The sequence below is a fragment of the Artemia sp. Qi Xiang Cuo genome, chromosome 1 (genome assembly GCF_049724085.1).
Source record: "Artemia sp. Qi Xiang Cuo chromosome 1, ASM4972408v1, whole genome shotgun sequence".
NCBI classification, from domain to species: domain Eukaryota; kingdom Metazoa; phylum Arthropoda; class Branchiopoda; order Anostraca; family Artemiidae; genus Artemia; species Artemia sp. Qi Xiang Cuo.
Genome location: NC_142794.1, coordinates 68,104,099 through 68,225,994, shown reverse-complemented (window position 1 = coordinate 68,225,994; position 121,896 = coordinate 68,104,099). Strand labels below are relative to the sequence as shown.

At 35.4% G+C, this 121,896-nt stretch overlaps 2 protein-coding genes across 2 annotated transcripts; both read right to left on the bottom strand.

Annotated features, from left to right (window-relative positions):
• Window positions 1-1,895: 1,895 nt before the first annotated feature.
• Usp16-45 (ubiquitin specific protease 16/45) lies at window positions 1,896-83,077 on the bottom strand. The gene is made up of 12 exons (XM_089086354.1): window positions 82,962-83,077; window positions 62,516-62,697; window positions 60,295-60,413; window positions 51,517-51,722; window positions 49,361-49,665; window positions 45,929-46,174; window positions 31,407-31,716; window positions 24,811-25,038; window positions 13,838-14,329; window positions 9,941-10,125; window positions 6,767-6,874; window positions 1,896-3,367 (listed from the first exon to the last, which is right to left on the bottom strand). The coding sequence occupies exons 1-12, from the start codon at window positions 83,041-83,043 to the stop codon at window positions 3,062-3,064; spliced, it is 2,769 nt and encodes a 922-aa protein (XP_088942480.1). The 5' UTR covers window positions 83,044-83,077; the 3' UTR covers window positions 1,896-3,061.
• Window positions 83,078-83,992: 915 nt separating this feature from the next.
• Window positions 83,993-89,435, bottom strand: LOC148956638 (protein CFDP2-like). The gene is made up of 3 exons (XM_089091544.1): window positions 89,419-89,435; window positions 85,842-86,172; window positions 83,993-84,193 (listed from the first exon to the last, which is right to left on the bottom strand). Exons 1-3 carry the CDS (start codon window positions 89,433-89,435, stop codon window positions 83,993-83,995), a joined length of 549 nt encoding a protein of 182 aa, XP_088947670.1.
• Window positions 89,436-121,896: the final 32,461 nt, after the last annotated feature.

The window sequence follows — 121,896 nt, the reverse complement described above, 5'->3', positions numbered from 1 at the left end:
GTTTAATAATTGATTTACTAAAATCAATTAATTTTAATTCATTACATTAGTTTTTTTTTTTACTAACCTAGGGTTGGCAAAGTAACCTAACCTTACATTTCATAGCCAATAAAAAATAGTTCGCAACAAAAGAAACGTCTAAATTCAGAAAATCTGCCGTACCAATGGCACACGAAGTTTTTAGTTGCAGTCAAACCCATAGCAACAGTCTCTTATCAATTCCTTATGCTCTTTGGGTGGCACTTTGAGCACCTGCGAATATCTTAGCCTCTTTTTTTATTTATAATATACAAATATAAATTTATTTAATAACTAATTCATCAGCAACTTTAAATAAGGGAAAAATAGTTCGTCATCATCCTCCCCCAAACAGCTCTGTGGCTAGCAATACAAGCAGCAGTTAAGAAATTTTTACTTCTAGCGGGAGTCAAATTAAAAGCAAAAAGTCCACGAAAAACCACAAAAATGAGCTAAAAACAAATTATAATAAATACCTTGAGAAGAGGTATTGTTCTTTGGGAATCAATAGATTTTTAATGTTTGAATTTTTATGGATTGCCTTTACAGGTCGTGGTGACTTCGTGGGGATCAGCGTCGTATATTTATTGTGTGTTGACAGTTTTTTTTTTTTTTTTTATGTGTCTTATCTTGCTAAATTTAATGAGTTAGTTTTGCTTAATTGTTTGCACGGTTTTGCGGGGCAACATTGACAAAATATAACACTATCCTAACAAGATTATAATTTTAAAACAGCCAAAAGAAAAATCTTAGTAAATCGCGGTTTTTGGATATGAATAGCCAACAGCAAATATTCTCATTTTGATCCTCTGGGTTCTTCAATCCCTATTGTTTAAGACAATCCTTACAAACGTGAAACGCTAAGAGTCGACCAAGTGCGTTGTCACTTAAATCGTAAAGCAAAATTTTGAATAAATGAGCTCTTCAATTAGGGACTCTGTCTGTAAATACTTGCTCATAATTCCTCATCCGTTAAATAACGGTACAAATGTATACAAAGTGGTAAAATGAGCTATATAAAATTTTGAGTTCAGATTTTACTGCAGAGCCGATCCACGTGTTCCTAAGGCTTACAACTAACTAAGTTGAAAAGGGAGCTAATTTAAAAATTTTGAAAACTCTGGATTTCCATCTAACATATTCTGCCATCTTGCTTCATTTCTAGTATTTTTTTATTTTATTAGGTATTTATTTTGTCGTTGAATCGATCAGCAAATTTCTTTTGTTCATTCAGCAAACGACCAGGTCCGTCGACTGAAGGGGGGATGGTCACTTTTATCCTTTTGATCTTCCTCTTCCCTCTAGATTAACAAAAACATTTTTGGTGTTTTCATTTGAAAAATCTTTTTATGGCATTCCCGTTGAAAATCGAAAAAACAACGAAATCCCCCTCCCCCAGATTTCGAAAAATTTATTTTGCATGAACTGACGCCTCTAGTAATAGCCAAGTTGATTTTAAAATAAACATTCAGAATTCTATAAGAAAAATTCACGTGTGTTTCTGACATCTTTTGTTTTTTCCATTAGTTATATTTAAATAACAGATGATCATGATAGATGATTCTTTGGCTTTAAAGGAATAAGAAATATTACTTTGAAGATTTATTAAAGCAAATATAAACTTGAACAGCGATAATACAGAACTAGCTACCCTTGAAAATGAAATGTTCACCATGCACTTAACATTCAACATCATCTCGTCTATTATCATTCACTACCATTACCAAGGCCGTACCAAGAGGGGTTGGGTGCGGGTTTGAACGCCCCCCCCCACGAAATATTAATCCGACTCGTAAAAACGTAAAAAATGCATATAAACAGATTTTTGATGCGTCTTTTTAAGTGTTTTTGCCCCCCCCCCTCCTCCCCATGGAAAGTAGCCCCTCCCCAGAACAAAATCCTGGGTACGGCCCTGAAGATTATTACATTATTGAATATCAGATGTATTTTTCGCAAAAAGATCAAGTCCGGCTTACAATGAAGACGTATTACAATTTGTAGAAATCACACCTTTAGAAGATATATACACACCTACCCTCCCCTTGAGGAAACTGACATGCAAAGATACAAAATTCTACATAACTTTTAAATAAATCCAAAGAATTAGATAAAATTTTCAAATAACTGTAAATAAAAAAAATATTCATTTTTACACGGGCTGCATATATATGTTTAAGGACTAAAAAGCAGGTTGCGTCAATTGGGAGGGGAGGATTTCCCATCTCCCTTCGAATTTGAAAAATAGCTTTTTGGTATTTTCTTTGAAAGATGTTTTTTTTTTGGTATTTCCATTAAAAAATCGAAAAAATAACAAAATTACCCCCATCGCCAGATTTCGAAAAAACGTTTTACCCCAGCCTTCCTGCATTTATGAGAAGTAGCTCCTCTACTGAAGAGTGGCGGTATGCCCTTGGAAACTGAGATCTTTTTATTTACGTGTGTTATAAATTTATCAGTAATGAAAGTTTTACTGATAACTTATTCCCTTAGTGGAAACTGTAAGGTTTCATACAACCTTATTATGAAATTATCAATAAAATAAGCTTTGCTGGTTGACCAAAGCCTTACTGGTAAATGAAAATTGTCAGCAGTTAGTTGTAAACATTGTGAAATTTCGATTTGGGTTTTCTGTCGAGCAAAACATAACAATACAAAAACACGACGTGTCAGAATCCAGTGAAATGAAATAAAAACAATGATATGAAATAAATTTTTAAAATGATTTCTAACAAGTTCACTGATACATCACCCCTAATACCTTCAAATTTTCCCATAGATTCCTATATTCTTAATGTAATTTGACTCTTTTATGTAGTTCCCGCATTCCTCTTCCCAAATACATTCCCGAAACTGATTGAATGAATGAACTGGATCGAAAAACCCATAGTTTTTATCTTCAGGACTCAAGCTCCCTGTTGACTCTGTGAGACTCAAAGAATATTTGTCCTAATATTCAAAACTCATCAATATTTTGCATAATATTCAAAAAGTACATACTAATTTCAAAAAAATTAGATGTTAACACTAAGCACACTAAGCTTACCTAATATATTCTCTCATAAAAAAGTAAATATGCTTGTGACTTGAGAACTCTATCGATATCAACCGAATTCACTTGAGTATCACTAACATAGTACCACTTTGAACTTGGAATTTTGATTCCCAGATTGTCTAAATCACTTTCTGAAAACTCACTAGAACTCCGTCCAAAATCGTTAGGTAATTCTTTCAATAGGTCAGGAGTTTCAGGTCTTTTATCTGTCATGGATTCGATTAAAGTATCAATATCTGATGTACTACAAGACATCGTTCTTAGGAATTGTTTTGGGTCACCATCCATCGGTCGAACCTAGTATAAAAGAAAAATCATTAGTTTCAAAATAAAATTTTCTAGCTTTTAGACACTAATGCAAGTTGAAATTGTTTTGCGTAGTAAAAACTTTAATTTAACAAAATAATTCTAAACTTTGAAAATGAAATTTACCAAGTCGCTAGGCACTTATAACGACTCTGTTAAAACATTCAGCAACAAAACGACTATTCTGATGGTTCAAATAACGTTTTGAATACATTTCATATTACCTTTACAATATTACACTATAACCCTTTAAATGCAATTGAATATTTAATATTTTAATTTAATTGTATATTATCTAATATTATCATTTATTTGAATATTTTGGCTTTCGATTCAATGTGCATTCCCTCGAAAAAAATGGATATATGCAGGGTTGCCACCGTTGGTGATTTATCAAATTTGGTGGTTTTTTTTTCGTTTGGTGATTTTTAGGTGATTTTACCTTAATTATGGTCATTTTATTATTAAATTTGGTGATTTTACTATGTTTACGTAACAGCTTTTTAAAACAATGAGGCAAATTCTCATAAAAATGCTATTAAATAGACTCAATTGTCAGTGAATGGCGAATTTACTGCATATCAAAATAGCCGGTCAGGGGGGATGACCAAAAGCCGTGCCACCTATATTAGTACAGAAGAAAATGTAATAGACGACAATCGCGGGATCTACGACGGGCGGTGTTTGGAATCTTTGGATCTACGAAGTTTGTTACAGGCCCAGAAAATATATTATATTATTTATATTTAAGCCTATATTCACATCTGAACACTTAAGTAGGCGGGATTATATACTTATTTCTTGTCATCAACTACTATAATAGATAGGGATTGGCTAAATTCTAGACAAAGCATGGTTCTAGCTGAAGGGCTTTTGACTATTTTTGAAAATGGATGCACCAGGGGAGAGAAAGTTTCGGGAAAGACCTCAAGCCCTAAACCAGGCCCCAGGAAGGTGCATTCTAGCTTCCATTTTAACTGTTTTACTATTTCTAAGGCTTCAGAAATAGCATAGAATTCTTTGTTCCATAATTTTGTTGGTCTGCTTTCCCTTAAACTTAGGTTTTTAAAACACGACGCTAATGACGTGAATTGGATTTTAAGCTATTTAAGGATTTTATTTCCGAAGTTAAGATGCCAACCTGAAAGTTTCATTCCCATAATCTAACTATTTCCAAGATAGCGAAAGTCCCTCCACCTAGAATTTTACCCATTTTACTCTTGTGTTTGGTATATAGGAGATGTAAGCAAAACCGAACTTTTTAAATCTTCAATATTGGGGATAAAACCACTAACCCAGTCTACTTACCAAAATCGCTATTGTTTGTCCCTCTATTTAATTGAATTTTTACCCTTCCAGTATGTTAAATGTTCAGACTAAGAAATGTCATTTCCTGCCCTATATTAATCATTCAATTTTACTGTCACAGTTCGTTCTTAATAAAACAGTTTGTGGTAACGAATTGTAAGTAAGGAGGGTTGCAGCTCAATAATAGCTGAAATACTGAAATTTTTGAATTTTGAGATCAAATTAAAAAAAAATGAAATGAATAGAAACATCAGAAGAATTGGCCTGTTATGCTGATTCCAACTATATAAGATTCATTAAGTTTTGTTTTACCCATCGAAGGCTACAAGCCTGTGAAAAATTTGCCCGATTTTCGAGAAAAAAACGGGAAAGAACCCCCAAAAGTAAATGAATCTTAATGAAAATCACACCACCAGAATCAGCGTTACTCTGCAACAATGGAAAATACATACAAAAAACTTGGACTGTAATTGATGCCAGAGTCAACATTTTTCTGCCCCTTTTTTGGAGCTCTGGCACGAAATTACCATAAAATCTACCATAGTCAAAGAATTCTTTTTAAACCAATATAATCTTGATCTTTGAAGTATAAAAATTGGCAATTTCTGGGAGCGAACACTTTAAATAGAAACTTTAATTAGCTCTGTGAACGAAATTTGTAGGAATGTGAGATTTTAAAATCGTTTGGTATGAAAAATACTTTTCTTTTTTTTACCAGTAACATGCATAAATTCATCTAAATATGTAAATACCAATAGTAAGCATAAATTCAACTAAAAATAGGTATTAAAATCCATTAATATTAGACAAAACGCTCAGCTATAAGAATCACTTAACAGATAATATCACTATTTGGTACACCAAAGTTTTCACTGCCAAGTTGCCCTTTGGTGATTTTTTCTGAGAAAAAATGGTGATTTTTTTTGCGTTCAGTGGCAGCCCTGGATATACGTCCTATGGGTCCTTTATTAAAACGTAGGGTAAATAATTGACTCGGTCAAGTTTTGTTTGTTAGCCTTATGATTCAACTATAATAATTTAATGCTAAATTATTCAATACTGATAAATGAGAAAACTTAAAAGGATACAGCCGTTGATCGCTCTACAAAGCTTACACAGCACAAAGTAAATTTAAGGCATAAAGTCTGTACTTGCAGCTATGAAGCCAATAAAGGATAATATTTCTGGGGCGAGGAAACTTCCTTGAAAGGTACTTCTTTGCCCAGATTTGATCCATTTTATTGCTGAGCTTTTCAAGTTTATGTTCCCTGTAGATGTTATTAATATGTTATCTTTCTGCAATCCCACTGTTTGAATATTTCAACGCAGGACGACAATTTTACTATTATTTTATGGCTGAAATTCAGCTTTATCCACTTATATTTTTTTTACTGAAAAATACAGTAAAAACTGATGGAAAATCGTTGAAAAACGGAAAAATGTCCCAATTGTTAAGCCGGAAAAAAAAATCGAAGTATAATAATTATCCCTGTCGCGGAAACTGGAGAGATCTAATGAACCACATGATATAAGTATCTTGACCTTTCGGTGCAAGTTACTGCTGGCATTGTAAAAAAAAAAAAAAAAAACTAGCATGTTTTACAGGGAACATAAATATCAAAATACACATCGTCACAGTTTGTATGAAACCACACACACAAAAAAAGCGGACAGCAACCTTTGAGCTGGGTTCAGACGGGTCTAATTTATTTTGACATCCGGATTCCAAGTTTTGCAATGAAAATATCCTCATATGGACTGTATATTTCGGATCCATTCTATTTCACATTAAGAGTTAAAAAACTCATTTTTCCCGACTGAAAAGTTGTGTTTAAAATAAACTAACCTTTTTCATTTGAAAGATGTGGCATCGAATGCTTAAAAACAATTTTACGTACAGTCGGTATCCTTCTTAAATGATTTTTCAAAAGAGTCATTTTTCAATAAACTTTCAAAGAATTTTAGAGAATTTCGCTTTCAATCTCACCAATTTGACAGGATAAAACTAGGCAACTTCTCTAAGAGCTTTAAATAGGAAAAAAAAGAAGAAGAAACGAATGAAATCAAATAAAGAAAACCTACCTTAACACAGGCTGTATAATGACCACTATCGAGTCTTCCGCTGTGTTCTACCACGCCATATAATGAATATAATATATGCTTTTGATTTAAAGACACTGTCGAAATTCCCTTGAAAGGAAATGTACTTTAGAAACACCGATTTTGAAATGCATGTCAAACCCTTCTACAGAATATTTTGTTTTTCAGGAAAATCACCCTAATATGGAATGAATGTAACACCTAAATATCCTAGGTGTATATGCATTAAGTTAGGTGCATTTTGGATTGGAACCAAATGTGACCATGTTAAGGATATCTTTCCTAACATAATAATCACTGTTCCTCAATTGCTTTCCAACCCCCTCCAGACACATAGCGAAAGGGTGAGCAACGTGAAAAAAATGAATAAGATCGCTTAATCTTGAGATTTTTTTTCCGAAGTGCAGGGGGCGGGGATGATAAAAACTCAAACAACACATAGAGTCAAATTCTATCAAGATCCTAATCTTTCACGGGGATACTATACTTAAAGGTGCCTCCACAACTGTTTGTTTGCATGCGTGGACGTGTTATTTTTTGCTGTTGACACAAGCGGATCTTTAAATGCTGTAAAAAAAATTAGTGGTTTGCAAAGAAAAACAACTGATACCTTAAAAAAAAACAATAATAAATCTATCCCTGATGATTTAAATAGATTTTTAGATTCATCCGCATATAATCAAAAAATATGAATTCCGAAAATAAAAATGAAACCAGAAAGTAATATACCCTGAATATCAGCGAAAGCACATTAGAAATGGAGAGACTTAAACTCGAGCATTGGCAAATTGAGATTTTATTGGCTGTTATAATAGCCAATGACAAACAAGAAAATAAAGCGACAAACATCTATTTTATTCTATTCTCTTGGTTCCATTAATAATATCTAAATAAGCAAAACAATGATATAATTTTCAGCTTCAGTCATAAACTAACAAAAAAAGAGTAAAAACTGAAATTTAAGTTTTCAGGATAACTATTGAAAATTGCTTTTGAGTAATTCAGAAAGTAAAATGAATTGATTAGCTAGTAAATAACGACCAAGGCCTTTGTGCCATATGAAACGCAAGAAGTTACATTTAATTGGGAAGAGGGTGAAAATAAAACATAAGCAAATATTTCAGCCATACAACTGTGATTTTTTAGCGTTTAGTTTTAGTGTGGCATTTAAGTTTAGTATTTTAGCCCTTTAATTTAGTGCCCTTTATTTCATAGCTACTGTTGAATTTAAATCAGTAATGTAGTAATTTAAAAAACGTTATGTAACATTTTTTTTTAGTAAGGTTGAATGTCATCCCATTCCCTCAAACAAAGCAAGTTCAATTCGTTGATTCAATCTCTTTTTTTTTACTTACTTGGTTTCTCAGATATTTAGAGCTTCCTCTTTTAGACTATACATATAGACTATATGGACTTTCTCATTTTCAATAGTTAAATTTGTTTAGACAATTTTGTTACAATATTGGCAGCATTGATATATTGGACTCAGATCCGGATCCGGTTCGGCAGTTGAATGCTATTGAACCTTTGGCTAATCTGATTCATGATTACAACCAATCACAGTTGAGATATGACCAATGACTGAGTCCATCGTCTAATAAATCAGATCTGATGATTTGGCGCTTTTAAATTTTTAATCAATCAGGTTCAAGATTCAGAGTTTGACTTGATCCAAGACCTAGTCTATTGTGTATAAGAAGTACAAGATGCGTTTTCTAAGCACAGTTCTATTGTACATTCTGTCAGAATTGCAGAAGTCTAGCTTACTATAGTAATTAGCCAGTTATAGAGTTGCTGTTCAGAATATTTGAGAAACTGGTAACAGTCGAATCTTCAGTAGTTTTGTGGGAAGATAAGGAACAAAGCACAACTTTTACGATAGCGTCTTTAATAAAAACTAGAAGATTTCAAAAAGAATTTCGTATTTAAGACGGCAAATCTGCCTAAAATTTCACAGTAAAAAATAATTAACCAGAATTCGTTTGTTATAAAGAGTTATTACAAGACAGAGTCCAGTCTGCACCAAGTAGGCTTTGGTTAGAAGCCTGCAGCAGTTTACTACAGTCTGCAGCAGTCTGGCCTAGTTCACTACTAAAAGAATAAATATGTCTAGAAATTTTGTTTTGGGATATACTCCAAAACCATTTTAGGGTAAAGGTTAACAGAGGGCAAAGGCAAAACAGAGTTCTATTCAAAATATCTTGTAATTGCTAATAACCATGAAATAATGTGGGACCAATCCGCTAGTGGCATTGATCTTCTCCTAGAGAAGAGGGTCGTATGCAGGATCAGATTTAAGGAAACATCTAAAATATTTGCGTGCCATAATATATTCTGATTTCATCTTGAGGACGGCGTTTGTTTTAACCCTCCATTCATGACACTGCTTTAGTACTTACAGTTTTCTCAAGCGGCACCGTAGCGGCACCAAAAGCGGCAAGCGACGCCTGCACACAATGAGATTTTACTAATACCGAGATCCAGCTAATTCTAGTAATTAAAATCAGTTCAATCTCCAACCATCCATAGCTAGCTTACAGAGGGTAGGATATTTGAAAACTAAAGTTTGGAGAACATTTCTACAAAAAAACAAAAACAAGTCTTACTGTACCTGAAGATGTATAGGATTTTTCTTTACTATTCAAAAAGTTTTTTTCCCTCTCAATGAGAGTCAATGTGTTATTTATAGCTGTTTGGTCATTTTTACTGATTTTTTTTTTTCCAAAAACTCTTGCTTTTCTTTATTTCAGGAAAACTGTAGTAAAAAGATATACCTCTTTCACGTAAAGACCAACAGCCACCATTCAAAATAAAAAAAATGAGAAAAATGAGCTACTATACTTCAATTTGTATAATACTACGTTATGTCTGTGTTATGGCGAACTAGGGTATCAGAACTCAGAAGGTTATATATAGACTAAAACAAAGGAACAAAACGTTTAACTTTAGCTCAGGAGATAAAAAACCAAACAATAGATAGGTGATAAATAAATTAATTAATTACTTCGGCTTCCCAAATAACCAATTAGGATAATATTAAGAAACAATGCCAAAGATTGAGCCAAAGAAAATAGCAAATTTCATATATTTCCACCGAATTTCTTTTTAACCAAAGTTTTGTCTTTTTCTCCACTCAATTTTGAAACCTTGCCTTACCAATGAAGCAGCACTACAAAACGGAGCTAAATCCAAGATTAGTGGAAATCCAACGTGCCTATTGACTTTCTTCAAAGTTGTGCCGCAATGGGTAAACCTCTTCAAATGAATAGTCAAAATAGCAGGAGGGACAAATATTAGCAACTGTTTCCTTGCTGGACTGTGAACACATGTTTCGTTTCCATCTGAAATGAGAAAAATGCATACAATGAGTTTAGCATTGCAATACTGAATTGAGAGAGGAGGGATCATAAAACCAAGCATAAAGATCCATCCGAGCTATTGATGGCGCATAGGGCTTTAACAATTGTCAACGTTTCAATTAGCTCCGTTTTCATTTGCCAGGTCTTTTTTATTACAGTGATAGGCAGGGAGCTTGTCACCCAATCTCGCGACAGCTAGAATCAAACCCTTGGCTCCGTACTGTCAAGCAAAGATTAGTCCAGTATCGTGCCACAGAATATGGCTTATATATTCTTCTTGTGCTTCTCACACTGTCTGCATGTGCCTAACGAGTTTTACTTAGTCACCACTGTTTATCTAATGGGGTTTTCACAGTCTTTCTCAGATCTGGAAGCAGAGGTTTTTTCCTTGGCCTGGGTACGGTTTGATCACTTAATATGTTGACTGACAAGAAAGTGACACCCCCCCCCCCATCCTCCATTCCTTGACATGGATACCGTCTTTTCTTATATTTATACGAATCTACGTAGAAAAAAAAAACACACAAAAAAAACGCAGCATTTTGGAAGTTCTCTTTCGAACCTGATAGTGCGGTGGTACATTAAATAAGATCTTTCGACAAAGAAAATTGACAGCACTATGGGAAAGGAAGGTACGTTCATCTCCCAAATTATTTTAAGCGCTGTGATTTTGTTGTAGTCGATGTGTTTATGTAGTGTTAATAAAGATTTTAACTATCCAAAAACTAAAGCAAATGCAAAAAACTTCAAGCTGTGCTCTCTGTTGGTTAGAGTTATAATTTTGTTGTAGGCATTGGTATTTATATTGGATCAACAAAGATTTGATCTATTTAGTAGATGAAAAAAATTCCGTTCAATCCACCATATCATCTTCAACCAAAGGACCTTCCATCCTCTTCCTTAATAGTCGGACATGTGTTCAAGCGCCTCTGGCTATGATTTCATAAAAATTAAAGACCTTGTAATAACCCAAAGAAAATTTGCAAGGTAAAAGAGGAATCTATACGCCGTCAAAATAGAGAAAAGGTCAGTACATGCATGCGAAATGAAATTGATTTCTCCTTTTACGATGCTTATAAAAACAAGTGATAGAACTAAACAAACTTTAAGTCAATGAAAGCTTAAAACACAAAATAGATATTTTTTTTCCAGCATACTTGGGTTGCTTGTCCAATAGATAATATTACTTATCCTCTGCGTTTCAGGTGCAGAAACAAGGTCGTAGATTTCATTGTAACCCTGCAAAAAGCATTAGCAGTGAAGATAACCAGCATCATGTTGTTCTTCATTGACTTTCGCATAGTGTGCCTCCAAAAATAAGGCACATGATCAATGTTGTTATGCCTAGCCATCAAAACCTTTTCAGCCAATTCTATACCGGTCAGCGTTTATTTACTATCTAGACGCGGGCATATTCAAATATAGAATCTTATGCAAAATTTACAGACTAGTCATAAAATTTCATGAGTGGAGAAGATAGCAAGCATTCACTCAAAAGCATCCTTAAATTGAATTAATAGAAAAGAATCGAACGCTGCCGGTAAATAGAAAGCAATAGAACAAAATTCATCAACACCACTAAAGCTGGTTAGTTTGTCTGTAACCAAAGATATACCTCCTAAAACAGCATATATACACACGCTTGCACTAATACTCTGACAGGTGCACAACAATACACGCACAAAAAAGGGTTCATTTTTCTTTTTTGCAACAGGAGTTCTACATTAAACATGGTGGGTCAATTTGCAGTAAGGTAAGGATATTCCATTTCCCCTTATTAGAGCTTCAGTGATATCCTTTAAAAGCCCTTGTCTCTCCTTTTCAACGAGACTATCGAGTCTGGGCAGCTTCCACAAATATGGAAACAAGATTCCATAACCTTCTTAAAAAGGAAGACGAAAATCCTGATTTTAGAGGTGTTAGCCCCATCTCCCTCATTCCTATATTCTCAAAACTGTATGAAGAATTCGTTGCTGATTGGCCTAAGGAAAAGATCCTTTCTCTTACAGACCTCAGGCAATTTGGGAACCTCAAATTTACTGCCACTTCCTATTACTTTATTTATCTTACCAAATCCATTGCGAAAATCCTTGAAAAGCCTAATACCTAGCTCAATTAAAAAAAAATTTAGCGTTGTTAATCACAATGCATTAGTTCAGAAACCTGTCACTGAATTCAATATTGACTTTCTCCTGGTGGAATCGATTTTCCTTTTTCTTATCAAATGGATCACACGTAGTCAAATACCAAAATTCTTATTTTAATCTCCTCACTGTTCACAATGGAATACCCCAAGGTACTCTCCTAGGTCCCCTTCTTTTTTTCAGTTATGATTAACAGTCTCACTAAGGAGTTTCCCGACAGATTGAAATTTGTTAATGACTTTACGTCAATGAAACTTGCTATAAAACCCTGGAATTAGACATGAGAATAAACCCTCGTAAAACGACGAAAATATTAATTTGTTTCCTAAAATCCCCAACCATTCTTCTTAATCCTATCCGTCCTAAAGTCCCGTGTCCTCCTTGAAATTACTTGAAGTCACTATTTCTCCTAATTTAAAGTGGGATATCCGTATCAATAATATTATCGACAAAGCTAATGCATCTATGTCCTTCCTTAAACTTTTGAATATGTTTTGTGTCCCCCATCCCATTCTTTAGGGATTTATACCTGCTTTATCCATCCACATCTTGAATATACTTTTCCGGTTTGGCACCCTCACATTTCGCAGGAAGAATCAGATAAAATTAAATCTATCCAAATAAGAGCCCTGCGAAAAGGTAAAGCTCCATACTCTTTTCTTCTAAGAGCAAAATTTAGGCGAGAAACAGTTGGGTGCCGGAGAGTTAAGTTGTGCCTCTATTTTTAAGAAAATGCGATATAAAACCTTCGCACGGAAAATATTTTCCTCAAAAGACACTCCCCACGAAGACCTCCCCTCCCCCGGGCCGCCTCTCAGCCTGTTCCTATATTGTCCCCCATTCGCTGCTTGACTTCAAGATACAAAACCATTTGTCCTTTATGGGTTTACCCATGGAAAATTTTTTTACAAAAACATCCAACTAATTTACTGTTTGTTATTTGTTTTCTATTCTTTTTTCCCTTCTTTTTATGCTTTTAATGATCTTTTTTAATTTACTTGTTTGATTTGTTTTAATTTTTCAACAAGACATGGCTCGTTTCATATATGCTTACTGCTTGTTATTTCTGCTACTTCTTATTTACTGCTTCTTATTTATTTTTTTCTGTTCGTTTTGTTCCCTCCTTTTTATGGTTTTGATGATCTTTTTACTAGCTTGATTTGTTTTAATTTTTTTTACATGACATGGCCCATATATACATACTTCTCGATTCCTTTTTAATTTGTTACTTTTTTTTACAACATTGACAAAATGACGGTGCATTCTTTTGTCAATTTTATGTATATGACTGTTTTAAACCTTTCTTGATTTTACTTCTTTTTTTTCTTTATTTTTTTACTCAGAAATACGAATTTGTCCCAGCTGAATTTTAAAAGTTATTTTCGGTATAAATCTTATTTCAAATGTTAGAAAGGGCTTTTTTAAAGCCACACATTTCTTCTGGAGGATTTTTGCACTGATCTTACAAAGACTTACAAAAAAGAAGTCTAGGAAATAAGTCTAAAGAAAAATAAACTAAAAAAAAGGTCATAAAACAAAAATCCACTCACGTGCTTTTTTCTTCTGCCTTTTTGTGCAACTTTCACAAACAATACTATTTGTTCCAAAAAGGAGCTCAGGTGCAGTGAACTGGTTTAATCCAGAAAGTATGCTACACTCCCCGTTTTTCGGCTGATATCGAGGGGCTATTGCTGACAAACTTCGGGCATACCATTCCGCCTTTTTCCTTGAAAAAGAAATATCTTCACCAGCTTTATGATCTGATGTCAGATCAGGATTAAACGACCTTTCTGTGGTAAATGGCTCCTCATTTGAGTCATGAAGTCTTTTCTCTGCCTTTGGCAAAGTATTTGGCCGATCGTTCGATCGTTTTTTTGCTCGCGTGGGTGCATTGGCGAGATCTAAACCTTCTATATCTTTCTTCAAGCTTTCTATTTCTTCTTCCTGTATTTCGTACGTATCTCCATCGTTTTGAGTAGAGACTGTACGAGAAGTGAGACTCTCAGTTTCAGCATTATCCTCCACGTCAGCATCGCTTTCATCTGCAAGAATAGCCATTAGAACAAGAGATACAAGCCCATAATTTGAACTATTATATTCATACCAAAGGATGTAGTTAATAAGCTAGCAAATTTCAAATAAAAACATTATCAGCCATTTAGCTGTTCTCTTAAGGGCTTGACAAACGTAAATTTTTTTTAGCCTTTTAAGGGTGTATATGCAAAAACGGTAAGCTTTTTTTCCTGTTAGCAAATATTTTAGATATATGAAACATGGACCCTCAAAGAAGAATTTTCGTTTGCACAAGCCGTCAAGGATATGAATTGACAGTGAATGAGTCTAAATGTTTAAGGTATACCAAGTTACCCATTCCGACACTTGCAGTGAAGTGACGTAAGAACGTACGGCAGTAAAAAGGACAGTGCCGCTCGTAAATAGAACACGCTTTGCCGGTTCTTTGAACGAGGGTTTTGTAGACGGAAGAAAAAGTGTCTGTTTTTACATATATGCTTAAATTTTAGATCAAAATGTTGCAACAAAAATGATAGTAGTTTTGACCACTTAAATTTGTGTAGTGTTTTAACTTGTACTGACAGAGAATGCGTTTTCGCTCATGTCACTCCTGACTTTCGGAAAATAAGACGGCATATGCCAACGAACACGCCATTATCGCTCCCTGATAATGGCGCTTGCCTGTGTCAGCGACAACCTTGCGAATATCAGACAAAATAGTTTCGAATCTCTACCAAGCTTTCAATCACCAAAATTCACTCCCCCAAGCCCCCCCCCCCATCCCTGAATAACCCGACTTTAGTATCCCCTTTCAGTTTTCCTCCCCCACCCACACGCACTTCTCCTCCACTTCTTCCCACCATGCCCGGGCATAACCATTTTCGAAATTTTCAGATAGCAGGCAGAACGATCCACAGGTAATAGCTCCATGCAGAGTTTCTAAAACATCAAATAGTGAGACGAACGCTAATATATTTTCAGCTCCTTGGTCACCGTTTCTGTCTCGTAACCGTTTTGCAGCCCTCCATGATGCATCAGATAGCCTAGATATTGAATTAGATGAAAGTGAAGTCTCTCTCCCGCCTAAACAGATTTTCCCAAAACAGACAAAAGTAAGCAAAGTTAAAGTTGTTGAAAAAGAAGTCCCTCAATCACATTTTCATTTTCCTTCTTTTTTGACTTTAAATGCGGAAAGTCTCAACGTTGATAAAATGGGGGAACTTGAGGGTTATGTTCATGTAACCGGAGCTGATATTATTACAGTTACAGAAGTACACAAACAAAGTCCTGAACATCTTACAATGCAAGGTTACAAAAAATTTATTAAACTAAGACATCAGAATCATCTGTTAGGTGAGAAAGGTGGCGGCGTATCGTGTTTTGTACGTGAGCAGTTGGCGCCGCGGCTTCTGCAGATTCCCCATATTGATGACGATGATGAAATGATTTGGATTATGATTCAACCAAAAAAGCTTCCGAGATCTGTATCTGGTATTGTTATTGGAGTGTTTTATTGCTCACCTAGTATGGCATCTTTCCAAAAAAGGTCTTGGCTGAACAGTTAGATTTGTGTATTGATTTTATTACTTCTAAGTGCCCAAATGTTGGAGTTTGCGTTACTGGTGATAAGAACGATCTAAGAATTGAAAGTTTCCTCTGAAGTCAAGGACTCAAGAAAATAGTAAAGTTTCCGACTACTAAAGGCAATACTAAACTCGACGTAATTTGCAAAAATCTGTTAGAATATTATAATACTACTACATGATAAAGTGGGCTCCGCTGCCTTCGTTTAAAGAAAATATGTCATTGAGAAAGTTTCATGCCCCCCTCTTTCGGACAGGGGCCTCTTATAATTTGAAAATTGGATTACATCCAAGTCCTGGGATGAGGTAGCAAATTTAGAGTCCTCTGATGAAAAAGCTAAATTTTTGGAAGATAAATTAAGAAAAAAATATGAAGAATGCTTTCCTGAGAAAACGTTCAAGCGGTGCAACACAGATCGTCCTTACATAACCCAAGAAATTAAAGATTTGATTCAGCATAAAATTCAACAAAGAAAAGAAGGGAAAATAGGAAACGCTAATGTAATACGCAACAATGTACGTAAAATGACAAGAAAAGCTGCGACTGAGTATTACCACAAAAAATCTTTCAAATCAAATAATCAAAATAATCTTTTTCAATCAAAGCATAGCATGTGGTGTAAGGAAATAAAACGAATTTGTGGAAAATCCTCTAGTGGTGTTCTATTTTGTTCAGACTCTAACGATGAAACAGTTGCTAACCAATTAAATGGTCATTTGGCCAGAATAATCCAGTCTTTGCCGCGTCTTCATGTAAATAAAACAAACCAAGAGTATCAGAAAATCCCACACGATGGTGTACCTTTACCTACTATTCCTGAGGATCATGTTTTTAGTAAAATAAAGAAACTTAAACGAATTAGTATAACTCCCATAGATATTCCGATTGAACTTATAAAAACATTTCCTGACAAATTGACTAAGCCACTAACATAAATTCTTAATTGCATTTCAACTTCTTCAGTTTACCCACAAATAAGGAAAACGGGGTGTTATTCCAATCCCTAAAAAGATACTGAACTTAATTTCGATGGTGTTAGGCCAATCGCTTTGACCCCCTTGTTCAGCAAAATATGTGAAAGTTTTGTAGCAAATTGGCTAAAAGCTGAAGTTGAACCCCTACTTGATCCTCATCAGTACAGTAACAGAAAAAATACATCAACATCCCATTATCTAGCCAGTCTTTTAAATTTTGTTTTTAAGCATGTTAAGCATGTTGATCAACCTGGTAAATGGCTAAACTTAATAACAATTGATTTTAAAAAGGGTTTCAATTTGATTGATCATAACATTTTAATTTCTAAGATTTTAATTGATTTTAGAGTGAATGTTGCTGTTGTTAAAATGATTCAGAGTTTTTTAATACATAGGTTCCAAATTTTGAAATATAAGAAGTCTTTCTCTGAACCCGAGCCAGTTTTTTGTGGAGTGTATCAAGGTACCATTCTGGGTCCTATTCATTTTCTAGTTACGATCAATGATATTGCTAATGATTGTGAAACCGCTGGAAATATGTTGACGACCTTATTCTTGGAGAAATTTGTGAAGCCAATGAATGTAGCAAAGCTCAAATTTTAATTAATAGCATAAATAATAAAGCTCCCAGTTCAAATATGAAAGTATATAATAGTAAATCTTCAATTTTAACTATTTCATTTTTAAATTCTTCTGAACCAAATTTTCTACCAACTATCTCTGATTCTCTTAAAATAAGGAAAATTAAACTCTTGGGAGTCATTATTACCAGTGATTTAAAATGGGAAGCACACATTTAGTCTAGTAAAAAAGGGGAATGCTAGGCTGCAGATGCTCAAGCTTATGTCGAAACATGGCGCCCCTCCAGATCACCTCCTCCGAATATTTTCATCTTTTATTCTCCCAATTCTATAATATGCATCTCCTGTTTGACATTTTGGACCGAAGATTGAGCAAAGCGCCAGGATCGAAAGAGCTCAGAGAATAGCTCTAATGGTAGTTCCAAAGCCGGCTAAAATGTCGTATGAAGAGCAGCTGAAAAAGTTCAAAATGCAAACTCTGGAAAAAAGAAGAGAGAAAATTTGCATTGATTTCGTAATAAAATTTCTGAGCCACCCAATTCACAAAACTCTTTTCCCCCCTCGATCCACAACAAAGCGACTCCCGCACAGGGTTGCAGAGCCTGTTGAGAAACTTCAGCCGGTACACTGTGCCCATCAGCGGTTAGCAAAAAGTTTTATACCTAGTTTCGTAAATATATATAACAAAAATTTCTAAATTTTGACCCATCATATTTTTTATGTATTTTCATTAATTTTATTGCGGATCATGCTTTTAAAATAAAATTATAATCTACTCTAAGGTAAGTATTTCCGCAAGATGAGTATTGAAATACTTGGTTTACACACTCAAACTCTCCGACATAAATAAGCTAACATAAAAACGGCCCAAATAAGCTTCAAAGTAAAAATAATTGCTAGATCATAAATTGGCGTGTAATCTCTCGATTTGAATATATAGTCTTTTTTAGGTTTAAAACGCTACGTCTGTCACCCCTTTAAGTACAAAACTGGTTTAAACGCCAAATAGGTATAGCAAAAGAAGGAAAATTGAAATTTTATGTCGAAAAAATGACGATCAGTGACGTCAACTTACGAAAATGCAGAGGCGGATAAAAGATTTTTTTTACATGTAGGGTGCAAAATATTGTTTTGCTTATTCCAATTTTCTCAACAAAGATACCAAAAAAAAAACATTTTCCCAATGAAAATGCTCGAACCTAAAATTCAATTTTTTCAAAATTTAAGGTGGTAGGCACCCCCTCCCCAGATTAAAGCCAATGTAAAAACTAAAAAAGAACACTTTCAAGGAAATATATAGTTTTCATAATCTATTTTTTTAAATCAGACATTATATGAATTTATAGAATTTAAGCTTGTATATTTCTCGGTTCTAGAGGTTTACCCTTCTGGAAAATACCCCTCCGAAAAAATACTCTCCCCCCCCCAAAAAAAAGGCTTTCCAATTTGAGAATTTTATTTGAGTTTTTTTTTTATTTCCGTAGGGGGAAGACATTTTGGTACTTGTGTATTATGCACCACTCACTCAAGTTTACGCTGTGTGCAAAACTCGAGAACAAACCGGTTTCTTCGTTAGTTTCTTTCAGCTTAGCGCGAGACAAGACAAAAACCAGTGACAGAATAAATGGAAAATATATAATTTGGGCTATATATTTGTACATAAGGGGGGGGTAAAGTATTTGGACAGTTTGCAGTCAAAAAACAATTTTCACTTCATAACATGCAGAAGAATTGTACCTAACACATTTTGCATGCAGACCGGCTATACTTTACCCCCCCCCCCCATAATGTGCAAATCTATAGCCCAAATTTGCTCCTAAAGTAACGAAGAAACTATAAAAAAAAAAACAGTTTATTCTCGAGTTTTACACATCGTAAACTTGAGGGAGTGGCGTATAATACACAAGTACCGGAAGTTTTCATAGACAGAGAGAGCCAGATTTCCCGGTATTATTTGAAAACGATCAGAAATTAAATTAAAAAACAAGTTTTTTTAACTGAAAGTAAGGAGCAACATAAAAACTTAAAACGAACAGAAATTTTTACGTATATGAAAGGAGCTGTCCCTTCCACAAGACCTTGCTCTTTACGCCAAAGTTTTTACTTTTTGTCCTAATTATTTAAGAACGATTCCTTAAAAACAAATGGCTGTTTAATTATAACAATAAGTTTTGTTTTAAAATTCTATACAAAAAAAAACTTTAGCGTCAAGAGCGAGGTCTTGAGGAGGAGGCTGTTGCTCCTTACTTTCAGTGAAAAAAAACTTGTTCTTTTTAATTTAATTTCTGATCATTTCCAAATAATACCGGGAAATCTGGCTCTCTCTCCAGGAAAAATTCCGATACTTGTGTATTATACGAAGAAACCAGTTTTTTTGGAAAGCCTTATTTTCCACAAGAGGGGGGGGGGTATTTTCTGGGGGGGAGGGGGTATTTTTCTCGGGGATATTTTCAGGGTTTTCTTCGTTACTTTAGAAACAAATTTGGGCTATATATTTGCACATTGGGGGGGGATAAAGTATAGCCGGTCTGCATGCAAAATGTGTTAGGTATAATTATCCTGCATATTATAAAGTAAGAATTGTTTTCTGACTTCAAACTGTCCAAATACTTTACCCCCCCCCCCTTATGCACAAATATATATCCCAAATTATATATTCGGGGGGGGGGGGGGGGTTAAACGCCGGCCACCATATTTCTCACAGTGAAGTCGAAGTAATTATAGACGGCATTATACGACAACATCAGCAAAACCCTTCTGAAAGCCATCTTTTGGATTGCATTCATTGTCCCCTCTTTATCTGCTCACAAAATTGAAAAATCAGCATAGAACTTGGTATACTACTTTTGAATTCATGCTTTTAATGATGTAAAGTAGTGACCATGGAAGCCGATAACGGAGATATAATAAAGAACACTTTTTTATTACCTAAAGTCAAGGAGGCACACTTGTGCCTCTATAAAGAGGCGACCCACCACAATGTTAAGCGATTTCAGGTCCTAGAGGTCGCAGAGAGACATCGGTTATCTCATTTTGTAGCCCAAGCTCAAACTAAGAAACGTGCAAAATTTCATCCTCCTCCGACTTTATCTTCATGGGGTAAACTGGGCCGGAAGTTTCGACCCTCCCACCACAGCCCCCCTTTAACGTTGTCCGATTGGGCTGAAATTTAGAGGTTAAGCTTTCCTAGGGCCCGGTAGCTTATCCTCGAAATTTCAGCTCAATCCGATCACTCCTTCCCTGTTTTCAAAAAACCAAATATAGCCACTTAAACTTCATTTCTCTTTCTTTTTTTTTGTTATCCACGCCTACAGGCCACAGTTGGCAACTGATCCGGGTGAATGAGGACTCATTCGAAGCAGAATTCGACCTGTTAGGGCCTTTTGATATTTTCAGACCTAAAAAATTATCCCCCGAATTTACATTTACGAAAAACCTCGTTTTCCTATAATAGCCCATGTTAATTTTTCCCACCACAACCCCCCTTTAACGTTGTCTGATCGGGCTGAAATTTAGAGGATAAGCTTTCCTGGGGCCTGGGAGCTTATCTTCGAAATTTCAGCTCAATCTGTTTTCCAAAAACCAAATATCAAGTTTTTTGGGGATTTGCTTGCGTCAAAAATAGATTCCCCTTACTAAAAAACAATTACTATTGTGTCTCTTTAGTGCAGCGGTCGAGACTTCTGGCTGTCAGGCGGAAAACCCGGGTTCGATTCACCGTCAGAGGAAATTTTTTATATACTGAATTTAAATTTTAAAAAAGAAACACAGTTTCTTTTTTAAAACTTTAACTCCTGACACGATCGGCTAACAGTTAGTCAAGCAATAATAAGTAATAAACTGTACAAAAACGTGCAGAAATTATTTGAAAAAAACTACGTTTTCTAAAGAGTTAAAGAGGCTGAGTTACAAGGTCGAACCTTAAAACGTACAGGGATTAGGAGGCACAGTTGGGGGCTGCCGCCCCCAAACTTCTCGCTTTCGCAGCCTTTAAATAAAAAAAGTTTTTTAAACTGAAAGTAAGGAGCGACATTAAATCTTAAAACGAACAGAAATTATTCCGTATATGAAAGGGGCTGTACCCTCCTCAACGCCTCGCTCTTTACGCTAAAGTTTGACTTTCTCACAACTCTTTTTTTTAAACAATAAAATCTTTAGTATAAAGAGCGAGGCGTTGAGGAGGGCACAGCCTCTTTCATATACGGAATAATTTTTGTTCGTTTTAAGATTTAATGTCGCTCCTTACTTTCAGTTTAAAAAACTTTTTTATTTATTTAAAGGCTGCGAAAGCGGGGGGTTTGGGGGGCAGCAGCCCCCCAACTGTGCCTCCTAATCCCTGTACGTTTTAAGGTTCGACCTTGTAACTCAGCCTCTTTAACTCTTTAGAAAACGTAGTTTTTTTCAAATAATCAAGACAAACAAAGAAACACACACACAGAAAGGGGTGAATTCTAGGAAGTAGAAATATTAATTTTATTAAACATAACCTTTTATCCATGCATAGATATTTTTCATTACCCTCAGTTTTTTTTAAATCATTTGCCAGTTTCTTGGCAATGTTTTTCCACACTAGACGCCCGTCTTTATTGTAAAAAAAACTAGTCCTTCGATTGCACCAAAATTTCACGTATTGCGGTCGTGGGAATGCATCCATAAATTCAGCAATGAAAGTTGGGTCAGCAGTGAGGGTATATTCTCATCCGCTTTTTCGCTTTCAATTATTATATTCAAATTATCAAGCATAAAATGAGGGGGGGGGGGGGGATGGATAAAAGCTGAAACAGCGAAAAACCCTAATTATAATAGTAATTTAGTGATATTATTGCAATTTTTGTCATACAACAAAACAGAACAGCCCTTCTTTTGTTTACACCGGCTTTGATACTTTACCATACACTGTGCGTTCATTGCAGACTGAAGATATAATGCAAGAACTTTATATCATATATTGCTAAAAAGTAGTGAAAATTTAAATCCAAGGCCCACTAGTGTTCGAGACTCAAGTTTTTAGAAGTTAAAGCAGACTCTGACATCAAAATTAAAAAATGGCAAATCAGTCATTAAATGGCGAAAAAAAATCTACCCTTTTTTCTTGATTTTATTTTACATCAAAGCATAAGTCATATACAAAATAAAAGCTTCTTGGTATCTGCCTGATCCGGTTAAAGTTAGAAAATCAGTCAAAATGATAAATTTAATAACTTAATAATGAAAAGTATGCTTGTTTGGGTCTTTATTTTCTTTTTTGACAAATCTCAAACATTCTGCGTCTTTGGTTTACCACAGATTAGCGTAATCTTAGCCGAAAAGTTTTGTTAGCTCAAAGAAAAGTAGGACCGAGACAGTATGTCTCTGCGGCAGGCTAGCCAAATTAACTTTTCAAAGTTTTGCAAAACGCTTCAATATACTTCTCAGCGAAGATCTATTGCCTCCTAAAGCAAGTCTATTAGGATGATAGACCCGGTTCTACCATCTTAAATGGAAGATACACCTATGGATTATCCTACCAGCAATCCTAAGTCTATCCATCCTACTTGCCAACCACCTTCAATACACCTTCTTGTTATGTAAATCTAAAAAAAGTAAAGTATTTATCCTAATACTAAAAAAATTTCAAGGAATGTAAAAATTCCTTGTATGTATATACGTACAGCGGAGGGAGATATGGGACAAGCTACCAAGGAGCTTTCCAAGGAAAATTCCTGTGAATCCACTGGGAACATAAATACACTTGATTCTAATATCGATCCTTTCCTCTGGAAAAATACCCCCTTTCCTCCCAAAATTTCCAGCAAAGCCATCTTACAGGTACAGAGTCTTGATCGATGAAACGCGTGACAGTTGACCTACTTGGTCTTTTTCTTTATACAGACCAAGAGCTTATATAGACCATTGAGCTTTACGAATTTAAAGCTCAATGGTAAATATTAAAACCAACGAATAGTAAATAGTAAATATTAAATGTTAAACAAGAGTAAATATTAAAGCAAACGAATTTCAAAGCCAACTTTGTCAAAACTGAAAATATGTCAACTTCTTTAGATGTTTGTTCTGATCAGTTATTTGTACAAAGAATACCCAGGTTACGGGTTTGAAAGGAGAGAAAGGCATACTTCCTTCTAACAACCTCAATTCTACTAAAGACTAATCATCAAAGGCGTATCCAGGATTTTTGTTCGAGGGAGGGGGGTATTTTTTTCGGGAGTGGGAATTTACACAAAAAGAAATTACAAAAACACATCAAAAACACGTTCAAGTGCATTGTAGTTACATTTTTACGAGTCAGGCAAAAATGTCGGGGGGGGGGGGGGGTCAAACTCCCCTTATAGATACGGCCTTACTAAGAATAGAGGGAAAGGGGTTAATACAAGGGTTAAGACAAAACAAAATATACTCTCTACAATTTTCTATAAGCTTTCTAAGCCGTAAAGACATCGTCATTATTAGAAACCTTAGTGCACAAATGGTGCACTTATCTTTTCAATTTTTATGCTAATTAGTCATACGCAGCCTGTCCTTGGCTATTCTACTGGCATTGTGTTGCTTTCCTTCCGCAGGGCAATTCAATTAAGGTTATTCGATTTGGTGATGTCAAAGAAGAAACTGTCTGCAATCAATGATCATTCATGGTTAATTTCGACTAATGATCATAAATGACTAAAATTCGATGATAAAAATTTACTAAGATCACAAATCACCTACGGACTTGAGATCCTGAGTTCAGGGTTTCGAGTCCTGGTGTCGCTGATTTTTTGGTTTGGGACGGGGGTCGATGGTGTGACTCTTTAAGCTCAGCAGGAGTCGACCCAGCTCTACATGGGTACCTGGAGAAATCTAGGGAAAAACACGGGAAGCGTCGGATGATCTGCCCCAACCACGCGTTGCACTCCCGACCGAAGGCGTCAAATCAGGAGACCGGTACCTGCGCAACGCAGACTATTGGTCAGCATGCGATTTTTTTTTTGTTTATCACCTACCATATATTTCACAAAAAGGGTTTGATTTCCACAAAATTCGTATTGATGTATTTACTGACATTTTCAGTACGAATCGAAAAAATAGTATTGTAACTTAGTTGACCAAAATCAAAATATATTACTGCTTTACAGAAAAATTATGGCAGAACCGTATTCTGAAAAAGGACAAATAGAAAAAAAACATTAAGCGATGTCCAAGACGTCGGTTTTCGCCGAAGACCTCGGTTTCACTTTCAATAGTAGGTAAAGCACCACCAATAGTCACGTACTACGAACTTAACTAAAAACCATGAAAAACGAACGGAACAATTTTTAGTTTAGATGGCCAGCCTACCTATGCAAGGCTTGATAAAAAAGAATGTAAGGATAAAGGAAAACAAATCAGAAAATTCACCTGGAGATTCGGCTGGAGACTTAGTCGTGACAACACTATCATCCTCTTCGTCAGATTCCATTTTTTCTTTCACTTTTATGTCTCCTTTTTCCTCCTTTCCCTCGTCTTTCTTTTCTATTTCCTCTTCCACTGATTGAGGCTCTCTCCTATTTTTTAACTTCTTCTTTTGGGTTTTGGCTGCTTTCTTTCCCTTTTTAAGCTGATGTTTCGAAGGTCCGTTATTGATTTCTAGAATAATAATACACTGAGGTAAGTAAAATTGAATTAGGTATTTGTTTTGGCAATTAATTCATTCATTTTAGTTATGAATTTTTATGATGATTAAATTATTCAAACAACTGAAGCTAATTCTCATAACACACAAGAATACCGCAGAAACATTTTAGCGCGGAAACCCGAAAGACAAGCACAATTGGAAATCCTTTCTATTAATTAAAAACAAATATTGAAAAATAGGAGAAAACCTAGAGTTTTTGTCATAACACTAAAATATACAAATAATAAATCGTATAAGAAACTAACAAAATCTATAATTAGAGTCAATGCTAAATTTACACAAGTGAAAGAATAATAATACAAAGTACAAAATATAATATTTTACAAAGGTAAGAACTGGACTTCGTTCATTTGTCATGAAACGATCGGCTGTAGTTTGGAAATAGGTACTGCCACTTTGCAATGGGGTCTAGGCCAGAAGGAGCAATTGGTAAGAAAGAACACACTGATTAAACAATTCTTGGAATTATAATAGCTATTATACAGACATAGGTTTCCTCCCTCCAATGTACACTTTTGAGTTTTTTAAATAAAAATTATGTATATACTCGTATTTGCTTTTTATTAATTCGTCTTAGTTACCAACGAACACACCAGAGATATATTTTAGTGCTGAAATTTCTGCCATTAATATGTATAATTAGGTGACAAAATTTGCGAGAAACACCGAGATAATTAGACAAAAAGGATTTGATTAGAAGTTTTGCATAGTAAATCAATTAATTTATAAATAACATCAATAAAGCATCAGTCTAAGCATAATAATAAATCAAATCAATATCAATCCAACAAAACAATAATAATATCACAGTAAATCGATAAGTAGAACCTCAAATTTTCGGTCAAACTTTATACATATTTCTTTTTCTGAAAATTCAAAGGATGGTTGAGATTTTTTCCTTTGAATTAACCGATTAGTTTATTTTAACAGTTTAAATGTTGGTTTCCCAATTTTTACATTTTGTGAGACCTAGTTAGTGGGCTAAGAAGTCGACAAATACTAGACAACAACTCTAAGCCGGATATGTTTGACCCCAAATTCCTGAATTTACAAAGGTGCGATTCTGACTAATAGTTTTTTTTTCTCTGAATTTGAATATTAATTATTATTTTTTTCCTTAATTAAGACCTGGGGCACAAAAATAATAGAATTTCTCCAGTAAATCCAAATATAACTAAGTAAAACCACTACCACTTACTTTTTTCATGCCCTGATATATATATCTGCATGTTTGGGACGACAACCCCTCCCCAAAGCAACAAAATTTAAGCACCTACGATACACAAAATATATCGACTACCCCTGTGAGTTATTTACCCCCTGAACTCCTCCAATTAGTCTGACCTGTATGACTCTTGAATAACTATCCTCACTGTGGCTACTGTCTTGAGATTAAGTCAAAAACTTTTCTAAAACAAATAAGTTTTTCAAGGAAATTTTAAGAGGTATAAACCCAAAACGATTACAAATAAAGTTAGGTGACAGAACAAACTTAAAACTAACATAAAATAAAATGATTAATCAAGTCAAACGTAAAACAAACAAAAATCCACGAATAAGAGCGGGGCTACTCACGCACTGAAACCTCTGAGGGTTAGACTATCATTTACACTTTACTGAAAAGGAGAGCTAAATCTTCAACTCTGTAGGCCCCACCCCTCCCCCCCTAAATAAATGGTCATTTTCGAGTTGTATTGCAGCATAAATAGATATAATGATACGACAAGAACAATATAACTTAAACTTCCAACAAAAGGTTGTTTGAATAGATTTGCTTTATAAACTGGCCTTTCAGAGCCATAAACCTTTTGCATAACCGGAAATTTTTAGTAGTCCGTGACCGAGGTATCTCCATCATTGATTTCTTATGACTTCTGTAACAAGTGGCTGGCCAGTCTTGTCATGGATTGATTGATTAGCTGCCCTCTACTGCCGTTGGAGGATTTGATCAAGTGACTGGTTTTGTCATCTTATTACTGGGATGTCTATGAAAAAAGCAACAGGGTAATTCTTCAATAGGTTTTACTACTGATGACGGTCACTGTATATGTGACCGAAATATCTGGTATTTTTGTGAATTTCTATACACTGTCTATTAAAAAGGATTTTATCCCTATTTTGAACTTTTATTTTAGGGTAATTCTTTTAATGCTCATTGACAATGACAAACATGAAACCGGATAAGCAGGTTTCATGCCCAGTAAAAGCCGTTCAGGACATATTTTTTATCGTCCGTTGGATTCTACAACTGAGGAAGATATTTCACCTGCCTGTCATCATCACCTTCATCGATTTTTTATCCGATTTCAATTCCCTCATCAAGGCCGAGATCTGGAAGTTCACGGGAAAAGACAGTTTCCCAGTATAACTGATCGAAATACTCTAAAAGGTTTATGAGTAAACAGTTACGTGAGTCAGAACTGCCAACGGTGAAACAACAGTTTGAAGCTGAGTCAGGAGTGCCCTCTCTCACAAGCTCTCTTCAACTACATCACTAATTAGATAATGGTGAACCCAATTTACACCCACAAATGGATTGTCGTTAGTGAAAAAAAAAAGACAATCCGATTGTAATGAAAGATATTGAATTCCAAGACGATATTAGTATCATAGGTAGCTTGTAGACTGACCTTCAAGTGACGGTTAATGATGTCTTCTATACCTCAAAAAAACCCACAATCCGTAAGTAAAAAAAAAGTTCTAAAAGCAAACATCCAAACCATCCAGATATCAAACAGTTCGTGGCAACGAACTGGAAGTAAGGAGCGACCCGGCTCAATAGTAACAGAAACTCTAAAAAAGGAATTTTGATACCAATAGATATGTCCAAAGAATCAAATTTTTACGCTGATTTCAAATATATAAATTTCATTAGGTTTAGTTTTAGCCAACAAAGGTTACGAGCCTGAGAAATGTTTCCTGACTTCGACAAAAGGGGGAAACAGTCCCTAAAAGTCCTATCTGCAAAAATGTGGAATTTTGTATTTTTTGCCAGAAGAACGATCACAGATGTGTGTTTATTTGTTTTTTTTTTTTTCCCAGGAGTCATTGTATCGACCCAATGGTCCTAGAATATCGGGAGAGGGCTCATTTGAACAGAAATTAAAAGTTCTAGTGACCTTTTAAGTAGCCAAAAAACTGGAGGGCCACTCGGCCCCCTCCCCCGCCCCTTTTCCCCTAAATCGTCTGATCAAAATTTTGATATAGCCATTTTTTCAGCCTAGTCGAAAGGCCAAATAACTATGCATTTGGGTATAAAATTACCCCCCCCACAGCCCTACGGGAAAAGTCTTTAAGTTATAAAATTTGCCCATTGTTTGTGCATAGTATTTGTTATTGGGATCTATGCATACATTTTCGGGGGGGTGGGGGGCAAATTTACTGGTGGGGTTTTTTCCACGGGGGGATTTTCAATGGGGAGAGGAGTTTTCAGGGAGTGAACTAATCAGGGAAAATTATACACTGGGGGAAGACATACAGAATGTGTCTTGCTTTCTTTTTTCCGTGTCAATTTTACGCGCAGAGTGGTTAAGAATATTTCTCCAGAATAAACTTTTCACCGGGATTGAATTATAGAAGATATTGCAGTTGGAAGGGGGTTTCCTTGTGGAAGTAGTTCGAGATTTTCTGGTCTTGTTTAAAAAACGATCAGAAATTAAATTAAAAAAAAAACAAGTATTTTCAACTGAAAGTAAGAAGCATTTTTAAAACTGAAAACGAACAGAAATTATTACGTATATAAAGGGGGTTGCCCCCTCCTCAACACCTGGCTCTTTAGGCTAAAGTTTTGAATTTTTCCCCAACTCTTTAATAATTACTCCTGACTCACAAGGGCCCTTCAGTTAGAACAATAAGACGATTTTTTAAAAGTACTATAAACTTTAGTGTAAGGAGCGGAGTGTTGAGGAGAGGGCAATTCCTTTTATATACGTAATAATTTCTGTTCGTATTAATTTTTAACGCTGCTCTTTACTTTCAGTTGAAAAAACTTGTTTTTTTTATTTAATCCTACTAAAGGGCAAAGCCATCAAGACTGTCGAAGAACTCTGCTACCTTGGGTTTATCCTAACACCAAACAAAGGTACAAAAACTGACGTTCGAGTCCAAAAAAGAAAGGCGTGGGCTATACTTGCAAGCCTGAAGAAGTTGCTTTAGGGCAAACATAAAATTATTACAAGAAATGAAATGAACACATACGAGGCAACTGTTCGGTCGATCCTGTTGTACCATTGCGAAACTTAGCCTTTAAGTGCCTGAAAGTATTTGACCATAGCTGCATGAGGCGCTTACTACACGTTAGACGATGGTCTTGTATCTCAAACTTAGAGGTTAGAAGGTGTTCAAAGACTCTCCCAGAGTAATCATAAAACAACGAGTACTAAAATTCCTAGAGCACACACTGCTATGGAAAGCTGGGACCACATCCCATGATTTCCCACCAACGACCCCCTCCTAAGCTGGAAACGAAGACATGGGCGGCCAGAAAAAGGGTCTCGAAAGGCATTCAAGGAAGAACTGGATCCTTGGGGTGGCTTCTACCGACACAGACGTCGTTAGGGTAAAGACTGTCTGAACATTGCAGAAGAGGGTACGGCTGATAGATGGTCTTAGACGATGCTAATCATCTGGTCGTTCATTGGTGCCCGGCAGGATGGATCATCGACTAGTTCCTGCCTAAGGGGAAAGGAAAGGTATTCATAGCCAGACAATATAAAGATGAATAAAAGGTATTTTGACAAGATATACGTCCAGGTTACTCCATGATAAAAGAGATTGAAAACATTATGGAGTCGGAGATGCTTTAATTTTATCCGCTCCGACTCCAAAGCTTCGATTCTTAAATCTTATCTTTACTCTGTTTTAATTTTTTTTGCGGTCTTATCATTAATTATTTATTTTTTATCATTAACTTTTTTTCTTATCTTCTTCCAATTATTTCTTTTAACTTGATAACACAAAGTCGTTTGTATAGTACTGTATATAACAAGCAAGAAACGTCAGCAGACATAACTCCATTAGATTAACCACTTTATATGGTAAAATGAAAACTGTCAAGATTATATAAAGATCCTCCAGATGGCTGGCATAGTTCCATTTATAAAAAAACGTAATTTCATTTTTTCCTTATTCTTTCTATTATTTTGATTGTGTGCCACCAACCTACTTCAAAAATAGACACGACGTCCGGATACTTAGAGCTTAGTTTCCACAACTGAATTCTTGACTAGAAATTTCACCATAAAGTGGTGGAATGTAGTTTAAAGAATTTTCGATCTATTTAAAGTCTGACATGTACAACATTCAAAGGGATTTTACTTAGGGCAAGACATCATATTTTTAAAGGTATCAATGACGTCAAAATAAAAGCATTTTGCCCCTCAGAACCATCTCAGGTCTAGTCATACTTGAAAACTGCAGTTTACTAAGATTTTTCTCCTGGTTGTTTCAAATAACAAAGTGTTTAGGACAGTACCACATTTTCATCAGTGTTCACTGGTTGAGCAATAAAAATAAACTAGCAAAACTAACAAGCTCAACTTATAAACGCTTTCCGTCCGCAAAAATTCAGACATTAACAACCTGTTGATTTCCAAAGACAACTACACCTTCAAAACAAAGTTAAATCTTCTCAACTCTCGCCGAGTAGATGGCACACTGGACTTTCAATCATATGTCCTTCGGGACGGGAGTTCGAATCCTGGTCTCGCTAATCTTTGGCTTGGGGTAGGGCTTAGCAGCGTCACACTGCAAGCTCAGCTACGGTGAATCTGGGGATTTTGTGGTTAAACAAATCCCCTCGAAACATCTGAATTTCAGATGCCAGGTGAGGCGGGAAACGCCTCAAGTACAATTAAAATAGTAAGTACAACTTATTAAGATGTTAGATTATTTTGTTTATTGGCATTCACTATTACTAAAAACTGTAGAACTGCTTCATTAAAAATTGAGGTCCTGATTTTTCCCTAATTCTCATGATGTATAGGGTCGTGTAAGTTTAATCTCATCAGTTCAAAAAATCAGATGCCATTTTTATTGTCCTCGGTGCTTTAACTATTTAAACCACCGTTATCGGTCAGTTTTTCTTTTTACTTTAGGCCAGACTGTACACAGGGATAGGGTCAGAATTTTAACTTTTCAAAGAAAGTTTTGAAAGCTACGCATAAGTAATGCAATTGAATCTACAGAAAAAGAAAGTCAAAATGGCAACAGTGCTTTGGGGATATTTTTAAACTAAACCTTCATTCTCTAAGCACAGCCAGACCTAGTTTAAATATTCTTGAATTATACATTTTGGATTAGCCTAACTAAAATTACTTACTAAAACATCCTAGGGCAATACCATCCTCATCATCATCGTCCAAGGGCTTTTTCTTCCATGCTGGTCGCGAAGGCTTCTCTTCAGATATAGAAAGACTAAGATCCAGAAAGTTTTCGAGCCTCTGAGATTTTTCTTTGCATGTCTCACAAACGAGCGTGCTGATGAGCTGGCCAGAAAATATCTGATCAACAAGGGTATGTGAGACTTGACGATCATAAAATTTGAGCTTGCCTAGAAATTCAGGGTCAACTTGATCCTTTTTCGTCCTTTCAGAAAGGCCATATTTCCTTAGAATTGACGCTCTGTTTCTCTGGAAAGAAAGAACATATAATTAACAATTCTCGTTCCTCTTGAATTTTCTAGTCAAACATTCTAACTGAATTGGAATTATCCAGTTTCTTTTTAATACTAAGATTCGCAAAACATGGGTTACTCGATGACTTCCCAGTCATCCTTTGAATTCAATAACTGCCAGCTGTGAGGCTGGTCCGTCCTTACAATCAAAAGACTTCTACAGCTACGAAATTGATTCTAAGATTAACCCTTGGCTGGAACAACAAGGCAGTGCATGTAACTTTCGTGTTTATGAGGTGCTCCCAGAGAACCTATTTTATCATGCACTTGATGCGTGATATCTATTGAAAACGCCCATACCCACAATGGCGAGAGTATTATTTCGGCGAAAATTTCATATGCAATATGCAGGTTTCAAGTTCGTGCTATTGCCTATTTATTGGGCTTTAATGAACTTATCTGCGTCACCATTGTTCACTCGATTATCGCCCGATATCTACTCAAGTGTCTATCAAGGGTCAACGCTAATAATAAAAATCGCAATTTAGACGAGCCTGAAAGTAAAAGAAAAGACTTTAATAAGATTATGAATAACCCGGTAGGTAAAGAGACAAATAGAAAATTATGTAGAGAATTTTGAAAAATTATTTTTATTTTCAGCGAGGATGGAACAATCTGGAGGGAATTTGACTGCGGGGGGGGGGAATGTTCTTTACGTTTAATGAAATTTTCACGGAGGCTTTTTCCGTAAGGAGGGGGATATATTTCATGGAGGGTGAGCAAGATTTACCTGCATTATTTGAAAAACGAACAGAAATTAAATAACAAAAACAAGTTTTTTTAACTGAAAGTAAAGAGCAACCATTAAAACTCAAAACGAACAGAAATTATTTTGTAAATGAAGGCTTGTCCCTACTTCAATATCTTACTCTTTACGCTAAAGTTAGACTGTTTGTCCCAATTTTTTAAAAACGGCTACCGAAACACAGGGGCCGTTTAATTAGAATAGTAATTTTTTTAAAAGTGCTAACAGTCTTATCGTAAAGAGCAAGATATTGGGAGGGGAAAACCCTTCATATACGGAATAATTTCTGTTTGTTTCGAGTTTTAATGTTGCTTTGTTGTTTTGAATTTTGAGATGGCCATTTGTAAAAAAAAGGAGTAAAACTTTCAACTATGCTGCATTAGATGGCTATCTTAAAATTTTGATCGGATGTCCTTAGGGAGAAAATGGACTTGGGAAGGGTAGTCCCTTCAATCTTTTTGGTCACTAAAGCAGGGCACTAGAACTTTTGTTTTCCGTTCGAAAGAGCTCCTTTCTGATCTTATAGGACCATTGGATCGATACGATCAACCCTTAAAAAAAAAACACAAAAAACGACAAAATCAAACAAACAAAAAATACATATAAACCCGCATCCGAAGTCTTTCTTCTGCCAAAAAATACAAAATTCCTCATTTTTGTATATAAGAGCTCGAAACCTTCACAGTAGAGTTCGCTGACATGCTGAATTTGATGGTGGTATTTTGTTTGGATCGCTTTTTTTTCTGGGGGTACCCCTTTTTTGAAAATCAGGCAAATTTTCTCAGGCTCTTACCTTTTTATGGGTAACATTAAACTTAATGAAATTTGTATACTTGGAATCACCTTAAAAAGCCAAGCCAGTTCTTTCGATGTATCTATTGTTATCAAAATTCCGCTTTTTAAAGTTTCGGTTACTACTCGGCTGAGTCGCTTAAAGTGCAAATTATGTTCTGGTCTTCAGAAAAAATGGAGGTCGTCAGCCCAACTCATTTTATTACCTGACTATTTTGAGGTCAACTTGGTTACTTGTTGTAATTTCTGTTTGTTTTGGGTTTCATTTATTTTATTGATGGTGATTTGTGGTGGTTTTACGCCTGGAAGATCATTTGACTTTATGTCAACTCTTTTTAGGTTTAATATAGCTCATTACTTTTCTTTGAAAAACTTCATTTGTTGAATTTTTTTATTAATCAAAATTTAAGACAAGCAGAAATAAAGTCTTATAATATTGCGAACTTAAACGGAGCCTGATTAACGACTAATAAGTTTGTCTTTTATATTTTTTTTTTGTACAAAAGATAAGCTATTCCATAACACGTCTCAAAACACTTTTAAATATGTGTTTCTGATGATGGAGAAATTTTTATTCGTGCTTACTTTCTTTTCGTTTGTAAAACGCCACGACATTTATCATATATACCCCAGGATTAGAATAAGATCTTTCAACCTCTGTAATTGCATGAAATTTTAATGATCAGGTGCGAATTAATCCCTTTAATTTGAATTTGTGACATTAAAATTTAAAACGACAAAAATTATTCTGTTTTTTTTCGGTTCTACCCCCCCCCCCCCAGAAAATGCCCCCCCCTCCCCGTGGAAAATAACCCATCTCAGAAAATACCCTCGGTGTGTACACCTCCCCGCCTCTGGAAAATAAGGCTTTCCAAATTTGAGAATTTTATTTGAGTTTTGTTTTTTTCATTCTCCGAAGGAAAAAGGAATTTCGGAAGGAATTGAAGAGAAATAACCACGATATTCTGCATAAATGGCATCTTTTTTTTCTCCTCAGATAGCCTGGCACTGGAACAGCGTAGAGTTGTTTAATAGCTCGCTTTAAATGATATTGCCGCGGTTAAAAAACCTTTTGTAAATTAAAAAAAAACAACTTTAATAAAATTAATTTTCTACGAAAAACTGTATTTTTTCATAATACTGTAATAGCTTATGTTATGAACATCATGAATTGGTCACATCTACATGCTTTTGTAATTAAAAAAAATATTTAAAATAAAATAAATATTTTTACGAAGAACTTAGTTTTCATATACTGGATAATAAATGTCGTCATAGTTTTATTAGAACCATATATGACGTAAATAAAAAACGCTAGATTATGACATTACCTCTGATGACATCGGTTATGTCCGGGTTGTAGCGATAGCTAGCAAGCTAGTAAGAGACGATCACGTCCAATGTTAAGAAATACAATATCCCATAACTCCTAAAAATAGAGTCAGATCAGAATAAAAAGTACACGATTAGAACCGCCTTGTCTGAAACCCCTATATAGGAAACTTTCTGTCCCTTGGCTCTTATATAAAGGATAAGTCTAGCTAATCATTTATCTAGGGATTACAACAATTCAAAAACCTTAAAAAAGAAAACCAAAAGTTTGAAGTTTAGAAAGAAATCAGAAAAAGTTTGAAGCTAAATAAGAAAACGTTGTCAGAAAAACACCATTGCCGAATTTCCTTTCTTATAATTATTTTGTCGAAAATTGGACAGTTGCAACCCGGATTCCTATCATAGTATTGATCCTTTATGTAACATAAAAAATGCAGTTTTTTTTACAAAACTGATTCTACTTAAAAACTATTTTATTTTTAATTAAAAAAGTGACTAGATGTATCAATTTCCTTTAAAATGAGCCATTATACAGCTCTCTATGATTTTCCAGTGCCCAACTAGCTGAGGAGTAAAAAAAGCAGAAAGAAAAAAAGATGCCGTTTGTGGAGAACATCGTGGTTAAAGTCAATTTTCTTGATTTTCAAGCCAATATATTTTCTTTTTTAGTCAAGCCTAAGGACGGTAAGTTTGCTATATAGAAGTTTTGGACAAGGCGGTTCTAATAGTGTACTTTCTGTTTTGATCTGAACCTTTTTTCAGGAGTTATGGGCAACATTAGTTTTTACTATGGGGCGTGATCGTCTCTTACTAGGTTGCTAGCTACCGCTGCAACCCAGATACAGTTCGTGATAACGAACTGTATCTGGGTTTTGATATCTGAAATTTTGATATCAATAGATATTGGTATCAAAATTTCGTTCTGTAGAGTTTCGGTTACTATCGGGACGAATAGCTATTATTACTATAGAGTTCATTATCATGAACTGTTTGATTGCTTCAAAATTCAAATATCTTTGAAAAGACTGCAGTATGAAAATACATCAAAAGTGCAGTTTTTTTTGACAAAATTGATTCTACTTAAAAACTATTTTATTTTTAATTACAAAAGTGACTGATGTAGCAATTTCCTTTAAAATGATCTATTATACAGCTCTCTATGATTTTCCAGTGCCCAGCTAGTTGAGGAGGAAGAAAAAGCAGAAAGAAAAAAGATGCCGTTTGTGGAGAATATCGTGGTTAAAGTCAATTTTCTTGATTTTCAAGCCAGTATATTTCAGTGTTATTCAAGCCAAAGGACGGTAAGTTTGCTTTATAGAAGTTTTGGACAAGGCGGTTCTAATAGTGTACTTTTTGTTTTGATCTGAATCTTTTTCAGGATTTATGAGTTAAATTAGTTTTTACTATGGGGCGTGATCGTCTCTGACTAGGTTGCTAGCTATCGCTGCAAACTGAAATCCTTTAAAATGAGCCATTACACAGCTCTTTATTATGACCACGAACTGGTTGGTTTAATACTTCAGCTACTATGGTTAACAGTTCGTTTCTTAATTTAAAATCATCAAGATTGCCCATAAAAATGCATTTTTTAGTGGAAAAGCTGATTTGATTTAAAATTAAAAAAAATATATTACATATAGCACTAGATCTACTAATTTCTTTTAAAATGAGCCATTGAGTAGCTCTATGATGTTCCAGTGCCAAGCTATCTGTGGAAAAGAAGAAAGGAGAAAAAAATGCCGTTTGGCCAGAATGCTGTAGTAGCTGCCAATTTTCTTGATTTTCAAGCCAATATATTTCCCTTGCTGTTAAATCCAAATGACAGAAAGTTTCCTATATTGGGGCTTTGGACAAGGCGGTTCTAATGATGGACTTTTTGTTTTGATCTGACTCTATTTCTAGGAGTTATGGGTTATAATATTTCTTAACATAGGACTTGATCGTCTCTTACTAGGTTGCTAACTACCACTTCAACCCGGATAATTAAAGTCAGTTCAGGGTTGATCGTATCGATCCAATGGTCCTATAAGATCAGAAAGGAGCTCTTTCGAACGGAAAACAAAAGTTCTAGTGCCCTGCTTTAGTGACCAAAAAGATTGAAGGGACTACCCTTCCCAAGTCCATTTTCTCCCTAAGGACATCCGATCAAAATTTTAAGATAGCCATCTAATGCAGCATAGTTGAAAGTTCCCTTATAATACTTCAGTTACTATGGGTGACAGTTCGTTCTTTAAAGTAACAACTTTTCAAAAGATGCTTGCATTATCTTCACATTTAATTAATATTTGGCATGGGTTGTCCTTCAATAGTTTCAGCGTTATCCGATGATCGAGCCTTTATGTACTATTAAGTCTAAACAAAACTTCTATTAATGACTACTACACGAGATACTCTTGACTAACACCATTTATAATAATTTTATCGATCCCCTATGTAAAAACTGGAAAATACCTGAAAATTTAAAAATTAGTTACATTTTTTAGTGGGTTTTTGTTTAATAACACGCCGACGTATTTTCTTTGTTGTTTAAGCAAAGAGAATCCGTGATTCTATATCTTTCGGGTTTTTCCTCTGTTAAATGACACTGATATTTCCTCTTTACGTATTCAGTATTTCCGATATTGTAACTTTCTTCTATTTCTCCCTCCATGGCACTGTAATGGAAAGATACTATCAAAATTCGGGAGTACCCATGTTTTTAATGAAACTGTCGTGTTAAGTAGTAGGCTTTCGGACATTAAAATATAAGCTTCCTCTGTTCCATTGTTTTGAAAGTATATATTTTTCATAGCTAGGTTTTTTTTTATATCTGTTTCACTCCACTATTTACAATTGCAAACACATTTATGAATAGAGGATTCATAATAATAACTTCCTACAAAGATTCCAATTACTATTAAAGCTAAAACCGCTACAGCCAATGCAATCATCGTATAATATCATGTTACAGTAATACAACTACAGCAATCGTCTTTACACTGTCCAGATTTACTTTTTGTAGTCAAACCAGTTTCAACGTCGTGGTCAAGAGTTACTAAAGTCATATTTTGCATACTTTATGACGAGTTAAAGTCGCGCATCGAGTAGCAAGAACCTAACTAAAAACAAAAGTAGTTTAAAAATTTTCAGATATTTTTCTAATTTGAAATAAAAAATATAAATTATAACTCGGATACCATAAATATTTTTGCAGTTTACATAATGAACTGAAAAGTAAAATGAAATAAAAATTGAATTTCTTTTCTAGGGAAATATAGCACAAAGATATGCATTTTGAAAGTTGAGCCAAAAAAAGTTTTGTCCCAGGAGAAAATTATAACTTTGAAGTGAGACATGAAATAAGACTTTCGTTGATTAAATCAAACAAAAAACAAACTAATTTGAAAATTTTCAGGTATTTTTCTAATTTGAATTAAAAATTAATATTATTGCTCAGACACCATAAAAATTTCTGCTGTTCACATAATGCATTGAAAACTAGTGATTCTGAACTGAAAACTAAAAAAAAATGAATTTCTTTTCTACGAAAATATTGCACAAAAGATACGCACTTTAGAAGTTGAGCCAGAAAAAGTTTGGTTCCAGGAGACATTTACAGCCTTTAAGTGAGAGATAAAATAAAACTTTCGTTGATTAAATCGAACAAACATCAAAACTAATTGAAACATTTTCAGGTATTTTTCTTGTTTGAAATAAAAGATAAAAATTATTGCTTGGACACCATGAATATTTTACAGTTTACATAATGAACTGAAAACCAAAATAAAAAATTGAATTTCTTTTCTACGGAAATATAGCAAAAAAATGTGCACTTTAGAAGTTGAGCCCAAAAAAGTTTGGTTCCAGGAGACAATTATAACTTTTAAGTGAGAGATGAAATAAAACTTTCGTTGATTAAATAAAAAAAAACTAATTTGAAAATTTTTCAGGTAGTTTTTTAGTTGGAATTAAAAAAAAATAATATTATTGCTCAGACTCCATAAATATTTTTGCAGTTTACATAATAACCTTAGTGATTCATAACTAAAAATTAAAAAAAAAATTGACCTTCTTTTCTACGGGAATGTAGCACAAGAGATACACACTTAAGAAGTTGAGCCAAAATATGTTTGGTTCCAGGAGACAATACTAACTTTGAAGTGAGAGATGAAAAAAAAATTTGATTAATATCGAACAAAAAACGAAACTAATTAAAAAATTTTCAGGTATTTTTCTAGTTTGAATTAAAAAATTATTATTATTGTTCAGACACCATAAATACTTTTGCAATCAACGAAAGTCTTATTTCATGTCTCACTTCAAAGTTATAATTTTCTCCTGAAACAAAACTTTTTTTTGGCTCAACTTTCAAAATGCATATCTTTTGTGCTATATCCCTAGAAAAGAAATTCAATTTTTATTTCATTTTACTTTTCAGTTCATTATGTAAACTGCAAAAATATTTATGGTGTCCGAGCTATAATTTATATTTTTTATTTCAAACTAGAAAAACACCTGAAAATTTTAAAATTAGTTTTATTATTTGTTAGGTTCTTGCTACTCGATGCGCGACTTTAACTCGTCATAAAGTATGCAAAATATGACTTTTGACCACGACGTTGAAACTGGAAAGTGTAAAGAATGTATTACTGTAACAGGTGTTTTGTTATTGTTATTTGTTATTGTAGCGGTTGTAGTTTTAATAATAATTGGAATCTTTGTAGGAAATTATTATTATCAATCTTCTATTCATAAATGTGTTTGCAATTGTCCTGTAACTAGTGGAGTGAAACAGATATAAAAAAATAAATAAATAAAAACACTAGCTATGAAAAATATATACTTTCAAAACAATGGAACAGAGGAAGCTTATTTTTTAATATCCGACAGCCTACTACTTAACACGACAGTTTTATTAAAAACATGGGTACTCCCGAATTTTGACAGTATCTTTCCATTACAGTGCTATGGAGGGAGAAATAGAAGAAATTTACAATATCGGAAATACTTAGTACGTAAAGAGGAAATATCAGTCTCATTTAACAGAGGAAAAACCTGAAAGATATAGAACCATGGAGTCTCTTTGCTTAACCAACAAAGAAAATACGTCGGCTGTTATTAAACAAAAACCCAACAAAAAATGTAACTAATTTTTTAATTTTCAGGTATTTTTCCAGTTTTTACATAGGGGATCGATAAAGTTATTATAAATGGTGTTAGTCAAGAGTATCTCGTGTATTAGTCAATAATAGAAGTTTTGTTTAGACTTAATAGTACATAAAGGCTCGATCATCGGATAACGCTGAAACTATTGAAGGACAACCCATGCCAAATAGTAATTAAAAGTGAAGATATTGCAAGCGTCTTTTGAAAAGTTGTCCGGGTTGCAGCGGTAGCTAGCAACCTAGTAAGAGACGATCACGTCCAATGTTAATTATTAAAGAACGAACTGTAACCCATAGTAACTGAAGTATTAAAGGCAATCATTATTGAAGTATTAAAGGGAATCATTATATAGAGGATGATGTAACAAATATTTATGTTTAGATAAGATAGTAAAGCACAAACTGACTTTAATTATCCTGGGTGAAGCGGTAGCTTGCAACCTAGTAAGAGACGATCAAGTCCTATGTTAAGAAATATTATAACCCATAACTCCTAGAAGTAGAGTCAGATCAAAACAGAAAGTCCATCATTAGAACCGCCTTGTCCAAAGCCCCAATATAGGAAACTTTCTGTCATTTGGATTTAACAGCAAGGGAAATATATTGGCTTGAAAATCAAGAAAATTGGCAGCTACTACAGCATTCTGGCCAAACGGCATTTTTTTTCTCCTTTCTTCTTTTTCACAGATAGCTTGGCACTGGAACATCATAGAGCTATTCAATGGCTCATTTTAAAAGAAATTAGTAGATCTAGTGCTATTTATAATATAATTTTTTAATTTCAAATCAAATCAGCTTTTCCCCTAAAATCTGCATTTTTATGGCCAATCTTGATGATTTTAAATTAAGGAACGAACTGTTAACCATAGTAGCTGAAGTATTAAACCAAAACAGAGGAGCTCAAAGGAAGATCCAGATTGGACATTCTTATGAGGAAAATTTACTGTCCTAATTCCTTTCATATTCAAAAAAAGTGATGTGGCAGATCTCATCAAAGAAGTGAAGGTGAGCAGAGAAAATGCTCACCTGATAATGCAAACCCTCGGAGAGAAGTTACAAAAACCTAACGCTCTCGTTAAAAAACGTCTAGTAAATAACGAACTCCAGCTAATAGTAACCCATTTAAAAACAAATATAAAAAGTAACTGCCAACTGAGGAAGAATCTCAATTTGAAGCTGATTTAGAATGTGTAACTTTATAAATAAGTTTTTGTTTTTTTTTGTCCGAAATAAAGTAAACCTAGTGACGCCTCTGATATATATTTTGTTTTGATCTGACTCCTATTTTAGGAGCTATGTTTTTTTTATATTTCTTAACATTGGGCGTGGTCGTCTCTTACTAGGTTGCTAGCTACCGCTGCAACCCGGATAATCGTCTTTTAATGTAACTCTTACTAGGTTGCTAGCTATCGCTGCAACCCAGATTCCAGTTACTATACACTATAGTTTGTTCTTTAATATAATCATTACCATGAACTGTTTGATTGCTTCAAAATTCAAATATCTTTGAAAAGACTGCAGCAAGAAAATACATCAAAAACGCAATTTTTTTGACAAAATTGATTCTACTTTAAAAAGTATTTTATTTTTAATTACAAAAGTGACTATATGTAGCAAATTCCTTTAAAATGAGTTATTATATAGCTCTCTATGATTTTCCCGTGCCCAGCTAGCTAAGGAGAAAAAAAGCGGAAAGAAAAAAATATCCTGTTTGTGGAGAATAACGTGGTTAAAGTAAATTTTCCTTATTTTCAAGCCCATATATTTTCTTTGTTATTCAAGCCAAAGGGCGGTAAGTTTCCCTTATAGGGGTTTCGGACAAGGCGGTTCTAATGGTGTACTTTTTGTTTGATCTGACTCTTTTTTTAGGAGTTAGGGGTTTTTATATTTCTTAACATTGGACGTGATCGTCTCTTACTAGGTTGCTAGCTACCGCTGCAACCCGGATATGCAAGTTATTATAGACAAGAGCTAGTTCATCATTATAATAACGTCATATATATACAACAGGCCTCTTTTTGTTTTCCCTGTTGCATTAGTTACTATGAGGTAGCCTTCGGTCCTTACTGTATATACTATAATTAAGTGGCGTATAAAATTTAGTATAGGCAAGTGGTCATTCTTTATTATAAAACCCCATTAATTTCCTTTAAAATGAGCCATTGAACAACTCTCTACGATGTTCCAGTGCAAAGCTATCTGTTGAATTACTAACCTATACTATAATTAAGTGGCGTATAAAATTTAGTATAGGCAAGAGGTCATTCTTTATTATAATCCTGGTAAAATATGCGTAAAATAAATCTCATATAGATAAAGTGAAATTAAAGATAAGCCGAAATGTTGGAATGATGTATCGCCTTAAATTTCTCCGACCTTATCATGCTATGCGTTCTGTGTATTTTTCCCTTGTTCACTCATACCTTAGTTATTGTCCCCTCGTTTCCTTGAATACCTTCACTAGCCATCTGGCTCCCCTACAGAGGCTACAAAATAAGGGAATCTGTGTTCTAAAAGAGTTTGTTCCATCTCCCTCGTCACTGCCAGATTCATCTCCCACGAAGAGTGCCTATAAGTTTCTGAATATCTTGCCTGTCTCTCAATTTCTTTAGTTTTTTTCGATAGTTGTGTAGGGATGTTGCTTCAAAAATGCCTTCAATGCTGTATTCTCTCGATCTGCTTTCTACTGACAGTGTCCATCATCATAATACTCGTTTTGGTTCTAATCCTCATCAGCCAGGGTTATACACAGGATTTTTGCTTTCATGGGGTGGGGGGAAGGAATTTATTAAAAAAAATATCTGCTGGGGAAGGATTAAAGAGTCTTTTTACCCCCATTTTAAGACCACTTTACGAATCATAAAATTATTGGGGGGGGGGGGAATATGAAAAAGTGTACCTCCATCACTTCTTTTCGACACCCCCGGAACTTTTTCAAAGTTTTGGAGTAGAATATTCACTTATATGCCTACGTATATAAAGCCGTTTCGGCCCTCCAAGCTTCCCGAAAAAGGTACGTACGGGAAAAAGTAGCCCCCCTCCTGAAGCCAGAGTCGCACAAGTAGTACGACGCAGTGAAACGGCTTAGTGAAAAAAGTACAAATCAGCAACCCAAACGGTAGTTTAATCAAAGCCTCTAAAGTTAACAAGTTTTTCTTTCAAATTTGTACCGCTTACCCAGCCATAAGTGACGAGCAAATGAGTGGCATCATTAACAATTGTAGAATAGAAAAAATGGCAGAAGTGTCAGAAACGGCAGTATTACATTCGATCGGACGGCTAAATAACAACTGGACCTCATAACAAGGTTAACTCCCGGTAAATTACTAAAAGTTTACTCCCCTGTCCTAGCCAAGCCAATTGCATCGGTAATAAACCAGTGTTTCACAGAACAATTATTACAAAGATGTGGAAAGCCATGTATGTCCGTGTCATACTGAAATTCTTGTGATCAACTTAGACCCATATCTATAACACCCAACTTAGCAAATGTAGCTGAGGGTTTTATTTACCACTCTCTGTTACAACAAATAGCACCTTACAACAAATAGCAGTTACAACTTATCAGATGTGAGCGATATAGATTTAGTTTACGTAATTGCCTTGTTGAATTTTATTTATCAGTAAATGATAAAGAATTTGTTCGCCTTTCCCTTCCCTTGTAAAAAAAAGTTCGAAGGTGAATTTACTTGATTATTATTAAAAGTTGGTTCAACGTTTCCTTTTAATATATTGGTAAATTTTTTTTTTATTATTGTTAATGGTTTGGCCTATGTTTGGTTTTCTCCGGTTTCTCTGATACCCCACCTAAGAATGTTTTATTTGTGTGTTTTTTGAGTCTTGGATCCGACATGGTAAGTCGCGTTACGTTTTTTTTTCTCTTTTTTTTATATATATTTTCTTCGTCGTCTTTTAATTTAGTATGCCCGAGCATTTGTCGTGTGTCCTCGCTGCCAGGCAAGTTTATATATTTAGTTGTGCTTTATTTTGAAGATTAAAACCTTGAACCTTGAACCTTGTACAGACGTGATCACCAACTCCAATGTAGTTCAGCTGACAGGACGCGAACAAGATAGTATCTATATCTTTTTGCCACCCGGCCTTCGAGCCAGTTTCCCCAACAGGGACAGCCTTCTAACAGTGCTGCTATTATATTTTAATATTAAAGATCTTAAACTGAACAATCAAGATCTAGCTCTAGACTGGAGCATAGATGGAGAAATACTTTTTGATTAAAACTGATACATACTTAAAATACTATGTTCCAACTGTTTTTCCTAGTAAACGATATTTGTGTTTAAGGTATTTTCTTTTGTTGGGTAGAAGCTGTAAATGAGATTGGGATAACTTCACATGAGAAGGAAGAATGTTCTAAAGAGAAAAAATGTGAACTGTTTAAGACTTATAAATTTAGCGAGATAATTAGGTATGTTTTATAGAGAAAAATTGAACTGTTCGATACTAACAAACTTAGTGAAAGATATTGTTACTTTCAAGTCCTAAACAAAATTAGGATTGATTTCAAAAGAGAGGGAGGAATGCTATAAAAAAAAGACAAAAATGAACTGATTAATAATAATAGACTTGGTGAAATATAATAACCCTTAGGAGGGGAGAGATTTTAGTCCCTCTCATATTCTCCTATCAAGAACTAGTGAAAAAATTATGAATATTAACTCAAGTCATTTAAGCAAATTAAATAATTGACTAAGAGTACTACAAAATCAGATAAACTATTATTTACATAAGAAATTCAACATAAAAAAAAAATAAATTGAAATCAGGGGGGTTTAAACATCTCACTGAATCAGCAAATACAAAATCAAACTAAATATAAACAAGCTTGGCACTAGAATTCAAAACCATAAGGTTATTTCAGCTAAAGAGGAACAAAACAAATTCATTCACTTAAATTGCGGATAGCATAAGCACTTTAAAAATTAGTAAATAATAAACCTATAAAACTGTCTTATTCGACACAAGAAGAAAACTTAATAAAATGAACGCAATAGAATTAGTCAAAAGAAAACAAGAGTAGGAAGAACTTATCCAAATAACAAAAAAAAGCGTCGAGCAAAAAGGGTGACCTCTAAACCTGATAATATTTCTGAATTTATCTTGCAAAGCCATATCAGACAAAATTCCCAAAAAACTCAATTTTAAGTTGCTTTTCAAAATCCAAAACACCCAAATTTCGCAAGAAAAAAAAACATTTAAAAATTACAACACAGAGAAACTTAGTCACAGAGAACCGTGCTACAGTAAGTGTATAGAAAAAAGAGTCAAGCCTTTGTTTTCATAGGTATGTAGTAGGTTTGTTTTCAACACAAGCTATGTAGTTTTTAGTTTATGGAAACTCAGCCCCGCAGAAAAAAAACATTAACGCCACCAAGCGACTCAGATTTGGCTAAAATTCTGCAACTATTATTTTTTTTCTTCGACCTAGTGCCCGCCTTAATGTCTTACATTCTACTAAACACCGCTATACAGCTTCAGCTATAACTACTTGTCAATTTACGTAAGAGGCCTGTTCGATCCATTTCTATGATTCCGATTCTTCTAAATTCCCATATATATATTTTTTTAGTATCAGTACCAATGATTGTAATTATAGAAGGATTTTAATTATTGACCATCCTATGACACGGTATTCCACCTTTAGACTACAAGCGGCCAAGCCTTATTAGGCTTCGGTATCACTTGATTTTAATAAAATTAAGTAGTTGCGGGCATGCATCAAGCCATGGCTAATTACAGAAAAAGCCGAGACAAATAGTCCGAGTTAGTGAGAGGCAAATCTAGGATAAGCCCTTTTTAGGATTGTATAAAAATGATTCATTTCAATTGTTGATAGATAAGTCTATCTATCACCCGTCCATACGTCATTCCTGTGGCAGAACTAAGGTAGATAGTCATAGAATTAAGAAATGGAAGATTGGATTGATTTTGGATTGACGCGTAAAGGACAATGTCCACTGGACTTGAATGCAAAATCTGGGACTGAATTTGCTTGGACTCAGAGGCGGAAGAAGATCGAGTGAAAAATCCCTACTTGCTAGCCCTTTATCGAAAGGGCACATATTTCAATCTAGTCCTATCCATTTTCAGAGACGTTTAAAACCAAACTCAGGGTGATTACTTCGGGGTAGACTCACCTCTAATTCATCTGTTTTTAGCCCATCTAAGAGATGGCGCAGCAGCTCTTGCGAATCATGTTGGTCAGAATCTCGAAACATTGGAGACTTTTTTCTGATTTGACTTAGAAGAGATCCTGGATTGACTATATTAGACCCTGCTCCTCTATGAATACCAGCTCTCCCTTGTCTGTGCATGTCTTTCAAAAAAGAACAAAATGATAACGTTAAAGGCTTCTTTTCTTGGAGAGTAATCTGGATTTCTTCCTAAAGAGAAACCAAGCTTTTATAAGGGTTTAAGATTATTGCCAATTGATAGCAGTTTAAGCACGTTTTTATTAGCTTATCAGTGGTAAATATTTAAAGTATATACTTTAGAATGAGCTCAACAGAAGTGAACTCTTTACTACTAGTAAAAAGTTAAAGTATTTTCTGATTTAATTAGCTTAATTAAGCGTAAACCATACGACAAAATAGAGAAAACTTCTGTGCCAAAGCACAAAAGAAACAGCTTCGACCAGAAAAGTTAACAGAACACAAAAAACCGAACTCGAATAAGAGACGTAAAGGATATTTTGAACAAAACAGTTCACTTCCTGATGGCATACTTCAATACAAGAATGAATCAGTCTCAACAATACATCGTTCTTTCGATGTCCTCAAATGAATATGATCGAAATGATCCATGAATCTTGTGAAATAAAATATCGAAGTACAAAAAACACTAAAGATTAATCAAAAAATTCCTTTTGGATCTTGCATGATTCCTTTTGGATCTTTTTCCGCTTTAAGTGTCAATTTCGCTCATTACTTCCATTAGAAAAACCTTTTGTTTTAAAAATAATTTGCCCTCTTTTTTTATTTTCAAAATATATCAGACAAAAGGATCTTTGTCAAACAAGAAGAAACGTCAATGTCTGTTTTTATTAAAAAGAGGCACTACACTACATATAGGTTTTGCATCCTTTTCCGACCGTTTGTGGTTAACACATTGTTGGTCAACAATCTGTTGACCAACAATCGGAAGAACAGATTTATTTATAAGAAATTGTGGATAAACAATAATTTTTGCGAGGACACAAATCATTATTATTGTTGGGAATAAACGAGGATATTTCCAAAATTAATTGAGCACTGTTCATTATTCTCTGTAAGAAAAATGTATGCTCTTGCAGTCTTCACTGTTTATAAAGCTATTACTGTTTGACCAAACTATGAAAGTTCTAGTTTTAGGGTAGCTAATACAAAAGAAAGCAGTTTCTGGTGTCTTATTTCAGGTAAAAGATCAAGCTGATGATAAATATAACAGCCTTTATGGCAGAGTAACTGTTTTTTCTCTTCTGAAATTGTAAAACCTCCACGATATTCTTCCTTGGAATTTCCCGACTAATTTGACCAAAAAGTTTGACACACAGTACTTTTGATCGTGGGTCTTTTTCATCCACAATGTAGGTCAACAAAACTTTTGTTGGTCGCTAGAATATAATTGTTAATCAACATGATCACCAGAAAAGCCATCTTGTTTAAGTTCCCCACAAACTATGCATAAATTAGCCATATAAATGAGAATCCCGAGGAGTATATTATCATTGTTATGTTTGAGAAGACACAGACAGAAAATTAAAAAAATTGATGTAATATCCTGCTTTCATTAAATTCTATTTATTATACAAAATAAGGTCCACTTGAGGGGATACTGTGCTTTGGAGGATCACCCCATCTTGTCCATTATAAACATTTTTATTTTATGTCGCCAATCATATAGTATTGACTGAGCAGCATTATCATAACTTGTAGAGCTTGGCAAAGTGATGCAAATAAATGACAGAAAACTAAAACCCGACACCTACCTTCCCAGAAAGCTTAAGAATCATTTAAATTCTATCGTTTTGTGCCGGAGATAGAGATATTCAGTTTTAGTGAAAATTGCATCATCAGAAAGTGTTTTCTCTTTCGACTAAATAGAGAAGAATTTTCATTTTTTAAATTCAGGAAAGGGCAGTCCTTAAAAATGTTCTAGCATACCTGCTTAGAAAACACTATAAAAGTCAGCTCAATGTGGATACCGTTTGAGTAAATTGGACGCTTTGGGAGTTCCCTGTAGTGCTAACCACTTTGATTCACAAGCTTGCCGACAAAAGGGACGATTGTCAACAAACAGGTACCTTAAACAATTTTGAGGTACCCCATCCCTTTAATGTATAGCATCAGGAAAACTTGCACAACAGGCATCACTAATATTATGTTTGTGTTCCAGAATGTAAAGCCAGTTGAATAAAACTTTCTGAGCCTAGTCATTAACGAAGGGATATATTTTGAATAAGTGATATTCGTATTAATTTTATCAGGAAAATTATTTTTACCCTGCTTGACCATGGATTTTCGAAAAGGAGATGATCCTGATCATCACCATTATTAACAAACCAAACCGTAGGTCTTTTTCTCCGCGAAATATTTCTAAACCTTTGCCAATTTAACCCCATCCCCTCACATTTCCATGAGTTACTAGTACACATAAATCAATACTAAAATGTGTGATATTCACGAAACTCGAAAATATATGATAAGCAGTTTATCCAGTTCATCAATGTCCAGTACCCCTTTGAAGTAGGTGAAGGTATATACTGCAGACAAATGAGGCACAGGCCGACGACTGTGCCGGAAGTTCGCATAAGAGGAAGAATCGAAATAAAAATCGTTAAACACTTCTTTGGGGGGGGGGGGGTATTTTGCAGCCAGCTTTTGAATAGTTTTCGATCTATTAGTAATGCCAGAATTTTCAGTCATGGGAAATTTGCCCCTATGAGACCAAAATTGTTATTCTTGCCAAAAAAAAGCATGTTATTGCGGCACGATCTGTTTCTTGACTCACAAAGGCGCTAGAACTTTCAATTTCCGTTCAAGTGAGCCCCGTACTGATTATCTATGACCTCTGGTTCCGTCCGATTGTCCGCGGAATAACTTCCCTCGATTTCAAGCTAGGGAACTGCAAACATTTATTTACCAGCTTTAGACGTTAATTAATCAAATGGCTATCTCAGAATTTAGACTTTCGGCAATTTAATCCTATTTCAGCCAAAATTGATGTTTGTAACACAAAACAGCAGAAAACGACATTTTACTATGCAATTCTTTCATTCGATGCACAATCTCTTTCTTTACTTAATGAAGACACTACCCTACACATTTTGATTCTCATCAAAACAAGCCCTCTCTCAACACTCTACCGTATGGTTTCTAAAATCATCGCAGTACAAATATACTGCGATGAGACAACACATTTTGGCAAAGTTTAATGCGCTGTTTCAGCACCGAGATAAAGTGATCTCTAAAAGGATCTCTTTTAGCTAGTAAAAGAATAAAGTCATTTTTTCTCGTTTACATTCTTTACAAGTTAAATATAGTTTCTCTGCGTCAATGATAAAAACCCTAATAAAAGACTAAAAAACTTACGTATAAAACAGTATTTTCAGTTTTTGCAGGCTCTGCTTGGGCTGGAAGTGAGCCACCCTTAATGGTCAATACTGTCCCCTCTGGATTGTAGATATCAACCAAATTCGATAAAAGATGAGTTTGGCTCATTATTTGTATTACAGAATTGAAGAAGCAAGTGTTACCTAAGTTACTTAACCCCTTTACTTTAGGAAGTGAATAAAGAGCATGCTCTGCATTCTTCAAGTTCTTCAAATCTTTGGGGGTCAATTCTGTCTTGGGCTCTTTCTGCAAAAGGTTGATCCCCTCTTTCTCGGGCAAAGACTCTAAAAAAAAAGTATTAAGGATATTCCCTCCGTTAGGAGTAATAAACAACCTTCTTTGTTTTGAAAATAGATGGCTTTGAAATGAATGGGTATGAAAGCGCAAAACCTTGACTGATAATATTTTATGAAGACAGTGTTTTAACTGATAAGAATAGGGAAAAAGCGAGAACGAATAAAACTGGTGGTTTTGCGAAAATATAAAACTATATAATAGAAAATAGAAAAATAGAAAAAACTATAATAGAAAAATAGAAGATATAAAACTGGTGGTTTTTAAAACAACAATCGTTTCCATTTACTTTTTTTTCAGTATTTCTAAACTACAGCAAGAAACATGTTCCCGCATCTGCCCGACTTAGTCTAAAAATGTATTTTCCGCTCGATCTTTCAAAGTAAGTTGCAAAGAAATCCAATCAAAAGTTCAGATAAAATATACAATTAAACTGAGATCAAATAAACCGAATAACTTGACGTATATGGAATCTAAGAAAAAAACATAGAACGTTTGTCCTAGTATTTTTATTGATTGGGAAATTCTAACATTTATTTTCACCTTTTAAGTGTATTCCTCAAAATGTGTGCTTCGTTTCAGCCAAGAACCCTCAGCTCAACATCGTTAGTGACCTTGCACAGTGCGTTCTATTTGAAAACTAATTGACACATTTCTGAGAAAAATCAAACGGACTCACTAGAACGTTTCATTGGAATTGTAATCAAATTACTGAAACTCTTTTCATTCTTACCCATAATGCTGAACTAAACATAAAAAATAAACACTATTAATCTAATGTCAGTTCTTCTTTCGAAGCAGCGTCAATATAAAAAGATTGTAGAAAATGGAAATTTCAAATAGGATATTTCATCAGAATAGATTCCCAGAAGATTTCATTAGATTCAAACAAAAAGAGGGCATTGACAAAATATGGCCATGAAACGTATGAAATTTAGAGCTCATAAGAAAAGAGAACCCGAAAAAGGTCAGCCGAGGAAACACAAGAGTGAGAGGACCAAGCTTCGGCCCTCACAACTGGCCACTATCGTCACTATGCTGTAAGATAACGTGATCTGGAAAAACTTCACCATTGTATTCCTTTACCACATAAATGACAAAGCTTACGCACTGGCCATTTTTGAAAGTAGTTTAAATACAAGAACATATTTACACATTTTTAGTTTAGACCAATACCATTTTTTAAGGAGTAGGAATTCCAGTTTTATTTTCTTTCCGTATTTTTTTTTCTGTTTTTACAGCCTAATTTGCAATCCTTGGTTCCAGGATTATCTGCAGGATATTTCGATTTTATAACTCAAATTATTTAGCTACAAATCACTATGTTTGGTTCGTTTCTGCTTCTATTCCTCCTTTTCTTTTCTATGCCGCCAAAAAACCTTTTTACATCTCACTTTCCTCCTAAACGTGCTTTTTCCTATACTCTTTTCAAAGTCTTTACTTTGGAATAAAATATGTAACAAAATATTTCTTTAACCTAATCTACATAAATAAAATATATTTATTAAAGTCTCAGATTCAGGCTAAATTGGGCAAACTGGACACACCCTTAAATTTACACAGATAGATATAGTAGCCGGCTGTTTGCCTTACTCACTTTCGCTCGCTCGGGCCTTTAGCCCTCACAGTTCAACAGCAGACATTACTGGGTTTCCTTTATTACCGAATGCCCTCTGCCCTGCTTAATTCCCTTGTCCTCTATGCAAGAATAGATACGAATATTCATCCAAAAAATTAATGAATACCTGTTTAGAAAGAAAAAGAGGAGAAAATGTGGAGGAGTTCCCTTGCCCTCTATATGAGAATGGATATGAATATTCATCAACAAAATTATTGACTACCTGTGACGAGAGAAAGGCTTTGAGTCTTCCTTATGTTACTTTTTACTGATGCTGCATTCTCTTTTGGGGATTTTTCTGCTAATTTTCTTAAAAAAGTAATAGCTTCTTGTAGTTTTGGCGATTGTTCCAGATGGACATCGTTATCACAAGCATAACACCAAGCAATCCATGTGGTCGCATTAACAGCAACAGAATGACACCCTGTTCTAAAAAAAAGATAATTATTATAAAATCACTCTGCAATTTGGATAAATTCAAGCATAATATAATCCAGTACAAATGTATTGAAGAAATCACAAAACTAACTAAAAATATTCAGTCCAGCTGAACAACTCTTGAAATTCAAATTACTATCAGAAGCTAGAGACTCTCCTAGGTGTTGTCCAGAAGTTATCCTTCCTAGGGCCGTATCCAGGATTTGCTGTTTGTTGTTGTTTTTTTTTTTTTTGGGGGGGGGGGGGGGGGGTAAAAAATCCCGTAGTCTTAGTCTAACGGTCAACAGTGCAGACCGTCAGTCTGCCCCTTGTGAACGAAGACGCGGCCACTAGGCATACAATTGTATCTTTAATGGGCATCTTTTTTTCTTTTCTTTACAGTAGCCCATTAGCAGACTAAGTATTTGTATTCATTGGCTAATATATTTACAGAACCCACCAAGAATATTTGTCAAATAAATTAAGTACCTAAAAAAAAAAGTTTCAAAAGCGATTTTCCTTCCTGCACAAATAGCTATAAGCTTTTCAGGGCAGACATCAATGTCTCTAGGGACCACAAGCAGGGCTAAATCACTCAGCCTTTCTTGTCCCATTGAATTTCTTAGGCAGGTCTTTAGCCTTTTAAGTGTAAAGAATCTTCTTCCTGGAGTATCAGTACTGACAGGAACGTAGCAAGGACATGCAAAAGAAGAAAAATATTTAGAAAAAAGGTGGAGTTGCATTCTTGAAGAGAAGATAGACCCTAAAAGGTCTTTCTGAGATCAGAACTTTTTTCCCATTTGATCCACCAAAGCTCAACCTTTTGCTTTAAGCAGTTGGGCCCGGGAAGAATGTCACCATATGAATCAAGCAAAGACACCAGTTTCATAGTTTTAGGATCAACAGATAGAATCTTCGAAGGGGCAAGTGGGTACTTGTCTATTATATAAAACACACTCGAGAAGTTAAGTTTGGTTAATGCTAATGAAAAAAACAAACAAAATATGATGAAAATAGAATAATTTATTAGCAAAATTACGAAAACTACAACTTGGAAATATGCTCCCAGAACGCAGAAATATATCATCAAGAACTGCATTAAAATGAACTTGGCTTTTGCCTTTATTGCCACTCACCACATATACTTTACTAAGTATGAATGTAAATGATGTCGGGATATATCTCGGTGTCATTTACTCCCACCTTTTTCGGAACCCCTCATTCTCTCTACTTTTTGGGTAGAGGCGCCAGTTTCTGGGTCGACAAAATTATTTTTGTGGTTCACTTTCAAATGATTCAAACCTGCTTGTTCAAGCTAAGTTGTTTTGTAGCCCTTCCAACAATCTGAAATGATTCTTGATCCTGGCTCTATGTTAAGCTTAATTTGTTGGAGTAAAGTCTCTGCTCCTCAGTCGAGGACTTCCACTAAAAATCGTTCACGGGTTTCTTGGCACACTCCACCAAACATCCACTATTGCGGTAAGATTTTTTCTGCATTATTTCATCTTTTTGTAAACAAGGATTCATCTGTTTCCACTATATGACCGATTCCTTCAATTTTCACACAGTTTTTCTGTTGCACAGAAAACACGCACACTTCACGGAGGTAGTTATTCCAATCGACAACCGTTTGTTTAGAAATGCATAGCTCTTGTTGATACCATGCCATAGACGACAATTCGTTAACCCAGCAATAAATGAAACGAACTACAATAACAAATGGTATTTTACTGTTAGATAACCACCTATTGACGGTTTTCAAACATGGCCTAGTGTTGCACTTCCAAAAATGTTGCTTCTTGTAAGAGTACAAAGTCATGGCGTATCCATTGACACAGTGTTTTGTTTTGGGCAACAACCCCTTATCCTGGAAAAATATAGTTGCCTGTTCTTCTTTCCTTGCAAATCCCACATCTTAGTTTGAACATCCATGGTGATAAACTATATTCTAGCACTAGTCAAAGCAAACTAACCGGTGTCCTCAAGAATCACGTTAATAATGAACATTTCTTTGTCTTTGAGACAGCCAGCCGACGACAAAGCTCCCAATTTAATAATTCACAATGCGCTGTTTCAGCTCCGAGATAAAGTGATCTCTAAAAGGAATAAACAGAGAGGTTCTATAGTCATCGAGTAGATCGAGAGCGTCAAGATGAGAGTTCCTTCCCTCTCTTGTTATTGGTCAAGTCATCTCAACCCCTAAAGTAGTTGTGAAGGCAGTGGCAGCATTTTGTCGCATTATATTTGTGTTTTGGAAACGACAGAGTTTACGTGTCTAAAAGCGGCATCCAAGTTATATTCAACCGACTGGAGAGTCTTGCACAAAAGCAACGTCAGGAAGAAAAAAGTTCCTTTACGACATAAAGACACATAGCAAACTGACTGTTTCATGACATCCAGCATTTGCGACGCTTTTGCATATGTTTCTGCGTTACTGTTTCCCTCGAGAGCTTCGAGAGAACGCAAAATCGGCCAGTAGAGCTCAAAAAGACGCATTACTGAATCGTAGCGTTCGACTAATCTTGCGGCGCAGAGCCCAGTCAGGTTCTGTTTTCGCGAATCCGACAATATTTCGTTGATTTTTTCTTTTACATTTCGGGATTTGAATGATGAAGTACCGTAGAAATGGCAAATTTGAGATAGGTTTCCGAACAAAATGCTTAAAAGGTAGAATAGAGCAGACAGACAAAATGACAAGGTTAAGACTGTGGATGCCACAGTGTATGTAAAGTGTCTTCGGGTACTGTTGGATTATGACCGCCTGAACAACCCTCAGATGACCGCTCATCACTACCACGTTATAATAGCCCTGGCCTACAATTTTGTTTAGGTTAAGCCCAAGGCTGTAAAGAAAATGCCGAATGGACGAAGCGAGGCCTTGTCCAGTCATACCCATAGCTGGGACATGACCAAGAAAATCCTCGTGAAGATTTCCAGAAGAGATGTAGCGGAACAGATAGATGTTCTACATTGGATATATCTACCGTTTCGTCAGCAAGCACAAAGCCAGAATTTGCGTTTAATTTTTTTACGATTGATTGTCGAAGAATTTCTCCGCAAGCGGCAATCAGACAATTCTGAATAATTGGAGAAACATATTTGGCATTTGTTGCTGAAAAAAGATGGTTTTACCAAACTTTTGTCACCATTCACAAAATATTATTATTTCTACAATCGACCTCCGTTTTGACAGTTTTCCTGAATCTGCACTACCCTTGCTGTGTCTTTCTGGTTGACGCTATTATCCTCCATTTTTTCCGCAACAGAAGCGCTAGCGGTTGTCTTTACCTGCTGTTTCGGGCTAAAAAATAAGACAAAATCGGCAAAAGGAGAATAATCATAAGGAATCATAAGGAGAATAGAACAACCAGCTGAAACGAATCAGTCATCCAAACTGATACTTCAACTTTCGTTTCCAAGATATATGAAAACGGGTCATATGTCTAGAGCCCACAGGCTCTTTAGCAGACAAAGTTTGGACACTGCGTCGAGTGACGACAATTTGTGTAAAAACCACCCAATCCTGTTTGGAGATGAAGAAGACTGTGGAATAATGCGCTGTGACCTGACTGCATCGAGTGGACTGGAACGTGAGTCAAGTTCAGAGGAATTGGAAACCATTTCAATAGTATTTAAGCCTACAGGGTCAGATGAACCGTCAGCAGATGACCCAACTTTATTAGCAAAAATATCTGACCTTATTCTCCTGGGTGCAAAAAACGACAATATATCACATTTCCTTTGCATTTTTCTAATCACTTTTCACTTAACAAAGTCAGAAACTCAACTGATTGAATAGATAGACAGTGTGTACCATGATGACCTATTTAAAAATTATAAACTACCTAACGTATGACCAATTGCAATATATTAATGATTATCAAAGTTTCCGTATCCATGCAAAATTTGTTTCCTGTTTAACAATTAAAAATTGCACTATGCATGACCCATTTAGTGCAATAGATTAATGATTATCAAGGTTTATGTTGCAAAAATTTGTTTACATGTATTTTTTGTTACTTTTGTGCGAGTCAGCATTTTTTGGGGGGTGGGAGAGGGGGGGGGGGGTTAACCCCCTAGATACGGCATTGTTCCTTCCCCAAAGACAATTTTAAAGAAAAGACGTTAAAACTCATGAAAACCTGGTCAGGATGGGGGGGGGGGTACACCGCATTCCAAGAAAGTCTTTTCATTTTCTTTAAAAGCTAGAATTCAGTTTAGCAGTCTATTTGTTATATTAAATGAATTTTCCCTATCCTAAGTACACCACGGTTACACCACTATACTTGAACACCTCAAGATGGGCCCCTCATCTCGCATCAATGAGAGACGACGGGCGACTCCTCCTGGATTAAACATATATAAAAAAACAAGTTTTTTCAACTGAAAGTAAGGAGCAACATTAAAACTTAAAACGAACATAAATTATTACGCAGATGAGAAGGTTCACTCCTTAGACAATATCTTGGTCTTCACGCTAAAGTTCAAACTTTGTTCGAATCAAAAACCCCTGAATCACAAAGGCCGGTTAATTAGAATAGATAGCTCTTTTGAAAGTACTAAAAAAACTTTAACGTAAAGAGCACGGTATTGACTAGGGGGCGAGCCCTCTCATATATATAATAATGTTTCGTAATGTGTTCGTTTTAAGTTTTAATGTAGCTCCTTAATTCCAGTTGAAAAAACTTGTTTTTTTTATTTAATTTCTGATCGTTTTTTGAATAATACTGGACAATCCGGCACGCCCTTCATAGAAATGTCCCTTCCCTGAAGTAAACATCCTCCATGGAAAGATCCTCCTCCGACCCCCCCCCCCCACCAGAAAAAAATCCCTCCTGTAAACGTCTGTATACTTCCCAATAATCAAGTTCGAAACTTTCAGCCCTTCCCCTGGGAACTGTGGGGGATTAAGTCATCCTCAAAGACATATTTATTAGATTTTCGACTATGCTGAACAAAATGGCTATCTCATAATTTTGATTGGGTGACTTCAGGAAAAAAATGAGCGTGGGAGGGGGCCAAGTTGCCCTCAAATTTTTTGGTAACTTAGAAAGGGCACTAGAACTTTTAATTTCCGTTAGAATGAGCCCTCTCACGATATTCTATCTTGAAACTTCTATCGTAGGGTTCTCTGATACGCTGAAACTGATGGCGTGATTTTCATTAAAGTTCTGTGACAATTAGGGTTTCTTTCCCCCTTTTTTCGAATATTAAGGCAAATTTTTTCAGCCACGTAACTTTTGATGGGTATGACTAAAACTTGATGAAACTTATATTTTTGAAATCAGCATAAAAATCTGATTCTTTTGATGTTTTATTGGTACTAAAACTCCGTTTTTTAGAGTTTCGGTTACTATTGAGCCGGGTCATTCCTTACTTACAGTTCGTTCCCACGAACTGTTTGATACACTAAGCGCCATAGGAAGATCTAAGGTCTAATATTGTGAAAATCTGCTTTGGAATCGATTTAAAAGCCACAATAAGTCCACGATATGTATGCTGATAACCAAGAATTGTACTTTTATTTTCTATTCTATGTTACATCAGTATTTCAAAAGGTTAAAACGGCTCTTCTGCAAAGTGGCCAGCAACAGACAATCAAAAATTTGAAAATAGCAGTTCTTTTCAGGGGGAGGTAATTATTAGGGAAAGAGTGAATAGAAATAACACAAAATCAAAATAAGTGAAAAATTTAGTAAATAGCGGGAAAATCTTTGAAACATTGACATTGGGAAGGGAGCTGTAGGATATTAGAAGGTCCTATAACGCCAAAATTAACAAATATTATCCCCTTTAATTTATCAAATGAAAGCAAAGAGCGGCATTAAAACTTGAAACGAACACAAATCATTCCATAGTTGATGAGGGCTGACACCCACACTCTTTACGCTAAAGTGTTACTAGTTCTTTGATGAAACCATTTTAGGATGCAGCATATTTAGCCATTTGGTACCTGTAAGTGTTTTATTTATTAATAATCTTTCGAAAGTTTCCAAACAGGGAACGTTATTATTTGAAGCGAACTCAAATGAACAAGGCCCAACCTTTTCAAAGCAGCTTGACATAGAAAAAAATTGTTCTGTTCTATTAAAAACATTCATGTGTTTCATAATTGCGCAAATGTTTTCATTTTACAAAGTAAACACAATAAACAACAGTATGGTAGCCTACAGCACAGAGGAGAAACATAACATCTGACAGTTATATAACAAAGGCTTATTATGAAAGGGGGAAGTGGAGCAGGTGGGAAAAAAATTGAAAATGTGGACAGTGTTTCGTATTACTCCAACTCGACTCATCAGTTTCCATTTAGCAAATACAAAGTAATCTTTGACACAGCACTCTTTCACAATAGATCGCCTTATTTCAAAAGAATAGAACGTCGTGCATCTTCATTTCTTAGTGAAGAGGAATCGGTAAAAATTTAAATCTAGGAGTGGCGTCCGAAAGCAGGGGCTGATGACCCGCACGAGAGGAGGGAGGCTAGGCAAGAAACTCTTGTGTACACTATAATCTAACTATAATTTATACATTTATAATCTAACCACGTTGTTAGACAGATTTTTTAGTAGACATTGTTGAAAAATTCAGAAACTTACAGGCATAACGAATAGGTTTTGCCAAATTTGACGAACAGAATTGAATTTTTATACAAATAAAAAGCAGGTCTATACAAATAAAGTTTATAACATTTTTATTTTGAAGGGAGCACGGCTGCCGAAACAAACTTCCTATCTCTCCCACGCTAAAAATTTTTAGTTTGCTTTTGCTAAGTACTTGAGAGATCTTGTCGGTCTTTGTATTTGTTTGTAAAAGAAAAAGAGATGAATATTTGTTAGGGAAAAAAATGAAGCCGACAGATATTTTCTCTGAAATTTGAAATAAATTTCAAAGCCAGTTTCATGCATGCCTTTTAAACTGCTATATTTGATATTTTCGTAAATAGCATAAAAAATAAAGCAAAGAATGTTCTTAGATTTTTATTTTATTACATGTGCTTAATAAACACAGTCCCTTAGAATACTTTGCATGTCTGCTCTCCAAATGGGAAAACAAGCAGCAAAGAGCCAAATAGGTGTCAAATTCAAGGCCGTATCCTGGGGGGTTAGGGGTTTGGAATCTCCCCACCAAAAAGTTTATCCAAGTCGTAAAAACATAACAAAAATGAATATAATCAATGCGTTTTTTGAAGTTTTTTTGTACCCCCCCCCCAGAATTAAAAATCCTGGATACTACCCTAGTTAAATTATACTACATTTTAATGAATAAACAAACATATGGGTGTTTTTACTTTGCTCTGGGTAAAAGTGATTTGGCCTATAGCAAGTAGGTTCAAAGAAAGTGTTAATGCGTTCGAGCATTCCAAGATTATCCAATGTGGAGCCAAATTTCCAATGGACAAAACTAATTTTAGGCTTTTAATTTTAGGCATTGGCTAGTGCCTTTTTTTAATAGTTGAAAGTGATTGGAGGCAACTAATGCCCCTCTCACGCCCACCTTTTCCCCAACCACTTCCAATCAAAATTTTGAGATAGCCATTTTGTTCAACGTAGTTGAAAGTTCGGGAAATTAGGTCTATGAGGATAACAACCCCATCACAGCCCTCAGAGCAAGGGTTGTAATTTATGCCCCGGGGGCATATAAAGTGTTTTATAGAAAGTGTTGTCGTAGAAAATAAAGAAGGGCTCATTCGATCGGAAATTCAAAGGGCTAGTGCCATTTTTAATAGTCAAAAATGATTGGAAGGCATGACATTTTTATAGTAAAGAGCGATGTGGGTACAATGCATTTTTTTTTTCTTTTTTTTAGACCAGGGCATTTCGTATCGAAGGAGTTGTCGTAGAAACTTTGGTAAGGGCTCATACGATTGAAAATAGAAAGGGCTAGTGCCCTTTTTAATAGTTGAAAGTGATTGGAGGGCAACTCATCACCCTCCCATACCCACCCTCCCATTTGCCCATTATGTTTAAAAACTGAATGTGGCCTTAAGATTAAATCAAAATGTACTGTGTTAATGCTAATTCCTAATAAGGCATCTCAGCAGTATCCTGAAAAAATACAAATGAATGTGCATTGTCAGTTTAATATGCATATACGTATATATATATATTTATATATATATATATATATATATATATATATATATATATATATATATATATATATATATATATATATATATATATATATATATATATATATACCGGATACATATATTATGTACTTGCAGCACTAAGCCACATGAGGCATAGGCAGCTGTGCACACCCCTCCTTCATTCCAAATCATTCAAAGGATCCATCTTTACCCCCTCTCAAGAAGCTCTAATTTCCTTTAAATCCTTTTTTACAACCTCCTCCCAGCCCATTTGTTGACGATCTGCTTTCCGTTTGGCCCTAGATGGCTGGCTGAACAGGAGGATTTTTGGACATCTGTCATCTTTCATCCACGAAACATGTTCTAGCTGTCTCAACGGTTCTGTCATTATAGCCCTAGAAAGTGGGATAGAAGCACAATGTGTTTTTTAATAAGCCCTGTTGTCCCTATCAGACCACTGACATTATAGACGACAAAATCAATTCTCACCTTGGCTGCTTATAATGCTGATAGGCATGCTGCTCATGTGATTTTCCGCATCCTTGATACCCACAGTTCATACACATCCAAACTGATTTCTCAATGATTTTTTCCACAGAAGCAATATCCTGCAAGAAATGTTGGCAACCTTGGCATATAAATAGCACAATAAAAAGGTTGAAAATACGCACTTAAGAGGTAAAACCGAAATCTCGTTATTTGCAAACAAGGGCTACCCTCCTGAGTTTTTTTTCCAGTTTTGATTTCGTGAAAACCTGATATTACCTTGTCGTGTAGTTGCGAATTATGAAAATCAGTTAAGATGAAACGGTCTTTTTCGAAATTCTGGTTTAATCTTTTTTTTTTTTTTTTTAATCTTTAAATCTGAAAGTCGCAAGCTGAAGCTCAAGTCCCAGAAGACAAAATTGAAAGAAAAAAAACGAATTCAGAATAATGCAAAGAAGAAATGGACAAAAATGGGGCTTTTAAGGCCAAACGAAACGACAACCATTTTTAATCCTTTCTTTTTGATATTACGGCACGTCAATGTGGTTTAAGAAATTATCGCAATCAGAGTAATTTCTTACTTTGTAAAAATTGCGCACATAATGCCTGAGAAACCATTTTCTTATATATTCATTGAATCTAGGGAATGGGAGCCCTCGTCTCATCCAAAAAAGAAAACACGGTATTTTTTTCACATTACATTTTAAACGATAATATCAAACCAAGATATTAAACCACAGTATTAAAAAAATAGCACTATTAAAATAACAAATAATAAAAGATGATGATAATACTAAAAAAATTCAAATGACCCTAAAATAAAGTAAAAATAAAATTTTAAGCAAGCATATATAACATAGAATCTACACTTCACATTTTCCGGAATTGATTTCGAGGACAGGGAAAGAAAAATATAAAATAAAAAAAAAAAACATATGGAACATTTAAGAGTATACAAAGAAAACCTTAAAAATATCAGCATTTCTAGGAGGCATCAAGAGTAGTTGGAGAAGCTACAATAACTGTTCATCCACAAGTTTGTTTTAATGAGAAATACTGTCTTCATTATACAGGTTTATGAAGAGGCTTAATAAGCTCGTAATTTTTAATCCCCACAAAAAAGGGTTGAGGAAAGAAGTTAATGAAAGCATAAACAACGCTTGAAAAAATTCAACAGTCGAAAAATCGATTGAGAAATGCATATTTAAAAAGCCTGAGTTAACGCTATCTGAACTTAACAGTAAATCTCCTTTATCACCTGTAATTCTCCACTATCTTTGGCAATTTTTGCTTTTGAGGTTTTCTAAGATTATTCTTTAGCAACGAAGAAAAAGTTGCTTCATTGCACTACAATAAAGTCTAAACGTTCATTTTGTATTATATACCAGAACTTTTTTACAGTTTGAAAAAAATAATTCGTTGAAGCATAATAGATATGTTTCTATATAAACTAGTTATACTATGTGGTGCGCATGCTGCTTCACAGTATAGTGACCCCAGATTTCACGTTGTTCAATAAAAAAACAAAAGATATCTTAACGTAGATGAATCCGCCTCTGTTATGGATCAACGATAGACATTCGTTTCTTCAGCCAAGAAATTGTGTTGCAAACAAATATTTTTTTTTTAATGTAGTAAAAAAGTTATCTTTTAGATAGGGAATCAAAGGGGTAAGTTTTTTTAGAACTTTTTGAGAGAGAATTCAGAGAATTTACCCAAAGTACCAGCAAAAACTACCATTACGACATTTTGCTTAAGAAACAACATATTATTAGGACTTCAAAATTTAAAAATTATTCTGCATAAACAGTTGGAATAGTTTGAACAGTTCGCATTTGCATAAACATTTTGCATAACTCAGAAATATGTTTTCCCATTTTGAGCCTTACATGGCTTAACTCATCATTGTAGCTAATTTCACATTCTTTCACATTCTCACATTCTTAACTCATCATTGTAGCTAATTTCACATTCTTCTTTAATTCTGGACATACCATGAACGATAACATGGCATATGCGGAAATAAAAAAAAGAGGGGGGGGGGGAGAATTTAAATTCCTAGAGCTTTCACACTCAGAGTATAAAAATTGTTCATCAAAGCCAATATCAAGCATTTTGGAGAAGGTTGAATGAACTTAAATCTCTAGCAAGTCTTTCAACAAATCTAGTCTTAAAATACAACCACACAGGGTTATATAAAATGCAATTAAAACTAGAAACAGACCTTATCAGCTTCATCACAATCTTTCTGATCTATATTCTCTTTTTGCAATTCTTCCTCATCATCGGGTGGAACTGAATCTACACTTTTACACCCGGAGCAAACTCCAAAAACAGGCCCTTGCTTTAAATTTTTCCGAAGAGTGACGCGATCCACACCAATTCTTAAATGCGGACATTCTTGAGCTAAAATTTAAGACCAAAGAATAGTCATTGAATGCTAATGAATATAATCGTAACCTTGGAAAATACTGCTAAAAATGAAAAAAAAACATGAAAAGATTAAACAAAAGAAACAACTTGCAGAAACCAAAATTCGATAAGCAATTTTAAAAAATATTAGATACTACGTGAAGTAGCATTTTAAACTTTGACAGCTTCTTTTCTGATTATCTTTGGAAATCCCTGGATAAATGAGCCTTTATGTTCTTGGATTCTTTGAGTCTGCATTTACAGGAAAACACAAGTTGCCTTGCAGAGCTGCGGCGGATAATTTGTGGAGGTGGGAGGTAGTAAGGGAGTTATAACCCTAGAAATCATTTGGGCACTTTCCACCAGTTAAAAGTTTCAACTTTAGAATAGAAAGATTGGTTCTTAGAAAGAATCAATTCTTCTTTACTTTGATTAAGAAAGACTGATTTTTAACAAACCAACCTCTTTACAACTATTGAGAGAAAAAAACTTCACAGAATTTTTCACATTTTCAAAATATGCATAGCATTTATAACTTACAATAAAAAGTAATTGAAAGACTCCTAAACTTCAGCATCATTCACGAAATACTTCAACACACGTTCTAATTTTCCTTTTGGATGAGTAAACTACACTCAACCAATTAAGAGAAACCTTATTTTCACTTGCTCACGTGGGATTGTTGTCTACTGTAAAATGTGAAAGTTCTACACGTTGATAAGCATTCTCTTGTATTATATATATATATATATATATATATATATATATATATATATATATATATATATATATATATATATATATATATATACACACACACACATATATATATATATATATATATATATATATATACACACATATATATATATATATATATATATATATATATATATATATATATATATATATATATATATATATATATATATATATATATATATATATATATATATATATATATATATATATATATATATATATATATATATATATATATATATATATATAGATATATATATATATATATATATATATATATATATATATATATATATATATATATATATATATATATATATATATATATATATATATATATATATATATATATATATATATATATATATATATATATATATATATATATATATATATATATATATATATATATATATATATATATATATATATATATATATATATATATATATATATATATATATATATATATATATATATATATATATATATATATATATATATATATATATATATATATATATATATATATATATATATATATATATATATATATATATATATATATATATATATATATATATATATATATATATATATATATATATATATATATATATATATATATATATATATATATATATATATATATATATATATATATATATATATATATATATATATATATATATATATATATATATATATATATATATATATATATATATATTCTTTTGTGGTGAATGTCCGAAAAGGTATTTCGGACATTCATCGGTAAATGTCGACATTAACCAGATTTCGGACATTCACGGTAACATATAAATATATATATTATATATATGTTATCGTCCGAAGTCTGCTCCCATGCATTCATGGCGCATGCAGGGCTGACTTCACGTGACTCTTGATATCCGTCGAGCCACCGGAGAACTAATTGCACCTAGGGACGGTTGGGCTAGCAACCCTCCTCCTGAAATTACTTGCTCCGAAGGGACCTGAATATACAGCCTCGGATGGCCAACCTACTATCCCTATTGGACCCATGCCTGCCCAAGGACGCACCCCTTTGAACATCGTTGACCAAGGTAGCATTAATGTCGCCACCTGGAGTGTCCTGACGGTGAACCAGCCTGGTTCTAAGCTTGTTTTAGCAAAAGAACTAAGAAGATACAAAGTGACGATCGCAGGAATAACAGAAACGCACCTTACCGGAAGCGGCGAAGAAGATATTGCAGAAAGACGGACACTGCTTTGGTCTGGTGGACCCCAAAGAAGAGGGGGAGTTGGACTTGTTCTCAACAATTTCGCTCGGAAAGCCTTATTGTCATTTACGCTTATCTCACCACGTCTATTGAGAGTGTGAATCGACGGCATGCACGTAACGTTAACTATTCTTCTCTACTATGACACCACAAACGAGGCCCAAGATAAAGATAAGAAAGACTTTTATGCGGTACTCTCCGAGCTCTCATCCGTAGCTCCACACGACTACCTCCTAGTCCTAGGAGGTTTTAACGCTATTGAAGCTAACAGCTCTAGTCTATATGAAGCTGCTGTTGGACATGGGACAGTTGAAGTTCTGAATGATAATAGTGAGCGGCTGCTCAGTTGCTGCATCACCAATGCTCTAGCAGTCACAAATACCTGGTTTGTGAGAAAAGACATTGCAAAGTACACATGGTACAGCAATGATGGCGGGACCAAAAAGATGTCTGACTACATCATTGTTCGACGAAGCTGGCTTTCGTCTGTCCAGAACTGCCGCTCATACAAAGGTGCCGAGCTTGGCAGTGCCAACTATCGTCTCGTCTGTGCAAGGATGAAACTCCGGCTGAGGGTCAATAAGAGCAACTTCTTATCCACCAAGAAGTTAGATACCTCTTGACTGAAGCAAGATCCCTCGGTTTGTAAGCGGTATATGGTTGAAGTCTCTAACCGCTTCGAGGCTCTCCAGCTGTGTTCAGATAGCGAGTCAGTTGTGGGCTCGAAGCCGCGAAAGAAAAAAGAGTGGATTAGCAACCAGACGTTTGAAATAATTGAGCAGACGCGGCGAGCGATATTACGAGGAGATATGACACTCTACAGACAGCTCAACAAACTACACAGCTCCTTGCTCCACAGGGACAAGAAAGACTTTATTGCGGGTAAAGCCGCTGAGCTTGAGCAAGCTGCCCAAAAGAAAGACATAGGTGCAACTTTCAAGATCCTACGCGAGCTGACTGGCTAACTTGTCATGACGTCGACAAGCCTGAAAGCAGTGAATGGAGAAACTATATACGATCATTCTCAATTTGTTGGTCTCTGGGAGAAACACTTTAATAAGCTGCTAAACTCAGATCCGCCCGACGGCGTTGACCCAGGACTTGTTGCTGCAGCTGCAGAAGGTACCCCTGCCCCTGACGGCACCGAATTTTCTCCTGAGGAGATTAAATTGGGAGTGAGGAAACTTAAAAACAATAAAGCAGCTGGCTCCTGTGGCATCGCTTCAGAGATACTTACTACGGGAGGCCCTGCAATGATACTTTGGCTGCAGATAGTGTTCAGCGTAATCAGGCGCACTGAAGCTATACCGTCAGACTGGAAGAAAGGAATCATCATACCTGAGTTTAAGCGCATGGGCAGCAAGACGGATTGCAGCAGCTACCGTGGTATCACACTACTCTTTGTTCCTGGAAAGCTGTTTGCAATGCTCCTGTTTAAACGTTCAATAAGTTCCTTACATGCTTTGCGCTGCCCCCAACAAGCCGGATTCATGCCAGGAAGATCAACAACTGAACAGATTCATACGGTCAGACAGATTGTTGAGAAGACACTGGAATTCAAAAAGAAAGCTTACATACCTTTCATTGACTTTCGTTCTGCCTTTGACAATGTTGAGAGGCAGTCTATTTGGCTAATCCTGAAAGCTGCGGGCCTACCAACCAAGATGTTCAGCCTCTTTATAGAACTATACAGCAGCACAGAAAGCACCGTCTTTGTTAATGGGAAGCTTCATCTCCCTTCCCCATCAAAAATGGTGTACGGCAAGGATGCGCTGCTGCACCTGAGCTGTTTAACTGTGTCATCGACCACATTTTGAATGAGACACATCATAAGTTATGCCGGGAGGACTTTGTTTTATGTTGACTTTGCCGACAATGTAGCCGTCCTTAGCAAAAATCTCGACCAACTTAAGTCTGTACTGGAGACGCTCTCTTCCACTACCTCCACAGTTGGGCTGCAAATCAACTGGAAGAAAACGAATAGCATGCCCATAAAAAAGACCGCATCAGTATCACCCTTAACTGTTGTGATCAATGGCCAAGCTGTTGACGTGGTAAGGCAGTTCACCTATCTTGGATCAATTATATCATCAAATGGCACACTTGACACCAAAATATCAGCCAAATCAGCCAAGACAAACTCTGTATTTGGATGGCTCCTGAGAGCAGTCTTGCACAAACCGCAAATTAGTCGCCTTACAAAAGCCCGTATCTACAATGCCACAGTCTCAAGCATCATGCTGTACTCTTCTGAGACATAGCCAATACCCAGACACAGCTATACCCCTGCGTCAAATTGAAGGCTTCAAATGGTATGATAAGATCCACAATACTGAGATCCTGGGGACCTTCAAGTTGGTGAATCTCTCCACCCAAGTAGAGGCTCGTTCTCTAAGATGGTACGGCCACTTACTCCACCTCCCGCCAACTACCCCTGCAAGGATCATATCGGACTTCAATCCATCGATTGTCTGGAAACGTTCTCGACGGAGACTGCGCAACAGATGGGCTGATGTTATAAATCAACGCCTCTTCAACCGCAACATCGGCCCAAATGAGGCCCCATCCCTAGCCCTGGACAGGGATGCTTGGAGAAGACTGAGAGTACTGTCAACCAGATTCCTGTACACTGGCTACCCTGCTGAGCAAGAGCAATAAGTCAAAAAAGTCTATTTATTCATATATATATATATATATATATATATATATATATATATATATATATATATATATATATATATATATATATATATATATATATATATATATATATATATATATATATATATATATATATATATATATATATATATATATATATATATATATATATATATATATATATATATATATATTACCGTGAATGTCCAAAATCTGGTTAATGTCAGCATTTACTGGTGAATGTCCAAAAAAATTTTTTCTCTGCTTGGATTCAATTAGCTTTGCGAGGCAGCTTTTTCAGTCTAATGCATGCTATGATGATAAAAGTTAAAGTTAGGTTGGATTATGTTAGTTTATGTTAGGTTAGATAAGGCTAAATTTGCTTATATATATCCTAACCAAAATTGGGTTAAAAACCTAACCTAACCAAACCTAATATAATGTGCCCTGTCATCATCAAACCTTGAATTAAACCGAAAAAGTTCACTGACAACGCTGAATAAATCTAAGGAGAAAAAAGGTATTTTGGACATTCACCAATTTTGGAAGTTCACGGTAACATATATGAATGACTTTTGTAGTTTTAGCACTCATTTTTTTACCTTATTGCAATCTTTCCTTCCTTCCACTCTTTCTGCCTATTTGCAGCTAAAATCCCTCTTTTTAGCACTATTTTACGAAATGATGACAGAGAAAGTTCTAGGGACATAAAAAACGTACAAAAGATACAACTGCTAGCTAGTATGACCTCTGTTATATCTGCCTGTGCCTTCCCCCAATGCCTTATTCGTCTTTCCAGCATTTCCAACTACTTAAGAAGAAGTAGACCAAATCAAAGCCGAATTAACAAGTGGAATGGTCAACAAATAAAGTTTTAAACAACATCAACCTTATAAGAAAATCAAAATATGTTTTCTTGTGAATTATTATCGCTTCTATTCAGCAGTTGTACCAAACCAATCCTGCTCAACTCATCCTCACGGCTATACTGTGGTGTTTCTCCTCCCCATAGTATAGTGCAGACGGTTTGATATCATTCTATTTCCCCTTCTTGCGTTAGTTTTTTTTGTGTTTAAAGCTTTTTCCAATAGGCAATGTTTAGAAGTCCTCCCCAAAAAAAAGTCCCGCCAGATCCCAAATAAAATTCCAGTGAAAGTGTCATAGTGAAAGATACCCATCTTGGCTGGTCAAGCACACTATCTCAAAGTTCAAATGATAGCTCCAATTCGGAGAATAGGACAATGATAAGTGTAGGGGCTAATGTAACCATAAATGATGATAATGGGTCTCAAGAGGTCCTCTCCAGAAGTTCTAAAAAAGGAAAAAAATCTCCCCAATTAAAAGCATTTCCCCTCTCCCTGCCCAAGATCCTCCCTCCAAAAACTTAGGAATTTACCTTAAAATTACTCCTACTACCCCCTTTGAAATAAAAATGATCACTGCAATAAGAGTTGCAATTTTTAAATTGCTAAAATCAATGTTCTCTCTTAACATTAACCGTGATGGATCTCTCCTAATAGCTGTAGAAGATCAGAAATCAGCAGATACAATAATTAACCTAAAATCCCTTCTGAATACCCCAATTATTGCATCTAATTGGAACCCAAAACAATCACCAACAAAAATAGTAGTTTATAATGTTCCCCCTGAGATATCCACTCAGGAGTTAAAAGAAGGCCTCTCAGATAGGGCTGGAAACACAATCCCAGTTGAGGATGTTACCCAACTTGGCAAACCTAACTCTAATGGCCTAAAAACTAGTAGATCCTTCTTATTCACACTGAAGGAAAAAAGTAATATCCCAGAGAAATTATTCCTATTTGGGCAAATCAAACCACACAAGGAATACAAACCTAAGCCTATCCAGTGTCAGAAGTGTCACAAACTGGGACACACGACAAACAAATGCAATGAAATTATCCAAGAGTGTAGTAATTGTAAAGCTTTCCATCCTAAAGAGCTGACAACTTGCAACAACACTCAGCCTACATGCATCAATTGCAAAGGCCCACATGAACCTACAAATAAATCATTATGCCCTGCATACAAGAAAAGAGCTCTCACACTCCAAATATCAACAGAGAAGGCCATCCCATACCCCTTTGCAGCAATGGATGCAAATGCTGCCCAACAATACCAAATAAAGCCTGTCATGAAACCAACCAAAACCCCCAAGTCAAACACCCCCAATGCATCAAGCACCCCATATAAAACACCATCTTCTAAGCCACCTAGCTCAAATCCCTATCAGAAGGAATCACCAAGCCAACAAGCTTCCTTGTCCGGTGAGATGAGGTCAGCCTGGCCCCCCCTCCCAAGAAGAAATAAACCAGAAACACTACCAGGAATCAATCCCCTAACTGACAAACAGGATGCACAACCAAAAATGCAATCCCCAAATATATGCTTATTCATTCTAAACTGTAATGCAGTTCAGGCCATGTACATACATCAACTACAGAAAACAAAAATCATTGCAGAATTGGCAAAAATCTACATCCCAGATGATATGCTCATTCAAGCAAAAAAAGATCTTGCTTTACTTTTAACAAAGTTGAACATTGATACACAGTCATATGTAAAATAAATCAACAAAACATCACATATCAATACTCCAGTGGAACGTAAGATCACTCACACAAAATAAGCTAAATGAACTAATATCTTTTATGAATTATAATTCCATAAATATTGCTTGCCTCCAGGAAACTCATTTAACCCAAAATCAACAAATTAAATCTCTGGGATACACTATCCTGAGAAAGGATAGATCTTCAGAGAGAAAAGGAGGTGGGGTAGCTTTATTAGTTAAAAATAATATAAAATTTTGTGGCATCAATTTTCCAGATCTTGCAAATGATGTTGATGTAATTGGTATCAGTGTTTGGCTGAATAATTTAAAAACCTACATAATAAGCTTTTATAACCCTAATGGCCAAACTACAGATGCCAAGGATTTCTTTAATTACATAAATAATTCTAATATGTTAAAAAATATCATTATTTGTGGAGATTTCAATGCCCACAGCCTTTTGTGGGGGAATAAACCAGCAAATAAAGCTGGTAAATTCATTGAGCATATGCCTTCAAAGAATAATGAATTAGCTGTTGCTACCCCTCCAAACCTGAACACATATTTCAACCATATTTCATTAAATTTTTTGAACAAAATTTACATAAATAAAATTGATAGTCTATGTACTGACCCCTTTGCTATAGTTTGCTCCCTAAATGAACCTGTTGAAACTTTATCTCATACCTCCAAATATATCAACACTAAAGCAAATTGGTCTATGTTCCAAACTAAGCTAAATGATGAAATTACAAGTTTCACCCAAAGTTCATGCATTTCTAACACAACAGTTGACACGCATGCTGAAGCCTTGACATCTTTACTAATAAATACATCTAATCATGCTATCCCCAAGACAACACCTAAGAAAACATTCCCTAAACAAATTCCTAAAGCATGGTGGACAAATGAGTGCCTAAATAACTGGAGGATAAAAAAGGCAGCTAGGACAGAATTCATAAAAAAACCATCTCCTACTACATATTTAAAAAAATTACAATCAGAATCTATTCTAAAAAGGACTATAATAAATGCTAAATATAATTACTAGAATAATTTTGCAAATAATCTCTCCAGAGAAACACATCAGCCAATTATACATAAAGTCATAAGCCACATCTGTGGGAAAAAGACTTCCCCCAACCCACTCCTGTATGAGCTAACACATAATAATACCCACTATGACAATGATAACGAAAAAGCTAACATATTTGAAGCTCTTTGCGTTAATAAGCGAATATAAATAAGTTAAAGCACACTGTCCCCAAGTCCTATGAGTCCAACTTTTAAACCATGGCTTGAAACCGAGTGTGTAACCATTCCATTTTAAATCTAGAACTTGAATAATACTATAAAAATTAGTACAATCAAAACTATTGGCATCACTAACCATACAAACTCTACATGGAGAAAATATCTCACCGCTTCATACAAACAAGAACTGCTAATTTGTTATAATCACGCTTGGGCATCTTCTATGTTCCCCAATATATGGAAATGTTCGTCCCTCCTACCAATCCTAAAGAAAAATAAACCAAAAGATAACCGAGTCTTATAGGCTCATAATGATTACTCCTGTGATTGGGAAAATAATGGAGAAAATGATCTATCACAGACTCCTGTGGTTTGTTGAAAAAAATAATATGATCCCACACACTCAAACTGGATTCAGGAAACACCACTCCTCAACAGATGCTTTCATCTTGCTAACAAATGCAATAAATGAATCTTCCTTCATAGAAGTGCGAAGTTTCATCGTTTGTGTTGGTTCAGCCTCTTCACCCCAAAACATTCAGACAACATTCAGACAAAACATTCAGACAAACACTCTCAACATTCAGATTTACCCATTGCACCCATCAAGTCAAAAATAATCCAATTTCATCGACAGCAACCCATGTTAATTACAAACTAGACTTTAAATAAAATAACTATTCTATAAGACAATCAAATAAATTATTTGAGTTTCCTGCTTAACCAAAAACTTAATTTCCACCTCCACATTTCGAACACAATAAAAAAAATGCTATAGATAAACAAATATACTAAACAAACTTCTTTCCACACACTGGGAAAGAAAGGAGAAAACCTTACTCCAGTTTTATAAATTACATTTAAGACCCCATATTGACTATGGGCTCATCGTCTATGGTGCATGTGCAAAGACCCAGATGCAAAAAATAGAAACAACACAAAACGATATAATACGTCTCATATTTGGTCTTAGGAAACCCACAAGCACCAAGTTTCTGCTTATGGAGAGTGGATTAACAACAATAAGGGAGAGACATAGCTTTCTCTTGATAAAACATCTTACAAAAATCGAATCAAATAGCTCACACACATTACATAATTGGTTAAGAAATCCAGCCATGTATAGAGGCATTGCAGATGAGTATGCCAATATTCAGAAGAAGTTCCCTGTACCAGCAAAGTCTATTGCTCTTACTTTCCCCCAATCCCCTCCATGGAATAGGTCAATTTCCCATAATAAATACTGATTTCTCAAAGTGGAATAAAGATCTAACCCCCATTGCTTTTGTCGAGAAAAAATTTTCAGAACTTAATACAATTACCAATAATAATCACTTCCAAATATTTGTTGATGGGTCAAAAATGAATGAGAAGGTTGCAAGTGGTGTTTTCCTTCCTCACCTGAAAATTGCAATGGGAGAGAGATTATTTAATAATTTATCCATAATGTCTGCTGAATTAAATGCCATAATCATGGCATTAGAACACTTTAAGCAAAACCAACCTTTGATTGCAAATTCGAATAATATTATCATATATTCGGACTCTCTATCAAGCCTTGAGTTGATGGCCTCAGCTCCTCAATATAAGTTGGACATTGACACTTATCATTGTCTCATTATTATTGATAATCTTGCTTCAAGTGGCATAAAAACTTATATTCAGTACATTCCTAGCCACTCTGGCATAAGTGGTAATCATCAGGTTGATGAAATAGCAAAAATTGCTATAAATATTTACCCGCCAAGTGGGAGACCAACCCCAATTAGAGAAATTTACCGATGGAGGCTATCAGATATTAATTTTAATAAGATTAACCCTATCCTTTCCCCCTTTCCCAATAAGTATATTTCTAAAATTTATCATAGAATTTGTTCTGGAACAAATGGACTAAATTTCCTTGCATTCTCATATAAGCTTTCTAATTCAAGTGGTTCAATTCCCCTGTCCCCTCTTTGCAGGCATTGTAATATGATTAATGAAACAATTGACCATTGCCTATTTGAATGTAATATGCTGACATCTGCACAACATACCTTGCTTTGCAAACTATTAAAATGCTTCAAACACCCCAAAATATGACTCTCAGCCAAGAGCCTAGACAACTAGGCCTGGAGACAGTGCACAAAAATTAATATCTATCGTTTTAAAATCGAACTGCTTGAGTCAAAATATCTACTGAAAGATATGAGAGAATATCTTAAAAATAAGAGACAACCAAGACAGTAGCTCTGTAGCCCACAGAGTGAAGCAAAAAGAAGAGGGCTAAATAGTACCAACTGAATAGCCCGCCTGCAGTGAATTAGAAGAAGAAGTGGAAACAGGGAAATTAGAAGTTCAAAATTAATAAAAGAAGTCAAAAGCTGTTTGACACAACCATTCTTCTTCAAAATAGAAAAGCGAGTATGTACTAATGTAGTGAGGTGATGGAGAAGCAACAACTAAAACCTTTAAGCTATAAAAAGAACGAGAATTATTATCTGACTCATTACTTAGAGGTTCGTTTAAGTAGGGAGCGCACCTGACTTTATTTTTAAATGCATTTGAAAAATTTAAAGGCAATATGTTTAGTGATCGCAGGCCAACTTAAAATTATTTCTAAAGGAGGTAAGAGCAGTGTTGCCAATTCCAATGGAATTAACGATAATACTCAGGATCACTTAAAAGTAATACCACAGTATAAAAAGTACTACCTCCCAAAAAATTTGCTGTTTCTCTTTGGCTTATCATATCAGCCAGAGTTATTTTTTTCTTTCTCTATAGCAACTCTAGCTAATTCTCCTCAACTGACTTCTGATTATGATATGACAGAAAAGAAAAATTTACTTGGGATGCAACCACAAGCAGCAACGTCTGATCTCTGGATGTTCACTTTCAATGGTCCATGATTGCCTAGTGTGGTAATACCATGTTTGGACTATCCATTTTCTAGAAAAATGGGACAGAAAACTGGAAGCAGTAAAAGCAGTTGAGACGTGTAAGTTTTTTTTTCCAAAATACATAGGTTCATGTTTATTGGTTACCAAAGCCTTATTCTTAACAATTTACCATTATTCTATCGAGAACACTAAAAAGCTATTTTTATTTTATGCATAACAAAGCCATTTTATAAATTGCTAACTATTGATTTTCACTTACCCTTACCAGTCACTTCTGGTCTGACATACACCCCCCCCCCCAAAAAAAAATGCCTGGAAATGGAGTTAAATCCCAAAATATAGATGGATACACAAAAAAAAACCTTTCAGTTCTCGGGGGGGGGGGTGAGATTGGCTGTTTTAATTTTTTCACTGAATATGCAAAAAGGATTTTTCAATAAAGTATTCTTCAAAAACATTTTCTTTCAAAATCTAAGGAGTCAAAGAATGAAGGTGGATAGCCCATTCTCCAATTTACATCATTAATACCTGGATATTACCTTTTTCATAACCAAACATTAACTCATTTTGATGGTTTCCTCCATTTTTGTAGTATGTGTGTTTCTCACTAACAGCTGTTCATAATGCCAAATAAAACACGACGAACTTTTGCCAAAGACCTTAGATTATATCCAAGCATTAAGTTACAGGGGATGTAAATGGTTATAGTAGAAGAGATTTAAAAATCTGACACAACGCAAATGTTGAGGGCAAAATTTCTTGAATATACTGCAGCAATAATTTTCCTAAACCTATCTGGCTAAATAATGTTCAAATTGGACTGGGTCTAGGTTTCCCCCTGGAAAATTCTCCTCTGCAGAAAATTTCCCCTTGATAATTCTGGAAGTTCATTAGAAGCAAAATTGAAAGCTCTACTCACCTGTTTAAGTCAGAGGCAATACTACAGCGTTGCCATAAAAGAGCCATAATCCCATATGGGTACAATGTATTAATATTTTTTTTTTTTCACAGAGGCACTTTATATGGAAGTGGTGGTTGTGTAAACTTTGGAGGGGACTCGTTTTATTGCAAACTAAAAGTTTTAGTGCCCTTTTCGAAAGCTAGAAGCACTTGGAGCTCCAAACCGTTTTTGTCTCAAACGCATCTGATCAGAATTTCGAGACAGCCATTTTGTTCAAAATAGTCCAAAGGTCTATTAAGTCCAAGGTCACGTAAGCTATGCAAGTTGCCCATTGTTAAGATGTAAGGTTTTTATGGGAACGGTGGTCAAATAAACTTTGGAGGGGGCTCATTCGATTGGAAATCAAAAGTTCGAGTGCCCTTTGGAAGATTTAACCTGTTTTCAACAATTGTTACCAAATGGGTTGTTATTGACTACAGTGTTTTAAACAAATTTCTTATTCCAGTTCAACAGCCCTTGTGTTTCAGCAATCGTTTTTAAAGGATTATGACAAAAAGTCCAACTTTAGCATGAAGAGTAGGGTTTTGAGGAAGGGGTAGCCCCCTTCATATACAGAGTAATTTCTGTTTGTTTTAAGCTTTAATGTTGCTCCTTACTTTCAGTTAAAAAAAAGTTGTTTTTAAATTCATTTTCTGACTTTTACAAATTATGCCTAGACTTACCAGATGGACCAAGACGGGTATTATTGTTCATGTGGATGGAAGTTCTGCATGACTTGGTCTTCTATGACACTGAAGCATGGGCACCCATAAGGGGGGCAGGGGGGCGCTCCCTGGCTAAATGATGCGGCATTACATTTTTATACTTTTGCTCAGATATTTCTATTATACAGCATTGGAAGTGCCAATTAGATCAAGTAAGCCCCCTCCCCCTCCTAAAATTCAGCTTATGGGCACCCATGAGCTAAAGCCATCACAATCTCTACAATAGTGTTCTCTGATGTTGAAATAAATTGTATATGCATGTTAAAATACATTTAAACATTTTGTATAGGAAAACAGGGTAATTACCATTTAGAATTAGTGAAAACAAAACTCCTGGTAGTACTTGTCACTCTCCCATACCCCAAGGATTTCCTGGAAAGGCCCATGATGGCCTGCCTCGCCGTTTCCCCCTCTGTGCCGGCTGGCATGTGAAAGCAATATTTATACTACATAGAAAAATATTGTAGCAATGAGAGTGATAGTAATACCCCCCCCCCCCCCATATCAATAATAAAGGTCTAGACCAAAAATATTCCCGGGAATCAAAAGGGATAAGACATCAATCTCTACCTCTCCTACCACCACTTCAAATAATGAGGCAAATCAGTTTAGTTAAATGAAGCTTTAAAATAAATACAAGAAAAGTTTTTGTATAATAAAAGAGAGGCATCTCCCTGTAGCACCCTTATCCAGGCTTAATCTAAATGAAGGGAGATGATAATAACTCCTATCCCCCCTTAGACTCTTTCCTATATTTATGTGGAGGCATATGGAGAACTAGACAATTTGGGCATTAAAATGTGCACTTTTAGGCATTTGCAATCCCTTCCAGCCTACACAATGACCCACAGCCCTCCTTTATAGTGCCTGAAACACAAATATACGTTACCAAACATAATTTCATAAATCCACTAAGTTAAATCTATTAAGATAAAAGTCCACATTAACAATTTGTCTTGAAGTCCGATATGATCCTTGCAGGGGTAGTTGGTTGGAGGCAGAGTAAGTGGCTGTACCATCTTAGAGAACGAGCTTCTACATGGGAGGAGAGGTTCATTTATGATCTATAGGGTAATCTTGTCTAAGAAGAACTCAGTGTCTGGTTAGGGCCCATTTGGAATGAGAATTTACTAATACCAAGACTTAGCTTTGCCCTTTCAGCTATATAATATAATACATTGGTACCTAAATTGCCTAGCCCAAATTGTACTTTTTGGTATGCATTTTGCCATACATCACTCTTTTGACTCAACTTAATACTTTTAAATTGAAGCAACATTGACAAAATCAAGAAACAAAAAATGTATGGAAAATATAATAATTTGGGTTATATATTTGCACATTAGTGGGGGGGATTGATTAAAGTAAAGTGCCTTATGGAATGATTAGGTAACTACAATTTATATCCATATTATGAAGCCCTTAGAATTGTTTTCTAACATGTTTCCTTCTCAACAGGCCTAATTGCACACTGCAATCAAATCATGCTATTATTAACGCAATCAGAATATACAACATGGGGGTGGGGTATGCATAAGTAGGGTAAAAGACCTCTTTTTGGGAAAAACACTTTTCTTTGACATTCCAAGAAAATAGAGATGGATTTTTGGACTACCCCTATTTTACACAATGCAAGTTTAGACCAAATCCCCACTCACTGGAGCCAGCCCAGTGGGAGTAATTTGTCATCATAAATTCAAAATGTGGTCTCTGTTTTGACAAGCAATATTTGATATTTGTGATTTATAGAATAAATATCAAGCAATAAAAGTTACATTTTTAGAATCAGAAGACAATCAGCTTTTTGTTAATATATGAAAAATAAAACTGAAACACTGAAAGGATTTATGCATCAAAATAAGATAATTAGTATTTCCAAAAAGAGGTCCTTTTAGAGCTGTGCTTTCAGGCACCAGGTTCCAACATGGGTTAATACCCAGCTCTGCACCAGTCCCTTTCAGAAGTTTGGGTACTACATGAGTCTCCTATCAACTGTTTTCAGCCATTGTGTTTTCTATCTTGTTTAAACCTGGCTTTCTTAAATCTGGAACCTGCTTAAATACCAAGTTCAAACACAGGGTTCACAGTAATTGGTGCAAGAGCTTAAAAATGAACTACAAACCCAAGTTCATAGTTGATGAATTTTGTTCATTAGGATCTCTTGTTCATTTTTTTTAGGCCTTTATCATTGTGCTGAAAACTATCCATTAATATAATCTTTCACAATAAATCCAATTTATGCATCTCTATAAGAAACAGTTGAAATGCAACAATAGAAACAGCTAATAAAATTAGAATCATAGGTAGCACAATCACACCCCCTAAGTAAAGAACAATGTATTATTATTTTTTTCTTTAGACCAGGACACTTCATATCAAAGGAGTTGTTGTAGAAACTTCGAAAAGGACCCATCTCATAGGGAAATGGATTATGCCTTTTTTAATAGCCGAAAGTGATTGGATGGAAACTAACACCCCTTCTACACCCACCATTTCCCCAAACATGTACAATCGAAACTCTGAGATAGCCATTTGGTTCAAAATAGTTGATTTCCAGATAGAAATTATGTTTTTGAGGAGTACACTCTCCCACAGCCCTCAGGGCAAGGGTTATAAGTTATGCCCTGGGGGTATATAATGTTATTATAGAAAGTATTGTTGTAGAATCTTCAAAAAGGGCTCATTTGATTGGAAATTCAAAGGGCTTGTGCCCTTTTTAATAGTCAAAAGTGATTGGAGGGCCCCTAGCCCCCCCCCCCACGCCCATCATTCCCCCAAACACATCCGAGCAAAATTTTGAGATAGCCATTTTGTTCAGCATAATTGATTTCCAGATAGAAAATCTGGAAACTAGTACCCCTCTCACACCCACCATCTCCCCAAACATGTCCAATCAAAATTTTGAGATAGCCATTTTGTTTGATGTAGTTAAAAAGTCCCGAAATTATGTTTTTGAGGATAACAAGAGCCCTCAACAGCCCAAGTGCAAATTATGTTCTGGCCTTGGGAAGGCATAGCAGTTTTGAGCCCTACTCAAGTTAATTTCTGCTTGTTTTGAGTTTGTCTTGGTTATTTATTGTAATTTCTGTTTGTTTTGGGTTTCATTTATTTATCAATGCTGATTTGTGGTAGTTTCACATTTGGTTTTTATTATTTTTGCCCATTTTTGGTTTAATGGAGTTCTTTACTTTTCTTTGAAAAACTTATTTTGTAGAAAGTTTTTTTTAATAAATTATTGGTAAATATCTAGGTGGCACAACAAGGTGGCAAACATCAAGGTGGCAACTAGGTGGCAAACATCATTTGATGCCTTTTTTATGCTCTTTCATAATTCAGGAATTGCTTCTGGGGCTAGTTGCATCTTGAACCCTTAAAGAGGCCCCAAAGGTAATTCATTTTGTAACCACACAAAGAAGTTATCAACACTAGTTCAGTTATTGAAAAGTGGTTAAAAACATATCACTAGTTTAAAAATAAGTTGTTCAACAGTAATATATCCAAAAATACTTATTTATAGCAATTCAAACCTCATTTATTAGGCAACTCAAATATAAAAATGGGAACTTCCTGGGAGGGTTTAAAAAGGAAGGCTCTGAATAGATTGGGATGGAGGAGAGAGTGTAGCTGTGTTGGTCTCAGGTGGCTTGACTGTTTCAAGTTTTTTGAATGCCATCAACAAAAATAGCGCTGAGTTTTGTGATTCAAAACTTTGCCATTGACAATTCAGGGTATATTCCCATTCTGGGTATATCTTTGCACATTAGGAAGGGGGGGGTGGGCAAATTTGCAGTTGACCATATAATTTGGCTAGGATGAAAGTGAAAATATCATTTGATGCTTTATTTACGCTCTTTTATAATTCATATAAATACCTTCAGGGCCCCTTTAAGGGCTTAAGCTGCAATTAGTCCCAGACGCAATTCTTGAATTATAAAAGAGCATAAAAAAGCATCAAAAAACATTTTCACTACATCCTAGCTAAGTTATTGTGCCACTTAGGTATTTAGGCTACCAAATTATTTATGTGGAAAACAGTAAATGGGCCTATCAATGAAAATCTGAAGCATAAATAAGGCTAACAAACAAACATCTTTGTACTTCTTGATCTAGTCCTTTTCTTAAACCTTAAGGTTACTGGAGTCTACATTGGGACTCCATCCTCTGACTATTGGAAAAAATTACTTTATAAGCTTAGGCTATATAGAATGGTACTATCTAATTTCCTTATAATTAAAAACATTTTAGTCATCTAGTTGGAAAATTTGGCCCATCTGTTTAGGAGAAATCTATATTTGCTAACTAGTTGACAATAAATGTTGCCCCAGCAAAACTTAATTTTTCCAACTAGTTGACAAATAACTTCTCCCCAGCAACACTAAATTTGTCAACTAGTTGACAATAAATGTTGCCCCGGCAAAACTTTAATTTTCCAGCTAGTTGACTAATAACTTCTCCCCAGAAAAACTTAATTTTTCCAGCTAGTTGACTAATACCTTCTCCCCAGCAAAATTTAAGTTTGCCAACTAGCTGGAAACAAACATTGCCCCTGAAAACAGTTCATTTTCCAACTAGTTGACTAGTATTGCCCCAGAAAAGAATTGATTTTCCAACTAGCAACTTCTCCTCTCCCAGGAAGTTACAATTTCCTTTAAATCTTTCTTTATGACATCCTCTCAACCCAGACAAGGACAAACTGCTTTCCTTTTAGCCCTAGACAGCTGACAAAAAGGCAAATCTCTAGCAATTTGCCATCCTTCATCTGCAGAATGTGCCCTATCCATCTCAACCTTTCTTTCATTATAGCCCTAGAAAGCAGGGTTGAACTACATTTTTTGTACAGCCTACTGTTTGAAATATGGTCAGTCAGCCAGATAATCAGAACAATCTGTAGGCAATTTCTATGGAAAACATCTAGCAAATTGTCATCTACTTTTTAGAATTTTCTTTTAGGTTTTTATAAATTGATGGGATCATCAGGGAGGGAGGTTTGCTTTGTTCTCAGGATAACAACTAATATATTGAAAAAGAGCATGAAATAAGAACTTTGTTAGTCAACTTTTCCGACTAGTTGACTAGTAACTTCTCCCCAACAAAACTTTATTTTTTCAATAGGCTTTCACCCTAGCCTATTTATTATAGGATAGGCTACTTGAAACTGTGAGTGCACACATCTCTAAGAATAGAAGGGTAGATTAGTCAAATTTCCAAATAATGGTAAAATTTCAGTTTAGCAGGGACATCCACCACATGGCTAATATGGGAGTAAAGTTCATTTGAGATGCAAATGGTTGTTATATTTAGGTTGAGAATGCAATTCTGGGTATATATTTGCAAATTATTGGGGTGGAGATATTTACTTTACGAATATTGAGGTCCTATGAAGTTTAGTAAGTTCTTAGAAAAACTGTAAAAGCAAGGATAGAAGTGAAGATAAAGTCTGTCCCCCTGCTAAAGGTGTTAGCTAGGATTATTCTGCATATTATGCAGGAAGAATTGTTTTCTTAATATGTTTACCTATGTCAAACAGGACTCTTAGGCTTACAATACTGGTTGATTGGTTGGCTAATTCAAAATTTGTATATATATACACTGCCAAATTAGCCATCTGGTGGTATCCCAATTGTTTTCTGGGGCAATGTTTGTTTCCAGCTAGTTAGCAAAATCAAGTGTTGCTGGGGAGAAGTTATTAGTCAACTAGTTGGAAAATAAATTGTTTTCTGGGGCAAGGTTTGTTTCCAGCTAGTTGGCAAAATTAAGCATTGCTGGGGATAGGCTAAGTTATTAGTCAAGAAGTTGGAAAATGAATTGTTTTCTGGGACAATGTTTCTTTCCAGCTAGTTGGTAAAATTAAGTGTTTCTGGGTTTAAGTTATTAGTCAACTGGTTGGAAAATAGAAGTTTTGCTGGAGAAACATTTCTTGTCAACTAATTGGCAAATATAGATTTCTTCTACAGGGATGGGCAAAATTTTCCAACTAGATGACAAGAATAGGTAAATTTTTACCAAATCCTATTATTGAGTTTCAAATAAAGTGAATATACCATTTGATGCCTTTTTTATGCTGATTACATATATAAAAATTGTTTCTATTGGAAATGAATTTTAGCCCCCCCTCCCTCCCCCCCTATATGTCAATTCAGGATATATATTTGCAATAATGGGGGTGGGGGTTAGGTTAGGGGGGGGGGGCTGAAATTCATTTCCAATAGAAATGATTGTTACATTTTTAATCAGCATAAAAAAAGGCATTGTGTGGAGTTTCACTTTATTCCTAACTCAATAATATGATTTGGTAAAAATTTACCAAATATTTTTAATTATAAGGAGATTGGATAGTACCATTTTATATTATTATGCTTATAAACTAATTTTTTCCAAAAGTCAAAGAGTGGATATCTATCTACATTGGTTTCAAAGTTCACATTATATAATTTTTGAATTCTTCCCTTCAATCCCACCATAAGGCATTTTCAGCAGAGTGGGTTCCAACCCTGTTATTTGGCAGTAGAAGCTGCATTTTTAAAATGCTTGCTGCACTACATGCATCCAACCCATGTTATCTGAAAACATGGCTTAGCCTAGGTAAGTCAATAAACTAATAATTTAAAGTGTTTGATCTTTAATAATTTAGACAATAGGCTAATTATAGGCTATAGATACCAAATCATATTATTGAGTTAGGACTAAAGTGAATACACCATTCGATGCCTTTTTTAATGCTGATTACGAATATAATAAGCATTTCTATCGGAAATGAATTTTCGGTCAATATCTACAAAATCATATTTTTGAGTTAGGACAAAAGTGAATACACCATTTGATGCCTTTTTTTATGCTGATTATGAATATAATAAGCATTTCTATCGGAAATGAATTTCAGCCCCCCGCCCTATATATGCAAATTCAGGGTTAGGTTAGGTATAGCCTGTATAGGGGGGGGGGGGCTGAAATTCATTTCCGAAAGAAATTCTTATTATATTCGTAATCAGCATAAAATAAGGCATCAAATGGTGTATTCACTTTATTCCTTACTCAATAATATGATTTCGTAGATATTGACCCTCAATTCTTGTCTAGTAACAAGATGTAAGGGTTTTGAGTTTTATATAGGCTAGCCTAATTTTTCTAAACTGGATACTAGCTTTTTACCTTATTAGGCTAACATTTAAGATGTTTATTTAGCCTTTGCTCTGATTGACTTACTTTTATGAGAATCCTTAGATTCACTATCCGATGAACTCTGGTGTCCCGAGTGTGGTTTCTTTCTCGAATGCTTCTTCACCATTTTAGATTAGCTTAGGTAGTGATGACGAATTTTTCTTCTTCTTCTAATCACAGCCAGGGTTGCCAAAACTTTTAAGGACAAAAGTGTTCAAATCAGCCAAAAATGGACACTTTTAGTGTCCCTCTAGAAAACTAGCCAAATTACAGGGTTGCCACTATGAATTTTCAGAGCCTGTGAAAAAAGTGTCAAAAAATCTGTTAAATTCGTCCTTCTTTGTTCCGCTGCCTCGCGGTCTGTTACCTGCATGAGTTCTGCAAGTATTTCCATCTTTGTCATTAACGCTACCAATAAATTAAGTTTAGTACTAGTTCAATTTGAAGAGATGGCATAAAAAAAATCGTCATTAGAATGTCAACAGAGCGAAATTTTATATCGATTATCAATATCGCTACCTATCTTATTTGAAAAGTAAAGAACCAATCATAGAGATTCATTTTCACTTCGGCATTTTCATAAGCTATGCGAAAAAGATGCGAGTCGTTGATCTTCGGTAGCTATTAAGGATCTTAGGGTGCGACAAGGTCCGAACGGCTGTAGCAACGAAATGTTTATTTTTACCTACATGGTTTTAAAGTTCAACAAAATACGTCGATCTTCTTAACCACTCAGTCAACTGGCTGGTCAAGGGGTTAAAATCATTTAACAAGTCCTCTATCCTGTCGTTTTATGAACATTTAGAATTAGCCCGGAGAAAAAATGAAGTTTTCGAGAACTAAAAAAGTGAGAAGACAAGGCCGATTGAAATAAATTTGCTTGAGTTATACTCGGTAGAAACTGGCGACAAGCGTTAGACAAAAAATTACAGCTGAAAGTATAGAATATAAAACAGAAACATTCGCTAGCGGCTATAAATAAAATTGAGCCACAACACAGCTTTTCTGCGAAACTCCTTTCTTTCTATGACAGCAGTATAATAACAGCCTTGTGCTTATTTGTACTTGTTGCACGTTCAAGGCGTATCCAGACTCATCGTGGCGCCCAGCAGAGGACGACATGTTTGCTTCCATAGGTTTCGCTCGAGAGTGCCAGGCTCCATTATTTCAAGCCACTGGTGATCCCAGCGACGGCCGAATATTCGGAATCCTCCGTTTGGCTCCAGATCAGACTTAACTATTGCTACCCACGTCTTCTTAAAGCCTCCTTCCCTCTTCTTCCATACCGGTAGTGGTAGACATTTAAGACATATTTTGCTTATACGAGAGTTCCTTGACCGCCATGTCAGTTATCATAGCCTGGGTTTCTGCAACAGATTCAGCAATCATGTCCACATCGTCAGCATAGTCAAGATCTGTGACGGGGAAGGACGGGCTCACTGCAACCTCTTTATGCTTGTCCAGGACCCTGAGGATCCAATCGATGACGAAGTTGAACAAAGTTGGTGAAAGGACACAGCCTTGACGTACACCCTCCTCGATCAGGACCGGATATGAAAGATTGCTATCGACTCTTCCCCGGGCCTTTGTTCCAGCATAGTATACCTTGAGCAGATTGATGATCTTCTCAGGCACACCGTCCTCTCTCATTGATTCCCATATTGAATCACGATGGACCGAATCAAACGCGGTAATGAAGTCTATGAAGATTTGGATTGTTTCCTGCTGGTGTTTAAACCGGTGTTCAAGGATCTGTCACAGGCTAAAAATCTGGTCACAACAACCCATGCCCGGCCTGAATCCTGCTTGGTTGAGTCCCGTTCGTCTGTTTCTGGTGTCTCTGAATCTATTTAAAGGTATGACTGCGAACAGCTTGGCAGCAATGAGAATAGGGGATATACCTCGGTAGTTTTTGCAGTCCATTAGGTCTCCTTTTTCGAAGATAGGGACAATTATTGAGGTCTTCCAGTCATCTGGGATGTATTCATTGTCCCAGCCTTCTGTTATCACGCTATGAAATTTATCCATCACCACCTCAGGGAGAGCTTTCAGTAGCTCGGTAGGAATCCCAGCTATTCCTGGGCTTTTATGGTTTTTCAAAACTTGGATCGCCTTAATTACTTCATCCCTGGAGGGTGGGTCCATACATACAATTTTATAAGCCTGGTTGTGTGGGAGGCTCTGCGGTCCAGTAAGTGGTTGCTTTCGATTACTATTGTCTACTGGTCTCGATAGCTCTTGGAAGTGAGCTCGCCAGATAAGCTCCTCGCTGCTTGTGAGTATTTTACCATCCTTCACCTTAAGCGAGAGGATGGTAGTTTGCATCTTCTTCCCAGTGCATTCTCCAAGTATCTGATAGATTTTTCGTGTATCGTTCCGTTATGTGGCTCTTTTCATATCACTGGGGACATTAGACCAGTAGGCTTTTATGTCAGATCTTTTCGATTTGTGACATTTTTGTCGTATCACTTTGTATGTGGGGGATTTCTGGTTAGTCATTTATTTTTTCTTGGCAGAGTTTGAGTGTCTTTTCTGAGATCCATTTCTTGGTTTTACGCTTGACAAACCCAAGTATGTTTGAGGCAGCTTTATTGATGTGGTCCTTGAGTTTGCTTCATTTCTTCTCAATCTTTATCTCTTTATCTTGGGGCAGTTCGGGCACTGATCTGTCAGGGTTGCCTCCTTGGTGTCATCTTGAAAGACATCGAATCTGTTTGAGAGTTCAAGGACAAACACTCCTCGGTACTCATCTACTTTCAGCTTCAACACGTCTATTTTCTGGTTTGGCATAGTAGTCTTCCTTGAGCTAAGTCTGTACTTTAGCCTTGTCTTCAGCAAGAAGTGGTCAGATCCATTTTGTGATTCCGTGTTAGTACCTCTGCGCACTCTCGAGTCCAACACCATGGATTTCCATCATCGGGATACAAAGAGATAATCTATTTGGGCCTTTATTCTTCCATCACGAGATTCCCGTGTATACGTATGACACGACTTGTGCCTAAACCAGGTGTTAGCCACAGCGAGATTGTTCTGCATTGCGAACAGCAGGAGCCTGTTTCCATTTGTGCACCGCTCTCCAAGGCCGCACTTGCCGATCGCCTGTTCCAAGTTATTCAGCTTTCTGCCGATTCTGGCATTGAAGTCGCCTCCAATTAGGAGGATATCTTTCTGGGGAACCTTATCAATGACTGTCTGCAGGTCACTGAAAAACTGATCTTTTTGCTGTTCAGTGGCATCTGTTATTGGGGCGTAAACGCTAAGGATAGTCAGATTGTTCGTGCGACCTTTAATTCTTGCCCGTACGATTCTCTCAGACACAGGCTCATATTCGATGAGCCCAGTGATTGCTTTGGGGGACAACAGGATACCTACTCCTGCCCGGCCATATCCATCTAATGGTCCCGAGTTAAAAAATAGACCGCCTTCCCAGCCGAGAATTCAAGGGTCAAGATGTTATGTCCATTTAGTCTCGTGTCAGAAACACACAGATTATCAAAGTTATAAAAATAATATTCATCAGCTACAAAAGATTGTGTCAATAAACATTTAATCGAACACAGGTTCCAGCAGCCGATATTCAGGCCTTGTCTTCTTGATAGGAGGGTAGTTGTAATACTTTTCGATGAGAACAGCATTCTCGTCACATTGCTAATACCGGGGATGCCGTAGCCAAACTTTGCATCATCATATTTGTCAGCATCATTGAGCGTTTCTTGGGGATAAGGTACATCACAAGGTCCCCAGTCTTGTAATCACCCAAAGTGCGTTAGTCGTCACCTTGCTCGGCGTGGAGCTCAGTGATGTTTACACTCCTTCACCACTTTGAGGTGCGCTAGCAGACTTCGTATGCAGCCTTGGGACGGAGAGTCAAGCCTCATTGCCTGGATGCCAACCACCACCGTGGAAATTTCCAGGCTTAGCTACCCCTTCGCTCCCACTTAGAATCAGTAATAGGCTTCAGAAGGCTTATAATATCAGCCATATGCACACGGCTACACGCCACACGGATTTACGCGGAACGTGCCAGCAGGGAGTGGCCATTCACTTCTTCTTTCCAGCCTTCTCAGCGGCCTTGGTGACTTTGCCACCAGCAGTAGGTAGGTCCTTGAAGTTGATCGACTTGATGACAAACGTCAACCATAGGATAGAAGAAAAAGATGGATTCGATAGTTCTTTCATACCACATTAGTTAAGACTTTAGGTCCTATTCGGTTGATAAATGGTGCTTGCGCAGGGCAAAAAAACATCTAAGAAAAATCCCCAAGCTGTTACCAAAGCTTAAAAGTAAAGTACAAATTAAAAAAAAAGTAAAAAAAGAAGAAAATAAAGACATTTGATTTTTGATTTGGAAAAATGTTCAAAAAGCGTCCTTTATTTCCAAAAGCTGCCTTTTTTGATCCAATAGTGTCCCGGTGTCCTTCAGAGTGAAAAAGTGTCCAAAAGGCACTAAAAGTGTCCATTTGGCATCCCAGTTCACAGCAGGCGGGCTATTCAGTTGATACTATTTAGCCCTTTTCTTTTTGCTTCACTCTGTGGGCAACAGAGCTACTGGCTTCTTTGTCGAATATCGAATTTTTAGAAACTGAAGTGATTATTCTCTGCATGTTCTTCTACTAATCACTTGAGGGTTTTTTCGCGTCTAATTGTTTGCAAACAATATTAGCTAACAGGTATTTGTTTCCGCAGCGGAAACAGAATTGCTCACTAATAGTAACTAAAATTGCTAACTAAGAGAAATATTTCGCCTTCAATTCTCCGAAGTGTATTCGATCTGTTAAAGGTATTTGCTGTTGATGCTCAAAAAGCAAATAAGGAGCATTTAAAGTGGCTTTTCGAGAGAATTCTGTTTTTCGGTGAATAATTTTCTGCTTTCACTCGGCCGACTTCGCCTGAAAAAGCAATAATGAAGACTGGGCTTTATGGGGTTCCTTTGGTGTCAGTGAAGTTACTAAAGTTTTTCATAAAATTGTGCACCATAGAGTTTGTCCTGCTCGTATAAAAATTTCACCTTTTTCACTTTACAGCGATTATTCATAGCAAATAATCAATTGAATCAGTCAGACGTGGAGCTGAAAAAACCATCTTCTTAAGCATTTTTTTGCTTTTAATGAGTAAGGCTAAGATGAAAATATTTTTTTCAAGACCTTATTGTTTTACCAAACAAAATATTTTAACAAATACATACCATTATATATGTAGACACTTATTTATGTGTGGCTTGTTTGAGGTATTCCACAAGTTTTCTGTTATAGGCTGAACTTTGCGGACTTTTTTGAAAAAAAAACTAAATAAATTCCAACTTTTTTCCGACAGCAATACAGTCAACAAATTTATGAGAGGAAAACAGTTTATTAACTTTATTAACATTATGGGAGCCCCGCATATAATATGTTCAGCATTTCAGTATGACTAAATTAGCTAGGATTATCAATTTTCGAAAAAAAGGTGAATTCTAAATGACCAAAGCTGTAACCTTAAAGATTAATATGTGTTTTTGTTTAAAATTGTAAAAGGGGAACACTGGATTCCTCATAATAAAAATATTGTACTACATGTTGCTTTAAAAAACAGTGTTTTGGCAAAGTTATAATTTTTTGATGTCTAAAGCCGCTCTTCTTTTAAGTTTTCCTGGACAAACTAAAAAGCAAATTCACGTTTGCCAAAAAATACGAAAACAAAGAAAAAAAACAGAACCTTGATTATTTTCGGCGAGTGGAAAAGAAACAACGAAAATAAAAAGCATATATTACAGCAAGGACCTCCACCAAGCCGCAAGCTACGGTAAAAAACGAAAAAGCAAAACGTTAAATAATTAGTTTAAAAGTTAAATAGAAATCAAAAACTAAAGAAAACTTCCTTTGTTTTATATTTAACTTTTTTCCTTCCTTTTTTTTGAGCGGTTAGAACTTCTCAGTAAAAATCTGTCTTTGCAAAAATCAACATCCAGTCTAAGTTAAAATCAACATCCGGTAGATGACAAAATGAATAAACGAAATGGACCTAAATGTATTCACAAGGGCACTTGTCTATTATAGTGACACACTTAAATTCTTGATCTGAGGAAGACCGATTTCTTTGTCTGCATTCAGAGATACTTAGCTTAGTCTCAGTGAAATAAATTACTATGCAGGTATATTTTAATTGAATACTTAATATATATATATAGTTTCCTTTTCTATAGAAAAATCACTTTATTTAGATAAATATTTACAAACTTCCAGAAGCCTGGCCATCCAGGCTTGTCAGGCACTATTTCTTTTCAACTTAATATCCTCACATCATTTAAACAAAAAACAAACAAAAAAAAGACGAGACACCTCTTGCTCACTCAATTCCCCAAGGGGTACCATTAATATCCATTGCCAATCCTCATACTGTTTGGCACTACTTGAGGTAATAAAAAAAAACAAAAAAACACATTAATCAAAATCATAACAACCAACACAATGGCCCTTTAGCAACCTACGGATATTGAGTCTAAACCTCTGATCTAGAATCTCACCTGGTAGTCTTTCGCATGTTAACGGAAGCTCGTGTCTAAGCGAGAAGCCAGACCGAGTCGATGGTTTTCTTGGTCGTTGAATCATACCTGTGTTACAAGTACCATATTGATCACATTCAGAAACGTAACAAAAGATATTATGCAGGCAATCCCGTGCTGCATTGTTCGAAATATTGAACATTAACCGTGTTCTATAGAACTCAAATAAACCAGAAATCGGTAGCGTATGCAAACTCTTATACAGATCCCTTACCGAAAAACGAGAATCATTATTGGAAAGAATCCTGATAGCCCCATTCTGGAGAACATATAACTGCCTAGGATGTGCAATGAATTTGGACGACCACACTGAAGTAAAGTAAATAGGGGTGCACCAAAGACAAATAAATAAGATGCAGTATTCTAACAGGAAAGAAATGCTTTAATTTACGCATAATTCTAACATTACGGGCCACTTTAGAAGATACACACTGGATTTGTTTTACAAACGAGAGGGTCTCATCCAGAATAACTCCCAGGTATTTTACCGTACTTTTCCTAGATTTCTGGGACGGACCAGCGTTAAAAGTTGTTAACCATGATAGTAATTCTTAGATCTCCCATAACAAATCCAGTTAGATTTATTAAAATTGATAGCCAGTTTGTTCAGTGTCATCCATCGTTCAATATTATGCAGGTCACTTTCTAACAATCCGACTAATTCTTGCTCCGTACGAGCAATACTCGTGAGATTTGTGTCATCTGCAAACAATATAAAGGCCTTCTTTGGGCCTCTAAAATCTGAACTTAGGTAATTTGTTAGGGCAGACACAGCGTTGCATAAATCGTTAATACAAACAGCGTACATCAGTGGACCGAGTGGAGAGCCTTGAGGAACACCGCACCGGATTGGGTTACGGCTAGACGAGATACCTCCTGTTTCCATAAATAGTGACCTATCTGCTAGATAAGATTCAAATAACTTAATCACACTACCACGGACACCACAATTCCTAAGCTTACCTAACAAAATCTGGTGGTCAACGGTATCGAAAGCTTTCAGTATATCTAAAAATAATATAGCCACCTTCATATGACCATCTAATCCATCGTTTACCGTTGTCACCATAAAATGAAGAGCATGTTCTGTCGAATAAGCCTTACGGAATCTAAATTGATTACTAAAAAAATAATTATTCTTACATAAAAAAGACTTCAACCTACAAAATAATACAGCAACTTTTCCATTATTCGAGAAAGGACCGGCAAAAAGGAAATTTGCCGATAATTGAAATAATCTTGTTTATCACCACCTTTGTGAATAGGTTTTACCTTAGCTATTTTAAAACAAGATGGGAAAACAGCAACTCTGAAACAACTATTAACTAGCTCAATAGACTTTGGAAGTAATTCCGGCAACGCTTATTTAATAGCTTTAAGTGACAAGAAATCGGCTCCGGACGCCGATATTTTTATTTCTTTAGTTACGTTTTCAAACTTCAGAATCTGTAACTTTACTCAGCCAAAGGATTATTTCACTCTTTGGGGGGAGGTATATTTTGAAAGGTTCACCATCCGGTACATCTCGTTCAGTCATTCTTCTCGATCCACCACCAATATTCACAAAATGTTCCCCTATACTATTTCCCGAATTCCTTGGGTCATCGTGCTCAGGTAATACATGCCCTTTCTCGCTAATTATTGACTTAACAATTGCCCAGGTTTTTGCTCAATCACCTTCACTTTTCTTAAATGCAGCTTGATAATAATCCCGCTTTGATTTTCTTAGAAGCTTATTCAGACCACTATTATATTATCTATAAAACCCTTCATTAAATGTATTCAGGCTCAGGGTTTTCTCTTAATATAAATCGTGCCTTCTATTTACACACTTAGAAGGCTTTTCGTTATCCACGGCTTATTTGGTTCATCTTTTCTCGACTGTTTATACTTAGAACAACTTGAACAGAGCAGTGAAGTCAACTGACCATACCATTTGTACATTTGATGACTAGGATCTTCATATTTATTAAGGCGACTAATCCTGTGACGCTAGTTTACATTTAAACTTCCTAATCGAAACAGAATCTAATTAAATCCCATTTCTTTTCTCTTTTTTTTTATTTTGGGAACTCGATACTTCTAAAGTCACCATAACAGCGCAATGGTCAGACACATCATTACCTTCGGATCACTAAATCCAATATTTATGAAAATGTTGTTGATTTGTGCCGCATTACTTTCACTAATTCTTGTAGGGATATCAACACTTGGATATAAATCGAAGCTAAACACGAGATAAAATAAATTTTGACTAGATTTATCATTGGCTGGCTTCAAATTTACGTTAAAGTCTCCCTTTACCAAACACGGGTACTTTGAAACTGGGACTTTTTCAAGCTGACACTCCATCAGTTCCAAAAAACGAGAATCGGATGCAGACGGTGGCTTGTACACCCATACAATAAAAAAATAGTTTCACCCTGAACTATCTCACATACCATACTCTCCAAAACCATTTCTTCATATACTGAATTATCTTCTCTCACCTTTAAATTAAGACCTCACATATGCCACCAGACCCCCATGCTGGCAAGTTTTCTTATTTTTCTTCAATAAATTATATTCGTTTTTATCTAACAAAGAATCGTTATGGTAACGCAGCCAAGATTCATTTAAACCTACAACCTGAATATCGCTCTCCTGGTACAAGTCAGATAAATACGCATATGAGCTACTTAGACCTCGACAATTAAAATGCATAACCGTAAAATCCGCTGCATGCACCGAACCACAAATAATATTACTCGAAAAAGCATACTTAGCATCAGGAGAACTTCAACGTAATATTCCCTCATCACCATCCCTAAGCAGCGTATTCAAACATTAAAAAAATCTTACTCCATTACCTTCAAGTAGTGCCAATCTTTCACTAGACGTATTAACCATGAATAATAGTCGACACAAAAAGACCCGTCGATATTTCAACTACCTTCTCATCTGAGCAATTATTATACAGAACACTTATCAAAACTAAATAATAAATAATAAAAAAGAAACAAAACATGTCCATCATGGCGACTTTCATCTGTCGCAATTATTACCGAAATGCTGACGTTAAAGCGTAAGACCTATGCTATCACAATTTTCCTTTAAATAATTTCTTAAACTTTTTTTACTCAATAGTAGCAATAACCTAGATTTAAAATACAGAAAAAGACAAAAAACAGTCATATTCACCAAACTTTAATCACAAACTCAAAATATTTTTTTCCTTTTTTTCTCTTCCTTCCTTCCCCTTCTTCCATTCAAAAGTTGCTAAGTCCCTTCTATTTGTATCATGAAATTTTGCGGGATTTCACCAAGAAGGTACTTTTCGACAGCACCATTTCGACCATGAACAAACAAGCAGGGGGGTAATGACTTTCCTATCCAGGTAAGGACTAACACAAAGTAAGTAACTTTTTCCTTTGTACACGTACTGATATAGGCCCAATGTCAGTGAGAAAGATACTTGTATTACCACCTTACCATGCAACTTTTCAGAATTTTTCAACAATCCGATTTTGACTTCCTTGGAGCTTAGCTCAACTTTGACAAACTTCTTTTCTGTTTGAAGTTCTGTGACTTTAAACAGGAAATCCTCACACACGCCTAGTCCTTCATTTACCACAGCTTTAAATAAGCCCTGTGCTTCAGACTCACTTTTAATATTCACATTTCACATGAGCAGATTTTTCTCCGTTTCCTTACTTTCAACAAAACTTTACCATTATGTGGACACCTATAAAAAGTCAAGTTTGGTTAATGCTTATGAAATAAAACAAAATAGGATGAATATATAATAGTTTATAAAAAAAATGGGATATATATTTGTACATTAGGGGGTGGGGGTGGGGGTAAAGCATTGCATTTATTAAAACCGTAACCTAACCTGACCTAGGTACCTTTTTCTCCCCCTAAACCCCAAAAAACAACAGTTTAAACATTGTAAATTCAAAGAGAAACCACGCTCTTCGATCAATTTAGATAAAAATTACCCGCTTTACGAGTCTCCATCACAGCATTCATTCGACTGTCTATAGCGGAGGTGTCCACATAATGGGAAAGTATCCTTTCGACTCTTACAAGCGTACATGTAACTGTATCCAACTGTGCCTTTAAAGTTATACTTTGATCTGTTTGAACCGCAACATGCTTTTAAGATTCTCTGTTTCCGACTCCACAATCTGGACTTTTGGCTTTAGCCCGCCCATTTTTCTTCTTGCATCATTTACTTGATATTCTAAGCTGTTCAGTTTTTCCTCAATACGGTTAATATTTGTCGTGAGCTCACTTAATTTCTGTGTATTAATTTGTAAAGTTGATAAAACAACATTAATACTGTCCGAAAGCGTCTCTAGGGTCACCGCGGTAACCGCTGCATCAGTTGATGACTGGCTTAAGATAAAATAATATATTTATTTCAGAAAATGACTATCCCAAGCCCCTAATGACCGAATTCACATTTCGGAGTCATAAAAAAATCCTAAAAATAGCACAGCAACTAAAAATCTGGCTAAACAATGCCAAAAACAACAATATCCGAAAGGCAAAGCCATTCATTAGTAAAAAAAAAGAGTCAAAGGGAAGAAAGTTAAAAAGGTAAAAACTAAAACAACCCCCTCCCCCACCCCCCCCCCCAAAAAAAAACAGATAAAAATAGTGTTAAAAATGTTTAAAAGAGAACATATAAGTAAGGAGGAGGGAACAAAAGAACCAAACGGACACAAACTTGGGTATCACCAGTACCAAAAAAAAACAACAAAAAACTAGTTGTTTATTTGATCAGTAATGAAGGGGATAAAGGTTTTTTCATACCTGGAGATTAAGCAACGGATGGGGGACAAGATAGGGCCGGGTTCAGAAACAGTACGCGGCAGGCGGTGTCTGGATGGGGAATGTCTTTTGGGGAAAATGTTTTCCGCGCGAGGGTTTATTATTGCATTTTTTGCAAACCGGAGGCACAGCGTTCCTCTCCTGTGCTCAAGAGTTTCCAGCTTGGCCTTTTTCATATGGAGTGAATATGGTACCATAGCTTCTTTAAAAATTATTCTTTGGGCTCTTTTTGAATAGATTCAATTTTTCTGACTCATCACGGGAGATACCAGGATGCCAAACTGGGCAAGCATATTCAAGATGCGGGCGGACGAAGGAAGTATAGGTCCTTAAAGAATGAGATGGGGCGACGTTAAATTTATTCAAGAGCTTAAGGAGAGGCATGGACGCATTAGGTTAATGGACAGTGTATTACACGTGGATATCCCACTTTCAACTAGAGGAAATTGTAACCCCAAGTAATTTAAAAGAATACACAGAAATATCTGGGGGGATAGGGTTGAGGAAAAGGGGTGAGGTTTTACGGGAGGAATGTAACAATATAATAATTATACAGGGGATTACTCTCGGATCTAACTATGTAGCTTCATCGCCGTATCACTAAGAATGATAATAGGTTACTTATTAAGTTTCGGTAGCAGGTTTCAACAACCGTTAGGTCATCCACAAATTTCCATCTGTCGGGAGATTCCTTAGCGATACTATTTATCATGACAGAAAAAAGGAGGAGACCTAGGAGAGTACCTTGGGCAACTCCATTGTGTACAGGGAGGGAGCTGGAATAATGATTCTGATATTTGACTACCTGTGATCTATTTGATCAAAAGGAGGCTACCAATTTAACCAGGAAAGAATCAATATTAAAATCAGTTACAAGTTTCTCAACTAAAATATTGTGGTTAACAAGGTCAAATGCTTTTTGAAGGTCAATGGAAATTAAATTTAGCCAGCAATTAGGTTTTTCGAGAATTTTCCCAATTGACTCAATAAGAAAAACAAGGTAATCAGGGTCAGTAAGAGGTAGGATTTTCTCCTTTAGCCAATCTGCGAGGAATACTTCATATAGCTTAGAGAAAATGGGAGTGATTGAAATAGAACAAACACCTTCAAAACCAGGTTTTCTGTCTTTTTTTTTCAAGGGGGTTATGAAAACCTGTTTACAAATTTATGGATATTGCCCAGACTCAGTCTGGCCATATCCAGACTGAGTCTGGATATCATTGAAAATAACAGACAAGGGCTTTGAGAGAAAGTCACTGAAAGCACTGACAGCAAGGAATCATCTGCTCCTTTCCCCTCCTTTCTTTTCCTTGTCATATTAGCGCCAAATCTGCTTCTACCTATCCAAAATCAGCAGTCAATATCCCCTCCGTACACACGGGAATAAACTTCTCTCGGCTATCATTGGTAATCAGCCAGCAAAATACTCCTTCATTTGACCACAATAATCTATCCGTCAAGGTCACTCAGTCCGTTTCACCATCACACAACAAATCTTCAGTTTAGGTCCTGCGCTCAGAGTTCTTACTCGTCTGAATTCATTCAGGCAACCAAAGTATAATCTCCTACGGAACAAGTGCAGACAAAACCTATCCTCTCCACACAAAAAAGTGACCCTTTGTATACCTATGCGAACGAACCTGGCAACTAAACTAAGAACCGTAGTTACACAATTCATCCCGGTCACTCGTCGCCTGAATCACGCTCTAGCATAATTATTGCCGGAGCAAAGTACTTTAGCTCGGAGCGATTAAGTAGTACAACATTTTGTGTCTAGAGGCGCTGAGGTACGCGGGGTCACTTTTGGAGAGTTTTGTCAGTACTTGTTCCGTAGGTGATTATACTTTGTAGGCAGTTGAAGTTGGTTATGTTCAGGGTTGCCACCAGACCAAAAAATTTGTAACGTCCAAACTCTTAAAAACGTAACTTTTGATAGGAAAGTCTCTTTTCAAGGCAGGGCGCCTTAATTTCGCTATCAAGAGCGGTACTTAAAGGGAAGAGGAGACATTTGTTGCCTGTATAGTTTGAAAAATATAGTTTTATGTAATCTCATTAAAAATCCTCCCTCCAACTTTTAAAAGGTTCCTAAAAAGTATATAATAATAATAATTCATGCTTCTTTACCTTCAGGAAATTCCTACTTATTCAACTGTAAGTGCTGCTTCCAGTTTACCTGCACAACAGAAAGACACCCCCACCACCACCACCCCTCCCGCCCCCGATACGTGTATATAACCCCAGGCTACTATTTTGCTTTTTTTGTTGTTGTTGTTCTTAATTGCCATTATTGGTGTTTTAAACGAAAATTTGATGAGTAATCATTACAAGATAACCGGCAAATCAATAAACACGAGACAATTTTCAGAAAAGAAGATAACCGACTAGATTTTTTTTTGTTAAAATTCAATAAAATGATCTTAATAAATCCAGCTTCTTAAAAACACCCAAAAAATTATTTTAATCTTTCCCTTCCAGTCTAATATTTTAGATTGGCTCGGTCTCAAGTCTCACCCCCTCAAGCTTAAATTTGCATCACTCCAACATGAAGATTTGAGCAATTCCGAGTGACAGAGTTTTTGTTTTGTTTTTATTTTATCGAACAAAAAATATTTCAATTGTTGTCTTATACGAAACAGCAGTTATTTTACATAAAATGCCTTTTTCCGTTTGTAATTTGAATCGTAACTCCCAACCAAAAGAAAGCAAGAAATAAAAGAAGAGTTCACCCAATTCAACCCCAAGAATGTTATCTTAAAGCTGTTTTGATGGGTCTCACAAGTCCAGGCACTTATAAAGAATTTTTAGGGGAGGAGGTCAAACAATAAAAAAGAATAAGCTCATTTTCAAAATGAACTGAAAAGTAGATAATTATTTTTGTTTTCAAGAATATATGAATATAATCGAACATGAGGAGCACAAAAAGCAATGGGTTTTACATAACATAAATACCAAATTTATCTAGGTTTTAAATGCATAAACGGAAAAAGTCGATGAGTTGAGAAAAACAAATGAAAAAGATCAAATTATGCAAAAACTAATCGATTTTTGCCCCGAATTTTCACTTATATTTATAGATTCTGAAAAAAGAATATTTTCAATATATTAATTTTCCAATTAAAGAAAAATACATATAATGTCTCATCCAAGATTACAACATAAGTTAACACAGCCCCGGGAAGTGCTCTTACCGTTGAACTAACCTTATAGAAGTGGGAAGTAACTGAACATTCGGAAGTGGTTGAAAAAAGTTCACAAATTAAAAAAAATTGTGTGACAAAGAAATAAATGGAAGATGGAACAAAAATATCAATGAGTTAATAAAGACAAACTGGAAATGATTTAACTAACAAAAACATAGAGGTGATAATAAAAAACCTATAAATAAATAAAGAAATGCCGAGAAATTCGAAGAAATTTACATTTTCAGGGGGTTGGGGCACCAGTCCTCCCTGTGTGGTCCCTATGAATCAGTTTTAAGTAAACTGTAAGCCTACCCTACACAGATACAAGACTGTTTATCTTCTTCATAAAAATGGGCATTAGTCTAGTTGTCTTTTTCTAAAGCCAAATATTTAGTGATTGTCCTTTTCTGAAGAAAACATCCTAAACACACAAGCGGTGCATTGGATGTGATATACCACCATACGGCGAGCAACGTTACAGCGGCACCATTAAATTCTTTATTTTATACTATTTCCAAATATCATGGCCCCTTTTCTTAAAATGCACCCACCCCCCTGATGTTCCGGGATATAGCCCTAGGAATATATTTAAAAAAAATCAACCAATAAAATTCTTAATTTACAATATGAAAGAACACGAAAGAATGTAACAAGAAAGAATGTCATCACAAGATTCGACACAACGATGAAATGTATTTATACATTATACATGGGACCTCAGATGGGGAGGGGGGTAAAATATCAAAAAAGTAACTATGATATTTGAAAAAAGTCTAGCATAAAATTGAAAATCCCGGCTTAACTAACCCAGCCCCCTCCTCAATGCTTAGATATAACCAAAAAATGGCTCATTTTTACAGTTTCATATATTTCGTCTATATCAGCTATTCAGAATACCATATAAAACGAGCAGGTTTTGTATATAACCTGATATTATGGTCAACCAATCAGAAGGGGTGAGGTTGTTACCCAAAGAATAATATATATATATCATCGGTACTTGCCAATTAGCTGGTACACACTCAAGATAGATGCTAAAGGAAACTAGTCAAACAGATATCAGTCTATAGAAAATTGGATCGCTAAGCATGGTTTGTCATTGCGTTTACAATATTTAAAATATTTTTTGGGGTATTTAGGGGGGAAAAGTACCTTGGTTAGGTTGCGTATTTAATTTATACTGCGATTTACCCCACTCCCTTAATGTGCAAATATGTAGCCGAAATTTATTTCTAAACTATTATATTTTCATTAAATTTTGTTTCATTTCATTTGCATTAACCAAACTTGACTTCTCGCGGGTGTACCAGTTAATTGACAAGTACCATATCATCTTATGATCACTTATTTAAAAAGAGATTATACAGAAATTAGCTTTTATTATTATTTACCTGTTATTATTCCTGACTTCAGCTAGCTCCTTTTCATATAATTTCAGTATGACTGTTGACGGGACAAGATTCAAACTCAACACTGATGAAATTGAAAGTTGGTAAGGTGACTGACTGACTAGGTCACATGTCACTAAACAAATGATAATCTTATGCTCATGAGAGAGAATGTTATCTTAACTTACTATGCGAGTAAGCGAACTGGGTATTTTCTCATCCTAATAACTGAGTGATAGTGTGATAAGATTAAATGACCGCGATGTGAAAGAATGTCAACACTCATGTCAGTGTAATTAAAATGGGAACAACTGCATTTTTTCAAGGGGAAAAAAATAGGTTACTCAGAAAATGTGAAACTTACACATTATTCAAAAGCGTAACATAATCGTAACATAACTTCAAAAACGTAACAAAAATTAACGTTTTTAGGACCGTAACGTAAAACGTACCGTTTTATTTGAAACGTACCAAAAATGGTACGAACGTAACCTCGGTTAGGTATTTAATACAATGGGTTCTGGGTGGCCTGCTTTCCATAATTCTCTGTTGTAGTTTCCATAATTTTGTTACTAAAGTATTATATTTTCATCATATTTTGGTATATTTCAGTATGATGAATCTAACTAGTAGGGAGCTATCATGAGTTCCGGTACGAACACATGTGCTGCCATCTACAATTGAGTCTAACGCTAACAGTACATAATTCATGGTTTTTGTCACTGAGAATGAAAAAACAGGATTTTTCTAACTTGAAAAAACATGATTTTTCTCACTTTTATGGATGTTTCTTGGGTGGTTATGAGTGCTAGTTAATTTACTTGTTGTTTTTCATGGATGTCAACAGCAATTTATGTCTGTTTTATGGTTTTGTCACTGGGAATGAAAAAACAGGATTTTTATCACTTTGATGGATGTTTCATGGATGGTTATGAGTGTTGGTCAATTTATTTGTTGTTTTTCTTGGATGTCAACAGCAATTTATGTCTGTTTTATCGTTTTTGTCACTGAGAATGAAAAAACAGGACTTTTCTCACTTTGATTTATTTTTAAGGTCGATTTATTTGTTGTTTTCAAGTGTATTGTCTCCGGGGTGAAGTTTGCACATGCGCATTAACGGTGGGGGAAATGTATTGATCTATAACTCATGACGGGGCACCATATATGGGCATAGACTCCCTAGGGGAAATGGATTTCTGAGAAATTGATTGCGTAATCGAAGGGGAAATGGATTTCCAAGAAATTGATTGCGTAATTGGTGGGGAGAATTTTATTGATTCGATAACAGGAAACAAATCATGTGTCTTCTTCTAAACCAATCAGAGAGTCGCTTATATATTAGTGGGAGAGGAGTGCAGGGGATATATGGGAAGGATTTTTGCTATAGTTTGTATTAGTCTGTGAATGGATTTCAAAGGAGTGAGAAGAACAGTTTGACTTTACTCATTTGGATATATATTTGTGTTGATGATGACAAGTGGAATGTTTACCCTATTAGAAGTTGATAGTTGAGTTGATTGCACTAATACAAGAGCACCAAACATTGCGGTGGAAATCACGAGAGAATCACGTCTTTGTCTGGAATGGGATGAAGTATATGCAAGATATGTGTTATCCTTGAGCAAATTTAAAATGGAGGATCAATTATGTTTCGCTGCTAAAGTTGATATAGCACATGTGAATAGACTTCAATGTGCTTTAAGTGCATTAGTGAAACATATCGAAGACAATAAACTCTATCGCTAATTGTACATGCTTAGTATTATTGTTGTTGTAATTATTCAACAAAATTGTTTCGAAATCAAAAATGTTCCCTTTCTTTTTGTCAGGTTAGAATGCTAGGGCTAACGATTCATGGTCAGTCTAGAGTCAGCAGTCAGAGTAAAAGGATTGAAAAATGAATAAATTTGAGAGAGAGAGAGAATTAGATCGAATCTAGTGTTTATGGAAAAACATTTGATTTTGGATGACGATTTTCTCGATTTATCTCTTCAACGCAGGATATTCTCGCGGGGAACACTTGACAATATAATGAGGACTGATTCTCCCCCATTGGACTATTGTATGAAGCTTTGTCGATGTGACTCAAATGCTTATACTCAATTTGTTGATGTATTAATTGGAACAAAGCAGAATCATATTGTGGATACACTTTTGAAAACATTGCCAATAGATTCAATGTAGATGGCTCCCCCCTCCATTCGAAAGAGATGACGTCACAGACTTACTCCTCTGTCATTCCTCCACCCTGAATTTATCCGTCGGCAGGGACGATTAGTTTCGTTTTAGCTGTGAGAGAGTCAAGTGTCATTGGAAACAAAAAAAAATGTTCTATACATGTCCATTATGCATGTACACTGTTGGCAGTTGGACTCAATGTGAGAATTGTACAATTATTGATGACTATAGTAAAAAGTGCAAATTATGTAATCCTTGTAAATTACATAGAGGATATGCAGAACAGCTTAAAGGATGTAATTCATGTCTTGAGGAGATTTGTGACTCTCACCCTAGAGGACATCTGTGCTCCAATTGTCACTCTGATAAATGTGATCAGTGGAAGAATACTTACCCCGCTATGATTGGAAAGAATCCCTAACGTGATTTTAGTTTATTTCTACGAGATTGGTATCATCGTGAATTTAAATTATTCTGGGAGGAGGAGCCAGGTCTACAATTCAAATGTTGGGGTAACAAGACAATTTGGTTTCTACGTCATCGTTGTGACGACACTGCCTATTATGACTATAAACCAAGTGATTTTTATTTGGCAGTTACCGAATTTGATTCACCATTTGAAAACACTGTATGTGATATTGCTTCAAATAGTCAGATTGAAACTCGTGAATTTTATAAATAGTATCATTGACTATACAAAGAGATATGACAAGAGTGAAGTTACATTATACTGTAGAAAATGTGACCTGACTTTGCAGTCAATCAAATCAATATACAGTGAATCCAAATGATTTACTGGCATTAGTGGTTCACGATAGTTGCCTATACACCAAAGAAGATGAAATCTAAAGTGAAGATTTAAAGACATTGTTGTATATATATGCATTTTATTAATAAACAAATCCACAAATATTTTTAAGCACTTTACTCCTAAGGCACTGAAAGCGATACTGCACAGGTCTGAGAGGATATTTTCTACTAGGAAGTCATTCAGACGTAGACTATCTACATAATTGTTGAAAAACTACTCTTAAGTAAAGCTATCACATCGGAACACAAAATATAGTAGTGTCTGGAAGCCACAGCTTTTAGTCTTCAGATCCTGCACTCTCCTCTGATTTTGAATAATAGTTTTCCCACTGCTCTCAATATAGTTGCTAATGTGGGGTGTGTAGAATGTATAGGGTAGACCAAGAGGATCAAAAAATTCAATCGTCTTCATTGTTTGAAAGATGCACAGCCAATGACCCGTCAGCACAGTCGACGGGCTGCTATTGACAATAATCAAGGTATTATTGACACTTTGAATTTTTCCCAGAAAGTCCGAGGGTAGACAATAGGATTTGTACTGGGACATGTAGGGATCCATATTAAATACATTGATTATTTGACTGGTGTTCATGGCGCCAAGTCTAGTAGAACACTACCTTCGGGAGTGATTTCCCAATAGGTGTCATATTGATTTACTGAGATTAGTGCAATACTCTCAGCCTATGGGTCGGCAAAATAAACACTCTAAACGCACACTCCCCGTACGTACTATACTCATATCCTGCGTGCCAGACAAATCTAGTACAATGATACCATGTGTTATAGCAAACATTTCTTCGGTTATACCATTTTCAAATAGTTGCGAATGATGATCTAGGTTTTGCATGGTCAACTCGTACAATGTTCTATAGGATTTATCATAAGATAGATTGTAGAGTGGGATGCCGTTTACTTTGCACACAAGGGATGAAAGTCCAAACATTTCGAATTTACGTGGGCATCCAGTCCATGAACCTATTGCACTGGCGCTTTTTACAAATGCCAGAGCGAGTTTTGACGGAATTTCGCCATTGATAAAGGATGAGTCGGTGAAGGTGCGTGATCCCATGGTAATATGACGTTGATTGGTGATTGTATGAGGAACAAGTAGTTTAATATTATTTCCACTGACTCTCAGTTTTTCCACTGCCAAAGCAACAGAACTCATGACTTGTTGTTTGCGTACATGAAGTATTGCCGAGGTTAGGGAGAGACTTACATCAGGATTGGCAGCAAGTTCTTTTCTCAATATGAAATTGGATGGTGCAAGCTTCAGTTTTATATCCACTTTAACATTGGGTGGTAGCCATTGGGGTATATTAAATATTTCATGATATTTTTCCAACTAGATGTAATTCGCTATTTGTAGCATTTTTAAGTGCATCTGTACTATCAGTATTAGTAATATATTCATATCCATTGGAGGTGCCTCTCAATTCCTTGTACGACTTGGGTGTCATCAACATGAATTGCATTTAGCTTGTATAATTTAAGAGATTGTTGCTTGTGCCATTGATGTAGACACTGATTTGACGAAATAGATTATGTAGTATACAATTTTCATAGGATATTCCATTGGCCCGAATTGGCATTGTATTATCGGATTTCCGAACTTTCATTTGTAAATCTATAAATGTTGAAGACATGTCCATAAAGTAGTCTTCATTGGAATAAATTTGAAAGTGGATATTATCGGAGAGAGGTTGTTGAGGATAAAACTGTTCATAGTATCCCTGCTTGACAATCACATCAACATTTTCAGCATTGAATAGATTCAATGAGGTGGTGATTGAAGGTTTAGAATCCTTATGCGGTAGGTAGGCCATCTTAGGAAAAGAAATCTAGTTTCGATCTAACCATTCTCTTCCTGGGGCTTCTTCTTCTACTAGTGCGTGTCGGCTTTTTCCTTCTTTTCTTTGACAAGAGTGGTGATGTCTTTCGTTTCCGACCTAAGTAAAGACTGATGAGTGATGCATTGTTTCTCGACCTTTTTAAACCTTTACCATTTTGTTTTAATCTCTCGCCAAGGGTTCGCGCACTGTACCTAAGATTTTTCGTAGCTGTTTTTTTAAAATCCTTGCCAGAGCCCCAATCGTATAGTGTAGAGGATGCAAAATCTGTTGCAGCCGGTACAAGATATTTTCTAGCCAAGGTAGTGAAGAACGAAACAGCTTAGCAAACCAACTGCCAAAACCATAGCCAGACATTGTAGTACGCCCTTTGTAATAGTCCATTCCATTGCCCTGTTGTCTTGGGTCAATAATGTTAACAGTACGCTCGATGTCAGGACAAGTAAATATTACTTTTCTATTAGATATCTTGTTGTTGTTGTTGAACGATGGACGAAAAAATTCATGTAATCATAGCCAATGGTTTTGATATTTATAGAGAATGCACGAATTTAGATCTTAGGGCTAACTGACAGAGTGCCAAACAGGAGATCTTTAAGGGAACATACTGAATATGCTATATATTGTAGTGGTGAATATGTTCTCGATTGGTTTTTCGTTCAAGAACTCGTAGGAGGGGAACATTTGAATTACCAACCCGAGATGTTTCCACAAATGAGGCGTAGAGAAACATACATGTGTCCGTGGAGAAGGCAGGCGGGTAGTCTGAAAAAACAAAATTAGTGTTTCCGGCACTTTTACCGTTGATTATATTGAGCTTGAAGCCAAGAACATCTTTTAGATTATCATTGAGAATAACCTTTTCATTGGCAATAGGTGAACTAATGTAGATCGTAACTGTGACATGGTAAACCGCTACAAAACACTACTGAAATATTCCAACTCTTGCATTTCAATGAAAGAAATTCAAAATGAACTTGGAAAAAGTAAGAGAATGTAACTGTCATAAGTTAAACCACAACAAAACACTAATAAAATATTCCAACTCTTGCATTTCAACGAAAGCAATTCAAAATGAACTTTGAAGAATCAGGAAGATTTAACTGTGATAAGTTAAGCCTTGACAAAACACTACTGAAATACTCCAACTCTTGCATATCAACGAAAGAAATTCAAAATGAACTTTGAAAAATCAAGAAAATGTAACTGTGGCAAGGTAAACCATAACAAAACACTACTAAAATATTCCAACTCTTGCATTTTAACGAAAGAAATCCAAAATGAACTTTAACAAATCAAGAGAATGTAAAAATCTATAATGAACTTTGAAAAATCAAGAGAATGTAACTGTGACAAGGTAAACCATGACAAGACACTACTGAAATATTCCAAATCTTGCATTTCAACGAATAAAATACAAAATGAACTTTGAAAAAATCACGAGAATGAAAGTGTGACATAATTAAGCACATCATAACACTACGGAAATATTCCAAATCTTGCATTTCAACGAAACAAATCCAAAATGAACTTTGAAAAATCAAGAGACTTTAACTGTGTCAAGGTAAAGCACAACAAAACAATACTGAAATATTCCAACTCTTGCATTTCAATGAAAGAAATCAAAAATGAACTTTGAAAAATCAAGAGAATGTAAAAATCCAAAATGAACTTTGAAAAATGAAGAGAATAAAACTCTGACAAGTTAAACCACGACAAAATACAACTGAAATATTCCAACTCTTGCATTTCAAGGAAAGAAATCCAAAATGAATTTTGAAAAATCACGAGAATGTAACTGTGACATGGTAAACCACGACGAAACACTACTGAAATATTCCAACTCTTGCATTTCAATGAAAGAAATTCAAAATTAACTTTGAAAAATCAAGAGAATGTAACTGTGACAAGGTAAACCATGACAAAACACTACTGAAACGTTCCAACTCTTGCATTTCACCGAAATAAATCAAAGATGAACTTTGAAAAATTAAAAGAACTTAAGTGTGACAAGGTAAACCACTACGAAACACTTCTTAAATATTCCAACTATTGAATTTCACGAAAGAAATCAAAAATAGAATTTGCAAAATAAGGAGAATCTAATTGTGTCAAGGTAAACAATAACAAAACACTACTAAAATATTCCAACTCTTGCATTTTAACGAAAGAAATCCAAAATGAACTTTGAAAAATCAAGAGAATGTAACAGTGACAAGGTAAAGCACAACAAGACACTACTGAAATATTCCAACTCTTGCATTTCAACGAAATAAATTCAAAATGAACTTTGAAAAATTAAGAGAATGTAAAAATCCAAAATGAACTTTGAAAAATCAAGAGAATGTAACTGTGACAAGGTAAATCACGACAAAACACTACTGAAATATTCCAACTCTTGCATTTCAACGAAATAAATCCAAAATGAACTTTGAAAAATCAAGAGAATTTAACTCTGACAAGCCAAACCACAACAAAACACTACTGAAATATTCCAACTCTTGCATTTCACGACAGAAATTCAAAATGAACTTTGAAAAATCAAGAGAATGTAACTGTGACAAGGTAAAGCACAACAAGACACTACTGAAATATTCCATTTCAACGAAAGAAAACCAAAATGAATTTTGAAAAATCAAGAGAATGTAACAGTGACAAGGTAAAGCACAACAAGACACTACTGAAATATTCCAACTCCTGCATTTCAACGAAAGAAATTCAAAATAAACATTTAAAAATTAAAAGAATGTAAAAATCAAAAATGAACTGTGAAAAATAAAGAAAATGTAACTTGGACAAGGTAAACCACGACAAAACACTACTGAAATATTCCAACTCTTGCATTTCAGCGAAAGAAATCCAAAATGAACTTTGAAAAATCACGAAAATGTAACTGTGACATGGTAATCCACGACAAAACACTACTGAAATATTCCAACTCTTGCATTTCAATGAAAGAAATTCAAAATTAACTTTGAAAAAATCAAGAGAATGTAACTGTGACAAGGTAAACCATGAAATAACAGTACTGAAATATTCCAACTCTTTCATTTCACCGAAAGAAATTCAAAATGAACTTTGAAAAATCAAGAGAATGTAACTGTGACAAGGTAAAGCACAACAAGACAGTACTGAAATATTCCAACTCTTGCATTTTACGAAAGAAATTCAAAATTAGTTTTGAAAAATCAAGAGAATGTAACAGTGACAAGGTGAAGCACAACAAGACACTACCGAAATATTCCAGCTCTTGCATTTCATCGAAGGAAATCCAAAAGGAGCTTTGAAAAATCAAGAGAATGTAGCTGTGACAAGGTAAAGCACAACAAAACACTACTGAAATATTCCAACTCTTGCATTTCAACGAAAGAAATCCAAAATGGATTTTGAAAAATCAAGAGAATGTAAAAATCCAAAATGAACTTTGAAAAATCAAGAGAATGTAACTGTGACAAGGTAAAGCATGACAAAAAACTACTGAAATATTCCAACTCTTTTGTTTCAATGAAAGAAATTCAAAATGAACTTTGAAAAATCAAGAGAATGTAACAGTGACAAGGTAAAGCACAACAAGACACTACTGACATGTTCCAACTCTTGCATTTAAACGAAAGAAATCCAAAAATGAACTTTTAAAAATCGAGAGAATGTAACTTTGACAAGGTAAACCACGACAAAAGACTACTGAAAAATTACAACTCTTGTATTTCAATGAAAGAAATTAGTAAACCACGAGGAAACACTACTGAAATATTCCGACTCTTGAATTTCAATGAAATATATTCAAAATAAACTTTGAAAAATTAAGAGAATGTAACTGTGACAAGGTAAAGCACAACAAAACACTACTGAAATACTCCTATTCTTGCATTTCAACGAAAGAAATCCAAAAATGAACTTTGAAAAATCAAGAGGATGTAACTGTGGCAAGGTAAACCACAACAAAACACTACTGAAACATTCCAACTCTAGCATTTCAAGGAAAGAAATTAGTAAACCATGACGAAACACTACTGAAATATTCCAACTCTTGCATTTCACGAAAGAAAATAAAATTGAACTTTGACAAATCAAGAAAATGCAACTTAGAAGAGTTAAATCACTACGAGACACTGCTGAAATATTCCAACTCTTTTATTTTAAAGAAGTAGATCAAAAATAAAAATTTAAAAAATCAAAAGCATTTACATATGAAAAGGTAACGCGAAATAAGACACTACTGAAGTATTCAAACTCTTGCATTTAAATAAAAGATATCCAAAATGAACTTTGAAAATTTAAGAGAATATAACTGTGACAATTTAAACCACAACAAAACACTACTTAAATAATCCAACTCTTACATTTCATGAAAGAAATCCAAAATGAACTTTGAAAAATCAAGAGAATGTAACTGTGACAAGGTAAACCACGACAAAACACTACTGAAATATTCTAACTCTTGCATTTCAATGAAAGAAATCCAAAACGAACTTTGAAAAATCAAGAGAATGTAACTGTGACAAGGTAAACCACGACAAAACACTACTGAATTTAAGTATGTTTCATCTCATTCAAAGACATGTGAAAAAAAGTTGAAAAAAATATATCATGTTAAAAAAAATCAAAAAAAAATGGGGTGGGGGTCAAAAAGTTGGAGGGGAGGGGGGCACCCTTCGAGTTTGAGGGTAGGGGACCTTTTGGGGGTTGATGTCTCTGTTGGTTGGGGTCGTTGCTGCTTATGATCGTTGATGGTTCGTACTCATATACACCTTACTACTTGATTTGCAAGGATTTCTAAGTTTTGTTCTGAATTTCATTATTAAAATTCTTTTCTTTCCATCTACATCTCTCTTAGTATCAACTTTTAGTATACTGTAACGTTAGACTCTATTTTAAACTGACAACACTGTTCAAACACCGGTCATGTATTATACAGAACATATCGGAGAGGTAGAGCTAGGTCAATTCGCAATGTCATTCTATCATCATTAACCATTTTCATAGATTTATGTTGTCTCAAATTTATAATAAATAAGGTATGAATTAACATGCTCTTCAGGGTTACCTTAACTGCTAATCACTTTAACCCTTTTTCTCCACCTTCGTACAATCCAATTTTGGCTCGAAAAACAGTCCGGTTGAAAAACTTGGAGTTGAAACACACTTGTGTGGGGAATCCCCCCCCTCATACTGTTATCTTTTTTGCAATGTTTAAGGAACCAGAGGGGGATCCCCGTTCGTTTGGAAAGGTACCAACGGGACATAAGCAAATAGCACGTAGTTTCATAACGTGTTTAATCACGTTTAGAGGTCCCATAGAATAACAATGGGAGGAACATAGTGTCCCCAAATGGAATTGGAAGGGACATAGTCCTAAAGACTAGCATGGGAAGGAACATAAATCCTTAGAATAGCATGGGAGGGAACATAGCGTGCTAGAATAGCATGGGAGGGAACATAAACTCCTACAATAGCCTGGGAGGGAACATAAACCCTTAGAATAGCATAGGAGGGAACATAAACCCTTATAATAGCATGGGGAGGGAACATAAGTCCTTATAATAGCATAGGAAGGAACATAGTCCCCCCAAATCCATAGGTACATGCTCTGGAAAGACATCAAGGAACATAAGGCAAGCAAATCCATAAGTACATGCCCTGGAAAGACGCCAAGGAACATAAGGCAAGCAAATCCATAAGTACATGCTCTGGAAATGTTTTTCCTATGGAGGCAAGCAAATCCATAAGTACATGCTCTGGAAAGGTACCAAGGAACATAAGACAAGCAAATAGAATGGGAATTCCTAGGGCATAAAGCAAATAGCATGGTAATTCCTATGGCAGCAAGCAAAATGGTACTTAGACCTCTACTCTAATAATGTTTCAACTTTTTCTTAATTTAGATTAAAATAGATATTAAAGAAAAAAAGGCAGCTCTTCAGCTAAGTAAGTATGATTGGTTAAAACCTAACATTTTAATAATATCCTGACTTCAATCCAGCTTTAATTAATCCATTTAAGGGAATTTTAATCAAATTATGGCAAGTGGTCATTGGCTATCATTTGCTTTAACGAAGGATTAACAAAACAAAATGATGCATCCACACAAATTATTGCTAAAAGCTAATTAATCACCCAGAACGCGTTGCCATTAAAATGGCAAAGTCACCTTCAATGCTCCGACAACATTTTTTTTCAGACAAAGAGTGTTTCTCTGAAAATAAAATTTACAATAACTAATTTTCCAATTTTGGGACTACCAAAAGAACACGGTTTATAATAACAGTTTATAGAGAGAAAAAAAAGTTAAAAGACAATAAATAAAGTAATATCTTTTAGCAAAACTAATTAGTTAAATAAGTAAGCTTGTACTAATGCCCTACCACAGGCATGTACGTTGGAAAAAACAGCACTTAAGTCTGAACTAGCATTAATGAATGGTGTTAATTTACGGTAATGAAGGGAGGGGGTCGAGGGTACTGAAAAGTAATGTAAATTCCAGAGAGGACAATTTTCTCGTGTTGTCAATATCTTTTACAAAAATAACCACGAAAACACGCTCATTTGCAATGAAATTATGGTGATTTTTTTTTAATCTAGGGCTTGCAGGTCAAACAAATAACGCAGATAATGCCCTTTTCATTCTTTATTTGCTTTATTAGTTTTATAATTCTATCTTGTTGCTAACAATGTAGCAAGACGACTGTATTTAAGAATACCTTCCAGTATTTTATACCTTCAAGTATTCCAATTTTATAATAGAATTTTATCGAACTTGTACTAGTTTGATTCAGATTTCTTGAGCAATGCTTTGCCCTTCTGCCTTTTGGCCAAAGTAAATTGCGTGGCTATGCTGAAAGAATAACGAATCCAGGAAACCATCCTGAAGTAATAGCCCATCGCCCTGGCCATCGCCCTATATTCAGTGTTGCCAAATTTTGAAGAAAAAATCCCTCGCCGATCGCCCAATTTTTCAAATTGATTACAGTGTTGCCAAATTGTGTCTCCTTTAACCCAAAGGACTATTAAAAATACTTTAACAGAATTACTTCAGAGCAGATGAGATTGTAAGGGGTCAGATACTATTTTTCGGGATTAAACCATATCTGCTTGATTAGTAGCTCCTTTTAAAGCACTTTTTTCTCTGATTCATATTATATACGTTTTACAGTGTTTCAAAGTCTTGAATTCAGTTTAGTTCACAAATAAAGTTCTTCTAAGAAATTCAAAATCCATGTCATGCAAAAAAGCGGGCGATGGCCTTAGATTGGCTTATTATAACCTATACAGTGTTTTTATTAAGTGAAAAACAATAGTCCTTGTATTTATCATAAAATTCAATATTTTATTCATTGTTAAAGCTCTTACACGCTCTTAGTGTAAGAGCTTACACAGCTCTTACAGCTTTTACTCTTACATTGTTACAGCTCTTACGATACACGTACAGAGACGACACACGCACAGAGACAACAGACACATAGAGACGTGACTTTCTTATTTTACCATGGCGATTGTTTTATCGCCCAAGTCTTCAAATTCCATCTTTAAGGTCAAAGAATTAGAAAAAGGTTCCTATTCTTGTCAAAACATGGAGTGCTATCATCAGACAGATGAGACGTTTCAAATGAGGTGTCACTCGCCACAAATCGAAGCACAATCACAATTGGCTCATAGCAAAGGAGATTCTAAGGGGCCAGACACTATTTTTTGGGACTAAACCGTATCTGCTTGAATAGCAGCTCATTTTAAAGCCCTTTTTAGTCTGATTCATAATATATACGTCTTACCTCGTTTGAAAGTCTTGAATTCAATTTAGTTCCCAAATAAAGTTTTTCTAAGAAATTCAAAATCCCTATCTTATAAAAAAGCGTGCGATGGCCTTGCTTTGGCATGTTATGCCCTATACAGTGTTCTTATGAAGTGAGAAACAATATCCCTTCGATTTATCATGGAATTCAAAATTTTCGTCATTGCTACAACTCTTTGTGACTTTCTTATTTAACCAGAGCGATTTTCTTATCGCCCTAGTCTTAAAATTCTATCTATAAGGTCAAAGAATGAGAAAAAGTTTTTTTATTCTTGTCAAAACGTGGAGTGCTATCATCAAACAGATGAGAAATTCCCAATGAGCGGCCACTCACCATAAGTCAGAGCACAATCACAATTGGCTCACAGCAGAAGAGATTCAAAGGGGTCAGACACTACTTTTTGGGACTAAACAATATCGGCTTGACTAGTAGCTCATTTTAAAGCCATTTTTTCTCTGATTCATAATATATATGTTTTACCGCGTTTAAAAGTCTTGAATTCAATTTAGTTCCCAAATACAGTTTTTCTAAGAAATTCAAAATCCTTGTCATACAAAAAAGCGAGCGATGACCTTGTTTTGGCTTATTGTGTCCTATACAGTGTTTTTATGAAGTGAAAAACAATAGCCCTTCGATTTACCATAACATTCAATATTTTATTCATTGCTACAACTCTTTGTGACTTTTTTATTTAACCAGAGCGATTTTCTTATCGCCCTAGTCTTAAAATTCCATCTATAATGTCAAAGAATGAGAAAACGGTTCCTATTCTTGTCAAAACGTGGAGTGCTATCATCAGACAGATGAGACATTTCAAATGAGCTGTCACTCGCCACAAATCAGAGCATAATCACAATTCGCTCACAGCAGAGGAGATTCTAAGGGATCAGACACTAGTTTCGGACTAAACCTTATCTGCTTGACTAGTAGCTCATTTTAAAGCCCTTTTTTCTCTGATTCATAATATATACGTCTTACCGCGTTTAAAAGTCCTGAATTCAATTCAGTTCCCAAAAAAAGTTTTTCTAAGAAATTCAAAATCCTTGTCTTACCAAAAATCGACGATGGCCTTGCTTTGGCTTATTATGTCCTATACATTGTTTTTATGAAGTGAAAAACAATAGCCCTTACATTTATCATGGAATTCAATATTTTCTTCATATTCTACAACTCTTTGTGACTTTATTATTTAACCAAGGTGATTTTCTTATTGCCCAAGTATTAAAAGTTCATCTATAAGGTCAAAGAGTGAGAAAAAGGTTCCTATTCATGTCAAAACGTAAAGTGCTATCATCAGACAGATAAGACATTTCAAATGAGCTGTCACTCGCCACAAGTCGGAGCACAACCACAATTAGCTCATGATTATTGGACTTCTCAACAGTACTCAATTAAATGGCTGTCAAAATAAGGCCTTCGTGCCCTGGTTGGGCTGGGTTTGCTCTATGTAGCGTTTTAATTTAGTGAAGAATTATAGCAAAAGTTTTAAATAATTTTTTTTAAGTGAAAGTAGGGAATAAAATTAAACCTTAAAATTGTGAGAATGGGGTGTACCCCCTCCCCAACTCTCGCTCTTTAAGCTAAAGTATTCAAGATTTATAAAATTAGTCATTCAAAATCAATGACCCTTTCTCCAGGTTGAAATAACAGTATTTTTTCGAGAGATTCCTTGCGTAATTATGACTCGATCCCTTTATTTTAGAAATAGGAGTTACATTTCTACTTAGGAGTCCTTTTTGTTTTATTTAATCTTAGACTTATATTTTAAGATGATTTTAATTGTATACTGAAAGTTAGTGATGTCACAACTGGTGTAAGACTATGGAAAGCTTTACAGATTGGTTTATTGTTGTCAGACTACATACTCAATTTTGACTCCAAAATCAATATTCCTATTTCTTATACTTGACTTTTGTGTTTTTAGTAAAGTGCTAGTTTTCTATAATCCTAGAAACACAGGGAAAAATAATTAGTTTGTTTATCTGTATTAGTTTTATTGATATATATTGAATAGGCTGTGAAGTAATAATTTTTGTCCGTTTTAAGTTTCAACTTCGCTCTTTACTTCCTCGGACAAACTTTGTTTGTTTAAAATTAATATGCTATAGGTGACATTCTGCAAATTCTGCTAATATTGTTCACTGATGCGTCCATAGTTTTTACGATTTCTGCGAAGATTTGGGCTTGCATTGTATTGCTACTATCGTTATCTGCCAAATTGTCAATTATATTTTCTTCGTCTCTGAAATTTAAGTGGAGATCGTTGAGCGGATCTTCACACTCCAAATCAATCGAGCTGCAAAGAAAACTATAAATTGAAGGCACATCGGCCCGCAATTGAAACCATCTTCTTGTTTTTTGAATTTAAAGGGCAAAATTTTTGTAAATCGGAGAATTTACCAAGAAAAACGTTTGAAAATTTACCCAGATATATGTCTTTACCCTTAAAGGAAACAAAAATGTATTTCCTGATCTGACTATCAATGAAAATAAGCGTCTAATGCACACCAAACTCGTTAACCAAAAAAAAAAAAAAAATCAAAATTTCGGCAGGAATCAAATAACCTTGATCCGTAAGGGATTGATAATTTGTCAGAGCTCTTTGGCGTGGGTATTCAGCTATCATATCTATTTACAGTCATAAAATGGGAAACTTTTATGAAACAAAAGCAGACTATCTTCCAAATCAAAATACTTGGGTTTTTTGATACTGTGTCAACTGATACTTCCTTAAAAGACGCAAAATTGAGCTGACATAAAATCGAGCATTAAAAGAAAAAGTACAAATAGGTGAGAATCAGCTTTTACCCCCCCCCCACCAAAAATTCTCCCTGTGTCTGACTGATCTCCAATCGCTTTCCTTTTATAATAAATGAAAATAAACCTCATTTTCTGATCGAATAAGGACCCTCCAAAGTTTCTGTGACATTGAGGTGGAGATGGGGATAAGGAAGGGGCAGTTTTCCTCCAATGCGATTAATCTCACATTACGCCTCGCAGCATTACGGCTGAAAAATTGCAATAACAAAAACAGGAGTCATGGGTGCATCGGCTGCTGCAACCTAGTAAAGGGCAAACCACAGCCCATAGTAACCGAAAGTTAAAAAACCCGTTTAAAAAAAACTACCTAGTGAAAGAAAATTGCCATGTAACACTGACTCAGGATCGGATAAGGACACTCCAAAGTTTCTTTGACCTTGAGGTGGGGATGGGGATAAGGAAGGGGTAAATTTCCTCCTATACGATTAATCTCAAATTACGGCTTGCAGCATTACGGCTGAAAAATCGAAAGACAGGAGCAATGGTTGCAGCGGTAGCTGCAACCTAGTAAAGAACAAACCACGGCCCATAGTAACTGAAAGCTAAAAAACGCGTTTTGAAAAAAAAACCTAGTGAAAGAAAATTACTATGTAACACTGATTCAGGAATTGTAACTACTATTTCGATTTGTCTTAAAAGTAAAAGTTTATTGCAAAGAAAAAATCTATGGTGATTTCACAAAAAAAGCTTGAAACCCCTCGGAAAAGGCGTCAGATCAAAATGAAAACTGTACCATTGGAATCAGTATGGTTGAAAACCTTAAATAGGGCAATAACAGTCCCCCTCCTTGATAAACAAGGAAAATAATTTTTTTGCATGGGTAAGTAGTAAGGGTGTACACAGTTCTAAATATACATGAAAATATACATTGGAATTACTATTGATTCTAAATATACATGAAAATATACATTGGAATTGCGCAAGGAAAACCCACGCGTGTGTCATTAAACTTACAAGTGAACGTTTTAAAAGTTGGCAAGGTTTTTGTTTTTTGATAAGAATTGCACAATGAATGTATCGTTTGACGTAAACATTTTTTAGGGGCCAATCAGAGGTTGCTCAATATACGATAACTTGATTTGTGGTTGGGATTTGAATAAAAGGAATGGTTTTCACTACATTTCATATTAGTAAGAGACTTGAATTCAGAGAGAATAGTTTATTTGAGAGGATATTAGTAGAGAAAAAATGAGTGGTGCATTTACATTATTGGAGATTAATGATGGAGCCGACAGCAGCAGCAACGATATACGAGTACCCAATGTGGCTGTGGAAATAACCGCTGGCTGTAGACTATGCCTTGAGTGGGACAATATGTATGCTAGATATGTGATATCATTAAGCAAATTTAAGCAGGAGGAGCAACTATGTTTTGCTGGAAAAGTGAATATTCTCCATATAAATAAACTTCGGTCAGCATTAGATGTCCTATCGAAATATATTGATGAGAACAAAATGCATCAGTGAATATTATTATTGTAATTATGTTCAATAAAATTGTTTCTAAATCAAAGGTATTTTTCTTTCTATAGTAGACTAGCGTATATTTTTTAGAGTAGAAAAAATTCTGGTTAGTCTGTAGTTGGTTGTGAGAGTGTTAGGACTAAAAAAATGGATAGATTTGAGAAAGAGCAAATCATGAGGAATCTAGCGCTTATGGAAAAACGTTTGATTCCAGATGATGATTTTCTAGAGCTGTCTATTCAAAGGAAGATATTTTCTCGGGGAATGATTGTCGATATAATGAAAACTGATTCTTCATCATTAGACTATTGTACGTAGCTTCTACTTCGTGGTCCAAATTCATTTACACAATTTATTGATATATTGATCACGACACAGCAAAATGATATTGTAGATATGCTTTTAAACCTTAGTTTAAAGGTTAAGGACTTTTTTTCATGAGAAAGATGGCATTCAAGGATGATTTACTCCTCTCTCTCTATCTCAGACAATTTTTGTTGTTGCTAGCTCAGTTTCATTGTGGCAGTGAGTTTGTCAACACATGAAAAAATGTTCCATACATGTCCACTATACATGTACACACTGGGCAGCTGGTCATCATGTGAGAATTGCACAATGATTGATGAGTATGAAAAAAAGTGTAGATTATGCAACCCGTGTAAATTGCATAAAGGATATGCTGTACAAATTAAAGATTGTAATTCCTGTCTTGAAGAGTCGTGTGACTCTCATCCTAAAGGTCACCTATGCTCCAATTGCCATTATGATAAATGTAATCAGTGGGAGAATACATATCCCAGTATGATTGGAAAGAATCCTAAGCGTGATTTTAGTTTATTGCTACGAGATTGGTATCGTCGTGGTTTTAGGTTGTTCTGGGAGGAGGAACTGGGTCAGCGATTCAACTGTTGGAACAATAAAAGAATATGGTTTCTACGTCATCGTTGTGAAGACAATGGGTGTTATGATTATAAGCCTTCTGATTTTTATTTGGCGGTGACGGAATGTGATTCGACACTTGAGGACACAGTTTGTGAAATTGCTTCAAATAAGCAAATTGAAACATGTGAATTCTATAGAATGAATGAGAATAGTATCATTGACTATACAAAGAGATATGACAAGAGTGAAGTCAGACTCTATTGTAGAAAATGTGACTCTGACATTGCACTACATCAGGATCAGTACACTGTGAATTCAGATAATCTACCTGCACTAGTTGTTTTCGACAAATACCTATAACTAGTAGAAGAGGAAATCTAAAGAGTAGAAAAATCGTTTTATCATGTATATAAATTTTTATTAATAAACAATTTTACATACATTTTTACAACATTTGATTCGTAGAGTACTAAAATCAATACTAAATAAGCTTGTAAGTATATTTTCCACTAGAAAGTCGTTCAATCGAGGTAAGTCAACGTAGATGTTGAGAAACTGCTTGTAGGTGTAGCCACGACATCTGAACATAAAAAAGAGTAGTGCATGAAAGCCACATGTCTTAGTCGTTAAATCTTGTACTCTTCGTTGATTTTGAATAATGATTTTCCCACTGATTTCAATAAAGTTGCTGATGTATGGCGTATAGAATTTATAGGATAGGTCAAGAGGATCAAAAAATTAAATATTCTTCGCTGTTTGAAAGATGCATAGCCAATGGCCGGTCTTCAAAGTCGATGGACTACTATTAACAATGATTAGGGTATTGTTAACACTAGGAATTTTTTCAATGAAGTCCGAAGGTATGCAATAGGACTTGTACTGGGACATGTATGAATCCATACTAAATACATTGATTATTTGGTTTTTATTCATGGTGCTAGGTCTGGTAGAACACTGCCGTCGGTCGTCATTTCTTATTAAGTTTCAAATTGACTCAGTGATATAAGCGTGATACTCTCGGTCAAAGAATCGACAAATGTACACTCTAAACGTACATTCCCTGTTCGTACTATGCTCATATCCTGAGTCCCCGACAAGTCCAAAACAATTACACCATGATTTTTTGAAAACATTGAATCGGTTATTCCATTTTCCAATAGTTGGGAGTCATGATCTATGGATTGCATGGTCAACTCGTACAGAGTTCTATAGGATTTTTTGTCAAAGGATAGAGTGTACAGTGGAATACCATTCACTTTGCACACAAGGCTAGACAGAACAAAAAAATTAAAATCATGGGGGGATTCAGTCCAGGATCCAACGGCACTGCACCTCTTCACAAAGGCCAAAGCCAATTTTGATGGGATTTTTCCATTGATAAATGATGGGATCGCTACAGCTACGAGAGCCGGTGGAAATGTGACTTTGATTGGTGATCGTATGGGGGACAAGAAGTTTAATGTTGTTACCATTGGCTCTTAGCTTTTCCACTGCCAATGCAACAGAGCTCATAACCTGTTGTTTTCGGACGTGGAAAATTGCCGATGTGATAATGACATTTGCATCGGGTGCTGCAGGAAGTGTTAATAGCGACGAAGACCACACTGCCTTTCCATCACAAACAACAAAAGTACGAAGAACAAAAGGGAAAACTTTTTGTAAGACAGTGGAGATAATTTGAATGAATATTTCGGCCCTATGTCCAAGGGCTGTCCTCAGCAAGACAAAAATATATAAAAGAAAAAGACTCACAACAACAGGCGACCAATAAAACCAAAAAAGTGGAAATTTTTTCAAAACAGACCTAGCATCATTAGTTCAGCGAAGTTCAACCAGGACTCAAAGAGTCCTGTTGAACTTCGCTGAAGTAATGATGCTAGGACTGTTTTGAAAAATTTCCACTTTTTTGGTTTTATTGGTCGCATGTTGTTGTGAGTCTTTTTTCTTTATATATTTTTGTCTTGCTGAGGACGGCCCTTGGACATAGGGCCGAAATATTCATTCAAATTATCTCCACTGTCTTACAAAAAGTTTTCCCTTTTGTTCTTCGTACTTTTGTTGTTTGTGATGGAAAGGCAGTGTGGTCTTCGTCGCTATTTTCGTCTTGCTTATGGGGAGCAATTGACCAATGATATCTTTTAAAAAAAAAAAAAAAAAAAGAGAGTCCTGGTTGAATTTCGCTGAAGTAATGATGCTAGGATTGTTTTGAAAGAATTTCCACTTTTTTGGTTTTATTGGTCGCATGTTGTTGTGAGTCTTTTTTCTTTTATATATTTTTGTCTTGCTGAGGACGGCCCTTGGACATAGGGCCGAAATATTCATTCAAATTATCTCCACTGTCTTACAAAAAGTTTTCCCTTTTGTTCTTCGTACTTTTGTTGTTTGTGCAGGAAGTGTTTTTCTAAAAATAAAATTTGATGGGGCCACCTGTAACTTTATGTCAATCTTGACATTGGGGGGTAGCCATTGGGATATACTGAATACCTCATGATTTAATTTTTCAACCAGATGATACTCCTGGGTTACTGCAGTAGTCAACTCGCCGTCGGTATCAACACCTGATCGATATTCATAGCCCAATGATTGTCCTCTCAACTCCTTGTATGCCTCTGGTGTCATCATCATACATTATATGTAGAGTGCATAATTGAATAAATTATTGCTAGTTCTCACCCATGTACTATTAATGAATACATTAATTTGTTTGAATAGGTTGTGTAGAATACAGTTTTCGTAGGAGAGACCATCGCCAGCATTTGGAATCGTATTATCTGACTTTTTCTTCACCGCAACATTTAAATCAATAAATGTTGATGACAAATCAATGAAATAGTCTTCATTGGAAAATATGTGAAAGTGTATATTTTCCGAAAGGGGTTGTTGGGGGTGAAATTGTTCATAGTAGCCATACTTGACACTGACATCAACATTTTCAGCATTGAAGAGATTCAATGAGGAACTAATTGATGGATATGATTCCTTGTGGGGGAGATAAGTCATCTTAAGAGATGAAATCCTTCTTTGATCTAATAATCTTTTTCTTTTTCTTCTTCTTCTTCTGCTTATTGCTTTTCCTTGTTTTATTCCTCAATGTCCTTGTTGATATCCTTCACTTCCCTCCTGAGTACAGACTGAAGAGTGAATGATTCACAAGTATCCCTTTCAATCGCTTCCCTTTTTGTGGAGTTTTTAGTTGCTCACCAACGGCTTTTGCTGAAGATCTAATATTTTCCTTAACACTCTCCTTGAAATTCTTGTCCGACACCCAGTCCTGGAGTGCTGGAGGCAGCAAAATTCGATGCAGCAGGTACAAGATATTTTCTGGCAAGGGGTAGTGCAGAACGAAATAGCCTAGCAAACCAGCTACCAATACCATAGCCAGACATTGTAGTACACCCCTTGTTCTAGTCCAATCCATTGCCTATTTGACGTGGACTCAATGCACCAACATAACAATCGATTTCGGGACAGACAAATGGAATTCTTCTATTGTTCATTTTAGGTGATTGTGCTGTTGCCGACAATGGGTCGAAAATGACAAGTAATCACTGCTAAGCCTTTTGTTATTGCTAGAGGATCACCCAATTCACTTCTTAGTGTTAACTGACAGAGTTCCAAATACGAAGTTTTTAAAAGAACAAACTGAAGATGCTTTATATTATATTGATGAACCAGTTCATGAGATTTTTCTCCTCCAACATCAACTAAGAGGGAGGCATTTGAGTTACCTACGCTCGATGTTTCTAGCAAGTATGCATAGAAAAACAGGAGAGAGTTCTAAACGATAGCATGTTGATAATCGGCAAAAAAAACTTCACTTATCCCATAAACTGTGCCAGCATTTTTCCCATTGATCAGATTCTGTTTAAAGCCAAGAACGTCTCTCATATTATCATTGAGAATAATTATTTCAGTGTAGACAGGTTATGTGATGTAAATCCTATCATGCTCCAATGAATAATTAAAATTGAATTTACCATTTCTACGATACGAGATTTTTTTATTGATCGTACAACACAAATATGTCATATTATCATATTCAATATATTTCAATTTAGCATATGGATATTCGTTAGATTTAAGTACTTCAATCCATTAATAGTCGACAAAGAGCGTCCAACCGAATGGTATAACTTTTATATCATACACACGATCCTTTCTCAGGATGTCATATGTATTTTTGAGAATATAGTTCACAAAAGCCACTTCATACACACCTTCAAATTTGATGGCGGGGGAGAGTTTTGTCCAAAAATCACTTGTCGTATTCAAGTCGTTGTATTGAGGATCGGAAACATTGGACATGAAAGTTACATAGAAATCATTGGGCATTGTCAATATCTTCAACACCGATCCAAGAATCAAAATCAGAGTTGTATCCTAGCCACCGAACAAGTAACTGTTTCTTACCCCTGCGAGTACGTGTATTTAATATCTTTTCAATTTGATAGATTTCACTATTATTTGTAACTTTTTGTAGTTCATAGTCATAAAAGCCGCCGAGAATCTCTTCATCCTGGTTATCACGCAGGCAATAAGTTATGGGTTTAGTGTCTAGGATTTTTGCCACTTTAAAAAGTTCTGTGGACCACAAGTAATTCCCCTTTTCAAAAACATTAGTTGTTCTATTAGTTCGAAAAGTATCACAAACATTGAATTTATTTTTCTTCTTGACAATTGATTCATTGGAATATTGTTTAAGAAAGGTGTCAATTGTATCATGATCAGAATGATGAACTTCAGTTGGTGTAGAGTTGGACAATGATCGATGAGGTCGTTGATTATAAATCAAAATGATTTTATCTAAATCTTAAATAAAAGCCGGTGTAATTTTCAATGTACAATATCTTGAGATTAAAAGTGGAATAGTTCTTATCAAACGTTCAGCCAATGCCGCCTTTATTGGACTATGACTATAATAGAGCAGTGTACTATATTTCACTAGTACTTTTGCAACATGGGGATTAACAAATTCACTACCGCGATCCGTTTGAATTTTTTTATAAGAATCCTGTTCGAGAATACTTTCAATGGCCTGAGCAACTTCAACGCCTCTCTTTGAATGCAATGGAATTGCATATGCATAACGACTATAAACACTTATTGCAAGTAGAATGTAATTGTACGGTGTATTGTAACGTCATTGAATCTCATCTAGAGTCAGGAGATCTTCTTGCATTATATGCAATGGGTAAAAGGCTTTAGTTTTTCGATATTGATTAGCACGAAGTCTATGATTTCTATGCAGAGTGTAACT

Coding starts and splice junctions, on each gene's coding strand:
- Usp16-45 (XM_089086354.1), bottom strand. CDS start 83,043: ATGGTGAAGAAGCATTCGAGAAAGAAACCACACTCGGGACACCAGAGT. Junction 60,414..62,515: donor ATTGTGATGAAGCTGATAAG/GTCTGTTTCTAG, acceptor CATTTCTTGCAG/GATATTGCTTCTGTGGAAAA. Junction 3,368..6,766: donor ATTATACAGCCTGTGTTAAG/GTAGGTTTTCTT, acceptor CTTTTATACTAG/GTTCGACCGATGGATGGTGA.
- LOC148956638 (XM_089091544.1), bottom strand. Junction 84,194..85,841: donor CCCAAATAGATTATCTCTTT/GTATCCCGATGA, acceptor CCGGTATGGAAG/AAGAGGGAAGGAGGCTTTAA.